Genomic DNA, 120,818 nt, shown 5'->3' on the forward strand with positions numbered 1-120,818 from the left:
ATATATCAGTATTTCATTTTTATGACAATATTTCATTGAATGTTTATGCCACAATTTGTTTCTCCATTCATCTATTAATGAATGTTTATATTGTATCCATCTTTTGGCTAAAGTGAATAGTGCTGCTATGGACATGTATATGTTTGATTATCTGTTTCCAGTGGATAATGTACTTAAGGAGAAGAATTGCTTGGTCATGTAGAAATTCTATGTAACTTTTTTGAGGAATCACCAAACTTTTCATAACACTGAATTATTTTACATTCCCATCAACAATGTAAGAGGGCTCCGTTTTCTCTACATGCTTGCCAACCCTTGTTTTGTGTTTTGTAGTGCATTTTGAAAACACTGTAACTAACCCAAAGGGTGTAAAGTGACACCTCGTGGTTTTGATTTACACTTACCTGGTGGCTGGCCCGTGATGTTCAGCATCTTTTCATGTGAGTGTTGGCCATTTGTACATCTTCTTTGGAGAAATATCTATTCAAGTCCTTTGCCCATTTTCAGTTGGATTTCTTTTGTCTTTTTGTTGTTGAGCTGTAAGTGTTCTTTATGTGTTCTGGACACTAGACCGTGATCAGATACACGATGTGTAGATACTTCCCCCACTGTCTAGGTTTGCTTTTCGCCTGCTTGGTGATGTTCTTTGAAGCACAAAAGTATTCAGTTTGGGTGGTGTCCAACAATCGGTATTTTCTTTTGTTGCTCATCCTTTTGGTGTTATGTCTGAGAAACCATTCCCAAATCCAAGATCATGACAGTTTACCCATATGTACTTTACTGAGGGTTTTATGGTTTTAACTCCTGCATTTAGGGCATTGAATCATTTTGAGGGTTTTTTGTGTGTTATTTTATTTTACTTTATTACTGAATTTATTGGGGTGACATTGGTTAATAAAATATAGGTTTTGGTTATAAAATTCTGTAGTACATCATCTGTTTGGAATCTTCTTACTTTTTCTCTTTCCCCTCTACATTATTACTCTCTCTCCTCTTCTCTATGATCATTCACATCCTCTTACAAACATGGTCAACAATTCTGTATCTGAGTCACTGGACTTCCCTCCCTGGACGGTCCAGATACCATCTCTATGGCTTGCAGATGCCCTGGGGTATAAAGGTTAAATTACTTTTCACATAGGTCATACGTTCTAGCCCCTGGAATCACAGCTTCCCACATGCATGAATCCCTTAAGCCTATCAACTATCACTAAAGCTAAAAATCTTTAGGTTTTGAGTTTCCCTCTCAATGGGAATACAGAAACTTATAATTCTGCTTATAAGCAGAGGTTAAAATTGGGAATTATTCAACAATAAAGTTAATTTATAAATTATTCCTGTATACTATAATGAAAGGGCTAAAGTTCTTTTAATTTTAATGTAAAATTTTTAAAATTCATTTTAGAGAGAGGAAGAGAAAAATAGAGAAAAACATCAATTTGTTGTTCTACTTATTTACGCATTTGTTCGGTGATTCTTGTATGTGTCTTGAATAGGGATCAAACCCCAAACCTTGGTGTATCAGGACAATGCTCTAACCAACTAAGCTACCTGGCAGGGCTTTTGGGCTGAAGTTCTTTAAAAAATATGTTCTGTTAATGAATGTTCCCGATAAATATTTAGAACCTAAGCATTGCCGTTTTAAAATATCAAGTACTATGTGTCTGCTGTGGTGTCTTTTAATGTGAGCTTTCCGGACAGTGTCACTCCTTTTAGGTATAATTTGGAGCCTGGTTTTGGAATACTTTAGAATCAAAACAAATGAATTATAATCCTGTGATTATTATTCTTTGGTTCACTGATTAAAATTCACAGATGCAGGGCCTATTATTTAAAAAAGCAAACAAAACTCTATGTGACATGACTTGCAGATTCTATCATTAATTCTACCCTGTAGTTGATGAGGACCTTTGAGGAATTCAGCAAAGTCAAAAACTGGTTGTGTCAGGAAAGGTAAAGTTGTATATTGAAGCTGTGCTGTGTTATGTGAAAGTAGGACTGAGACCAGAACCGAGAGTCAGATAAAAACAGGAGAGGCATCAGGTCAGAGGTGGGACCAGGAGAACAGTTTAGTGGAGGGATGTGTTTGTAACCTTTCCTTAGAAATGCCTTACAGCGATTAGACTATGAACCTTGTGTCCAACAGATTTTGTTTATGTAAGTGGGTGACGTTTACAAAATCATAATGAAGTTATTTATATATCTCATTCAGCTGCTTGGATTTTCACTGAGTTTATCTCTGCCACTAACTAGCTGTGAGAACTTGAATGAGGCATACCTTCTATTTGTATTGTAATTTTCCTTGGCCAAAAAAATGAGGGGATTGGACGAGAAGACTTACACACATCTCATATTGTACCAACCTATGAATTATTATTCACACTTTTAATTGGTATTAACAAATTCTTTTTGTAGCTAATGAAATGAATTGTTGTAGCACCTGTGTTAGTGGAATTTGAACTAATGAGGGTGTCTTTCTTCCTTTGTATATTACTTAGTAGTTTGTAGAGGCCCAGTGTTTTGTAACCAAGTGGGAGGAGGCCACATTCAATCAAGAAGACAAAATATTTATTGTGTAAACACTGAGGCACTCTGGGAAAGTGTGACCTAAAGGTCCCAAAGGCCTCTGTCCCTGATGATCTGGTTATTATTTGATTTATGTCAGCTTGTGACTGCTCTTGTTTCGACCCCAGAGGGACTGTGTGGGCAGTTGGTCGCAGACGGAGCTGAAGCATTGCTCTGCGGTGCCCGGGGCCTAGGGCTGTGCAGAGGGCCCCATCTGCTCCTTGAAAGACAGCGAAGACGCCCGTTTTGCTCCATCTGGAAAGTTGAGCCTCTACCGAATTTATTTATACTCATTCTGTGAGCGAAAGGACAACTGGCAGTAATACCATTTAACTGTATGTTGTCTTTTCAAAAATAAGAAAATGTTATAATTTTATGACATCTAAATTAACTATGAATATTAATTTTGTTGGCAATTTAAACTCTTTTTAAACTGTAAGATGTTAATAAAAGGGTATTTTTGAGACTTTTAGTTTGCACTATCATTAATTTAACTTTTGCAAATGAATAAGACAATTGTTACTATGATAGTCAAACTATAAAAACCATTTTCTAGCCCTGGCTGGTGTAGCTCAGTGGATTGAGCGCGGGCCTGCGAACCAGAGGATCGCGGTTCGATTCCCAGTCAGGGCACATGCCTGGGTTGCAGACTGGTTCCCTGCAGGCCAACTCCCAGCAGGGGATGCACGAAAGGCAACCATACATTGATGTTTCTCTCCCTCTCCTTCCCCCCTAAAGATAAATAAATAAATAAATAAAATCTAAAAAAAAAACACATTTTCTTTTTGAAAATAAGAAATTTAATTAAGTAGCAATTAATGTAGTAATTTGGTTTTATCCTAAAGAATGACAGGGTAATTTTGGACTGTAGTTGGACTTGGCATTTGATGCAATGATGATATTGTTATGGTTTATGAAACTTTTAAACTTAAGAACTTACTAGTCCTGACTAGCATGGCTTAGTGGATTCAGTGTGGGCTGTGAACCAAAGGGTCACTGGTTTGATTCCCAGTCAGGGCACACACCTGGGTTGTGGGCCAGGTCCCCAGCAGGGGGCATGCGAGGGGCAACCACACATTGATATTTCTCCCCATTTCTTCTTCCCTTCCCCTTTCTCTACAAATAAATAAATAAATAACATCTTTTAAAAAAGAACTTATTGATTAACTATATTTTATATTTTGAAACAACAGGTTACACTGTAAAGTTAAAGCAACTTGAAATATATTCCGATAAAGATGGAGTTGGGCAATTATATTTCTTTTGAAAATGGTATGATGATATAATTACACAAATTATTCCAAATTATGAAAATAGACACAAAATATATTTCTATACCCCTAAAGTATGTACACTGTTAATTTCATAGTCATGAAATTTTTTTGAAAAGTTTAATGTTTTTTCTCTTTCTTAAGCTGTGAAAATAACTTGACATAACATTAGTTGAATACTTTTTCATTTAAAACTGTGTGGTGTTGTATGGTTCCATATATATGAGATGTCTAGGTTGGCAAACCCATAGGCACAGAAGGTTGGTTAGTGGTCACCAGGGACTGGAGATGAAGGACGGGAATGGGAGTGGCCACTCAGGGCTTTGGGATTTCACTTTGAGGTGATGAACATACCCCGGAATTACATGGTGGTGATAGTTGCACGCTTTGTGAATATTATAAAAATTGTAGAATTGTACACTTCAAAAGAATGATTTTATGTTATATAAATTATATCCCAATAAAACTGTATAATAAAACTCTGTGAGGACTTCACAGTGTAAAATTTTCCCTATATTCTGAAGTTAAAAGATAGATTCTTATTAAGGAATCAAGAAGCCTTAATTGTGTTGTTATTCGAATAGAACCTTTTTATTTTCCTTGGTTCCAATGAAATCAGAGAATTTTGGCTCATACAAGCCTATGAAATATCTTTTTATAATTTTGTATCATATAACACTGTCATTCATTTTTTAGTAGAGGCTATTATAAACATTAAAATGTTTTCTGGTGAAGCAACCTACTTTCCAGTTATATCATTTTTGAGCTTGCATTATTTGTGATTGAAATGACATTTATTACAATAGTAAAAATATAAAAACTGTAATATTTTTTAACATATAAATGTAGTTCTCAGGAATCAATGTTTATTTTTCTGTTAAAATTCTAGATATATGAAGACTTACTAAACAATATATGGTTCAGGTACAGGAGATGCAATTTTGTTTACGCGATTAAGCATCTTTTCAGTAAAATAACTATTATATATTTTTTAGCTATTATAATCTTAAAAAATACAGTTTTTTATAAAGTTATATTTGTTGAAGAAAAATTGTAGGCTTTGCCTGTGCTAAATTGACCCTCTTGATAAAAGCTTCTCTCTTAACTAAGTTTCTTTTAAAAATAAATATTTACTAGGAAAGATGACAAAAGAGAATCATTCCAGGCCCATTGTAACTTTTCTTCTTAACAGGATTGAACCTTTTTGATAACATACCTGTGTCATTAATAATTTACTTAAATGTTTTAAAACAAATTTTAAAAAAGATTTTATTTATTTCTACTTGGGGAGAGGGGAAGGTAGGGAGAAAGAGAGGGAGAAAAACCTCAATGTGTTGCCTCTCTCATGCCCCCAACCAAGGACCTGTCCCACAAGCCAGGCATGTGCCTGACTGGGAATCAAATCAGGGACCCTTTGGTTTGAGGGGTGATGACTAAGCCACTGAGCCACACCAGTCAGGGCTAAAACTAATTTTTATGAGCACTATTTCTGAAAGTTTGTTTTTTTACGATGTATACCTATTTTAATACTTCTATTAAACATTTAAAAGTATGAAGAAAAGCATAATTAGTGAAAAATGTTATGTAGAATATAATGTAACTATTACTACTTGCCCATTTATGCCCTGGAATATAACTAGTCCATAAACTGATAAAAACGGGTCTGCTTTACAAATATTTTAGGACATTCATTTATCAGTACTAGGAGGAATTGGTTTTAGAGCATTGTTGTTTGTGATATCGACCCTGACAGTGGTGTTATTGTAAGATATTTATGTGTTTGTTGATTTAATGTGCTACCTCTGGTTTGTTCTGTATTATTTTTTCCTTTTTTTTTCTTTTCTTCCTTAAAGTACACTTTTTTTTTCATTGTTGTTCAGTTACAATTGCCTCCATTTCCCCTCATTATTCTCCCCTGCCCTACCCACCCCTACTTCCCACTTTTAATCCCTACCCTTGTCTTTGTCCATGGGTCCTTTATACATGTTCCTTGATGACCCTTCCTCTTCTTTCCCCTGTTATTCCCCTCTCCCCTCCCCTCTGGTCACTGTCAGTTTGCTCTTTATTTCCATGTCTCTGGTTCTGTTTTTGCTTGCTTATTTGTTCTGTTGATTAGGTTCCACTTATAGGTGAGATCATACGGTTGTTTGTCTTTCACTGCCTGGCTTATTTCACTTAACATAATGCTCTCCTGTTCCATCAATGCTGTTGTGAAGGGGAGGAGTTCCTTCTTTCTTTCTGCTGCATAGTCTTCCAGTATATAAATGAACCACAGTATTTTGATCCATTTATTTACTGCTGGGCATTTCTGTTTCCAGCACTTAGCTATTATAAATAATGCTGCTATGAACATTGAGGAGCATAGGTTCTTCTGAATTAGTGTTTCAGGATCTTAGGGTATAATCCCAGCAGTGGAATTGCCAGGTCAAAAGGCAGTTCCATTTTTAGTTTTTTGAGGAAACTCCATGCTGTTTTCCACAGAGGCTGCACCAGTCTGCATTCCCACCAACAGTGCACTAGGGTTCCCTTTTCTCCACATCCTCTCGCCGGGACTTTGTTGCTGGTTGATTTGTTTATGATGGCCACTCTGACAGGTGTGAAGCAGTATGTCACTGTGGTTTTAATTTGCAACTCTCTGATGGCTAGTGACGTCGAGCATCCTTTCATATGTCTCTGGTCCCACTGTATGGTCCCACTGTAGATCTTCTGCCCATGTTTTAATTGGATTGTTTGTCTTCCTGGTGTGGAGCTGTGTGAGTTCTTTACGTATTTTGAAGCTCAAACCCTTGTCTGAGGTATCATTGGCAATATGTATTTTCCCATACTGTTGGTACCATTTTCAGTTTGCTGATGTTTTCTTTAGGCATGCAGATGTTTTTTAATTGATGAAGTCCCACGTTCTATATTATTTCTCAAGTGAACTCTCACTCAGCAAAGTCTGTGTCTAAGCAGTACCAAATGCTTTTTAATTTTCAGTCATCTTCAGATGTTTAGTATTCTATGAGCCTAATGGTAAATGCAGCAATTTTTTTTAAAAGGGTGATTAACAACTTCAAGTTTTCAGATGCATTTGTAATTTTCTAGAATCTAAATGAGACTTAAAAGAGAAGTTTGGAAAAAAAGGGAAGTTTGGAAAGAATTAAACAGGATTATTGCTGAAAAGTGTTGCACAAATTAAACTGACAGCGTTCAGGGTTCCTTTCATAGCTAGAACCAGTTCATCTGTTGTAAGACTGGAAAAACAGAAGTATACACTGGTGGATCCTGTTGGTTTTAGTCCTCGCTTTTCAAGGAAAACTTCATATTGATGTTGTACTTATTTAGGGGTAAGCTTTTCCTCATCTTTCTGTATAGTACTGACTGTATGATTGCTGCTATTCTGTTAGAAGAGTGGGAGATACAAGTACTTAAAAATATACTTTATTTGTTTTTAGAGAGAGGGGCTGGGGGGGCAAGAGAGGAGGGAGAGAAACATCAGTGTGGGAGCAATACATCGATATATTGCCTCTCCCATGCCCCCTACTGGGGACCTGGCCTGAAACCCAAGCATGTATCCTGACTGGGAATTGAACTAGCAACCCTTTGGTTCACAGGCTGGTGCCCAATCCACTGAGCCACACCAGCCAGGGCAGATTCAAGTACTTTTTAAAGAACCCTAAATGCTATTAGATTATAAAGGAGATAAATTTCAGAAATGTTACTATTTGAATCACCCTAATGGATATAGAAACCTTAGCTATGAACTTATCACATGAGTAATAAACAAAAGATTTTTCAAAATAATCCTAGAAGCTTGTCATGTATATCTTTGGGTATGATTTAAATCCATTTTCTTTTCTTTTGGTTCTTTTCAAAGGTGATAACACGCTTTATCTTCTAACAGGCAGGATAAAGCTATATAAAATGTGATGGACTCTTGAGTGGCCTTTATTTTCTTCTAATAACTTTCAATTTCTTAAACTGTGATTTTCTGTTTAAGTCTATTCAAAGATGCATTATTTTTAGAGTTCCTTCCTAGGATATAACAAAAATAGTTTCCCCCATAAAAATAGTCTTAGATTTTGAATAATTTTTCCTCATAACAGCTTATGATTTTTAGGCTTTATCATTAAAATATAAAACACTTTTTCAGTAATCAACATACTATTTTCATTAGTCAAGCACACCCAAAATTAATGTTTTAAAGTTTGGTATATCACAGTGCTATGAAAGAGAAATATTTACAATGGACTTGGAAAGTAAAAAAAAAGTGCTATGAAAGCTATTCTTTTTCTACTCTTGACTTTCCTCAATCAAAAAGTCTAATTTTTCTTTCTAATTTATCTAAATTTTGAACACTGAGATCTTCAAACTATTAGAATAAAGATTACAAGAATCAGTTAAGTCCGGAACTGTGTGGGATTTTACACACGTTAATTCAACTCCCCCAACAACTTTGCTAGGAGGGTTTTTATTTTTTTCTTCTACAAAGGAAGAAACCAAGGTTCAGAGAGATTTCCTCAATGGCCCATAAATAGTTAAGAGAGTAGTGTGTGAAGCTTAACTCCACAGCTTGGTACACTTTCAAAAGCCACAGTGATTAATACTAAGATTTATTAAGTTATTTATAAAGAGCTGAGCAGTAAGTAATGGACAGAATTAAATGATGGTGTATAGACCCATGAAAAATCAATTTTTTTAGTTAAAGTGTGAATATAAAATTTTTAATGCATAAATTCTGCTGAATTCTTTATTTTTTTTCAAAACAGGATTTTACTTTTATCAAATTATACTTTCAAATAGTCTACACAGTTTTTTTTTCCCTTTGGGTTCTATTTCAGCATCCACTGATGGAGTTGAGAATTGGATCAGAGAGTGGCAAACACTTATGTCACTGCATCGGATGGATACTGTCTCTCTGAACCGGTGCAATGCTATGGTATGTGACCCCAAAACCACAGTATAATAGTTAATAAACATTATTTAATTTAATTAAACATTTCAGTATGTTGAATAGCCACTCTCACTACTAGCTTTAATGAAATTTAAGACATTTGGGCTGGGGGAGATTATGGTTAATTACAGTTTTAATTTTAAATTAACAAATGAAGCAGAGACTTACATTATTTCATACAAGAGAAGACAATCAATTTAAAAAATCAGTAATACTAGAAAGTTGTAAGCCAGAATTAAATGTAAAGAAGAGAAAGCACAATAGTTTAGAATTGTATTCAATTTAAAAAATAGAATTAACACACAAATAGAAATTATTTTTAGGGACTAGCTGAAGCTAGTTTACATGTAAAGGCAATGTTAGTAAAGGCAATTCAATATACTGGAAATTTTAATCTTAATATGAGATTTTTACCAAAGGAAAAGAGATACAAAACATAATTCGGGAGATGATGAGAATTTTCTCCTGAAAGACTAAAGCTCCAGTGTAAATTTAATTTTAAACTGGTTTCCTTTTAGAGTTTGAACTCATTTCCTCACCAAGGGCACATCAGCCAGCATTCTGCAGTCTTGACACGCATCCAAGAAGGGCCTTCTTCTTTGAAAAAAAGTTATGTTATTTTTACTGATAGTCTTTCTTCTTATATCAGCCTGTCTTTTGTATTTATTCAACACTTTACATTGGATTGGATGCTCTGAGATTGCAAATGATTGACATGAATCAATAAACATTGTACTGTTTATCAGTCTTTGTGGTAGAATTTTGAGGGTGAGAATAGATCTAATCTCCTGTTGAGTCAGCATCAGGGACAGGATGGATATTGCTAGTTACAAAGAGCAGCTAAGTTATTTCTGGGTCCTTTGGGGCCCGTTTTCTGCGTTTAGAGTCAGTAATTCTCCTGGAGGCACAAAGGAAGTTGATGTTGGGGAGCTTCTGATAATAGTAATACAAGTAATAAGCAATAAAAAAGGATATTCATTAAACATAATTTTATATTTTATACACGCTTTTGCATATGATATTTTATTTTATTCTTACAGCAATCCTGTGAAGTATGTGAATTTATCCCTAGTGACTGGTAGTTAGAATTGCTGGACAACAGAATAAAGAAACTAGTCATTTAAATCAGGTCCACAAGAGGCAAAGGAGGGTGTTAGGGTGTATTAAATGGGCAGTTCAAACAGACTTTTTTTTTTTTGGCTTGAAATAATCACCGTTAAAGAACAAAAATTTAATTGAGTAAATTTGAAGGTCTAATTGGCTTTATTGAGTCATGAATTGGGCAGCTTGTCATCTAGCAAGCAGAGAGAAGCCCCAAGAAGGTGTACAATACGAAGGCTTTTATAGGCAGAAACTCGGTGGAACAAGAAAGTTAATAGCCAAAGAAAAGAAAAGATTATTCCTTAGGGGAAGCCAGGGGTCTTATCAGACAGCTTTCCTCAGTTTCCTTTGGGGCAGGGATGGAAAGGGTTCCTGTGAGAGACCATCTTATTGGTACTGACCGGAGTATTTCTGGCTGGCCTGTTAAGGCGACATTCGTGGAGAAGGTTGAAACCAGTTAGGTCAGATGTGAAGTCTGTGTTTGGTGTCATATGCTTGAGCACAAGGGACTCCATTTTGGGCTTATGGTTTTTAACACCCGATAACTGGTAATACTGTATTTTAGTTTCACTTTTCTTGGCTGGAGGGGTGGGATAGTTTATTAACACACCTCTTTACTGAACGGATTGCACTGAAAACAGTTGTATCCTCAACAAGGGAAATGCAGAAGATGGGGAAAGCCTTTCATTCCAAACCGGGAAATTTTCGTTTCTACTGAAGGAGGGAGACTGAATTGGGATAGAAGCCATTAGCAAGGCTAACCCCTTCTCCCAGCCCCGGAGCAGCCTCTGCCACCCTCTGGATGGCATCGTGTGTCATACATTGCGGTTCAGGTCACTGTCTGCCCCTGGTGCTGGGCAGCAGCAGGTCTGAGATATAGTGCACATATTGGACTCTGTTGAACATAAAACCCTTTGAGATTTAAAACCAATATGAAATTTTGGCTTTTTACCATTTGTTTTTTTATTTTAAAGAAACTAACTCTTGCCAGAACAAATTGGTTACCAGCTGCGTGACACTGATTTTCAAGAACCACCTCATTGCCAGTATTCTGCTGTCTAGTCCCCTCCAGCTCCACAGTCCCCTCTTTACAGTGTTGAAAGACATTTCAAATGTCTTTCAACACTGACTGGTTGGCCCCACAGTTTAGAGGCGGACAGTGTCTACTTGGTTCCTGTGAATTAAATAAATCCACTTATGTGGTTGCCCGTGATGCTGAAGATGGGTACCCGGACACGAAAAGGTCCAGACTAACTCATTCTTCCACATGAACCGAGGGACAGGAAGAACGGTATGGTTTGTGGTGATAGAGCGTCAGAATATCATAATAATGTACTTTCTTGTGAAGGTTGCAAAGGTAAGGATAAAGTTAAAGCAAAACTGAAATCCCAGTGTTTAATGAAGAGGCACAAGATTTGAGGTATGTATTCTTTTTACTGTGTGAAAAATGCAGGGAGAACTATTGATCAATCTATGGGATTGATCACAGCCCAGGTTGGCTGTGAATGTGGCTCATCACAAAATCGTAAATTTACTTAAAACATTATAAGATTTTTTGGTGATTATGTGTCATATTTAATGTGTGGCCCAAGACAACCCTTCTTCCAGTGTGGTGCAGAGGTGCCAAAAGGCTGGACACCCCTGGATACAGCACTAGGTAAACATGTTTGTTAGAAGTTCAGGGTGAAGTTTTACTGTCAGACTCTCACAACTCATCCCTCATAAGAAAGAGCCAGATGAACACCAAGGGAAATGAGGTTCCAGCTTTAAGAACAGATTAGCTGGGCTGGCATTTACTTAATCTTAAAAGGCAAGGCCTTGCTGTTAAAACCAGGTTGAAGAACAAGGCATAGTTCTGCAAACCTAAGCTGAGGTTTCTACTCCCTTTGTTGAATGAATCTAAGTCATGAAACTCCTACTCTCAAATGTGTCTACAGAAAAAGAGGGTATGTTGGGTCTCTAAGCAGGGCATTGACTAAACTTATCAGTTTCACTGCTGAGCATGAAGAGGAAAATAGCAGAGATTACTGCATAAAATGGAAAATAAAAGAGGAAGTGGGAAGAAGTTCCCTATGCATGGATTCAGGAAGTGGAAGAGAAAATGTTGAACTCCACCCCCTTGTATATACACGTGCACACAACACATGGCTCGTTCATACATCTCAGTGAAACAGACTAGCGATGCCTTTTCATCTGGGGAAGTGCTAAAATGAAGGAGGAAGAGGAATACGTTTGGAAGAATATCTCTTCCTGTAGGGGTTGAGGTAAAAATGCAAGAAGACAAAAAGAGAGGTTTTCCTCGTAGTCTTATTTTCCATAAGCACACATTCTTCCAAGGGGACCTTGAAAGACACTTCATGGAATCATGATGGTCTGTACAACATAGCTTAAAAATGTGTTTAGATAATATATTATAACCATAATAAAATAGTGGTCTTGATGTGATGGAGCTCTTTAGTTTAATTTTCAATGTGATTATTGAAAGGAACAAATGATATAGAATATATTAAACAGGAGAGGATTAAAATAATTATTCAGGAAAATGTATATTAAACCAAATCTTATTGAGGGGGGAAGAATATTAAAAAACATAGTTAACTTTAGTCTACTTGAAAGTGTGTGTGTGTATATATATATAAAAACATAAAACTTATATTTAAAATATTTTAAAAAATTTTGATGGATTTTAGGGAGATGGAGAGGTAGGGGAAAGGGGAGAGGGAGGAAGTGAGGGAGGGAGGGAGGGAGCGAGAGAGAGAAAAACAATGATTTGCTGTTCCATTTATTGATGCACTCATTGGTTGATTCTCATATGTGCCTTGACTGGGTATTGAACCTGCAATCTTGGCGTATCAGGATGATGGTCTAACCAACTGAGCTACTGGGCCAGGGCTTGAAGGTATATATTAATAAAAATAAATAACTAAAAGCACCTAATAGTAAAATGAAAATTTTTTTGTTATTAGTTTTTCTTGGCATAGTATATACCACACTAAAAATGTGGTATATAGTTGTAAGAATGGTGGTCCCTGTGAAATGGCCGTGAACATGTGTAGAAAATGTCAAGTGTAGACTGAGAAAGTGTTAAGCAGTAGGAATGTTGGCAGAATGTAAATGGCATTTTTTTAAGGGAGTTTTAGTTTATCTTACGAGAACTTAATATATTCGTTAGGTTGTGATTTTGGAGTAAAAGTTGACTGGATTTAAGCTATTTCTCTAACATCTGCTAAATTAGAATAGTTAGTTACCAATCCAGGTAATTATTTTCATAAATCCTGTTCTATACTATATTGCTCTAATATTGGTGATAATCACACTCTCTTAATTGGAAATCCTTGTATTTTTATAGTACTTAACCTAAAATTATGTAATGCATCTGGAAGGAGCAGAATTTCCATGAGAAGTTTCCCTTCTCAGTCTTGTATCTCTAGGAGCCTACATCAGATCTGGGTATGTAAAGCCTACTAACAATTCACATGTAGGGGTCAAAATTCAACTCAATGGGCAGAAGAGTTCCTAAGTTTTTTGAGTTCCTTCCATCCATATTCACTGTCTTTTTAGCTTAATCAATCACATGATATCATTTGATACGGTAGTAATATGAAGATTTGCATTATTTCCTCAGTTTCTTCTGTTCCCTAGGGCTCAAAATTTCATGGTAACTTTAAAATTAATTTTTCTCTGGTTGTATTCCCCAAGCTCTCTCAAAGAACCTATTTATAACTATTCTGGGCTTAGGGTACTTTTAAAAATGTTGCTAAGAGATTTTAAAATTACATGAATTTAGTTATTATTTCGTCGAATGAAATGAACTGAACTTCAGATTTTGCTGTAATAGAAAATGGAAATTAGAAGTAAAAACTCAGTTTGCATAATAACATGGTTGTCTGTAGTTGCAGACTGTTTGCTTTCCCAGGCTTCATATCTCATATCGTTATTCTACCCAATATAAAAATTAATTATTACAGTATCAAAGGACTGGAATGACAGCACTCCACTAATGTAACCTGACCTGAGACCGAATGGGAAAGTGTTTTGGAGTGTTATGTAGATTTATAAAAACCCAATTTATTGCCCTTGTTATAGAACTAATTTGATCAAATAAAATGTACTCACTGAACCCTGAAAAAAATTGATTTTTCTCTATAGAGTACTATTAATATTTTCCTGTCTAATCTAGCCTTATGCAAACTCTTCTTCTCTTGTATGTTTAGGGGAAGGGGACATTTTAGGATAGTAAAAACCTCTATTTTCCCTTCTACACTGTTTCTAAATGCAAAAAAAAGTTTATTTTGTTTGCTTTAATCAATCAGGTGGGTAAAACTATACATATTTTAAAATATTATTCAAATGATTTCAAAAACTTATGCTTAGGATAACCAATGTAATTTGTTGTAGGTTTTATTTTTGGAAATAAATTGTTTTTGTTTTTTAGATAAAACACGAAACACAAAATTTGCTATGCAATATAGATAAATCGAGCCACTGTTGCCTAAAACTCAGCTATCTACTTACATGTACAGATAACTCACTGTAAAAATAAATTCTACAAGGCTAAAATATATTTAATTTGCTCTTGCTATAGGAAAGTATTATTATCCATTTCTGATGAAAGTGCCCCCAAATATTGCCATGTGGAATCAAAAATTTTATTTAGATTTGAAATTACATGTTGTGATTATTCTAAGGGAACATTTGAAATTTATACCATAACTAAACAAATAACATAAAATGTCAAATCCTATACTTGAAAATTATCTATTTTCAAACAGTTATGTGATTTTTTCCCATAAAGGATTTAAAAATTGGCCGAATGAGGATGAGACTGCATTACGGAAGAGATGGAAAACTGAAGTCATGTTCCTTCATGGGGCCCAACTTTACAGAGAATGCTTTACATCAGCTTCTGAAAGTAAAAAGGCCGATGAACTCAATCTTAATGTTACTAGTTACTACCACATTTAGCAACAAATTTATAATATCGAGCTATTCTTATATTTTAATTTAATTTTACTAGTTAGGGTAGCAAGAAGTACTTTATACTAGCTGTTTATAATATTCCACTTTATTGGTCTAACTTCTGCTTTTTTTGGAATTTTTTAATAAAGATTTTATTCACTTATCTTTAGAGGGGAAGGGAAGGAGAGAGGGAGAGAAATATCAATGTATGGTTGCCTCTCGTGTGTCCCCCACTGGGAACTGGCCTGCAACCCAGGCATGTGCCCTGACTGGGAATCGATTGGTTTGCAGGTCTGCACTCAATCCACTGAGCTACACCAGCCAGGGCCTCAGTTTTCTTAAAGAGTAAAATGAGTGACACTTGATCATCCTTTCCAGATCAAAATTTTTGTCATTTTAGAAGAAATTAGTATGTCTGATAGACTAAATTTATACAAAACAAAATGGGTTATTTAAAAATATAACTACCCTGGCTGGTGTAGCTCAGCCATTGAGCACAGGCCTGTGAAGCAAAGGGTCGCTGGTTCGATTCCCAGCCAAGGCACATGAGGGGGCACATGAGAGGCAACCACACATTGATGTTTTTCTCCCACTCTTTCTCCTTCCTGTCCCCACTCTCTAAAAATAAATAAATAAAATAGTAAAAAATATGACTAAATTCCTTTGGAAAGGCAACAAGTATATTACATCCATGGAGAACATTAGGAAACAGTCAGTATGTTCAAAACGCAACTCATCTTACTGCTCAAATGTGGTACTTATTGTATTTAGTCTCCCAAGCCTGAAACCAGGCAGTCACCTTAGACTCTTCTCTTTCGCTGCTCACTATTATAAAATCATCAGATCCTATTCATTTTAGTTCCTGGCTTCCGTATTTGAGATCTCTTCATCTACATTACCACCGTCTTGGCTCAGGTCCTGATATCTCACCCAGTGTATTGAAACTATATCTGTAACTCCAGTCTCATGAGCCATTTTCATACCACAAATTTTCACCTGAACTTGCTCATGACCCCCTTTTTGCTCAAAAACTTTCAAGATTCCCATCTCTGGGCACTAAAATCCAAGTCTTTGCAAGGTCTTCATATGTCCCTTGCCATTTCCCACTTCGTCCTCACAACCTAACACCACGCTTCCTGGACCCACTCACTGTAGGACAACTCCACTCTCCCAATTCCAGCGCCCGTGCCTCCTTCCCTTCCGCCAGGACTACGCTTTCCCCGCTTGCCTGTCTATCCAACTTTCTGTTCACCCTTTTGTTCTTTCCAAAACTAGTAACAGCAGCATAGCACGCCACGCAGCCTCCCCTGACCCCACAAACCACTGTGAACGCCACCTTCCCTAGGTCCTAAGGACTCCTTAAAAATTAGCACCTCTATATGATAACATCTGGTTATAACTGTTTGCATATCTGTTTCCTTCCTAAAACCGAGCTCTTGGAATACAGAGGTGGCTTTTTCACGCTCACTTCCCATCTATCACAGCACCTGAGAGGCTTCCTAGCATTTTTTGACAACTGCAGAGGCTTAAAGAATGTAAAGTATAAACAGCAACAGAATCTGGGATGGAATTGTTACTAACGAGGAAATCTCGCGAGATGACGGTCTCGCGATCTCAGCACACTCACGTGGCTGACCGTTATTGACGGTTATTTAGCCGTTAGACCGCTGCCCGCCCCTCCCCCGCCCCGTGCCCTGCTGGCCACGCAGGTGGAAAGGTTTCCCGCCTTTTCCTAGGTTCGGAGGCTCTCGTGGGTTCTTTTCGCTTCCCTCCTAGGTGGCAGGTGGAGGCTCGCGTGGGCTTTAAAGGTATCACGGGGCAGGTGTACCGGGTTCCTCCTGCGGGACGGAACCGGAGCTGGGCCTTGTCTTTCCCCGAAGGCGGCCTTCTGGGTGTTGGGCCCGGCGCTAAACAGCTCCTCCCCGTGGGGCGATGCCGTGTAACGCGGCCGGTGGTTGTGGGCTCGGGCTTTCTTTACAGGTGGTCACAGCGTGATGCCAAGTTCGAGTTTCTGGCTCATCTCCGTCGTCATTGCAGCCGCTGGTGGGGGAGGGGCCATGGGAGGAATGGGGGTGCTTCCGCTGGGCCCACCTGGGCGACCGGCGACGCCGCGGGCTTGCACTGGAGCCGAGGACCCATCTGTTCCTTCAGATGGCTAATGAGCATACAGACATCGCCATTTGGAATAAAGAAAATGGTGCATTAGTGCAACAGTGCAAAATACCCCCCTCCTGCCCGCTTTGGGGCTCTAGGTGGCCCGACCGCCCGGAGACATGGAAAAGCAGAAGCCCTTCACGCTGTTTGTCCCGCCGAGACTCGGCAGCAGCCAGGTGTCTGCCGTGAAACCGCAGGCCTTGGGAGGAGAGTCTAATTTCTTCAAGGTAGATTTGCACCGGAAACTTGAATTTGACTGTAATTAACTTTAGGCAAAGGAGTCCAAATGTGCTTTCGTAGTGGTGACATTTTTGTAAGTGTTTCTGTTGCGTTTCTATTGATTTACCCCCAATAGCATCCTTGGAACGAAGAGGGAGCATTCCTAATGGGCGTGGGCATCACTCAAAGAACTCATCCCCGTGGTGTCAGGGCGCTGCAGACAGGATGGAACCTTCCTATTTTAAACTCCTTTTCTCCCTTAAGTGATTAGGGGCAACGTATGGGACATATACCATGATACAATAAAGTATAAATCAGGAGAATCTTAAGAAGAAGGAACATTAAGAACGCTGGGACAAATATGTCGACATACTAGTAAGATGTGACTGAGCTTCAGATTTGCCTCTGAGCTTCCTGGTCGACAGGATAAAAAGGGAAACGCATTTATATAGTAGAGTTTCTTAGGCGAAACAGAGCTTTTTCTACTAAATTACTTAAAAATTTTCTTAGGTTGAACCTTATACTGGAAGTGGAATGAAACAATGAATATTTAAATTTTTGTTTGCTGTAGGAAAATTCTTATGTCTCTCTAGCCAAGAATGTAATATTAAAATGCTATATAGCAAAGATAATTCTCAGTTATATCAAGGGAAAGATTATAATGAAATTGAAGACAACTAATATTGTGTGCTACTAGTAATTTTAACTTTGAATACTTACAAAGCATGTATTGCATAATTGATAATTTAGCTTCATCTTATATGTGAAAATAGTAATTGCATTTTTTGCTTTGTTTGCATAGCAAAAGCATTTGATATTTTAAACAATATATGTAAGTAAATGTTAAATAATTTATAAATACAGTCATTTCTTTAAGTAGATGTACCATAGTTTGCTGTGTATAATGCACACTTTTTTGCCGAAATTCTTGAGGGAGAAATAAGGATGTGCATTATACACACATAGAACTAATTCTATATCTATATAAATGTTTTTAATTCTTTTATTTATGCTTATACATTAAAAGTGGAACTCTAGAAAGCAATAACAGTATCATATGCAAATTCAATTTTTATATGCAAAAATAACACCCTGGAATACAATAGTTGGTTTTGTTTCTAAATATAAATAAATAAATAATTGAATTAAAAAAATCTTTTCCTGGAAGTTTGGGCCAGAAACCTCATGTGCGTTATACACAACAAAATAGGGTATATTACATATGTAATTATGCATTACGCTGCTTGTTATCAGAGTGGTATGGGGCACTATGTTGAAGAACTTCTTTGTGTTTCTAGAACTTCAGCAAAAATGTTGAAGATGATACTGGTTTTCCATTTGCGATGACTAATCTCTCTAAAAAAGGAGAAAACACTGATTCAGGTAGGAGACTGGGAAGGTAATATATCATCTTACAATGAAGCATTTTTAAAGTACACATTACTAGATATCGAAAATATAACAAATATTACATTGATAGTCTTGACATTAAAGCTAGATATAATACTTAATATAAAAAATAAGATGTTGGCATATTTAATACCAGTTGCCTTTTATCTTGCAGGTGCTACTTTACAAAAAGTGAACTTTTTGCCCATGCTTGAACAGGTCAGTTAAATATAGTGCCTGCAGATATAATCTGTTTAGGTATCCAACTGCATCTTCGAAAAAGGAAACAAAAATTCTGTAGTAATTGGATTTATAGTCTTTAGCATTTAATTGCTACTTTTTAGAAACTCTGATCAGAAATATTTTCTTACAGGAAACATTTATTCATTTTCTAGGTTGATAATTCTGACAGTTGTCACTACCAGGAAGGACTAAAAGACTCTGATTTTGAGGTCAGAAGATTTTTCATACACATGAAATTTCTTGTAATTAGAATATCATTTATTATTACTTGTATATATTTTTCTTGTGAAACTTCAAAAGAAATATTTGGTTATGTTCTAAAGTATACCCTTGTTTTTTTCTCTCTCTTTGTTTTTCTTTTAAAATTGCCAAAACACCAGGTTTCTGTATTTTCCTGGGTTATAATGGCATCTGCTTTTTAGGGGCAATTTTATTTTAAACCATAGAAATTAAGAATAGAAGAGAGGAGATGGATACAAAATGTGAAAGGGCTGAGAATCAAGCCAGTATTTTACAATCTTTTTATTACTAGGTATGATTGTTTGGCTGGTTTATTGTCTAAGAACTTTGTAGGACAAGCAATACTTTTTTATTTTAGTTGTAAATGTTCTTACAAATGGCACATAGATGTCTTTAAAATAAAGGGAAATTCCATGGCCTAAGAAACTGCTATATGCTTGTTGCTGTGGTTATAGTATCACAGAATTTAAAAGTATGGCACTTACTTATATATTTTGATGACAGAGAGCATCTGTGGGTGGAGATCAGTATCACTTTTTGAAAAACAAACTCTGGTATTTACCTTATAATGTGGAAATGGATAACGCAGGAAATCCAAACAAAATCTCAGGTTAAATGAAGGTTAAATCTTGTGTTCACTCTTATTTTTCTTGTCATTGTAACACTTTATGCCCTGTAGTCAATCCTGAAACTGTTTATATAACCAAAATGTTTCAAGGCCATTGTTATGATTTATAGATTTCTTGTAGAGTGATTTATTTTAGCTTTTAACTAGTCAGATTTTCTCATTGACTAAAATATTTCTAATATTTTAGAAATATTTCTGGCTTAGGTACATTTTGAAGTTACTTGATTGTATGCAGCAAGGGATAACTTAGTCAAATGACCAGTAACTTTAGTGAAGTAGCTAGGACTGCCTGAATAATGCAGAAAAGTTAATGTGGCTTTGTGTATGCTATTAGGGCATAAATTGAGAGATTTGGTCTCAACTATTAAGATGCTACTACTCATGGATATTTTCAGTAGATAGAAATAGTTTGGTTATACTAAAATTTTGAACAATTAACAATCTTTGAAAACTTGTTTTAATAGAATTCAGAGCCAATGAGCAGACTATATTCAAAACTGTATAAGGAGGCTGAAAAGATTAAGAAGTGGAAAGTGAGTGTAGAATCTGAACTGAAGCAGAAAGAAAATAAGTTGCAAGAAAACAGAAAGATAATTGAAGCACAGAGGAAAGCCATTCAGGAACTACAGGTATAAGAATTGGAATGGAGAATGTAGTATAGTTAATCTCATCATAATGCTATTTAAAGTAGAGTATTATTTCAGGGTAAGTTGCATTTATCTTGTTTCATTGATGTAGATTTTAAAGGTAGGGCTTTTTTGAAGTTTCATTGAAGTTGCATTTCAATTTTAGGATGAGCACACAGGAGAAGATTACACAAAATAATGCAAATTATTAGGGAAATAATATATCACTTTAAATAAATATTGATTTAATGGTTCTAATTTATTTTTATTTATTTTATTTTTAAGGTTTTTTATTTGTTTATCTTTAGAGGGAAAGGGAAGGAGAGAGGGAGAGAAATATCAATGCATGGTTGCCTCTCCTGCGTCCCCTGCCGGCAACTGGCCTGCAACCCAGGCATGTGCCCTGACTGGGAATCGAACCGCGATACTCTGGTTTGCAGGCCCGTGCTCAATCCACTGAGCTACATCAGCTGGGGCTCTATTTTTATTTTTATTCCTATTACTGATGATATTTTATTTTATATAAATCTTTTACTATATTGGAATATGACATTTATAGATAAAACTTTAAATTCGAAACTTTAGCTTTTATTTTATAGGATAGTGATAGAAAAATGTTGAGAAAATGCAACAGTGGGTTAGAACAAAGATAAAACAGCATTTTAAAATTGTTTAGGGAAGATAAAATTGCATTAAAATATTGTTGGATATTTTTGGAGATAATTCAGCAAAATTGATTTTAGATTGATGAAAGTGAGACCTTCGAAGAGAATTCTTGCAGACTGTTATAGCATGTTAGCAAAGAAACATTGCTTTTGCTTTGTTTGTGTAGCAGAAGTATTTGATATTTTAAACACTATACATACACGTTAAAGGATATACAATTATTGTCACTTCTTTAAGCAGATGTGTATTACATATGTAATTACATATTACATTGCTTTTTATTATACATGTTTATTTTGCTAAGCCAAATGTGATGACCTATTCTTCTGTTTTATAAATTAGTTTGAAAATGAAAAAGTAAGCTTGAAATTAGAAGAAGGAATTCAGGAAAATAAAGATTTAATAAAAGAGTAAGTAATAATTCAGTGAATTTGTTCTTTCCAAATTTATTGTTAAAATAATTTATAAAAATGTACTGAGCATTTCCTGTTACACATGCAGAATTCTACACAGGTGCTGTGGGGAGATGAAGACATACTGTTTTTACATTCTTGCAGTTGGTAAACTGTGGTCACTGATTGCTAATAACGTTTCCATTTTTAAAATGTCAGGCAGGAGATACCGTTACTTGGTTTCAAAAAGTCTCCTGATAATCCTGTATTTACAACTGCCTATGTATATTGTCTTCTTTTGTGTTTGACTATTGTTTTTGCCCTACTGCAAAATAGGGCTCAACTGAGTTCCAACCTAATTCTCACTCTCAAATTCCTATTTTTGCCAGTGGCCCAGTGATTCTTCCATTTACTTTGGCTTAAAACTTTAGTATCATCTTTGATTTTTCCTTTCCTTTGTTCTAGACAATAGCTAAGCCTTATTTTATACATTACCACCTCATTCAGATTATACCATGTAGAATTTAATAGAAAAATGTAATTGTTTCATGTATATCTGCCACGTAAATGTTGAAGAGTTAGAAAGGAATGTATGGGTCCATGTAGAGCGCTGAATTAGTTTATTCCTTACTTGCTCTAAGTTAAACATGCTAAACATGGTTTAGAAGCCTATCACTTGTCAGTGAAGTTGCTAAGTGAAAAATACTATTACAATGGACTTTTTTATTCCAGTTGAAAGACAATCTAACTTCCTAGATAAAATTTAAATGTTAGATCTTAATGTTTTCCCTGAAGTTTGGTTATAGGGGCAAGGGAGAGAGAAGAGAGAGTTTCTAACATTGTATGCCTAGTGTATGTTTGGTACATCCCGGTCACTTTTATATGGGTGAGTGAATGAGTTCCTAAAGTACCTTCTAAGATCCTGACTCATGTCTCCCCAAACCCTTGGAATTTCCTAAGTGTTGAGAGTGACAGTGTGTCTCTTACCATGTTAATAATCTGACTTTTGGACCCTGAGGATGGGATTGGTTGCCAGGAGGATCATCCAGGGGATTAGAGGGTTAGAACGTTGTCTTCCTCTCCCCATTACCACCTGCAGAGAGGGAAGAGGATGTGGAGTTGAATCAGTTGCCAATGACCAATGATTTAATCAGTCACGATAGTCTAATGAAGCCTCCAAAAACCCCAGAATGATAGTGTTCAGAGATCTTCCCAGTCAGTAAACACTTGAAAATTTGGGGAGAAAGCATGGAAGCTCTACATCCTTTTCCTGTACTTTGCCCTATGCATCTTTTCCATCTGACTGTTTCTGATTTATATACTTGTATGATAAACCAGTAATCTGATCATGAAATTGTTTCTCTGAGTTCTGGAAGCCATTCTGGAAATTAATAAAACCTAAGGAGGAGGTCTTTGGAACCTCTGATGTATATAGCCAGTGGGTCAGAGGCACAGGTAACAATCTTGGCTCGCCACTGGTGTCTGAAGTCTTAAGGAGTAGGTTGTGTTTATTGAAGAGGCTGTCCTTTTCCCATTGTATATTCTTGACTGCTTTGTCATCAGTATATTATTGTCCGTATATGCTTGAGTTTTTTCCTGGGTTCTCTATTCTGTTCCATTGATCTATATGTTTATTTTTATGTCAATACCATACTGTTTCTTAAAAAGTGACTTTAGGGGAGAAAGAGAGAGTCGGGGGAGACATTGATTTGTTGTTCCACTTATTTGTGTGTTTACTGGTCAATTCTTTTATGTGCCCTGACTGGGGATTGAAACCACAACTTTGGTGTATAGGGATGATGTTAGAATCATCCAACTTAGCTACCCAGCCAGGGCACCATACTGTTTTGATTACTATAGCTTTGCAATATAGCCTGAAATCAGGAAGTGTGATGGATCCGGCTTTATTCTTTCTCAAGATTGTTTTGGCTTTTCAGGGTCTTCTGATTTATATGGTTCCATATGAATTGTATGACTAATTGTTTTATTTCTGTGGAAAATGCTGTTGGGATTTTCATAGGGATTGCGCTGAATCTCTAGATTGCTTTGGCTAGTGTGGACATTTTAACATATTAATTATCCTAATCCATGAGCACAGAATATTTTTCCATTTATTTCTGTCTTCTTCAGTTTCTTTAATCAGTGTCTTATAGTTTTCAATGTATAGGTCTTTCACCTCCTTTGTGAAATTTATTACTAGGTATCTTAGTCCTTTTGATGCATTTGTAAATGGGATTGTTTTCTTAATTAGTTTATAGAAATGCAGCTGAAGTTTGTATATTAATTTTGTATCTTGCAACTTTACTGAGTTTATTTACTCTAATTTTTTGGGGGGGTGGAATATTTAGGGTTTTCTAAGATAACATACCATCTGCTAATAGTGACAGTTTTACCTCTTCCTTTTCTATTTGAATACCTTTTATTTCTTTTTCTTGCCTAATTGCTCTGACTAGGACTTCTAATACTACATTGAATTAAAGTGGTAAGATTAGGCATCTTTGTCTCATTTCTGACCTTAAAGAAAAAGCTTTTCACTTTGAGTATGTAGATTTATTAAAAATGGCCTTTATACTGTTTAGGTACCATTCCCTCTATACCCACTTTATTGAGATAAAAAAAAACTTTTCATTGTTGTTCAGTTATAGTTGTCCCCATTTTCCCCCCATTACTCTCCCCTCCCACATTAAATCCCCCCCACCATGTTGTCCTTGTCCATGGGTCCTTTATACATGTTCCTTGGCCACCCTTACCCTTCTTTCCTCAGTTATCCCCCTCATCCCTCCCCTCTGGTCACTGTCAGTTTGTTCTTTATTTCCATGTCTCTGGTTCTGTTTGCTAAGTGCTATAGTTGTAAGTTTGTTGTCATTTTACTGTTTGTATTTTTTATCTTCTTTTTCTTAGATAAGTCCCTTTAACATTTCATATAATAAGGGTTTGGTAATGATGAACTCTTTTAATTTGACCTTATCTGGGGAGCACTTTATCTGCTCTTTCATTCTAAATGATAGCTTTGCTGAATAGAGTCATCTTGAATGTAGGTCCTTGCCTTTCATGACTTGGAATACTTCTTTCCAGCCCCTTCTTGCCTGAAAGATTTCTTTTGAAAAATCAAAAGCTAACAGTCTTATGGGCACTTCTTTGTAGGAACTGCTGCTTTTAAGATTCTCTCCTTTTCTTTCATCTTGGGTAATGTAATTATGATATGCCTTGGTGTGTTCCTCCTTGGATCCAACTTCTTTGGGACTCTCTCAGCTTCCTGGACTTCCTGGAAGTCTATTTCTTTTGCCAGATTGGCGAGTTCTCCTTCATTATGTTTTCAAATAAATTTTAAATTTCTTCCTCTTCTTCTTCTCCTTCTGGCCCCCCTATGACTTGGATGTTGGAACATTTAAAGTTGTCCTGGAGGTTCCTAAACCTGTCCTCATTTTTTTGGATTCTTGTTTCTTCATTCTGTTCTGGCTGAATGTTTCTTCTGATCCAAACTGTTGATCTGAGTCCTATTTCCTTCCCTTCACTGTTGGTTCCCTGTACATTTTCTTTTATTTCACTTTTTATAGCCTTCACTTCTTCCTCTATTTTGCAACCATACTGAACCATTTCTGTGAGCATCCTGAAAACCAGTGTTTTGAACTCCGCATCTGATAGGTTGGCTATCTCTTCATTGCTTAGTTGTATTTTTTTGGAGCTTTGACCTATTCTTTCATTTGGGCCATATTTTTTTTTGTCTCGGTGGGCCTGTTATGTTGTAAGGGATGAAGTCTTAGGTATTTGCCAGGACAGGGCAACCCACATTGCTGTATGTGGTGCTGTATGTGGGAGAGGGGTTCCAGAGGGAACAATGCTGCTTGCTCAGCTCTCAGAGGGCTTTCGGTCACTGAAAAGTGACTGAAAGTAGTTCTGCTACCCACAAGCAAATTGGGCCCTTTGGTGCTGATTCCCATGTGGGTTGGTTTGTGTTAATTCTAGGACCCTGTGGGTCGCTCCAAGGAACTCTCCAGTGAGGGTGGGAGTTTCTTCCACCACCACAACTGCCACAGGTTTTTTCGGCCAGAAAATTTGAAGCTTCATTTCCCCATGCTGGAACTCTGGGTTGCGCAGTGTATCTTGCTTCCCAGGTATTTCTCTCGGTTTATCTGCATGCAAATGTGGGACCATAGCTCTGCCAACTGCTGCCTTGCCCAGTCTGTCCCCTGCCACCTTGCTGAGAGTTCTGTCCACCCTGGCTGCCTGTCTCCGCCCAGTCTCCTCCAGTCTGGATGAATGTTTCTTTAACTTCTTGGTTGTTGGACTTCCATGCAGTTCAGTTTTCTGGCACGTCTGGTTATTTTTTGTTTGTAAATATGTTGCTGTCCTTCTTTTGGTTGTACCAGGAGGCAAAATGTATATACCTATGCCTTCCTCTTGCCCAGAAGTCCCTTTGCCCATTTTAATTGGATTGTTTGTCTTCCTGGTGTGGAGTCATGTGACTTCTTTATTTTGGAGATCAAACCCTTGTCTGAGGTGTCATCAGCAAATACATTTTCCCATACAATTGGTTACCTTTTCATATTGCTGATGTTTTCTTTAGCTGTGCAGAATCTTTTTAATTTGATGTAGTCTTGTTTATTCTTTCCTTTATGTCCCTTACTCTAGGGGACTTATCAGTGAAAATATTGCTCTGTGAAATAGCTAAAATTTTCCTGTCTATGTTCTCCTGTAGGACTTTTATTATGGCATCACAACTTAAATATTTAAGTCTTTTATCCATCTTGAGCTTATTTTTGTATATGGTGTAAGTTGGTGGTTGAGTTTCATTTTTTTTGCATGATAGCTGTCCAGATCTCCCAACACCATTTTTTGAAGAGGCTATTTTTACTCCATGGTATACTCCTGTCCCCTGTGTCAATATTAATTGACCATAGAGACATGGGTTTGTTTCTGGGCTCTCTCTGGTGTTCCATTGATCTATATATCTGTTCTTATGCCAGTACCAGACTGTTTTGATTACAGTGGATTTGCAGTATAGTTTGCTATCAGATGTTGTGATCCCTCCTACTTTGTTCTTCTTTCTCAAGATTGCTGAGGCTATTTGGGGTTATTTGTGGTTCCATATACATTCTTGAAATATTTGTTCTGTATCTGTGAAATACATCACTGGTATTTTAATAGGGATTGCATTGAACCTATACATTGCTTTGGGTAGTATGGATATTTTAATGATGTTAATTCTTCCAATCCATGAACAGGGTATATGCTTCCATTTATGTGTGTCTCCCTTAATTTCTTTCTTCAGTCTTCTGCAGTTTTCTGAGGATAGGTCTTTTACCTCTTTGGTTAGGTTTATTCCTCGGGTCTTTATTTTTCTTGTTGCTGTAGTAAATGGGAATTTTTTTCCTAATTTCTGTTTCTGATATTTCATTGGTGGTGTACAAAAATGCCTTCAATTTCTGAATATTGACTTTGTATCTTGCCATTCTGCCAAAATCACTCACTAGGTCAGGTAGTTTCTTTGGTAGAGTCTATAGGGTTTTCTATGTACACTATCATGTCATCTGCAAACAGTTACGGTTTTACTTCCTCCTTTCCAATTTATATGTACTTTGTTTCTTTTTCTTGTATGATTGCTGTGGCTAGAACTTCCAATACTATGCTGAATAGATGTGGTGAAAGCAGACATCCTTGTCTTGTTCCTGATCTTAGGGGGAAAGCATTTAGTTTTTGACCATTGAGTATGATGTTGGTTATAGGTTTCTTGTATGTGGCCTGTATTATGTTGATGGAGAGGCATGTTTTAAAAATAATAAATGAGTATTGAATTTTGTCAGATGCTTTCTCAATATCTATTAAGGTGATCAGAGGTATTTTTTTCACATAATGAATGGCTAGTCAAAAAACTAGCTATTTTATGTTTTGAAAGTAGATAGCTGGAATATTTAGGGTAATTAGTAAATGAAAAGCCCAACCCTTTCTTCTTTATTTTAAAGGCAAATCTGGAAATCTTTACTGAGAGGCTGTTGATAGCTACTTGGGTAGAAACTTGCTGAAGAATTATTCCTTTTACTTTTAAAAGGAGGCATCTTTGCTAGTAGTACAGTCAACTGTCTTTTGCTACATATCATCATTTATGAACAGTATGTGATATATACAAAATATCATGTTTAAGAATTCCTTTAATAGTTGTAATAGTATGTTTTGTAAGTTTTGAATATGATTTTTCTTGCAATCAGATTAAATTTAGGCTCTTTCCTTTTTCCAGGAATAATGCTACAAGGCATTTATGCAATTTACTGAAAGAAACCTGTACCAGATCTGCAGAAAAGACAAAGAAATGTAAGTGTCTTTCTTGTTCTATGTGATTTTATCAATTTATTATTATTTTATTGGTGGGGGTTGAGAGTGGAACAAATTGTCTTCACTGTTTAGTTTTAGGCTAAGTCAGAGATCAGATGGTTTGAAGAATCTTTTTATTTTATTTTTATTTTTATTTTTTTTGAAGAATCTTTTAGAACATTTTTTATATGATCTCTTAAATGAACTAAGGAGTATAACTTAAAAATTAATTTATATTTTATTGTTTATGTTACTACCTTTGGCCCATCTTTTCCCTACTTCCTCCTTTCCACCCAGATTCCCCCCACTCCCTCAGGCCACCACTCACTGTTGCCCATTTCCATGGATCAGTGCATATATATTCCTTGGCTACTGTATTCCCTCTGCTGTACTTGATATCCCCATGACTGTTCTGTAACAACCAATATATACTTTTTAAACCTTTTACCTTTTACGCACATTACCTGATGCCTGTCCCATCTGGCAACTATCAAAATGTTCTATGTATCCATGATTCTGTTTCCGTTCTCTTTGTTTGTTTGCTTGTTTGTTTGTTTTTTAGATTCAATTACTGATAGGTAGCTATTTATTGTCATTTTATTGTTCATAGTTTTGATCTTCTTCTTAAAGAAGACGTTTTATCATTTAATATATACTGGTTTGGTGGTGGTGAACTCCTTTTGCTTTTTCTTTTCTGGGAAGCTCTTTCTCTCTCCTTCAGTTCTAAATGGTAGGTTTCCTGGATAGAGGAATCTTGGTTGTATGTTCTTGCTTTTCATCACTTTGAATATTTCTTGTCAATCCCTTCTAGCCTTTTGAAAAGTCAGTTGACAGTCTTATGGGATCTCCCTTGTAGGTAACTAACTGTTTCCTATTGCTGCTTTTAAGATTCTCTCCTTGTCTTTGACTTTTGACATTTTAATTATGATGTGTCTTGGTGTGGACCTGTTTGGGGTCATCTTGTTTGGGACTCTCTGTGCTTCTTGGATTTATATGTCTATTTCCTTCACCAAATTAGGGAAGTTTTCTGTCACTATTTTTTCAAATACATTTTCAGTCTCTTGTTCTCTCTTTTCTTTTGGCATTCCCATGATGGAAATGTTGGTACACTTGAAGTTGTCCCAAAAGGCTCCTTATACTGTCCTCATTTTTGATTTTTGTTTCTTTTCCTTGTTTTGATTGAGTGTTTTTTGCTTCCTTATATTCCAAATCATTGATTTGATTTCTGGCTTTGTCTATTCTACTGTTGATTCCCTATTAATTGTTCTTTATTTCAGTTAGTGTATCCTTCATTTCTGAATGGTTCTTTTTATTTGGTTACTATGTTCTTTTTTATGCTGTTGAAGTTCTTTCTGAGTTCATCTACTTTTCCCCTAAGTTCATTGAGCATCCTTACAACCAGTGTTTTGAACTCTGCAGGTAGTAGATTGCTTGTCTCCATTTTGCTTAGTTCTTTTTCTGGAATTTTGTTCTGTTTTTTCACTTGGGCCATGTTTCTTTGTCTCTTCATTTTGGCACCCTTCCTATGTTTGTTTCTGTGTATTAGGTAGAACTGCTATAGCATCCTGGGCTTGGTAGAGTGGCTTAATGTAGTAGGTGTCCTGTAGGGTCCAGTGGCACTGCCTCCCCTATTACCCAAGCTGGATACTGAAGGTGCACCCAGCCTACAAGATGGGTGCACCCTCCTCTTGTAGTTTAGCCTTGATTGCTATTGGCAGGTCAATGGGAGGGATTTACCCAGGCCAGTCAGCTTTAAGGACTGGCTATGACCACTGACCACCAACCTCCAACCACATTGGGGGATCAGCTGTGCAGGGGTCTACTTCACAGAGCAGGATTTACTACAGCAGAGCTCTGGTGCATGCTGATTCACCCCTTGAGTGTGTTGCTTGTGGAGGTGGTTTGGTGGTGGTGCTCTGATGTGGTCTGTAGCTGTACGCTGGGTTTGTAGGCTTTGGGGCCAAGATTAGCTACCATCTGTGTTTTGGCCAGGATCACCCATCATAAGCTACAAAGTAATCTGCAGATGGCTGCTACTTGTGCTGTGCTTGGAGCTGCCCAGGTAAAGCCAAACTGTGAACCAAAGCCAGCTGCTGCTAACACCAAGCCTGGGATCACTTAGTGAGAAGCACAGGGCTTGTGGAAGCTAGATGCCATTTGAAAGAATTTAGGAAAATCTGAAGCATGAGTAATGACAAGCCATTCATATGGAAAAGCCATTGGAAGCAGCTTGGGTGGGCCCAAAAGTTGGGTGGGGGCACAGTCTCTGGGAATCACCAGGCAGGGCAAACAGTGTGAGCCAGGTTGATGGAATCTCAGATATGGCACCAGCCTACTGGCTCTGTGGGGTGTGGGCTCAGAAGAGGTACAATGGCCTCTGCCAGCACTTCTGTCCGGTAGGAGGCTGCTCCTCAGCTCTTGCCCTGATGTCAGACACTTTGGTTCCTCTCCATATGCCTCTTATGCCTTGTAAGCTGCTCTTGGCATTGGGGCTCAGAGGGAGTGTGTCCAGGTAAGTTCGAGTGTGGGCCCTTTAAAAGGAACTGCTTGGGACTCCACAAGTTTCTGTCTTTCACAGCCTCAATCCCCACTGCTTTTCATAGCCAGAAGTTGGGTGGATTTATCTTCCTGGCATTAGAACCCTGGGCTAGGTGGCCTGATGTGGAGCTGTAATCCCTTGCTCCTGAAGTCTCCCTCTTGATTTTTCTCTAGCACGCATGGGTGTGGGACCAGCCTGTTCTATGTCTCTGCCCCTCCTACCAGTTCTGTAGTTGCAGGATATCCATTTGGTTTGATTCTGGGTGGTTCTGAATAATAATGGTTCTGTAGTTTAGTTGTGATTTTGATGTGTTTGTGTGAGAAGGTGAGCTGTATTTACCTATGAGTCATCTTGACTGGAAGTAAGGATTGTATCTTGGTGTGACACATAGATGGCATTTTTTTCCTTAAAAAATTCTTAATACTTGCCTTATTATCCATGTGGCCTGTTATTTCTTTATGACTGTATCTTCCCCATTGAGGCCATATTATTTTGCTTCTGTTGAGAATATTGAGCAGTTTTCTGAAATTTTCTTCTGGATTCTAAAGAATTCATTTTCAGAAATAGGCTGTTTATATTTTAACATCTTTCATGTTTTCTTCTTTCCTTAGTTTGACCATATTTTTTCATAGGCACCCTAGGTTTTTCTCCCCATATACATCATTGAAAAAGGCAGAGACTATTCAGACTAGATAAACTGGTTGTGAAACTCACTTTGGTCCTGATTTCCTCCCTGTTTTAGTGGTTGATCCTCTTTTTATATTTATAATTGTACGGCAGGTCACTGAGCAGTTTCTAAAGTTCTCACCTTGCTTAGTTGCATCTTCTATCTGCCCCTTCTGTTTGGTTTTCTGGTATTCTTGTATGTGGAGTATATATTTCTGAATAATTTTAGTCAACAAAGTCAAGCATGCACAACATTTTAGTATCTTCAAATGTTAAAAAAATGATAATGCATTGATTCTGCTGGCATAGAAAAACTTAATCTCAGTAAATTTGGAAAATTTTCCCCTTCCTTTGGGGTTATATCTAAAATTTGAGGTACACGTATAGTACCATGTGGTAGAGAGGGACATTTGTTTCTCAGTCATCTATCCTTTGAGACTATCAACATTTCAACTGGTGTTCAGTTAATGGTCCACGTGGGTTGCTGCTGAGTTGTCCCTTCTCCCTGTCATCAGTGGTTTTCCAGGTTTGCTGGTTCTCTGCCCTTCATCCTTGGCAGAGAACCATGTGCAGTTGCATAGGATATTGAAATGGGAAACCCTGAAGCTGTGTGTCTAAGACCCCATCTGTCTAAATATATTTTACAGTCATTTTTTTTCTTTGAGGATTGTCATCTTTCTTGAACCCTATCGAAGAAAAAGGCAGGCACATTCCTACTTTGCTCTTGGTTTGCCCAAACTATCTGGTGTTTCTGTGGTCCCTCAAATGAGGCTTAGCCTCAGAAAGGTAGAAGCTGCAGAACCTCTTTTTAAATATCTGCCACCAATGAATAAGCTCTCTCACCTTCCCCTTGTAAAGGCTTCTCCTTCCCGAGTTGGAAATATTTCTTAGGTCTAAAAGATGGGAAGTTTTGTTCTGATATATATATTTAAAATCTATTACTTATGCCCTGAATCTTTCTCCTAACCCCAATACTCAGCTTTCGAAACTCAAAGATTTTTTCTTTGCTTTGAGTTAAACCATTTCTTCTTTAAGGCAATCGTTTTGCCTGAACTGCAAGATCTAGTTCCCTAATATGGGACAGAGTGGGGGGTGTGTGTGTCTGTGTGTGAGAATATGAGAGAGAGAGAGGGAGAAAGGAGGAGGAGGGGAGGGGAGGGGAAGGGAGGGACACAGATGAGGGCAGAGGGCTACGGGCAAAGGGAAAGTAGGAGAAATAGGGAAAGAGGGAGAGGGAGGCAGGAGGAAGAAGAGAGTGAGGAGGGGGAATGGGGAAATAGAGAGATAGATTGATAGATGAATTGAAAGATAAATATCAAGAAGAAAGACCAAAATGGTGTTGGGGATAGAGTGCAATTCTTTTTTTAAATTAAATTTTATTTTTATTTTTGATTTTAGATGAAGGGAGAGAGAAAGAAAGGGAGAGAAACATCTTGTGAGGGAGAAAAATTAATTGGTTGTCTCTCGTATGCACCCCAACTGGGGACCAAACCTGCAACTCAGGTATATGCCCTGACCAGGAATCAAACCGGTGATCTTTCAGTTTGCGGGATGATGCCCAGCCAACTGAGCCACAATGACTGGGTTGGGAGTGCAGTTCTTTAGTACAGATAGTTTCTGAGGAGTAGATAAGGTTCGTTGCTGTGTGTTAGGTGGTAAAAATGACGGAGAACAGTTGGAGTAAAAGGTATTGACGTGAACTATTTGTTGAAATGCTAATGTGTTCTGCATGTATTTCCTTAAAATTTCCAGCCTTTTAATATTCAAATAAGAATGGTTCAGCTCCTGTTTCATGTGCTATGATTATTTCAGAGCTCTCTGCAGTATTTTTGAGGGGTTTAAGATATGTGTGTTCTTCTGAAGTCAGTTCATGTGCCCTCTTTTTGGTTGTTTGGCTCCTTGTTGACACTTGGAGCTGCTGTTCTTGTTTTGCACCTTGTTAATGAGAATCTGGGAATTCAGTGTGGTTTCTCTGCTGCTGGCCTCTTTGGGGGGAATGATGAAGGGGTAGCTACATTTTCTTATACTGCCTCGTACCTTAATTCCTCATAGCACCACCTACCAACATTCAATTTTACTGATTTCACTGAAGGCTTTAGTATAGTTAGAGTGCATAAAACACCAAAAAAAAGGGGCGGGGGAGAAGAATATTATAAGGGATTCATAGGTGATTTTTCTCTGAGGCCATTCTTAAACTTGCTCTTCCTGTCTTGAGGTTTATCTTTCTTTCTGCATTCTTAGAAATAGATCAAGAGACAATAAGAACAAGCTTTACCTTTCATGTGTATCTTGTGGATCCTAAATATACAAAGGAGAAAAATACTTTAAAAATATATTTTATTAATTATGTTATTACAGTTGTCCCAGTTTTTCCCCCTTTTCCCCTCCACCTGGTACCCCCATTCCCTCCAGCATTCCCCTCTTAGTTCAAGTCCATGGGTCATGCATGTAAGTTCTTTGGCTACTCCATTACCAATACTGTTCTTAACATTCCCCTCTCTATTCTGTCCCTACCAATTTGTGCTTCTTAATCCCTGCACCTTTCCCCCCAATTTCCCCTTCCCCCTCCCAACTGATAATGCTCCAGATATTCAACATATCTATGATTCTGTTCCTGTTCTTGTTTGCTTAGTTTATTTGCATAAAAGTATTGGTAGTTGTGAATTTATTGCCATTTTAATGTTCACTATTTGATCTTTTTTTTTAACTATAATTCCCTTAGCATTTCATATAATAATGGTTTGGTGTTGATGAACTCCTTTAGTTTTAACTTGTCTGGGAAGCACTTTATCTACCTTTCTATTCTAAATGATAGCTTTGTTGGATAGATTAATCTTGGTTGTAGGTCCTTGCTTTTCATCACTTTGAATACTTCTTGCTAGTCTCCTCTAGCCTGCAAAGTTTCTTTTGAGAAATCAGCTGACAGTCTTATGGGAACTCTCTGCTTATCTATCTGCTTTTCTCTTGCTGCTTTTAAGATTCTTTGTCTTTAACCTTTAACATTTTAATTATGATATGTCTTGGTGTGGTCATGTTTGGGTCAGTCTTGTTTGGGATTCTCTATGCTTCCTGGACTTGTATGTCTGTTTCCTTCACCAAGTTAGGGAAGTTTTCTCTAATTTTTTCAAATAAGTTTTCAATTTCTTTCTCTTTCTCTTCTTCTTCTGGCACTCCTATATGATTTGGATGTCTAAAGATGTCCCAGCGTTTCCTACGCTTATTCTCTCTTTTTTTAAATTGTTTTTTCTTCCTGCTGTTCTGATTGAATATTTTTCCTTCCTTGTGTTCCACATTTGTTGATTTGATTCTTGGCTTCATCCTCTCCACTGCTGCCCCCTGTAGACTTTTATTTCACTTAATGTAACCTTCATTCCTGTCTGTTTTTTTTTTATACTGTTGAAGTACCCAATGAGTTCCTCGAGCATCCTCACAACCAGTGTTTTGAACTGTGAATCTGATATGTTGCTTATCTCCATTTTATTCAGTTTTTTTTTCTGGAGTTTTGTTCTGCTCTTTCATCTGGGCCATATTTCTTTTGGCAGCCTCCCTGTGTTTGTTTTTGTGTATTAGGTAGAGCTGCTTTGACTCCCTGTCTTAGGAGTGTGGCCTGTTGTAGAAAAGCACACTTGTTAGGTTGTATGGGGTAGAGCCTTAGATAATTGCCAGGGCAGAGCAACCCCTGTCTCTGCTCTGTTGGTCTGTGTAGGGGAGGGCTTGCTGAGGGGACAGTGCTGCTGCCTGGCCTCTGGAGTTTTGTCTGGGAGGAAGCAGTCTCCTGGCACTGCCCTGTTTCCAGTCTCCTCGTTTTCTCCCCGTATGCCACTGGTGCCCTTCCAGCTATTGCCCTGGTGCTGAGTCCTAGAGTGGGTGGTTCTACATGAGTCCTAGGTCTTTTGTGTGCCCTTTAAGAGGAATCCTTTGAGAATCCCACAGTTTCTTCCACTGCACCAAACCCCACTGGTTTTTATAGCCAGAAGTTATGGGGACTTATCTTCCTGGCACTGGAACCCTGGGCTGAGTGGTCTGGTCTGGGGCTGGGATCCTTTGCTCCAGAGGTATCCCTCCTGATTTCTATCCACCACACGTGGATGTGGGATCTCCTGTTCCCATCTCCATGCCTCTCCATGTGTCTCTGAGTCTCTGTCCCTCCTACCCATCTGGATGAATGTGGCTTCTTTAAATCATTAGTTGTCTGACTCCACACAGCTCAATTTTCTGACCATTCTGCATGATACTTGTTTTTGTAGTCTAGTTGTATTTTTCCTATAGTTGTGTGTGGATGTGAGGCATATTTACCTGTGCCTCCATCTTGACCGGAAGTCAGGAAAAAATGCTTTGTAGAATAGTTGTTAAACCCATACTCATTGTAAAGGCTAAAATTATATTTTACAAAGCTTGAATAAATTCAGGGATAGTAATTTTATGGAAGGAAATTATAGATAATCAAGCAGCACCAAAATTTTGAGGTTGAGATGAAGTACTCCCATGACTTACTATGAAACTGCCTTTGCTGCTACTAAAAGATTTAAAAGATACAGCAGTGACCTTCACTAACACAGAATTTTAAGTATTTAGTGTTTTCCTGAAGCATTTGGAGTATTATCTTGTTGGTATCATAATTGTCTTAAAATTTAATTTTAAAATATTTTATATTAATAATAGATGAATATGAACGAGAAGAAACTAGGCAAGTTTATGTGGACCTAAATAATAACATTGAGGTAAGTGGTAGTGAACATTTAATATTTTAAACAGAGGTATTTCTAAGCAAAGTGGAGTGATAGCTACAAAGATATAGAAAACTATTCTTGCAAAATGGGCAGGCAAAAAAACCTGTTCTTGATAAAAGGATTATTATATATTTATTTATATATGATTATATCACTAATAAAATTTCTAAGGTTTTATACTATGAGTTTTAATGTTTTGTTATTGGGTAGCTTTTGAATTTATATGTTAGTGACACTGTTTAACTTCATTCATTAACTCTGTGTCAGGTACTAGCAAACTGTGCCACATTACCCCATCCCCACAACTCTGCACTGCCCTTCTCCACTGCAGTCATTCTCCTGTATGTTTCTCAGACTGGCTAAACTCTCTCTGATCTTGGGTATTTCAATTTGTCCCCTTTGTCTAGGACTTTTGTGTCCAAGATCTTATGCAAAATCATAAACTTCATTTTTATTATACCCTTACTACTTTATCTAAAATATCTTTCTATTTCATTATTACTTGCCTTACTTTGTTTAATTTTTCTAAGGAGCCCCTAAAACTACATGACATCTGATGTATGTGTGTCTGCCTCTGTGTGTGTGTGTGTGCTTTCTTGTATGGAATATAAGTTACTTTCAGTAGAATAAAGGCTTTGGCTTATATCCTAAGTGCCTAAAACAGTGCCTGGCATGTAATGGACACCGGTAACTATTTATTAATTGGATAAATGAATTCATCCAATTTTGCAAATCAAGATTTGTTGAATGTTGAATGAACTCATAGCGCCAGATGATGAACATGTAATTTGGACTCCTGTGGGCACGAACATCACAGAGGCTGTGTTTTAATAGGGAGGACAGATATGAAGTAAGTAAGTAAAAATAAAGAGAAAATTACAGATTTTGATACTACAGCTATTAAGTAAGTCAGTAGAATACTAACAGTCATTTTACTGTTGTCTAATATGTAACTTGTTTCTACTACCTTTAAGCATATGAGAAGCTAACATAATAGGCACTCAGTAAGTTTTTAGAAATTATTTAATTGTTAAAAAGTATAGGGTTTTCATTATTCAAAGTTGCATGGTTTTAAATCCAATGACCACATGATACAAATTTATTAATAGTTTACAGTTTGAAGAAAACTATTTAAAAAGCTTAAATATTATTCTTAAAAGTTAAATTTTGTATTTCAGAAAATGATAATAGCTTTTGAGGAACTTCGTGTTCAAGCTGAGAATTCCAGACTAGAAATGCATTTTAAATGTAGGGATTCTATTTAATTTTTGTTATTCTTCTGTCATTTATATTTTTACTAGATTTTGTTAATGTTTTTATACCATTAGCTTGATGCCTCAACTCATTAGGTTTGGTATTATGTGTGGTCTTGTAAGCTCCTAAAATTTTGTGGAATGTGGCAGGGAATTCATGTGTGTTTTTGGCTTCAGAGCTACATTTTCCCTGAAATCAAACTTAACTAATGTTTGTGCTTAATTTTTAGAAGTGTGATTTTGTCTTTTTATATGTCTTGGTAAAGTTGCATGCAAAAAAAACCAATATATTTTTAAATGTTATTTCAAATTAGTATATAATAAAGAAGTTTTATTTTATTTTTTTGAAAGAGAAAGTATGCATATAATAGTCAGTCAACCAAAACAAAAGTTGGTTCTTTGAAAAGGCTGGTTAAATTGATAAACTGCTAGCAAAACTGATCAAGTAAAGTATCAATCAAGAGTGTGACATTCCTCTGCTTTAAGCTCTTTGAAGGCTTCCCATCTTGCTCATAACAAAAGTCTTTCAATGTCCGCAGGTCCCACATGTGTTGCTGGTGTCTGATCTCACTTCCTAAAGTTATTTAGGGGAGTAAATTCCCTTTGTTGTTCCGGTAAAGGCCACACATGCTTACATGCCCCGCCCTGCCCCCAATAAAGAACTTTTACATATGCTCTGTTATACTTAAGTTGTAACCTTGGTGTTAAATTCACTATTTCACTAAATTTAGCAAGAAAATACTCTTTTTGCTTGTTAGAAACATGTAAGAGAGTTAAATAAAATACAAGAAACTTAAAGTTTTGTTTGTTATGCAATTTTATTAAGATATTAAGGTATCTTTGTTTTATTTTTAAAGTAAAGGAAGACTATGAAAAAATGCAACAACTTGAAGAAGAATGCAAGAAAGAAGTAAATGAAAAGGAAAATCAGGTGTTTCTTTTAAAAAATTAACTCTCTATATACTTCATATTTGTTAATTTTTAAAATTTTTTCACTTTGATATTTTGTTTATGCTATTACTGATGTCCCTTTCCTCCCCTTCAGTCCCCTCCACTAAGCCCACCCCCCACTTCCATAGTCAGTCCCGTCATCATTGTCCATGTCCATGGGTTCTTCATGCATGTTATTTGACTAACCCCTTCACCTTTCAATCAGTCCCCACCTCCCTCCTCCTGACGTACACCTGTCAGCCTATTCCCTGATTCCATGCCTCTGGTTCTATTTTGATCTTTAGTTTATTTTGTTCCCTAGATTCTTCTTATAAGTACAATCATATGGTATTTGTCTTTCACCAACTGACTTATTTCACTTCGCATGATAGTCTCCAGTTCCATCCATGCTGACACAAAGTCAGGAATTCCTTCTTTTTTCCTGCTGTGTAGTATTCCATTATAGAAATATACCACAGTTTTTTGATCCACATGTACTGATGGACATTGAGGCATTTCCAAATCTTGGCTGTTATAAATTGTGCTGCTATGAACATAGAGGTGCGTATTCAGTTCTTCTGAATTGGTGTTTCATGGTTCTTAGGGTATACTCCCAGCAATGGAATTGCTGGGTCGAAAGGCAGTTCCATTTTAATTTTTTTGAGGAAATGCCATACTGTTTTACAGTGGCTGTGCCAGTCTGTGTTCCCACCGACAGTGCATTAGGGTTCTCTTTTTTCCACATCCTCACCAGCATTTGTTTGTTGATTTATTAATGATAGCCATTTTGGCAGGTGTGGGGTGATAGCTCATTGTGTTTTAATTTGCATTTCCATGATGGCTAGTGATGTTGAGCATCTTTTCATGTCTCTGGGTCCTCTGTATGTCCTCTTTGGAGAAATGGCTGTTTAGGTCTTTGGCCCATTTTTAACTGAATTGTTTGTCTTCCTGGCTTTGAGTTATATGAGTTCTTTATGTATTTTAGAGATTAAACTCTTGTCCATTGTACTGTTGGCACATATATTCTCTCATATAGTTGATTTGCTTTTCATCTTGATGATAGTTTTTTAGCTGTGCAGAAGCTTTTTAATTAGATGTATATCCATTTATTTATTTTTTCCTTTATTTCCATTGCATATTGGCAAAAATATTGCTATGTGAGATATCTGAAATTTTACTGCCTGTGTTTTCCACTAGAATTTTGCATCCTGACTTATATTTAAGTCTTTTATCCATTTTGAATTTATTCTGGTGTTATTTGGTGGTCTAGTTTCATTTTTTTGCATGTTCCAGTCCAGTTCTCCCAATATTTATTGAAGAGACTGTCTTTACTCCATTGTATGCTCCTGCCCACTTTGTCAAATACTAATTGACAATAAAGACATGGGTTTATTTCTGGGCTCTCTATTCTGTTCCATTGACACATGTGTCTGTTCTTATACTAGTACTGCACTGATTTGATTTCAGTGGCCTTGTTATATAGTTTAATATCAGATATTGTGATCCCTCCAATCTTTTGCAGGATTGCTGAGGCTATTTGGTATCTGTTTCCATATAAATTTCTGGAATATTTGTTCTAGATCTTTGAAGTATGTCACTGATATTTTAATAGGAATTGTGTTGAATCTATAAGTTGCTTTGGGTAGTATGGACATTTTAATGAGGTTAATTCTTCCAATCCATGAATAGGGTATATGCTTCCATTTATTTGTATCTTCTTTAATTTCTTTCTTCAGTGTTCTATAGTTTTCCAAGTACAGGTCTTTTACCTCCTTGGTTAAATTTATTCCTGGGTACTTTATTTTATTTTATTTTTTGTTGCTATAGTAAATGGGATTTGTCCCTTAGTTTCTCTTTCTGAGAGTTTGCTGTTGGTATTAAAAATGCCTTCGATTTCTGAATATTGACTTTGTGTCCTGCTGCTTTGCCGAATTCACTTTTAAGGCTGAGTTGTATTTTGGAGTTTACACGGTTTTCTGGTTACACTGTCATGTCATCTGCAAATAATGAGAGGTTTACCTCCTCCTTTCCAATTTAGATGCCTTTCATTTCTTCTCATCTGGTCGCTGTGGCTCAGCCTTCCAGTACTATGTTGAATAAGAGTAGTGACAGTGGGCACCTTTGTCTTGTTCCTGATCTTAATAGAAATGCTTTTAGCTTTTTGCCCATTGTGTATGATGCTGGCAGTAGGATTTTTGTATATGGCCTTTATTATGTTGAGATATGTTCCCTCTGTTCCCACTTTGCTAGGTGTTGTTACCAAAAGTGGGTGCTGGATTTTACTAAATGCTTTTTCTGCATCTATTGATATGGTCATATGATTTTTGTCTTTCATTTTGTTTATGTGATGTATCACATTTATTGGTATGTGAATACTGTACCATCCTTGTATCCCTGTAATAAATCCCGCTTGATCATGGTATATGGTCTTTTTAATGTATTGCTGGATCTGGTTTGCTAGTATTTTGTTGAGGATTTTAGCATCTGTGATCATCAAAGATATTGGCTGTAATTTTCTTTCTTTGTTGTGTCTTTACTTGGTTTTGGGATTAGCATAATACTGGCCTCATAGAAAGAGTTTGGGAGTCTTCCTTCTTTTTAAAATTTTTGGAATAGTTTGAGAAGGATAGGTTTTAGTTCCTCTTTGAATGTTTGGTAAAATTCTCCTGTGAAGCCATCTGGTCCAGGCTTTTTGTGTGCCAAGAGTTTTTTGATTACTGCTTCAATTTCTCTAGTTGTTTTCAGTCTATTCAGGTTTTTTCTTTTTTTTTTATTTTTAAAATATTTTATTTATTTATCTTTAGAGGGGAAGGGAAGGAGAGAGGAAGAGAAACATCAACATATGGTTGCTTCTTGTGTATCCCCTGCTGGGAACTGGCCCCTGCCAGGAACTGGCCTGCAACCCAGGAATGTGCCCTGACTGGGAATTGAACTGCAGTCATCTGGTTTGCAGGCCCGTGGTCAATCCACTGAGCTACACCAGTAGCTGAGCAACAGTAAATGTCATTACTTTTAAGACTGTTTTTTTTTTCCTTCAGAGTTGTGCCTGGACATAAAAACTTGGCTGTGGCATTTTGGAGCTAGGTTGGCAGGGTAGGAAGACATGCTGAGTTGCGTCATTCAATGTGTTGTCTTTTCAGTTATCCTTTATGCTACCCCTCCCTATGCCTACTATACCCATGTTTAGAGATTATCTTTTTCAATTTATGTCTGTGTTTGTTGTAAAGATAGAGTAGGGTTGGTTCTCTGACTACATTGGCTATTATGGAATAAAGTCCAGAAAAGGACTTTGAAATAGCCTTCTTAAATTTAGTCCCTTGTTTCATGCCTACCTTCCATAGTGTCTGTTGCCTCTTAATTCCTGAAGCATTCTTGGATTCTTTGGGGTGGACATACTTTGCTTTTCATTAGTATCTTCCTTGCTCAGGCTTTTAGGTTTGACCTTGCTTTTCTATGCTGAATAATTTTCCATTTCTTCCAATGCATTTTTATGTACTGTGGTTTGGGTTATAGAGAAGTCTCCTGGTTTCACGGAAGATAAAGTCTGTCTGTTGTTTCCCTGGTTATTGTTTTGGGTGATTTGGAGGTGAAAATAGGGCAAAGAGATCTTTCTGTCACCTTGAATCTGCAAGCGTCAGCTTATTTTTTAAGTATCTCTTTCACCTTTTCGTCACATGCGCTCAGTGTTTTAGCCATCTGGATATTTTCCGTTCTCCGTATGAAGCATGATCTGTGGATCCTTTGTGTTCTTGGATGAGTCTAGAATGCTTATTTCCCTGTGTTTGTCTGATTAACTTCTGCTTGTTTAGAAAGGCTCTCTTCTGTTCTCTGAGAAGGATTAATTTTTTATTACATCCCCCAAGATTTATATCCTTTCCCAACTTCCTATAACATTTTTGTCCTGTTACTTATAATATTCAGGTAGAGTTGTCTATCTCCTGGTCTAGACTATGTGTGTTTTGAAGGTGAGTTCACGCTTATTATGGTTTGTGTAATGATGTAGGTGCTCAATAATATTTATGGAATAAATAGACCAAGAAGCTTTTATTATATAATCTGTTTAGTAATAAGTTAAAATGCATACTATAATATTGGGTATATCGTATTACAGTAAGTTCTCACTTAATGTCATCAATAGGTTCTTAGAACTGCAGTCAAATGATGTATAATGATGCTAATTTTACCACAGGCTAACTGATGTAAACAAAAGTTAAGTTCCTGTGGTATTTCATCAAAATTATAATGAAACAGCATTGAATGAAACATCATTTTCAAGGACCTGCTATAGTTTTTTCATTCATTTATTAAGAGTTTTTGGGGGTTGGGGGGCAAACACATACTAAATGCTAGGCACAGCCAACTAAAAAGCATATAAGCAAGTACATAAAGTAATTGCAGGTAATAGTAAATGCTAAGTTATCATATTTTATTTTTCATATGTAATATATTATTTAAATGTTTAATTTTAGGTATCACTGCTGTTGATCCAAAACACCGATAAAGAAAATAAAATAAAAGAATTAATATTGCAGCTAGAGGAATCTGGAGATAAAGTTAATCAATTAGAAGAAAAGATCAGTAAGAATTTATATAATAAAATATAACAATGTATCTTATATATTTCTCTTGTTATGTTTTAATATTTAGCTTTCATTACAGTTTTGTTATAATGCTTTCTAGTGCTGCAATTCCCAACTTGGGATGAACCAGTTCAAGTGAAGCATAATAGAATCACTTACAGAGGTTTGTCAGAGTACATATGCTCCTGTTTTCCCATCTCATATTTTCACTTTCTTAAGTTTCAGTGCAGTGTTCTATGAAAATAGGGACATATGTCTTTTTGTTCATGGATGCATTAAAAAATGCCTGGTGCATATGAGGCACTCAAAAAATATTTTATGAATGAATAAGTACTCTGGGAGCACAATGGAGGGAATTGTTCATTATTTCTGGAGCAAGACATTTGGAAAGGCATTAGGGAAAAAAATTGTTGAACTAGACCTTAGATGACTAAAGGATTATGAGACAGTTAATTGTAGGAGAGAGTATATGCAGAAGAAATGGCTTGTGCAGGTCATGGAAGTGTGAAAGTTAGGGTATATTTGAAACACTAATTCATGTGTCTATATCCTGATGAGACTGGAAATGAATTTTGGATCAGATTATGAAGGATCTTGAATGTCATGTTATGTTTAGACTATCTTGTTGAAATTTTCAAACTTGATTAAATGGTGTGCGCTTGGTAGGCATGATACACTCAAACACTGCACCTTTTAGAACGTCATAGGGATCTTATGGCATTTTTCACTTTTCCCTTAAAAAGCTCTTTTTCACTAATTCTCTGTTTCTTACCCACTATGAACCCTTTCATCTTATTTTCAGTTATTAAGATCTTTAAAATGTCATTCTTATCTTTCAAATTTGCTATTATACTTTGTGTAGCTTTCAGTTTCTTATTATTTTCTTAACTACTAAGAATAGCTTTTTGATAGTTACTTACTGATAATTTTTTCTTAAATGTTTGTGAGCTCATTCTATCATTTGCTTTTTTAAAATGTATAGCTTCATTTTTATTTTTTTATTTTCAGTTACAGTTTACATTCAGTATTCTATATTAGTTTCAGTTGTACACCATGGTGGTTAGACAATTATATGTAGTTATTGCAATAATATTGACTATATTCCCTATGCTGTAATTTATATCCCTGTGACTTTTTTGTAACTGCTGTCACTTGTATCTGATAGTTTTTATTCAAAGTACCTTGTTTTCTTGTGTGTCTTACTGTCTTTGACTCTATGCTCATTTTTCTTTGCAAAAATTATTTGTAGGAACAATTTATGGCCTTCCAAGTCTATAGGTAACCTAACCTCCTCCTGGGAGGATTTCTGTTTACTTTTGCCATGTACATGGTGGAGACTTTACCTGTCTGGTACAATCTAAGTCAGTTTCCAGGCTTGGGATCCTTAGACCACTCAGGTGATGCGGCCCTGGGCTGGCTTGCTTTTGCGAGTTGGCTTACTTTTGTTTCCTCTTTGTAAAAAGAATGTTCTAGCTTATTACACAAAAATTTAACTCTTGGGCTCTCTACCTTATAAGTTTTTGGGTGTTCATAGTTCTTTTTTTAAATGTCTTTTTTAAGATTTTATTTCTTTATCTTTAGAGGGGAAGGGAAGGAGAGAGGGAGAAATATCAGTGTATGGTTGCATCTCATGCGTCCCCTGCTGGGAACTGGCCTGCAACCCAGGCATGTGCCCTTGCTGAGAATCTTCAGGTTTCTGTTTTTCCTTCACTGTTGGCCTGATAATTTCTTCCTATTTTGTCAGGAGTTCAATGATTTTTGATTCTGAATTTTTATATTTGATCCTGAGTTTTTATTCCTTTCTAAAGGTATTTCTAGAAGTTTTATTTAGTTTATAGACCTTTTCCTTACCTATTTTAGTTTTTAAAGATTGATATAATACTTATTTTTTTAAAAATCTGTGATCAGTAATTCTAGCCTCTGAAGTATATGCAGATCCATGCCTGCCGTTTGTTTGTTTATTCTGCTGAATGCTCATGGTGCTTCATTTCCTCTTGTGGGTTTTGATTGTGAGGTCACGTAACTTTATCTGTGGAAAGTTTTTAAGGTCTGGATTGGAAGTATATTTTTACAGAGAAAATTTGCATTTGTAGCTCTGGGATCCTCAGAGAACTTGGGGCATTTCTAAGTTTTGGCATGAAGCTTTTTAGAACCTTCACACAGCATGCATTCAGTTTCCACACATGCCTAAGGACTAGTTTGTGATGAGAATTTCCCAGAGGAGACATATAGTGACCAGATTGTATAAATAGTATCACAGTGGACACTGCAGTGTTTAGTTATCATTTCCCTCTCTCCAGATCTACTTTCCCTGTTTTTCCCCAGAGGTGGAGCACTAACTCTTTTATTTCTATGCAGATTTTTCAGGAATTAAAAAAATACAAACATGAAACATCATTCTGTTGCTTAACGTGCTTCACTGTTTCTCATGGTCTTTATGAGTGATGAAGCTTACCTGTGAGCAAGTCACATAAATCCTGTTATGATCTTATCCTTATTTTCTTTCCAATCATCTACTATGATTTCTCCCTCATGTGGTTTTAATGCTATTGAAATACATTTCCTTTAGACCTCAGGATGCATCATTTTGTCTCTTCCATTTTTGCCTTTGTACATGCTCTTTCACGTGTCTGTGGTCTTTTTTTCTCCTCCAACTCCCATTACGCTTATTAATTCTTAATTGGCTTTCAGATGTTTCAGTTCAGCTGTCACTTTCTAGAAACCTTCCTTGAACTTTCAATCTCTTTGTCTGTCAATCCTTACCTTTAACCCTTACTTATCTTATTTGACTTAGGTGCCCCCTCTATGTATATTCCTAGAACTTCAAGTGAGTACCAACCAGCACTTATCATTGATTTTTCATTGTCAGCCTGCCCACTCATGCTGTAAATACTGTGAATTTTAAGATTCAGTTTCTAGCCCTGGCTGGTGTAGCTCAGTGGATTGAGCTCGGGCTTGTGAACAACATGATCGCGGTTCGATTCCCAGTCAGGGCGCCTGCCTGGGTTGCAGGCCAGTTCCCAGCAGGGGACTCATGAGAGGCAACATACATTGATATTTATCTCCGCCTCTCCTTCCCTTCCCCTCTAAAGATAAATAAATAAATAAAATTAAAAAAAAAATAAAAAATAAATAAATAAAGATAAAAAAAAGATTCAGTTTCTAGGATACACCACCACCATCATCATCATCAACATCATCATCATATTTAACATTTGTTGATTATATGCTAGACACTACAATTTAAAATTATACTATTTTTGGTGTTAAGAATGATATGATAAAACATCTCTGGTTGCATTATCTTTTTAATCCTAACAGCAACCCTTCAAGATACAACTAACTACCATTATTCTCAATTTCCAGGTGGGAAAAATAGAGACAGACTGACTGGTTAAGTATCATGCTTAAGGCTAGCTAGCTAGTAAGAATGATTTGAACCTAAGGAAGAGCATGAACTTCTATTTTCCCTTTGTGTTTTTATGAGATTTAAAAGTGAATGCACACATATAAAATACAGAGACTAGTATCTGTAAACATTAGTATTTAGTAAGCATTAGCTATTAAGTGGAGTCACCAACTTTTATAAATAATATTTAAATAAATATATTTTTAAAAATTAAAATAACAAGATAGTAATAATGAAAATAAAATCATGAATAGTGTCACCACTAGGAGATAAATTATTTTTAATGTTCTTGTGTATATTCTTACTTTTCACATGTACTACTTATATAAGTACTATTTTTAACTTCTTTATTCTATGATTTTTATAAATATTTATCCAAATTGGTAATCCATGCATAAGGTCTATATTGTCATTTACAGTAGCTGTGTTGTACTATTATGTATGTACCACTGTAATTTAATCTGTCTCCTGTTGGATATTTAGGTTGTTTCCGGTGTTCAACTATTACTAAAAATGTAGCACCCAAAATCCTTATATATTCACCTTTGAGTGCTTGGGAGATAGCAGCCTTGAAAAGTCAATAAAAGTTGACGATGACTGCTGTGACTGCTGTGGCTCAGTTGGTTGGGCGGCATTCTGCAAACTGAAAAGTCGTTGGTTTGGTTCCCGGTCATGACACATGCCTGGGTTGCAGATTTGGCAACCGATTGATGTTTTTCTCCCACTCTTTGTCCTTTTCTGTCTCTAAAAATAAATAAGTAAACTGTTTTTTAAAAGTTGGTGGTTCTGGCTGATTTAGCTCAGTGAATTGGGTGTGGGTCTGTGAACCAAAGGGTTGTCAGTTTGATTTCCAGTCTAGAGCACATGCCTGGGTTGTGGGCCAGATCCCTGGTAGGGGGCGCACAAGATGCAACCACGCAATGATGTTTCTCTCTCTCTTTCTCTTCCTTTCCCCTCTTTCTAAAAATAAATAAATCGTAAAGACAAAAAACAAAGGTGATTTTAAAGAAGTTGATACTAACCAATATCAATATATCTATATTTGCACAATTTCCCCTCATTTTGGAATATCTAATAGAAAAAATAAGTAATTATTACAAATTACTTGTTTTTATGTTTTCCATTAAATACTATGTACACTTGACTTTCTTTTTCAGAACTACAAAATGAAAACTTAAAAGAAACAAATGAGAAGCAGGATAATATAACATCAGAACTCGAAGATTGTAAAACGTCTTTGCAAAGAAGTGTGGTATGATTTAAAAACTGATTAGTGTGTGATAAGTTTCACACTATTGATCAGTCATCAAATACTGAATGATAATACCATGTACCAGGACCCAGAACTTCAATTAGAGAAGATTTAGTGCCAGTCACAAAATGCTTTTAGTTTAATTAGAGGCATTGGATAAAAACCACATTTAAACATAACTAAAATATAAAACCATGCTAGGTACCAACAGTGTGATTCAGGCAAAAACTGCTACAGTAGTTCTAAGAATTGTAAGAACACTGTGGGGCTGAGTTGGCTGGAAAGTCTTCGTGGAGAGGTCGGGGCTATAGGTGGGCTCTGGAAGAATGATGAAATGAGATGGAGTAGTGGGTGGGATAGGAGAGGAGAATGAGGGGATAAGGAGGGACAGCAAAGTACAGAAGCAGATGAGTTTAGCTTGTTTTCTTTAGGATCTTGGATTATAGCTTTTGTACTTTCATTTAGACTACTCAAAAGGCTTTAGAGGAAGATTTACAGATAGCGGCAAAAAAAATACATCAGATCACTGAAGAAAAAGAAGCTCAAATGGAAGAATTTAATAAAGCTAAAGCTTCTCATTCATTTGTGGTTACTGAACTTAAAACTACTATCTGCAACTTGAAAGAATTATTGACAACAGAACATCAGAGGTAAAAATATTTTTTACTTAGCTGAATAAAAATGATTTACTGCTAATATTCAGTGCCATTTCCTATTCATTGTCAACTAATTCCTATAACAACTGTAACCAAGCCTTTTTTGTTTAATGTATAAAGTGGGGATACATTTGACAAGTTGGTCCTGGGTAGGCAGGTATCCTAGGGAAGGATAGCAGGTATTCTCTAGGGTAGTTCCCATGCATGCTTTCCTTAGAGTCGAGCTAAATGGATAAGCAGCTGATAAGAGCTGATGCAGTGATATGACATATTTAATTAAACTGGATTATTATTGGCTTCAGAGAAATAATACGGGTGAGTGGGATTTCTTATACTGGGGTCTGTAACCTTTCTGACTTATAAAATTAGCAACTAACCTGGTATAAGGAATGTGCTCAAACATTTTTATTAAATTAATAAGGGGGGGAATTTCAGGGGAAATAGGGGAGGGATTTAGAGGAACATATATAAAGGATACATGGACAACAACTGAGAAGGGTGGAAATGGGAGGGAGGGGGGAGCACGGGGGTGGGATGGGATGGGAGTAATAGAAAACTGTACTTGAAAAATAATTAAATAAAAAAATTGGAAAAAAATAAACCCATTCAATTTGCAAAAAATATATATATATACAGATGTTATACAAATGTACACCAGAAACTTATGTTTTTATTAGCATAAGTCACCCCAATAAATTCTTTTTCAATTAAAAAATAATAGATTAGTGATTAATAAATATGATTAATTATAAAATAAGCTATTTACATTTAATCTAAATAGCAGTGTGTCTAAAAAGAGTTAAAAACTTGCTGTTTCTTACTACTTTATATTAAGGGAAAATCCATATTAAGCTGTGTTAAGAGGCCTAGACAATTATTTTTGTCCTATTAGCATTAGGGTTAATGAGGATGAAAGAAACAAGTTTCTCTCCGAAGTCATGAACTGGGCCTAGTAGTATTTCTTCGCTACTGCTTGTGTCTGATAAAGGAAGAAAAGCTAACTTTCTGGCTTAACTAATCTCATAGATTCTTGGATGACCTATCTAGTTGATTTTCAGGTTTTAAAATTGGAAGTGATCTTAATGTCATCTGTTCCAATTACCTGTTTTATAGACAAGGAAATGGAAAGCCAGAGGAGTTAAGCCAGTTGCATAACTCTTTATTTTTATATTGTCCCTAAGGCAGAATTCATATAATGGTAGTTACATACTCAGTCTCAAAGTTCCAGGATGCATTATTTGATTTTTATCAACAGCTAAGAAGGAGATAAATTGTGACCATAGGCTTAAGGTTTTATGTAGATTAATTAATGTACAAAAATGTACTTATAATAGCAATATTTTATTTTGAAATGTACTATCTGGCACAGAGTCAGTACTCAAAAAATGTTTAATAATTGAATGAATGAATTTGTACTAGTGTGTATTATTGCTAAATTGTACCAACTTTAGTTACTAGATGTGTTCTGATGAAAAGAATGTTTTATATTGTAAACTAATAATGTATTTTACAAGATTGGAAAAAAGTGGAGATCAATTGAAAATACTTACCATGGAACTTCAGAAGAAATCAAGTGAACTGGGTAAGATTTAGAGAATAATATGTGTATATAATATTATTAGCCAATTCTAAAAATATAAACACTATTTCAGAATAAAATATAGTTTCTCCTCTGTCATTTACCAGTAGTGATTATTGGATAATTTTTCATTTGATTTTTCAAAGATAGAAAATTTAACCCTTAAGAAAGACTGTTCAGTTCACTATGCAGTTCAAATCTGACTATTCTGTTTTGCAAATTTAGAGCCATCTCGTTGCCTAAGATCAAACACTTTAAATATGAGCTGTCTTTCCATTGCTCATTTAAAGAGTGAAGTAGTGCATTCCAAGTTAGTTAAAGACAATTGTAAATAGAAAATCTTTGTCAAATAATTTTTCTGTTTCTTTACTTTGTACAGTTCGCTTTGCTTCTTCCTGTGTCTCCAGTCTTGAATTAAGTCTGATATTGCTCTAAATAGGTTTTGCTCCTGTAGTCAGTTTTCTTGTGTTTATACCTGTGTTCGCTTTCACTCTGGATGTGTAACAGATTCTCCCTTTACTGTTACCTGTTGCTACTGCTGCTTAGTATTATTAGATATTATATGAGGAGGGACCCCTCAAAACCCTGGAATTTATTTATAAAAAAATGGGCATTTATTGTTACATGTGTAAACTTCAGTCACCTACAAAGTACTCTCCATTTGGTGCAGTACACATACGGAGACTTTTTCCATTGCTCAGAACAGTTTTTGAACGAGTCAATTTTGATGCCTTTTAATGCTTCTGCTGTTTTTTTGTTTCACCTCTTCTGTATTGGCAAAATGTTTCCCTTTGAGGACTTTTTTCATCCGTGGGAACAAAAAAAGTCGCTTGGGGTAGGATGAGATTGGGTGAATAGGAAGGGTGCAGCACTGGGGTCATGCCATTTTTGGTTAAAAACTACTGAACATTTTACTGTTCATAGTTTTGACCTTTTTCTTAGATAAGCCCCTTTAGCATTTCATGTAATAAGGACTTGGTGATGATGAACTCCTTTAACTTGACCTTATCTGGGAAGCATTCTATCTGCCCTTCCATTGTAAATGATAGCTTTGCTGGATAGAGTAATCTTGGATATAAGTCCTTGGTTTTCATGACTTTGAATACTTCTTTCCAGCTCCTTCTTGTCTGTACAGTAAAGTGACAACAAACTCTCAACTATCGACAACTGGATCTAGGCAAAACAGGAACAAACTAAGCAAACAACTAGAATAGGAACGGAATCACAGAAATGGAGATCATGTGGAGGGTTATCAACAGGGAGAGAGAGGGGGAAGAATGGGGGGGCGGGGAACATTCCCTGTATCTTTGGTAGCTACAAAATAGACAGGGGAAAAGATGGTATAGGAAATGGGAAAGCTGAAGAACTTATGTATGACCCATGGGCATAAACTAAGGTGGGTAGAAGATGGGTGGGTGGATAAAGGGGAGAAAAAAATGGGACAACTACAATAGCATAAAATATCAATACCATAAAATATCAATATTTATGATCAATAAAATATACTTAAAAAAACTGCTGAACACTTAGCGTGGTATGGGCAGATATGCTTGTAAATCACCACCCATCATGAAATGGGCACATTGAAAGAGTTTGCAGAAAGAATTCACTGAAGCCGAACCCAGCTTCTTACAACAATGCCAGCTTGTACACTGATGTAGATGGGTTCCTAGAACACTCATCTGGCAGGGGAAGCCTGTACTACAAGGGGCCTGCCCTCCAGAAGGTAATTCCAGTTTTTTGGGGTCCCCCCTCATATTGATATTAAATAATGTAACTTGAATTTATTAGATCTTATTTTTCAGTTAGCTTTGGCTATATAATTAGGAATATAATAGACATGGTCTTTGTGCTAATGAGATCTACTTGGGGATACATAAAACAATCACAAACAAATATTTAATTACAAATTGAGATAGGTGCTGTGAAGAAAAGGAAAATGATGCAGTGGAAGAAAATACAATAATAGGACCTAATGTAGATTTGGCAATCAGGGATAGCATTTAGCTGAGACCTAAAAAATAAGTGAGATTTAGTTTGGTAACCAACATGATTTGGAGAGAGCACCTCGGTTAGAAGGAAAAACACATAGAAGTGTTTTGAGGTGTGGAGGAGCTTGTTTAATTTAAATGACCGAATGAAAGCCTTTGTGATTGAGTATAACAAATGGTATGAAAAGAGGAATGAGATGAGTTTGGGGTAGTAAGGACCAAGTCAGGAATTTTGGTTTATTCTAATAGTAAAGGAAAGCCATTTTAAAATTTTAAGTAGAGATTTTAAGTTACTGAAATAGAGAACAGGGGGACAGTGACCAGAGGGGAGAGGGGAGGGAATTTCAGGGAAATAGGGGAGGGATTTAGAGGAACAAATATAAAGGATACATGGGCAACAACTAAGAAGGGTGGAAATGGGAGGGAGGGGGGAGGATGGGAGGGTGGGATGGGATGGGAGTAATAGAAAACTGTACTTGAAAAATAATTAAATAAATGTAAAAAAAGAGAAATGACATGATATGGTTTAGGGAATTTTTTAATCCTCCCTTGAGGATATATTTTTATTGATTTTAGATAGAGAGGAAAGTTGGGGGTTGAGGGAAGAGAGAAATCGAGAAACATCAATGTGAGAGAGAAACATCCATTGGTTGCCTCTCATATGTGCCCTGGAATTGAACCCACAACCTAGGTACGTCCCTTGACCAGGGATAGAACCCGCAGACTTGGTATGTGGGATGATGCTCCAGCCAACTGAGCAACCCAGCCAGTGCTGTTTTTAAGTCATCGAAAGTTCATTATGGCAGAAAAATTTGGTAGTGGGTGGGGAGTGCTGGTAATGAAGAAAGAGTAAAATGGGAGAAATCATATTGGAGGCATTTTGAATGGTACAAGTGTGAGAGGAATCATATCACACTTCTGCAAGCATTAATGGGTGAGCCCATTAATCTAAGAATATTTGTCTGTTTTCAGCTCTGAAATTTTTTATTATTTCTTCTAGTGTCATTGTTCTCTCTCTGTAAGTCCTGATAGGTGGATTTTGGACATTTTGGATCTATCCTTTGTTTTAGATTTTTTTTTCTTATACTTTCTACCTTTTAGTTCTTTTCTGGAGAATTGGGGAAAAAAGATTTTTGACTTCCTTCTGCTAATTCAATGTTTAGCTATGTTTATTTTGCTATTTCCGAAATCTTAGTTATCAAATTTTAAATTTCTAAGAGCTCTAGGCAATTTACTTCATGGATATAATATGTTGTTGGGAAATACTAAGATGTTACCATATTTAGCAAAATATCTGCTTCTGTTCGATCTATTCTTGGATTTTATTTTACTTATTTTCTTAACAGAACTTGGTTCTCCATGGTTTTCTTTTCCTCACTAATTGTTGGTTCTTAATTATTTGCTCATCTATGTATTTAAGAGCCCATCTTCACCCACATGTGTGTTAAAATCTGCCTTATCTGATTATGGGGGAGGGAAGGGAGGTTCTGTAAGGAAGGCTGGGCTTGGAAGCTTGTCTTTTGGGCATAGGAGAGGTTATCTTGCTTGTAGATCATGAGCTGTATGGGACATTGCCACGTGCCTTTGGCTCCAATTCCCAGAATCCTTGATTTAACCTGAGGTGGATTTTGTGGTGGAGGTCTGGTCGCCTGGCCTCGTTTCACTTAGCCTTCATTGATTTACTGTGGGTTTATCCCTGCAAGGAATCCTTAACTTTTGAGATTGTTAGTGGTAATGTGCCTGTTTTTTTAAAATGTTCACATATACCTTTTTTTTTGTCTTTAAAAAAAGTTATGTGATTGGGGGTAAGAAAGAATGTAGAGACATGCTCAGTCCACTATATTTAACCAATTGTTGAGTTTTAAAAATCAGTTTTTTGACTGGTGAATACATAATACAATATGCAGATGATGTATTGTAGAGTTGTATACCTGAAACCTATTTAATCTTATTAATCATTGTAACTCCAATAAATGCAATAAAAGTTAATTAAAACTGAAAACCATAAAAAAACAGGATACGTATATAAAATTTTAACTTTAAACTAAAATGAAACTTTGTGGTTTAAATAAGCTTTGCATTTGCCAAGTTTTTCTTTTAGAATCTACATTGGGATTTCTTATTTTGTAGATTTTTCTTTATAAAGACTAAATAATTATTATAAGTATTTTGTTTTTAATAACATACAGTTATATCTCCTTCACTGTTAATAATGAAGGAGAGTGTTGCCGATATAACAAAATTAGGTGACAGCTAGACATCATTTGGGACTTTGTGGACAGTTAAAAAATGTAAGGAAGGAGAAAAAAGTAGGAAGTATGAGCTGCAAAAATTTTATAATTCATTAGCCTAATGTTGAATTTGTGGAAGTATAGAAAGAAAAGCATTGTAAAACACTATTATTTGAGGTGACAAGAAGGAAGCCTGTCAACAAAGAAAACAGGAACAGGAATTAGGAGACAAAAAATCTGAATAATGCAAGGTCTGGAAAATCAAAGGGAGAAAATTAGAGTGGTTAAGAGTATCAAATGCCAGAAAGCTCCAAAATGATGAGGACAAAGAATTGCTTCACAAAATGGTTATTGGTGATCTTTGAGATCATAATTTTATTAATTTAATGGAGATAGGCATTAGCTATGCATGGGGGTAAGAAAGAAGTTTGTAGATAACAAATAGGAATTTGTCTGCCAAACAAAAGCGAAATGTGACTGTAGTATAAAAAGGCAGAAAGGTCAATCAAATACTTTCGTTTGGTATTCAAAGAGATGTTTAGTCATGATGAGGGAAATGAAAGATTGCTATACAGAGAGTCACTGTATATTGGTGATAGAGCAACTAAAACTGCAGAGGGAATGGGAGTGTTGAGAGCCAGAGTACAATTGTTAGAGTTCACTGGCATTGAGTGGATCACTTCTTTCAGGTTTGGAGTGAAGATGAAGAGGTCAGGTGTTTAGAGAGGAATGATGAGTTGTAGGCAAAAGCACATGTGCCAAGTACAGATTACATTCCAAGTACAGATTGATTACTTATTTTGTTAATGAACTTTGGATTCATTTGGTTATGGAATTAACTTTATAGAAACATTAATATTTATCCACTATTTCTTTATTTTTTTATTTGTTTCTAATCTATTATTTTTGTATAGTTCCATTTGGACTTCCTCTATGCTTTAGGGCAGTGATTTTCCAACCTTTTTCATTTCATGGCATACAAACAAATCACCAAAATTCTGTGTCACACCCCCAAAATATATTTTTTGCCAATCTGACAAAAAATATAAATTTTTCATTCACACAGGATGGCTATTATGTTGGCTATTGTCATTTTTAAAATATGACAGTCTAAAGGGAAACAGGTCAGTGCCCTTAAAAAAATAGGTCTTGCATGTTTTAAAAATTATTGTGACAAACCAGTTGAAAATTGCTGCTTTAGGGTACCCTAGTTGCATTAATACATCTCTTTTAGTTTTCCTTTTCTCTTTTAGTTTTTAGCTTTTAACATATTTATATTCTTTTGCTTATTTTAGAAGAAATGACTAAACTTAAATATAACAAAGAAGTAGAACTTGAAGAATTGAAAAAAATCTTGGTAAGTATTTAGTTTCTATTAATATACAGCAATTACTTTTCAAATTTAATGACTTAGACTCTCATGACAGATGTTTTATGCTAGTGTTTGCAGCTAAAATGTAAAGAAAATTACAGTTGGTTTTTAGTAGAGCCACATTCTTATCTATACTAATATTTATACATCTTGATAATTGTCTTGTCTTTATACTATTTGAACATGTGTTGATAGGACACTTAACGTAAGGTCAAATATGCACGTTATGATGCCGATTTTAAATTTGGTATGTCTTGGATACCTTTGAGCCAAAAGCTGCAATTTTGAAAAGTATGTGTATGATATGTATTCATACCTGTGTAGTATTCAGGTAGAATTTATGAATAATGAATTTGTTCAGATAAGTCTTTATTATATTTTAATTGATTTCAATGTATAGAGCATGAGTTGGCAACCCTTTTTCTGTAAAGGACTAGATAGGAAATATTTTAGGCTTGTGGGATATATATAAAATGTTAATTCTTTCCTACTCCTTCTCCCACTTCATGTCCCTGTACCTACCCCTCTCCTTGTCATCCTCCTCCTCTCTTCTTTTAATTTTAACTATTTGATAAAAATATAAAAACCATTCTTAGGTCAAGGGCCTACAAAAAGAAACTGCTGCCTGGGCCAGGTAGCTCTGTTGATTAGAGCGTCATCCTCATATGTGAAGGTTGCAGGTTCAATCCCTGATCAGGACACTTTGAAACAACCCCCTATCAAATGGAAAGGAGGAATCCCCAGAGAGAGTGCTAAATGAAATAGAGACAAGTAAACTCTCAGACACTGAGTTCAAAACAATGGTTATAAAGAAGCTCAATGAGTTCAGTGAGAATTACAAAGAATTACAGGGAAGCTACAAGGAACTTATTGCAAACTACATCAGCATGAAAAAGGACATAGAATTATCAATAAGAACCAGGAGGAAATGAAGAATACAATTACTGAATTGAAGAACACAGTAGAAGGAGTTAAAAGCAGGGTAGATGAAGCAGAGCATCAAATCAGTGACCTAGAGGACAAAGTAGAATAAAATTCCCAGAAAGAGCAAGATAAGGAAAAAGGACTCAGAAAGGATGAAGAGGGGTTAAGAGAGCTTCAGGACAACATGAAACATAATAATATTAGTATAATAGGGATGCCAGAAAGAGAAGAAGAGGAGCAAGGTATAGAAAACCTGTTTGGAAAAGTAATGATGGAAAACTTTCCTAGTTTGATGAGAGTAAAAGTCACACAAACCCAGGAAGCACAGAGGGTCCCAATCAAGATGAACCCAAAGAAGCCCATTCCAAGACACATCATAATTAAAATGGCAAAATTCCATGACAAAGAGAGAATCTTAAAGGCGGCAAGGGAGAAACAGGAAGTAACATACAAAGGAGCCCCGATAAGACCAGCAGCTGATTTCTTAATGGTAACTCTCCAAGCCAGAAGGGAATGGCAAGAAATATTCAAAGTGATGAAATCCAAGGGCCTGCAACTGGGACTACTGTAACCAGCAAGGCTCTCAATTAAAATGGAAGGCCAGATAAGGAGTTTCCCAGACAAAAGAAGACTCAAACCAGCTCTGCAAAGAGATGCTCAAGGATCTGCTTTGAGAAAAGGGAAAAAAAGAGTGTGTGAGAGAGAGGAACACGGGCATGAAAAAACAGCAATGAATAAATACCTATCAATAATAACCTTAAATGTAAATGGATTAAATGCTCCAATCAAAATATGTAGAATAGCTGAATGGATAAGAAATCAAACCCACACATCTGCTGCCTACAAGAGACCCACCTTGAACAAAAGACCCACACAGACTGAAAGTCAAGGTTTGGAAGAAAATATCCCAAGCAAATGGACAGGAGGAAAAAAAAAGCCAGGGTTGCAACACTTACAACAGCCAAAATAGATTTCAAAACAAAAGCCATAAAAAGAGACACAGGACACTTCATAATACTCAAGGGTAGAATCCGTTAAGAAAGCATAAATATCATAAACATATATGCATCCAACATAGGAGCACTCAAATACATAAGGAAAATCTTGGAGGACTTCAAGAATAATATAGACAGGAAAAAACTTACAGTAGGGGATTTTAACACCCCACTGTCAGTAATGGACAGATCTTGCAAACAAAGAATCAACAAGGATATTGTGGCACTGAACAATGCACTAGACCAAATGAACTAGTGCATACATACAGTTGATATATACAGAACCTTTCACCCCAAAGAAGCAAAATACACATGGAGCATTTTCAAAGATGGACCACATGATAGGACACAGAACAAGCCTCAAAAGAACATTGAAATCATATCAAGCATTTTGTTGGACCACAATGGCTTAAAACTAGAAAGCAACCTCAAGAAAAAAAACTCAGAAACAGTTAAATTCATGGAGACTGAATAACATGTTATTAAACAAAAATGGGTTAACAGTGAGATCAAAGAAAAAATCAATACATTTCTGGAAGCAAATGAAAATAAACACACAACAACCCCAAACCTATGGGACAAAGTGAAAGGAGTCTTGAGAGAGAAGTTCATAGCAATACAGGCCTACCTAAAAAGCATAGAAAATTTTCAAATAACTTAACCATACATCTACAAGAACTGGAGGAACAATAATAGAGAAAACCCAGAGCAAGGAGAAGGAAGGAAATAAGATCAGAGGAGAATTAAATTACATAGAGACTAAAAGAACAATTTGAAGGATCAGTAAATCTAGGAACTGGTTCTTTGATAAACAGAATCAACAAGCCTTTAACCAGACTCATCAAGAAAAAGAGAGGAATCAGATAAACAAAATCAGAGACAAAAGAGGAGAAATTATAACCAATATAATGGAAATACTAAGGGCCATAAAAATGAATATGAATAACTATATGCCAAGAAATGCGAAAACCTGGATGAAATGAACAAATTTTTAGAAATAATCTGAAACTAAATCAAGAAGAATCAGAAAGCCTGAACAGACTGGTAACAGCTAGTGAAATTAAAGCAGTAATCAAAAAACTCCTTGCACACAAAAGCCCTGGACCAGACAGTTTCACAGGGGAATTTTACAAAATATTTAAGGAAGAGCTAACCACAGTCTTTCTCAAGATATTCCAAAAAATCCAAGATGAAGGAAGACTCCTAAACTCTTTTTATGAGACCAGCATTATCCTAATCCCAGAACCACATAAAGATACAACAGAGAAAGAAAACTACAAGCCAGTATTGCCGATGGTGCTAAAATCCTCAACAAGATATTGGCAAACTGCATCCAGCAATACATTAAAAAGATCATATACCATGACCAAGTGGGATTCATCCCAGGAATGCAAGGATGGTACAATATATGCAAATCCATAAACATAATACATCACATAAACAAAAGGAAAGAAAAATCACATGATCATATTAATAGGCCCTGAAGAAGCATTTGATAAAGTACAGCACCCACTTATGATAAAAACACTCAGCAAAGTGGGAGTAGAGGGAGCATACCTCAGCATAATAAAGGCCATACACAAGAAACCTGCAGCCAACAGGTTTCAATGGTCAAAAACTAAAAGCTTTCTCCCTAAGATCAGGAACAAGACAAGGATGTCTGCTTTCACCACATCTATTCAGCATAGTATTGGAAATTCTAGCCACAGCAATCATACAGGAAAAAGAAATAAAGACATATAAATTGGAAAGGAGGAAGTAAAACTGTAATTGTTTACAGATGACATGATAGTGTACATAGAAAACCCTATAGACTCTACCAAAGAAACTACCTGACCTAGTGAGTGATTTTGGCAGAATGGCAAGATACAAAGTCAATATTCAGAAATTGAAGGCATTTTTGTATACCACCAATGAAATATCAGAAACAGAAATTAGGAAAAAAATTCCCATTTACTACAGCAACAAGAAAAATAAAGACCCGAGGAATAAACCTAACCAAAGAGGTAAAAGATCTATCCTCAGAAAACTGCAGAAGACTGAAGAAAGAAATTAAGGGAGACACACATAAATGGAAGCATATACCCTGTTCATGGATTGGAAGAATTAACATCATTAAAATATCCATACTACCCAAAGCAATGTATAGGTTCAATGCAATCCCTATTAAAATACCAGTGATGTATTTCACAGATACAGAACAAATATTTCAAGAATGTATATGGAACCATAAATAACCTCAAATAGCCTCAGCAATCTTGAGAAAGAAGAACAAAGTAGGAGGGATCACAATACCTGATATCAAACTATACTGCAAATCCACTGTAATCAAAACAGTCTGGTACTGGCATAAGAACAGACATATAGATCAATGGAACACCAGAGAGAGCCCAGAAATAAACCCATGACTCTATGGATAATTATTATTGACACAGGAGACAGGAATATACCATGGAGTAAAAATAGCCTCTTCAACAAATGGTGTTGGGAGATCTGGACAGCCTATCATGCAAAAAAAATGAAACTCAACCACCAACTTACACCATACACAAAAATAAGCTCAAGATGGATAAAAGACTTAAATATTTAAGTTGTGATGCCATAATAAAAGCCCTAGAGGAGAACATAGACAGGAAAATTTTAGCTATTCCACGGAGCAATATTTTCACTGATAAGCCCCCTAGAGTAAGGGACATAAAAGAAAGAATAAACAAATAAGACTACATCAAATTAAAAAGCTTCTGCACAGCTAAAGAAAACATCAGCAATATGAAAAGGTAACCAGCTTTATGGGACAATATATTTGCTGAGGATACCTCAGACAAGGGTTTGATCTCCAAATATATAAAGAAGTCACACGATTCCACACTAGGAAGACAGACAATTCATTTAAAAATGGACAGAGGACTTGAATAGACAGTTCTCCAAGAAGGACATACAGAGGGCTCAGAGACATATGAAAAGATGCTCAGCATCACTAGCCATCAGAGATATGCAAATTAAAACCACAGTGACATACTACTACACACCTGTCAGAGTGGCCATCATAAACAAATCAACCAGCAACAAAGTCCCGGCGAGGATGTGGAGAAGAGGGAACCCTAGTGCACCGTTGGTGGGAATGCAGACTGGTGCAGCCTCTGTGGAAAACAGCATGGAGTTTCCTCAAAAAACTAAAAATGGAACTGCCTTTTGACCTAGCAGTTCCACTGCTGGGATTATACTCTAAGGTCCTGAAACACCAATTTAAAAGAACCTATGCTCACCAGTGTTCATAGCAGGGTTATTTACAATAGCCAAGTGCTGGAAACAGAAATGCCCATCAGCAAATGAGTGGTTCAGCAAAAAAACCATGGTTCATTTACACACTGGAATACTATGCAGCAGAAAGAAAGAAGGAGCTCCTCCCCTTTGCAACAGCGTGGATGGAACTGGAGAACATTATGCTAAGTGAAATAAGCCAGGTGGTGAAAGACAAATACCATGTGATCTCACCTAAGTGCAACCTGTGCTACAGAACAAACAAGTGAGCAAAATAGAACCAGAGACATGGAAATAAAGAACAAACTGACACTGACCAGAAAGGCTGGGGAGAGGGACAACAAAGAAAGAAGGGGAAAGGTTGTCAAGGAGCATGTGTAGAGGACCCATGGACGAGGGCAACATGGTAGGGGAGGACTGAGTGTGGAGGTGGATATAAGCAGGGCAGGGGAGGGCAATGGGGGAAAAATAAGGACAACTGAAGCACAATAAAAAAATTAAAAATATTTTAGGGCTCTGTCTGTTAAATTCTTTCATCATATTTAATTTTGGAATTACTTCATAAGGACTTATTTTCTCTTTTAAAAAATTTTAGCCAAAGATAAACTCATAATTTACTCTACAACTGTATAGGCAGTTTGATTATTTTCAATGTATGTGTGCTTTCATTGTCATGGTTTATTAATTTTTTAAATAGACAGAACACCAAAAGCTTTTAGATGAAAAAAAGCAATTGGAGAAGGTTGCTGAAGAATTAAAAGGAACAGAACAAAAGCTAACTGGGCTTCTCCAAACCAGAGAGGTTTGTTTAAAAAGAATACATTTGTATTTCGTGTCTTTTGTTGGTAGAGTATGGATTTACAAAATAGACTAAGGTGTAGCTATTAGCTTTGTGAAAGATTTTTTCACAAAATTTGTTTTTAAAGTATAAAGTTAGCCTTAATTACATTCTTAGTTTACAATCATTTCTTATATTTCTCATGATAATTTTAGAATGTCTTTTATTTGAAAAATTATGTTTTTACAGCATAACAGTATTATAATTATAATAGTATGAACAGCTTAGTTTTTAAGATACTGATTTTATTAATATACAGGGTGTGGCACAAATAATGCCCCTTTTTATTACAAAATCATAAGCATGTCATTCTGTAGCATAACAATATCACACTTAAGCTGTGTGACATTTTAGGTGAAATATTCAAATTAAAACTATAAGTTATTACACCCATATTATTACCCTACCAACCACACTCAAGCAGGCATTACTTCTGTAGGATCCAGTATCTCTTCTTAATAATATAACATTTTAGTTGAAATTAATTACTTGGTAGAATAAAAGTATAAAAAATATTTTATAATAGGTAAATATATTTTTATTGGTTGAGCTTCAGAATATCAAGATGGTATTTACTTATATTACATTTGACATTGTTCACTTTTTAAATTATAATGCTTATGGCACTGAATCTACTTAAATTTTAAAAATTTGACACATTCTTAATAAATTTTTGCTAAATATGTGACTTACTTGTATAGAGGGAGCAAGCTTTTCAAATGAGAAAATTATGAAAACAATCGAGGATATACATGTTTATTTTCCAGGAAAAAGTACATGATTTGAAAATCCAGTTAACTACCATTGCGACCAGGGAACAGCAGTATTCACAACAGGTTGAAGAACTGAAGACTGAGCTTGAAAATGAGAAGTATGTTTTCTGTTTCTCTATAAAAGAGCTTAAGTATTCCATTGCTAAGTTTTCTGGTATTTAATAATCAATTAATAAGTCATACTCATATTTATTTGAATTGGCTTAAAGTTGTGTTTTCTGAAGGTCAAAATAATTTATGAATTTTACTGCTAAGGCAAGTACCTACCATTCACATAAAAAGAGTACATCATGAGGTTAAGAACTGCTTAAGATCAATGTGTTACTTTTCTTGGAGATACTTGGTACCTCATCAAAACAATCATTTATAGTTCTAACTTGTTATTTTGGTTGTTAGGCTAAATTATTTTTTAGGTTTGTATTGATGTAATGACAAATTCATTTCTTATATTGTCCAAATAAATTATTTGAGTGAGTCACCTGTTTAGTAAGTTTAATTTTCAGAGTAGTGGGAGGAAATAATTATTTTGTTATTGCTTACCGAGAAGTAAACTCAAATAGCTAATCTAGTGGTGAGCATGATTTTTTCTTTTTGGTTGCTTCTCAGCTCTGGATAAAAATGAGAAGGACGCAGTTTACTCAGGGTCTTGTTTCTTCCTTTCCGTCTCCCATTTCCTGCTCATTGCACCTTTTCAGCAGGGCTCTCTTATGGGTTCTGGGTAAAATCCACCTGTTAACCCAACCCCCTTTTAATAAATAGACTGGGTGGTTAATTATACTTTAGTATAAATTTGTTATCCTTGGTGTACTTGCTTTTTCAGACTTCATTTTTTAATGAAAACTTTCATCTAGTTTTTCATGAATTTCCATTATCAGTAAAATAGTGGGAGACAGTAGGTGCTTATAGAGTAGGTGCTTTAGATGGAGGCCAATCCCCATCCTTCATTTAAACTTGATCCTTGCTGTGTCCGAGGGCAGCAGGAATCTCTCTTCCAGTCTAGAGCACTTGAGACCTGTAAGAGCAGTTAAAGTGTTTGTACAAAGGTTAAACCTAGTTTTTATTCTAATTAAAAATAGTTCATGCCTCATATACTATTGTACTTTAATCAAATCATCATCAAACTGTTTTGAACAGTTTCTAAGGCAGTCTATTAGAAAAAAAATCACATAAAAATAATATGCCCTTTAAAATTTGTGGAAAAGTATGGGGAGGTTATGGTGTAGGGAGTATGCAAGGAAATATATTTTATATTGAAAAACTTACAGAAAAATTTCAGATATATAAAAAATTTAGGGAATTAATGAACAGCATGTACCAATCACCCAGCTTCAGAAAGTATTAACTAATGGCCACTCTTGCTTAATTGATAACTCAAGCCCTTCCCTCTTTTCCTCTAACATTATTTTGAACTAAATATAACATCAGTTCATTTTATATGTAAATATTTTGGTATGACTTTTTTTTAAAATAGGCTTAAGAACACTGAACTAACTGCAAGCTGCAGCAGGCTTTCATTGGAGAACAAAGAAATAGCACGAAAAAGAAGTGAAATGGCCCTAGAACTTAGTAAGCAGCAAGAAGATATTAATGTGAGTTGAAAAACAAAAGTACCAGTGACTTAGTTTTCTTGACTTTAAACTTAGGGAGTTAGAATAGATGACCTGTAAAGGAGTCTGATTATCTTAGAGCTGATTCTTTGTTGTAGAAGAAAAAATACTTATTGATCTTAGATGGTGATAATGAGTAACAGAATATAGAGGCTACCCAATGATAAAGTTAATCTAATTTTAAGCATCAAGATTTGTGTATTTAATCAGTAAGTATTAAGTAAATTATGTAAGACTGTGGAGAATACAGCGAAGAATAAAATATCATTCTTCCTCTTCAGGAGCTTACAATTCAATACAAAAAGTGCTCACAGAACTTAAACAGTATATGTGTTGTTTGGGGGGCAAAGAATTACCTGAGGTCACAGGATCACTTCTGACTTGGTGGAAGAGAAGGCTTCAGAGCGAGTATAGCACTGATTTTAGTCAGAAACATGACTAATCATGAGTTCAGTAGGCAACAAAGAGTGGAAACTCATTCCTTGAAGCCATGACAGTATAAACAAAGGATGTGCCTCAAAGTGTCACTAGGAATCAGCAAGTCAGACCTGTTTCATTAGCTGCTGACTAGAGTTTGTTAGAGGAGCAATCAAAGGCTGGGAAAGCAGTGTGGGGCTAGGGGGGAGAGCTCGTTCTCTTGTTTTATGTATACCTGAGTTTTATGCTGACACGGAAAGCTCTTAAATATTAGTTTCAATTTTGTTTTTGTTGAAACAAGGTAATTAACGTAAACAATATTATTTCTTTAGGATAGCAAAAAGCAAGAAGAAAGGGTATTGAAACAAATAGAAAATCTGGAAGAAACAGAAAGACAATTAAGGCAAGACTAATGAGTGGGCATCTTTTGTCTGATAAAAAATTTAATATTCTTTTCTGTTAACTTGTTATAGTTAATTTATGTTAAACTTACGGTGCATATAACATAAAGTAAAAATTAGACTTAACTTACTGCTTTGGAATCCTGTTTAAAAATGAGGTTGTAATGATGTCTGTTTTATACTCAGTGTTGAAATAGTGAGATTTGACATAGAAATTAATTTTAAAGAATCATAATGTTTCTAATATTATTTATTAAGAAGGTACACTAATCATATGCCAGAAAATTTAGAAGAGAAATAAAAGTATTTATTATTATTTTAAGCATTATTCATGTTTCTAAGTGTTTTCATAGTCATCTGTATTTTAATGCCTGTATACCAGTCTGTCAAGTGGATTTAACATTTAAAAATTTATTTTTATTTTATTTATTTACTTATTTATTAACACTGTCCAAGTCTGAATAATGGCTTATCCCATGGAGGAGAGAGCGCTGGAATAGGTCAGACTCTGTTGCTGTAGCAAACTCAAATTGTGTCGTACAGTTTTGATCATCTGCCACAGAGTATTGCTTGCAATGACATTTTAAGTTTTAATTCTTTATGTTTTTGGATATTTACATTGTACAGCTGTCCACTATTGTAAAATAATGGACTGTAGTAAACATCTTAGCACATACAGATCTCTTCCTTGTTCTGAATGTGATAGTAAGATTCGTTGGGTCAGAGGCATCATTTCATAATAGGTTGTTATTTGTTCCAAGCATGCAATACAACCAATGTTGTATGAAAATACTAGTTTCAAAGTGTTTTAATTGACTTTGGGTATTCTCATTAATTTATTTGGTAATATAACAGATAAAAACAACTCATTGTTCTTGTTATTTGTCCTTTTCATTTTGGGGGATAGGCATTAGCATTTTTCATATTTGTTTGCCAGAATTTCCTCTTGCTAAAATTTCTTCTACCTGTGGCCCACTAATAATTTAAAGTCTTGGTTGTTTTATTGATTCAGTTAAGCTTTAAGAGATACATTAATCCTTTATCTTGTTTTATTTATAGCATAGATTTTCCACAAACTGTTGTTTTTCTTTTACTTTGGGTATTTTTTTATACAGAAATTTTTGTGACTTTTTAATTAAATCTAATTGACTTGTCCTTTGTAATTTTTCTTATAGTTTTTATACTTAGAAATCTTTTGCCTGCCTTAAACAAATTTTGATCTATAATTCATTTTAAAGTTAATATATTGATATTTAGTTTATCTTTTTCTTTGTGAAATTATAAAACTATTTCAAGAGATCAGTTTTACTTCTTAACACAGCTATGGATCTATGACCTGGTTTTTGATATACAATGTTTTCATTTTTATTATTTTATAAATATGTTTCTGTGTTTTAAGTTTTCTTGTAATCCACTAGTAATTTAAATAATTTCCAAATGTGTGGGGTCTTGTGTGTATTTATTTCTGAAGTATTAAGTTTTGACTTTTTTATGTTAGGTTAAAGAATGTGGTCAGTACTGCTACTTAAAATTATTTGAATCTCCTTTGACCTAATATACCTCCCTCATAGGTTTGTTTGAGACTGAATGAATGAACGTGACTAGAGTGCTGAACACAGCGCCTGGCGTGTAGCTTCCTATTTTCCAGATTTGGAAAGTTATATTTTATCATACTTCCAATGATGGCTTTGCCTTTTTTGCTCAATTTTCTTATTCAGAAGTGGCTGTTATTTACAGATTAAATCTCTGTGATTAAGCCTCTGTATATTTTAAGGAAAAATAGTAAAGGCATATTGTAGGAAAAGGCTATTTTTATTTAAGATAATTCAAATTATTTGGATAATATCTTTTAGTACATCTACCTACTCTGTGGACATACAGAACTCTAAATATAAATATATTTAGGAAAAGTAAGAATATACCAATTAAAGGTTTAATACTCAGTTAAAGAATAAATATTTTGGATTTAGTTTTCTCAAGCCAGTTATTCTACATGATTGAAAACTATTCCATGCATACAGGTTAGACTTGGAAATGTATTAGTGGTCGTGAGAGAGTACAATTAGAAATAGCTTCTAATACATTAATCCTTTATCTTGTTTTATAGAGGCAAGCATACACTGATATTTCTCTCCTTCTCTCCTTCCCTTCTGCTCTAAAGATAAAAAAATTAAAAAAAAAAGAAATTAGAACTCCAAAAAGTAAAAACTTTGAAAGGCTACCTGACAAGAAGGAGTGAAGTTGACCTTCTGCCATTCTTTAGAGCTGTCCTTTAGAGACAAGCACCACCTTTAGAGAAAAGCACCAGGTGTCCTTTAGAGAAAGCACCATTGTTTTTAAGTACAACAGACAGATTTTTAATTTAAAAAAAGTAAAATTAAATTCATTGGGGTAACATTGGTTAATAACATTATGTAAATATCAGGTGTATATCATTATATAATGCTCTTTGATATATTGCGTGCATTGGCACACAATCTTTTCTTCTATTATTGTATATTTTACGCCTTTTACTTACTTTCTCTTTTTCCCACCCCCCCCTTTAAATTTTTAAAAAGGATAATACAGGATCTGGCACACCGTAATGCCCCTTTTTATTACAAAGTCTTTTATTACAAAATCATAAGCATGTAATTACGTAACATAACAATATCACATTCAAGCACATCGTTTGGCATTTTAGGTAAAATGTTCAAATTATAAAACTGTAAATTATTACACCCACATTATTACCCTACCAACCACACTCAAGCAGGTGTTACTTCTGCTGGATCCTGTCCATACTTAGGGTTCAAAATTCAAAGGGACAAAGAAACACTTGGGGGAAGAAAACTATCTTTCCTGCCTTTGTCTCGGTTAGCCAGTTTCCTTTCCCAGAGGTGTCACTTTCTTCTATCTGTTTCCAGAGGTCTTCTGTTCCATATGTAAGGGTACATGTGTATGCAGACATCCTACTCATATAGTTTTTCATTCAAATCAGTTGTGTTTATGTACCAGATTTATTTGAATAAAATTATGTCAGAGTGATGACCGATTTATGATTTACAAAACATTAAAGTGGAGTCTTGACTTAAATAAGTATTACTTTCTCTCTAGGAGCTTTTTAATAGAAAAAATGACTATATCTAGATAGTTAATTTCAAAACAGATATATACATTAATTTAAATATGGGGTGAGTTGTGCCTAATTAGTGTTAATGCATGAAAAATAAGCAGCAAAATGAAAATATAAACCAATAAAATGTAATAGTCAACCATTTTAGAAATTTAGAAAGGGAATAAAATGAAAATATAAATTGTATTACTATGTGACTCTCCCATTTTCTTTAAGGAATGAACTGGAATCTGTGAGAGAAGAACTAAAGCAGAAAGAAGATGAAGTTAAATGTAAATTAGACAAGAGTGACAAAAATGTATGTTATGTTTAATAATAGATCATATCACAAAATTTCAAATTGTAAAGGCAATATCATGTGTCTAAAGAATGAAGTATACTGTTGAATAAATAACTAGTCATCGAGGGATTGTTGTAGGCTGTTGACCTTTAAAATATAGGCAGAGTTTGGTTATTGTGCTTATATGGTTAGTATCTAGGAGAAATAGTGATATAATTCTAAATTGCTTTTATAAATGCTCAATATTTAACATTGATTTACATTTTTAGGCTAAATAAAAGCCTCATGTTTTAATCATGTAGAATATAGTGATAAATTGGGTAATAAGTTTGTGTTGTGCTTTCGCGGAGATAATTTAACAAGTTGGGATAGGAAGAAGGTTTTTAGGGAAGAATCATGAAAGTGTAATAGTGCAAAGCAGGTGAAATGATTATAGTATATAACATATATAGTGGGAGGAAGTTGTGCAAAAGTAGATCAGACAAGATGTGAAGGTCATGAATGTTTTTCATTCAACAAATATCATTCACTATTTACTGTGAGCTAGGCAGTGTTCTGGGTGCTGACTTTGGCTTTTTTGGCCTGTTCCTTTCGTTTTGGTACACAAAGGTATTCCAATTAAGTTTTTTGTTTTAATTAGGAAAGTGACATCTTTAATGTTTAAGACTGGAATAGGAAGAGGTGAAAAGCACTGGAATTAGTTGAAAGGCTATAAAAAGTCTTGAAAGCTAGAAGTCTAAGGAAAAAAGTGTTGGAGAGGACTCCAAGTTAGAGAGGAGAGGACTCCAGTCATGGTTCGGGGTAGAGTGATCTGGCTGCACCTGAGCTGTGTGTCCCCTTCTGGAGACCAGTCAGCCTCTTGTCAGACTGCATGGGCTGAGCAGGGCCACTGTGCATTTGCAGTAAAGTAGTCTTTACAGGAGAGGACTGTGGCCAAACTGAAGCACAGGTCCTCTTTATAAATGCTGTTGGAGACATAGAAGAGATGTTTGATCCAAACTTGAGTTAGGACAAGCAGGCTTCCTGGAAAAAATGACATTTAGCTTGAAACCTTAGGTTAATAGGAATTTGTGGAAGTCACAGGGTGGAGAGAAACAACTATATCTGGAAGAGGAATATTCCTGGTTACGTACACACATATATATTATAAAGTATAAGAGAACTATCATATTTAAGCAACTATAAAATGTTCATCATGGCTGAAAGGTAGAGTTTAAGATAGTGGTGATAGAGGAGAGAGTAAGGAAAGATGAAAGTGGGTAGAGATGAGGGTAGAATATTTAGGTTTTATAAGATTAAACCTATGCTTAAGAGTTTTGACCTTATACTTTAAAAGTTGAAAAAAAAAAAGTTGTAAGACTATTGAGAAAGTCCAAGTCCTGTAATATTTTTAAGGGCTTACAACAGACAAGGAGTGTTTTAGTTCTTTTATATATGTTATTTAACTGTAAGTCATTTTTTTCCTTCACTTTATGAATTAAGAAATTAGAACTCCTTTCCCTGGCTGGTGTAGCTCAGTGGATTGAGCGCAGGCCTGCGAACCACACGGTCGTGGTTCGATTCCCAGTCAGGGCACATGCCTGGGTTGCAGGCCAGTTCCCAGCAGGGGACTCACGAGAGGCAAGCATACACTGATATTTCTCTCCTTCTCTCCTTCCCTTCCGCTCTAAAGATAAATAAATTAAAAAAAAAAGAAATTAGAACTCCAAAAAGTAAAAACTTTGAAAGGCTACCTGACAAGAAGGAGTGAAGTTGACCTTCTGCCATTCTTTAGCCTACATCATATTTTTTCTCTCATAAAGCTAATTTTTTAAATTTCATATTTATTAATTAAATTCAACCAGGAAAAATAAATTTAATCTTTCAAGACTTGCTATGTAACTCACTACTTTAAAATTTATATCAGAGGCTGCTTCGAAAATTAATCTTGTATGTGATAAGGAAAAACATGAATTTGATGTTTAATTTAAAATAAAAATCTGCCACTAAGAATGTAAATTTATTTTACTAATGAGAAAATAATAAATTTATTTTACTAATGATTAATTAAGGGAAAAAACAAAATATAAGACAGGCTGTTAGCATATTTATAATTTAAAAAACATATTTTATTTATTTATTTTTATAGAGAGGGGAAGGGAACGAGAAAGAGTGGGAGAGAAACATCAATGTGTGGTTGCCTCTCATGTGTCCCCTACTGGGGACCTGGCCTGCAACCCAGGCATGTGCCCTGACTGGGAATCGAACCAGCGACCTTTTGCTTCACAGACCTGTGCTCAATCCACTGAGGTACACCAGCCAGGGAAGCATATTTAATCTTTCCATGGTTGGATTTCAGTTTACCTATTGAAACAGTTTCCCAGAAGTAATCCAGTTTGCAAATATTTCTCACATATTTTGCCTGATGTTGAAATTTACTATACTCTTTTTTCCAATCCACTACCTTACTTCAGACTTTTTTTCATACATACTTTATTGGACCCTCAATTTCCTCATCTCTAAAATGGGGATGACACCCACCCCTTTTATATTATTGGGTTGTTAGGTGGTTTAGATTAACAGATGTCTGTGAAAGGCACAGTTAAAAGATTATGAGCATTTATATGCAAGACAGTTTTTCCAATTTCAAGATGAATTGGGAAAACTGATAAAATATTGCCAAGTGATATCGGGCTAAGATAAGAATGATAAACATTAACATAAAGACAGTTTTTAAAGAAAGCATACTGAAACAAATTAGGAGTACTGATAACTGTTAATATTTTTGTAGAAAGAAAAGACTGAGCTTTAAAATTCATTTCTAAAAGATACTCATAGAAAATAATAATTCTATTAACATTTTAAATCTGATGTTAAGCATTACTTTTTTAGGTTCGAAGCATTGAATGTGAAGTTTTAAAAAAAGATAAACAAATGAAGATATTAGAAAACAAGGTATTATCAAACTGCAAAAATATTTGGGAATGGATACTTTGTAACAATACAGGATCTGGCACAAATAACACTCTTTATTGCAAAATCTTTTATTATAAAGTCATAAGCATGTAATTCTGTAATAACAATATCACACTCAAGCACACCACATGACATTTTAGGTGAAATGTTCAAATTGCTGTCCATCTCATGTGAGACATTCACATACCCTACCAACCACATTCAAGCAGGCCTTACTTCCACCAGACCCTGTATGTATGATTCTTTAGGGCCAGCCTTTACATGTAACAGCCATTATAGCAATCTCAGTTCTCCTTGAAGGCTTTGTAGATTAATGTAGAATTTTCACTGTAAGTTTCTTTGAAGAGACTCTAGGTTCAGTTTTGCACAATGCTTCACAAAGCAAGGTTTTATTATATTCCTCTTCAGTTATCTCTTCCTTTTCCCAAAATTTCATATTCTGAGCATCTACATTTGTTGTGGTTATCTTCAGAGTGGCAGGATGCTTTTAAAAAGATATCTCTCCCATCTCTCCAGAGCTGCAGAAAAATTTCTGCTGCCTTTATGTGAAGTGTTTTCACCGCCTGGCTTCCCAATTCACTTCTTCCCTTCTCTGCACCTCACTACACAATGGTCCTAAATATGACGTTCTATATATAGTGAATAGTCCTCTGGAAAGTGAACTCCACTTTCTGAAGTTCTGGCCTCTAATAATCAACACCATTTTTTCCTACCTAGAATTCTGATGAATAAGATTCTTTATTACTGTACACAAGAATTATTTTATTTAAAAATCAACTGGGTAAAGGTCATCAGAGAACATGTATAAAGGGCCCATGGACAGAGCCAAACAGGGTAGGCTTGAGGGTGGGAGGTGGGTGGGAGTGGATGTGGTGGGGAGAGTGTGGGGGGTGGGGATGGAGACAACTGTACTTGAGCAACAGTAAAAATAATGAACTGTGATAGTTTGATACTTTTCAAGGTTTCTGGGCATTCAACCAAATTTATTTATCTTAATTAGTTCTAATTTTTGAAATTATTTAAATTTAAAAGGATCAAAAACTTCAATTTTCATTGACTTATTCAGAAAGAAGGGAGAGTGAGATGGGACAGTGAGTATAATAAGAAAAAATATTTCAAGGTTCTGGCCAAGATGGAGGAATAGGTAGAAACCCTTCGCATCCTTGCATAACCAAAAGGAGGATAGCAACCAATATAAAAACAGTAAACAACCAGAAATACAAGAAAATGATACTGCATGAAACTCTGACAACCAAGAAATTAAAGAAACAGTCAACTAGACTGGTAGAAGGGAGACAGGCAGATGGGCAGACAGAGAAAACCAGGGCAAGGCAGCAGACCAAGTGGGCAGGGCTGCTGAACGGGAGACTAAGACTCAGAGCTGACTGTGGACTATGGCAAGAGTTGCCATGGTGGGAGAAATTCCCAGTCTCACATGATTTTGTTGGAAGGGGGGGCTAGAGCCTAGCAAGCCAGGCCTCACTACTCCCTCTCTGACCCCTCCACCACAGCACCACAATGCAGCAAAGAGGGTTGCCCTGCCCTGGAGAATACGTAAGGCCCTGCTCCCTTACAACTTAACAGGTGCACCAAGACAAAGAAACAGGGCCCAAACGAAAGAACAGAGCAAAACTCCAGAGAAAGAGCTAAGTGATGAGACTGCCAACCTGTTTGATGCGGAATTCAAAACACTGGTAATCAAGATGCTCACAGAACTGATTGGACTTGGCTGAAAAATGAAAGAACAAATGAAGACTACCCAAAGTGAAATAAAGCAAAATATTCAGGGAAACAACAGTGACAGGAAGGCAACCAGGACTGAAATAATTGATTTGGAACAAAAGAAGTAAACATCCAACTGGAACAAAATGAAGAAACAAGAATTAAATAAAAATGAAGAGAGGCTTAGGAACCTCTGGGACAACTTTAAATGTTCCAATGTCTGAATCATAGGGGTGCCAGAAGGAGAAGAACAACAGCAAAAAATGAAAAACTTCATTTTGAACAAATAATGAAGGAAAACTTCTCCAATCTGGCGAAGGAAAAAGACTTCCAGGAAGTTGGGGAAGCCCAGGGAGTCCCAAAGAAGATGGACCCAAAGAGGAACACACCAAGGCACATCATCATTAAGTTACCCAAGATTAAAGATAAGGAGAGACTCTTAAAAGCAGCAAGAGAAAAGGAGACAGTTACCTACAAAGGAGTGCCCATAAGGCTACTGGCTGATTCCTCAGAATAAATCTTGCAGGCAAGAAGGGGCTGGAAAGAAGTATTCCAAGTCATGAAATCCAAAGACCTTCATCTAAGATTACTCTATCCAGCAAAGCTATAATTTAGAATGGAAGGGCAGATATAGTGCTTCCCAGATAAGGTCAAGTTAAAGGAGTTCATCATCACCAAGCCCTTATTATATGAAATATTAAAGGGGCTTATCTAAGAAATTGAAGAAGATCAAACTATGAACAGTAAAATGACAACAAACTCACAACAATCAATGATTGAACCTAAAAAAAAAAGAAAACAAATACTTAGCAAACAACTAAAACAGGAACAGAATCCAAGAAATGGAGATCACATGGAGGGTTATCAGTGGGGAGGGGAAGGGGAAGAATAGTAGCAGGGAGTACAGGGAATAAGAAGCATAATTAATAGGCATAACATTAATGGGGAGAGGTTAGAAATGGCATAGGAAACAGAGAAGTCAAAGAACTTACATATATAACCCATAAACATGAACTAAGGTGGAGAATGCTGGAGGGTTGGGGAATGCAGGGCAGAGGGGAGATAAAAGGGGAAGATTTGGAACACTGTAATAGCATAATAAAAATACTTATAAATAAAATGGTGCTCTCAAAAAATACTTCAGTCTTTTGTGCTAATGAGGGAGATTAAATATTTTTTACATTGGAATTTCTTTCTACTTTAATTGGCATTAGAACAATTTACAGATCTTGGATGTTTTAGGGGTACCCATTAGAAATCTGTGCTGTTTTTATGGTACTCTGGATATTTGGGGGCTCACACTTCTTAATCCAATTCTGCATGTGCACCCAGGGGAAGAAGTCCCTCAAAGTGAGATTTTAAAAAGTGGTTCAGCCGGTATGTTAACAGGAATGAGAATGTAGTTAGAATGAGTCAGAGTATCGTATCATTCCCTTACCCTGTAGATAACGAGTAGAGCACATCTCAGAGATGAGAAATGGAATCATTTTTAAAGTAGTTGAATTCAAATGTGTTTTTATTAAGAATTGTTAAGAATTTCAAATTTGTATTGAGGTAATCTTTATTAAAATTTGTACTTGTTCACAGGTTTCTTAGACATTAATGGAATTATTTAATGACATGATTTTTAAAGTGACTTCTGTATTATGTAACATTTTATTAGTTTGAAATAATTTTGACGGAAACATTGCATAAAATAATTTTTTATAATTTTTAGTGTAACAATTTAAAGAAACAAGTTGAAAATAAAAACAAGAATATTGAGGAGCTCCAACAGGAGGTATGTACTGATTCTCAGTATCAAACTGTTTTAAAAATATTTTTTTCACTCCAGTTTTAGAGAATAACACTCCCCTTTCCCTTAGTAATTTCAGTCTTAAGTAAGGTCGTAGTACATGTTTGAGTCACTTTGGTACTAAATGTAATTCTTCTTAACTTTTAACAGAATAAGGCGCTAAAAAAAAGGAATACAGAGGAAAGCAAGCAGCTGAATGCTTATGAGATAAAGGTATTTAAAATCATTATTTTTGTTTTTAAAATAGTAAACAGATGAGAATTTAAGAATTTTATACCCTTGTAGCAGTTATTTTCAAACAGTGTCAAAAGATGTTTTGAGACTGTGGAAATCAGTTCTTTTTACTGTGAGAGTACTCAATCGTCTATGATGTAGGTGTGTTAAAATAGTCTGAACAGCTTAAAAATACACACGTGGGTGTGTATAATGTATGTATTCATATTCCTTATGCATACATTGACAACTGAGGTTGAGTAGTGGAGCTTTGGAATTCACATTTTCAAAAAGTTTTACCTGTGGTTATATTGATGCACAAGGGACGAGATAACCATCGACTTTGTAGGCAACGAATTAAATCCTGGAATGTAAGCTCATGACATCAAGGTAATACTTCCTTTTCTTAGTCCCGGTTCCTTGAGATATAATTTACATGTAATAAAATACATGGTTTTAAGTATACAGTTTGATGAACTTTGACAGATGTTTTCACAACCATGGAACAACAGCACTCAAGATACAGGACTATTTCTATTACCCCGAAATTTCCCTCAGGTCCTTTTACAGTCTAAACCCGGTTCCCGAGAGGCAGCCAGTGGTCTACTTTCCGTCTTTTTAAATTGGTTTGTCTATTCTGAAATAACATTTACATGGAACCATGCCAAATATATTCTCTTGTTATAAGGGTTATTTTGTCAGCCTGTTCTGAGATTCCCTCATGTTCCTGTAGGTATCAGTAGGTCTTATACTGCTGAGTCGTCTTCCACTGTATGAATATAACAGACTGGTTTAGTCTCTTGTTAATGGACGGTTGAATTGTTTCCATTTTTATCATTATGAATAAAGCTTTTATGAACATTCTGGACATTCTATGAACACGGGACATTTTTTCATTTCTCTTAAGTAAATATCTAGGAAAAGGATTGTTGGTTCATTGAATGTTTAATTTTATAAGAAACAATCAAATCATTAAAATTTGCATAATGCATAATTTGCATTTGCATAATTTACAATTATGCAAATCATAATTGTATTACACTCTAATAGCAGTGCATGAGAGATCTAGTTAGTCCATATCCTACTCACGTTTGATGTTCACAGTCTATCTAATTTCAGCCCTTCATGTGGGCAGAGCCCAGCTTCATGGGTGTTTAGTCACACAATGTCCTGCACTTAGTTTCCTGCTCTATTATTGTCACCTTGAAAAATATGCAAGTATTTTGTTTATTTATTTTTAGAGAGAAGGGAAGAGAGGGAGAGAGAGGGGGAGAGAAACATCAGTGTATGAGAGAAACATTGATCCGATACCTCTTACACACCCCCAACCAGGGACCTGGCTGGCAACCCAGACATGTGCCCTGACCAGGAGTCAAACTGGTGACCTCTCAGTTCGCAGACTGGTGCTCAGGCCACTGAGCCACACCAGCCAGAGTGTCATCTTGAAATTTTTAATGATTTATGAACTAGATGTGCTCCCCTTTTCATTTTGCATTGAGCTCTGCAAATTATGTAGCTGGTCCTGTTTATGGCTATAGCAATATCCTATTGTTGTTTTATTTTTCATTTCCTAATAATAGTGTGAAGCATTTTTTCATGAGCTATTTTAGTCATTTGTATATTTCCTTTATGAAGTGTCTATTCAAGTCTTTTGCTCTCTTTTTTACTTAACCCATATCATAAAACTTACTATCTTAACCTTTTTTTAAACCATACAGTTCATTTACATTGTTGTGCTCTAATCCTCAGGACTCTCTCTATCTCATAAAACTGAAGTCCTGTGCTCATTAAACAACTCCACATTCCCTCCTCCTCAGTCCCTGGTAGCCAGCATTCTCTGGACTCTAAATTTGAATACTCTAGGTACTTTGTATAAATAGGAAAATATAGTATTTGTCTTTTTGTGACAGTTTGTCCATTTCTGATAAAAAGACAGAATTTTGGTAGAGATTGCACTGAAATCTTCTCATATACTTGATAGTGTCGGGATCCTATCATGACAGTGAAAAAGACAGTCTATAAAATGGGAGAGAATATTTGCAAACCATATATTTGGTAATGATGTAGTATCTAGAATATATAAAGAACCACTTCCAATTCAACAGAAAAGGCAGTCATGGAAGGACAAATATGGCATGATACTACTTATATAACACACCTAAATCAAACTCACAGAAGCAAAGATTAAAATGATAATTACCAGGGGCTGGGGGCAGGAGGAGATGGGAAATTATTACTCAGTTTGTATAAGGTTTCAGTTATGCAAGATAAATTAGTTCTTTTAGTTCTAGGATCTGTTGTACACGTAGTGCCTATAGTCAACAATAATGTATTGTGCACTAAAAATTTATTAAGAGTGTAGATCTCATGGTAAATGTTCTTATGACAAATAAGGGACAAAAGGAAACTGTTGGAAGTGTAGATATGTCTATTATCTTTATCTTTAAAAATTGTTGCTTTGGGACTTCCCCCAAGATGGAGGCATAGGTGGAAATACTGTGCCTTCTCCCACAACCAAGTTTGAATACAACAAAGGTTTAGTAAACAAAGATGCAGCCAAAGAACAGAAAATTGAACTATATGGAAGTCCGACAACAACGAACTGTTCAACTGGACCAGTAAGAGGGGCGGAGCCAGCAGCGGAGCAGGGTCGGGCAGGAAGGATCTTCCGACCCCAGGTGCCCAGGCAGCCGGGGTAGCATCAGGCGGACCCAGTGAGGGTGCGGGGCAGGCTGACCGAGGTCACACATTCGCGTGCAGATAAACGAGCAAAGGAGTGAGCAGTGAGACAGACTACACAGGCCCCAGCGGCGGGAAGCAGCAGAGTGGACAGCCACTGCCCCTCTTGGACCCCCATGTACAGCATCACAACCCAGCGACTGAGTTGCCCTGCTCTGGTGAACACCTAGGGCTCCAATCCTACGTAACAGGCATGAACAGTCCAAAATATGGCTCAAGAAGAACTCAAAGCCCCAGAACTGATAACTCTAAGTGACCAAGAAATAGCGAACCTCTCAGATGCACAGTTCAAAATACTGGTGATCACGATGCTCACAGAACTGGTTGATTTTAGTCACAAATTAGAGGAACATATGAAGGCTAAACTAATTGAAATGAAGGGAAATGCACAGGAAACCAATAGTGATGGAAAGGAAACTGGGACTCAAATCAAGGGAGTGGACCAGAAGGAAGAAACATGACCAAACAGAAAAAAGTGAAGTTACAAGAATTCAAAAAAATGAGGAGAGGCTTAGGAACCTCCAGGACATCTTTAAACGTTTCAACATCTGAATTATAGGGGTACCAGAAGGGGGAAAGAAACAGCCATGAATGGAAAACTTATTTGAACAAATAATAAAGAAAAACTTACCCAGTCTGGCAAAGGAAATAGACTTCCAGGAAATCCAGGAAGCTCAGAGAGTCCCAAAGATGTTGGACCCAAGAAGGAACACACCAAGGCACATCATAATTACATTAGCCAAGATTAAAATGAAGGAGAGAATCTTAGAAGCAGCAAGAGATAAGGGGACAGTCACTTACAAAGGAGTACCCATCAGACTGTCAGTGGATTTCTCAAAAGAGACCTTACTGGAAAGAAGGGGCTGGAAAGAAGTATTCCAAATCATGAAATCTCAAGACCTACATCCAAGATTGCTCTATCCAGCAAAGCTTTCATTTAGAATGGAAGGACAGATAAAGTGCTTCTCAGACAAGGTCAAATTCAAGGAGTTCATCATCACCAAGCCCTTATTATATGAAATGTTAAAGGGACTTATCTAAGAAAAAGAACATAAAAACTAGGAACAGTGAAAGGACAGCAAACTTTTATTAACAGTTATTAACAACCACAGTTATTAACAACCACACCTAAAACAAAAGCAAACTAAGAGGACAGCTAGATCGGGAGTGGAACCATAGAAATGGAGATCACGTGGAGGGTTAGCAACGGGGGAGTGGGAGGAGGAGAAGGGGGGAGAAGGTACAGAAAATAAGTAGTATAGGTGGTAGGTAGAAAATAGGTACGGGGGAGGTCAAGAATAGTAGGGGAAGTACAGAATCTAAAGAACTTGAGACACGTGGTCATAAACTAAAGGGGGGAATGGTGGGGGAGGGGTGTGCAGGGTGGAGGGGAATGGGGAGGAATAGAACAACTGTAATGGTATAATCAATAAAATATATTTAAAAAATTGTTGCTTTGATTGTGTTGATAGCTTCCTGGGCATATGCTTATGTCCAAACTTATCAGATTGTATACATGAAATATTTGTAATTTTTTTGTATTAGTTATACCTCAATAAAGCTGTTTTCTAAAAAGGAATATACTTTTTAAAAGTCACATGGGCCCTGGCTGGTGTAGCTCAGTGGATTGAGCACGGGCCTGCGAACCACACGATCGCGGTTCGATTCCCAGTCAGGGCACGTGTCTGGGTTACAGGCCAGTTCCTGGTTCCCAGTTCCCAGCAGGGGACTAATGAGAGGCAACCATACATTGATATTTCTCTCTCTCTCTCTCTCTCTCTCTCTCTATCTCTCTCTCTCCCTCCTTCCCTTCCCCTCTAAGATAAATAAATAAAATCTTGAAAAAAAAAGTTACATGGGTATTCTATACAAATGGAATACTTACTGCAATAAAACATACTGAACTGAGACTAAACAATTTAAATGTTGTTGAAACTCGTTAAAAATTAAAATATGGCTCCTTTAAAAATATTAAGTCTAAATATGTATTTTAGGGGAGAGGATAGATTTTGTTAATAAAGTACATTTTACCATATGAAAAAGTAAGGAAAATAATCCAACTATAATTTCCATGAATAAATAATCTTTAGAGATTCAGAGAACCACAAAATTAATATATTTTCAAGAAACCCACAGCATTTCCTAATGTTCATGTTACTTTTTAATTTTTTTACACAAAGGTCAGTAAATTAGAATTAGAACTAGAAGGTGCCAAACAAAAATTTAAAGAAATGACTGACAGCTATCAAAAAGAAATTGAGGACAAAAAAATATCAGAAGAAAATCTGTTGGGAGAGGTAAGAAAAACTAAATATATTTGAGAATTTGTTATACTAAAACTCTATATTTTTATTTAATAGCATTTTAAGAGAAATGTAATTTTTAAATTATGATTTTAAAAAGAATAATAATTTATACTAGAGACAATTTGTTATAGAAGCTGAAGTACCCTTGTTGTTCTAAGTACTTAAGTATTGAGTATTCTGTAATTATTTTGAAAAGATTAAATGATCATTATGGTGTAGAGCATCCTATAACAAACCAGAATGGTAATGCATTTTCTACTTGGCTTCCTTAAATTTCTGGAGTTTGATTTTTGCATTTTGTATAATAGCATATGGTTTCTACATTTCAGTTAAATTTGTTTTTATGCTTACTTTTAACAAATACTTCATTGATTTGATAGGTTGAGAAAACAAAAGTAATAGCTGATGAAGCAGTAAAACTACAGAAAGAAATTGATATACGGTGTCAGCATAAAATAGCTGAAATGGTAGCACTTATGGAAAAACATAAGGTAATTTTTTTCTTCTTGTTTAATGAAAATTATTTATTAGAGCCATAGTTATGCATAAAATGGCATTCTTATTTACCAGAAAATTATAGGTGTAGATTTAGATGTAATTACTGCTAGAATGCCCTTGATCTCCCATTTCTCTGTGTTTGAATCTTAGCCACACAAAGCTTAGCTGGGGTGTCACTTTGAGGAAATACTTTTCATCATTTATGGTGGATGGAAGTGATCACTCTTTTTTAAAAATCCTCACCCAAGGACATTGTTTTTCATTGTTTTTAGAGAGGGAGGAAGGGTGGGGGCAGTGGAGAGAAACCTTGATGTGAGAAAGAAACATCAATTGGCTGCCTTCTTGTACATGCTCCAGGAAACCTGCAACCTGGTGTGTGCCCTGGCTGGGAATCAAACCTGCGACCTTTCTGTCTGCATGACAATGCTCCATCCAGCCGAGCCATACTGGCCAGGGTGGAATTGATCACTTTTTATCTCAGTTTTCCTAGTTGTCTCTTACAGCACTTTCTATCTTATACTTATTTGAGTACATACCCAGGATATATATCTTGCTAATATTTATATCCTCTATGGGTGTTTAACATACTTGAGGTTAAATAAAATTTTATCAGTGGAGTAAATAAACAAATAGCTTAATGTAATAGCTTAATGTCACAAAACATTAAGGTTTGTGAGTGTGCTCTACTTTTTTCATTGTTTTAAAGTAATCATTCTGTTAGCAAAATAGGCCTTATTCTCTTCAGAATTGGAGATGAGATGGGCTATACCTATATATTTATCTTTAAAAATTGTTGTTTGGGTATAATATTATTATGGGGTAACCAATGATTTTTAAAAATTTTAAACTAAATTTGTGAACTCATAGATTTAACATATTTGGTATGTCTCAGTCTAGTGCAGTTTTTATCCTTGTCTCATCCTTGGCCAGTGGGAGCCTCTTCAAACTGTCTAGCAAGTCTTTTTGGCTTGACTTTAATAGTCCTAGGTAGATAGCTTTCTTGCTTTCTGCTATGCCAGTGTTCAAGGCTCATAAACTTCCTGCCTCTGATCTGGAATCAGCCATTTTTCTAAGAGGTCCTGGTGTTTATAGCCTATTTTTAAAATTATGAAATTCAGTGTTTGCAATGAAAAAGAATTATTTACCACTCTTGTATTATTTTATTTCCAAGACAGTTATCTGTTTCATTGTTTATGTAATTGAAAAAATTAAAAAATATGCTCATATATATTACTGAATTCATAATCATTATTTTCTTCAAATTTCAAATGCACAAGGATGACAGCTATACTATAGCATAATCTATTTGGATTCTAATATACTTAAAATGTTTTTTCTGTTTAATATAGCACCAGTATGATAAAATCACTGAAGAAAGAGACTCAGAATTAGGACTTTATAAGAGCAGAGAACAGGAACAGGCTTCAATGAAAGCATCTATGGTGAGATACAAAACAGATAGCTATAAAAGCCAATTTTCATGTCAACATGACTGGTGCTAAAGAATAATATTAAATAAAGCCATAAGTTTTTGAGTTGTAGAATCAAAAAAAATTTAAATCTACAAGGGATCTTATAGTTAAGTGGGTTTCCAATTTATTTTCTTGAAATGGTGGAATGAACTTTTTTTAAAATGAAAAGTTATTAACTGTAGTTACAAATAAGTTTGGAGCTCTAATTGAGATTGGGAGTGGAGGGGTTGGGGTAGACTGGGAAAGGTTGAGGAGGAGAGATGCATGGAATTAAATATTGCTTGAGAGCAGCTATAAAAATTTTGTCTAGATGAAATCTTCAGTTATGTTTAACTAACAGCCTTCATGTCAGTAGGCTTTAAAGTGTACATATTTTATAAGTAATTTATTTCTCTATGCAACTAAATTTATTTGAAACACTAGGTTGCATTTATATGAACTTATAAATAAACTTCATGTTCTTTTTCTTTAGGAGATTGAACTATCCAATCTCAAAAATGAACTTTTGTCTATTAGGAAACAACTTGAAACAGAAAGGGAAGAAAAAGTAAGTTTTGTAGCATTATCAAGAAACTAATTGTAAGGTTTCTTTGTGTTTATAAAAATATGTCATATTAGAAAATAACATACATCTGAGTGACTGGAGGTAAAAATACAGTTTTTCTTCCATTAGCTTTTTTCAAAAGTATTTATAACTTAAAATCAGAAAGTGTGATGCTTCCCACTTTGTTCTTTCTCAGTATTGCTTTGGCTACTTAGAGTCTTTTGTGGTTTCATATAAATTTTTGGATTGTGTTTTTCTACAATGGCACTGTAAAAAGTGCCATTGATATCTTGATTGCATTTGTCTGAGGGATTGCACTGAATCTGTACATGGCTGTGGGTAATATGGACATTTCAACAGTGTTAGTTCTCCGTGATTAATAATCCATAAACACTGGCTCTCTTTCTTTTTTGTGTGTCTTGTTCGATTTATTCCATCAATATCCTGTAGTTTTCAGAGTAGATATCTTTCCTCTCTTTGGTTCAAGTTATTCCTAAGTATTTTATGTTTTTTTGATGCTATTGTAAATGGGATTATTTTATTTCTTTTCAGATAGTATTGTTAGTGTATAGAAATGCTACAGACTTTTGTATGTTAATTTTGTATCCTACAGCTTTACTAAGCTTGTTTATTAGTTCTAACAGATTTTTGGTGGCATCTTTAGGTTTTATTTATGTAAAAATTGTCATCTGCAAATAGAGACAGTTTTACCTCTTCCTTTCCAATCTGATACCTTATATCTTTTTCTTACCTGATGTCTCTGGCTGGGACTTCCAGTATTGGGTTGAATAGAAGTGGTGTGAGTGGACATTCTTGTCACTGATCTTAGAGAAAAAGCTTTCAGCTTTTACACTTCAGTGTGAAGTTGGTTGTGGGCTTTTCTCTATGGCCTTTGTTTTGTTGAGGTACATTCCTTCTATACCTAATTTGTTGAGTTTTTATCACGAAAGAAAGTTTAGTTTTGTCAAGTGCTTTCAATGCATCTATTGAGATCATTATGATTTTTGTCCTTCCCTCTGTTAATGTGGGTATTCCATTAGTTGATTTGTGTATATGGGACCATTGTTCATCCCAGTGATAGATCCCACTTGATCATGGTGTATGGTCCTTTTAATGTGCTGGTGAATTCTGTTTGCTAATATTTTGTTGAGGACTTCTGCATCTGTTTTTAACAAGAATATTGGCTTATAATTTTCTTCTCTTGTGATACCTTTCTTTGGCCTTATATGAATTTGAAAGTGTTCCTTCCTCCTCTAATTTTTGGGTAGATTTTAAGAACGATTGGTATTAATCTTTAAATGTTTGGTAGAATTTACCAGTAAAGCTATCAAGTTTTGGGCTTTTCTTGTTGGAAGATTTTTTTTTTAAAGATTTTATTTATTTATTTTTAGAGAGAGGGGAAGGGAAGGAAAAAGAGAAACATCGATGTGTGGTTGCCTTTTGCGCACTCCCCACCAGGGACCCTGCCGGCAACCCAGGCATGTGCCCTGACTGGGAATCAACCTGGGACCCTTTGGTTTGCATGCTGGTGCCCAATCCACTGAGCCACACCAGCCAGGGCAATTATTGGGAGATTTTTGACTACTGATTCTATTTCCTGACTTGTTGTCAGTCTGTTCTTATTTTATATTTTTTCATAATTCAATCTTGGTTGGTATATATTTCTAGGAATTCATACATTTCTTTTAGGTTATCTAATTTGTTAGTATATAATTGTTTTACTAGTCTCTTATGGCCCTTTAGTAGTCTCTTAGGATCCTTTGTGTTTCTGTAGTATTTGTGATAGCTCCTTTTATATATCTGATCTTATTTATTTGACTCCCCTCTCTCATTTTAAATAGTTTATCTAAAGGTATCAGTTGCATTTATATTTTCAAATAATGTTTTTAGTTTAACTGTTCTTTTCTATTGTTCTGGTCTCGATTTCATTACTTTTTGTTTTGATCTTTGTTATTTTCTTCTGCTAACTTAGGACATGGCTTGTTTTTCTATTTTTATGAAATATAAAGTTAGGTTAATTACTTGACAGCCTTCTTTTTTCTTAATGCAAATTTAATGTAAACTTTTCTTTTAGACTGCTTGCATTCCATAAGTTTTGATGTGCTGTTTCCATTTTCATTTATTTCCAGATATTTTTGGATTTCCTTTTGATTTCTTCTTTGACCCATTTTCACTTATTTGTAAACTTCCCAGTTTTCCTCCTATTACTGATTTCTAATTTCATATCATTGTGGTTAGAAAAATATATGAATTTCTCCCTCCTACTTTTAAAAAATTTGTTAAGACTTGTTTTGTGGCCTAACATATGATTTATCTTGGAGATGTTCCATATGCATTTAAGAATGAATATTCTGTTTTGTTGGGTGGAAAGTTGTGTAGATGTCTGTTAGATTTGTTTGTTCTAAAGCGTAGTACATATCCAATGACTCCTTACTTATTTCTGTCTGGATGACTTATCCATTGTTGAAGGTGGGGTACTGAAATCCCCTATTATCATTGTAATGTTGTCTGTTTCTCCCTTCAGATATGTTAGTATTGGCTTAATGTGTTTAGGTGCTCTGCTTGTAGGTGCATACTTATTTATAATTGTCCCCAGACATATGCCCTGACTGGGAATTGAACCAGTGACGCTTTGGTTCACAGTCCGGCATTCAATCCACTGAGCCACACCAGCCAGGTTTTAAAAATTTTTTTTTCTCTTTACTGCTGGATATATACACCCTAAGAGGTGTATTATTTCCTAAGTATTTTGTGCTTTTCTGTACTTTATTTTTCATCTTTGTTAATCTCATGTTGAAAGTTCATTTTTTCAAGGCTAATACGCAGAAGAAAAAATGAATTCTGTCTCTAAAGGCCAAGAATATTTTGGGTGTCTTTGCAGCTCTTTATGGTTAGTTATCTGTGTGTATTCCTTACTTTATTATCTGGTTTTTCCTCTTCATTTTATGAATTAAGAGAGTTGTGATCCAGATTTTTAACAGGCCTACTCAAGATTGGACAGATAACATACTAGAGATAGATCAGAATTTTTTAAATTTTTATTTATTCATTTTTAGAGAGGGGTAGGGAGGGAGAAAGAGAGGGAGAGAAACATCAATGTATGGTTGCCTCTCACATGCCCCCGACTGGGGACCTGGGCCACAACCCAGGCATGTGCCCTGACTGGGAATTGAACCAGTGACCCTTTGGTTTGAAGACTGGCACTCAATCCACTGAGCCACACCAGCCAGGGCCAGATCAGAATTTTTTGAAAATATATTCAAAACCAAATAACATTTCTATAGAGAAGAACTAACTCATTTTTCTGTTTTATTTTTATTATTTTAATAAAATTTATAGGTAAGTATTTTTTCTTGTTAGTACTTCTTAGGAAAGATTTTGATAATAGGAGCATTCATTTGTGATAATAGCAATGACTGCATTGTATGTATTTGATATTCATTTTTAATAGGAAAAACTCAAAAGTGAGACAAAAGAAAACACAGTTACTCACAAAGAAAAAAATGACAAGGTAAGAGTTTTATATAATTTTCAGTTTTTCTTTATAACCAATTCATTTTCTAACATCTACTAAGAAAATTTTATTATTCATAAATATGAAAAGAACATTTAAAATTTATCACACAATTTCAATTCCTAAACTGTCTCTTGTTATTTATTCATTCAAAAGCATTAGCTAAAAGTTTTAAAGCAGCTTTCATTTGGAGATTTAGAGAAAATTTCAATCTTCTATAATTTTTATGATAGTATTATCTTAAGTTAGGTACTTCTGTGTTTCTTGCGAATTTTCCAATGTTAGAGGCAAAATATTTTCATTAAAAATTATAAAGCCTATATATAGATTATGTCTGATTTGGGGTTTGAGAGGACTAAGTAAATGACATCCTGATTTTCTCAAGTCCGAACCAATTGAGAGAGACAGTAAAAACCAAACTAGTATCTTTGTTAGCTTATATTTGAAGGCAAGTAGCTTATATTTGAAAGCAAGGGGATTTCTTAATCCTGAAATGCCAAATTAGACAAGTTGGTCTACTCTGTCACAGGTAGATCTGGGCACTTAAAAATGGATGGCTCGTGTGAAACACACGGCATAGAGGAGGAGAGCCTTGTGTGTGCCTCCTCTGGTACCCAAGAGGAGAAGGGACTGGACTCTATTTGCCCAGTTTCTCCATCCAGATCCGCTAATCCCATTAAGTCATTTTTCTTCCCCTAAGGAACCAGAGAGATTAGGAACGTTACCCTAGTGTTGCCCCCTGAACGTGGAAGGAAGCACCAGGTGTGTGGAAGAGGGGTGCCTCTCGGTGTCTAACCCATTACAGAGGGGTTTTAATGGTAGGATTTAGTGTGAATGATTAAATTCTCTATACACAGTGACGTAGTCAGTCCTGAGTCCCCACAGAGGTTGCTTTTGACTATAAACTGAATGTGACAGAGTGGTCTAATTTTTAGGTATAAGTGCTACAATTTTGTTTGGGTTCAAAGAAAGAGAAGAAGAATAGGAATGTGGTGTCTGTGAGTGAATATTGAGCTCTTCATGTATTCCAAATGCTGTGGCAGGCACTGGGAAAAATTTTATTTGGAGAAATTATGGCCATATTAAAATTAGCCAGCAGGATTAGATATAGTCTAAAGGAAGTATCTGATGAAGATAGATAAATTGGTTAAATTCTAATATTCACTTCTGAATATAGAATGCATTCATATTATGAATGTATATATCCCATATTGTTATAGAGTTGTTTTGACTCATATAATTCCAATAATATATAGCCTATTTTTTATATCTATTATGAAGTAGATTAGTAAATGCCTTATATTGTATCTGGAGGGGTATGTGTATGTGTGTACACATATATACATATTCATATATGCATATATATCTTGCAAATAATGAGAAAATGATGAAAGAAATGAAATAATTTAAGTAGACTTATTTTTGCTATACTTTATTACAAAATTATTGAAATATATCACAAGCCTTTATGTAGTTATCATTAGGTTTATCACACATTTCTAAGTTTGGGCAAGTTACTTAACTTATTTTTTTTAAAGATTTTATTTATTTATCTTTAGAGGGGAAGTGGAGGAGAGAGGGAGAGAAATGTCAATGTATGGTTGCCTCTTGTGTGTCCCCTGCTGGGAACTGGTCTGCAACCCAGGCATGTGCCCTGACTGGGAATCGAACCGCGATCCTCTGGTTCTCAGGTCTGAGCTCAATCCACTGAGCTACACCAGCCAGGGCACATTACTTAACTTCTTTGTGCCTCAGTATTCTCAGCTAGAGAGGGATAATAATAGTACCTATTGCCTAAAGTTGTTATGAGGGTTAAATGAGATGATACTTGTAAAGCATTTAAAATAGTGCAAAGCACACAGGAAACACCATGTTTGTTTAAAAAGTACAACAGAGAAAATCATGAATGTTCTGTATATATGCATCACTGGAAATATAACATTTAGAAATGAATGTAGTTTGTAGGAAGGTGCATGCATTTCCATGATGTATCACGAGGAAGGTTATTTCAGTATTCTAGAACTGGAGTAGGGGCTTGCATTTTCTCGTGGGCTACCAGGCTTCTAGGGAAATGTTAATTCTCAGATATGGCCACACGGTGGTGCAGTTGCCATTCTCAGTCTGTTTTGAGAGAAAAATTCATCTTTTCATGAGAGTAGTTATGTTTTGGAGATCCCTCATGAATCCTAGGAGCAGAATAAATTTGTTTTCATCAAAATTTTATTATCAACTAATGACCTAGAAATATTTGAAGGAAAAATGTGGAGAAATGTGACCGAATAAATGCTACTAAAATTTGTATTTGCTAGAGAAGAAAGACTATGAAGTGAGATCAATAGGACAGGGTGCAACCTGCAAATCACTTTATTTAGCTCCTTGATAATATAAGTGGATAAATTTAAGCCTAGAGATGTGGCGGACCTGGCCAGCAGAGTCCGCCTGTTGTGGCTGACGACAAGAATAAAATGTACACGTGACAACAGTCCTGTGGAGAAAAAGGGAAGGCACGGCTACTCTCTCAAGGGGAGAGTGCCTATGGATGCCTCAGCCACTCCCTCAAGAGGGGAGCACCTCGACCCTTGCCTAGACAGGCTTTTATTGTTTTCCTTGGGTCTTACATCAGAGAAAGATTTAGTACCTATTACACAGAATATTATTGTCTACATTTTAGGTACAAATCAAGGAAATGAAAATAACATACAGAGAGGAATGGTGATGAGCTGATTAGCTCTGTCCTTGGGAGAACTCATACAAACTTTGGAAATTACCTTGAAGATAGAGAATACACATTTGTTGTTTTAGACCAGGGTGATGGAGTTTTAGCAAGAGCAAGCCATAGCAGTCTGTATGCATTTTCTAGGCCTGATTCCCACGGGAAAACTCTGTTTGAAGGTCTGGCTCCTGCCCACCACTTGGCTTCTGTAGGTTTTCCACACAGAGCTGAGTCACATTTGCTAGGCCCAAACAAATCAGTACCCTACATAGAGATACTTAATGATTTACTTAAAATCACCCAGAAAGATAGTAAAAGATCTGGAGGAAAAGAGCATACTTGACTCCCAGTCCAAAGTTTTTTCATAGCACTCGTGGGCATAATCCTATACTTTTTAACCTTCCTAATTTGTATAATGAGTCAACCACCAGGCTTTTGAAAGTAGCCCCTTCTTCGGTGTGTGTGTGTGCTTCATTCTTTCTTGAGAATGATTGCTATGATCGTATTCATGGATATATGGATATGGTGATGACCACCAAAAGCAGTAAAATAGAAAGTAATGGCATTAGTTTCCTGTAGGGTCCTATCAAAGCAATTTTTATTATTACTGGCTTTTACTGGAAAGCTTGGTCAGGTGCTGAAGGAGAGAGAGAAAGAGAAGGAGAGAGAGGGAGGAGAATTAAAGAAGTTGGGTTGAAATAATATCTAAGTATTTAAAGTAAAGTTGCAATTCTTTTTCTTTTTCTTCCATTTTTATCTATTTTTATTTTTAAAATTACTGTTGAGATATAATGCTATATTAGTTTCAGATCTAAAACCCTGTGATTAGACACTTGTATAACTTAGGAAGTCATCATCCAATAAATCTAGTACCTATCTGACATCGTATACAGTTATTACAATGTTATTGACTATATTCCCTATGTGGTACTTTACACCCCAATAACTATTCTGTAATTATCAATTTGTATTTCTTTTTCTTTTTTTAAAGATTGTTTTACCTTGATAGAGCAATTTTTTTCTTTTTTTGGAGTGGAATGAGGTTGGTAGATTGGAAAAGGCTGATTTCTTTTTTTTTTTTACTAGATGAGAGAGAAAATATGAAAGCATAAAAGAGAGTGAATGGAAATGAGAATAAATTGCCCTTTAGCTTTTAGGCCATTAGAATGAACCACACATTAAGGCATTTTGCCACCAGGAATCGAGGCTTTTCTTTATGGAATCCTGAATTTATGGTGAGATAGAGAGCTATCTTATTTGTTCTCACAGCAGCACTCTGAAGACAGAGAAGCTGGTCCATGTACATCTTAATAGGAAAACAAAGTGAGAAATTGGGAAATTAATTATTTGATTAATTATTGTGTAATCTATTCAAAGTTCTCTAATCAGTAATACATTTGGGGGTAAATTCTTTATTCCAGTGTTATTTCTGATAGTTGCTGCATTTCATTTAAAATGACATTTAATGATGATTTTTTGCACCTCTGTTGTCCATTATAGAAAACACAGACGTGTTTGCTGGAAACACCTGAAGCTAGCTGTCGGAAATTTGATTCTAAAGCAGCTTCTTCGCGGAATATCTCTCCAAATTTCACATCAGTTGATCATAGCAAACCCAAAGACAAAAAAGAATGTCTGTGGAAATCTGCCAAAAGTTCTTTATCTACACCATTACCGAAGGTTGGTTGGTAAAATTTCAGAGCACTAATAATTTTTTTAATGAAAAAAAAAAAAAGAATTTGCCCTGGCCAGTGTGGCTCAGTGGGTTGGAGAATCTGGGTACACCAAAAGGTTGGGGGTGTGATTTCCGGTCATGGCACATACCTAGGTTGTGGGTTGGATCCCCAGTCAGGGCATGTATGGGAGGCAACCAATCGGTGCTTCTCTCTCACATCGATGTTTCTTTCTCTCACCTGCCTCTTTCTATTTCTCTAAGATCAATAAACATTAACATTTTTAAAAAGACAGTTTTGGTGTTATATACTATATATCTTGTATTAGACATTGATATAAAACCAATTTCTTGAAAGTTTCAATTTTTTATGGTAACATGACATATTTTTTTCTTGTCACTGTCCACAACTTAGTGACATCTTGGGCAGATTGCGTAACTTTCTAGCATTCACCAGTGCACAGATTCCTGATGTGGGCAATGTGATGCTGACTTGGTATTTTCCAGTATCACCCAGTTATCTCCCTTTGCTACTTACTCCACATCATCTCACTGCTGTATTCTTACAGAGCAGCCAGCCCTTGTGGCTGGCAAGTTAGCTCGTTTCTAGCTGCCTTTCACACGTTCACTTAATCCGTGGGGAATTCATTCAACCTTTCCACGATAAATGGCAGTGTAGAGTGCTCTACTTCTGACTCCCCCCTTTCTCCTCTGCTGTCCATCTCTCTCTAATTTCTTCTTACTCTGCTCAGCCAGAGAGAGACAAATGAATTTTTCCTGCATAGGTTTATATCCAGTCGGGAAATGATGCCAGTCTCCCTTTTTTGAAGGCACTTAGTCTTTATAAGGCTGCTGTTCGAGTTATTCCATCACTTGTTTTGGGAGTTGGGGGGAAAGGTACCTCCATACCTGTCTCTACCCCTCTAAACTAAAATTTCATGCCTTCCCCTCAGTTTCCTTAAAAAACTGGGAAGAAGGGAGTTGTTTGGTAATCGTAGGGCTTTGCTTTTACCACTTTTTAATAAGCCCCAGAGCGGGATCTGGCCTTAACCATATAGGTCACTTTCTTTAGAAAATTGGCTACTAGTACTTTCCCCCTCAGATTTGTACCCCAGTTGAAAATTGCAGAGTGAAAGGAGTCACACTCACATCCTATTACACATAATTATCTTGCTCATGGAAATTATGAAAATTAATCTATATAGCTTAGAGAAATTTTTATATAAAGTTATTTTATTGCATTTACTACTATATTCGGAATATGAAATGATTTATATTAAATAATGACCTTACTTAAAAGAACTTTTACCCCTGGCCAGGTGGATTAGTTGGTCAGAGATTCATCCCATACACCAAAAGGTTGCAGTTTGATTCCTGGTCAGAGCACATACCCAGGTTGTGCATTTGATTCCTGGTCGGGTCTGTGTGGGAGGCAACCAGTCGATGTTTCTCTCTCTCCCCTCCCCCCCTCTCTCTGTCTTTCTCTCTGTATCTCTGTCTCTGTCTCTCTCCCTATCTTCTCTCCCTTCTTATCTTTCTAAAATCAATAACATACTCTGAGGTGAGGATTTACAAAGGCATTGATAATTGATGAAAAAAACAAACAATTTTAATAGAAATACATGCAAGAATGTACAGAATGTAATTATACAACTTGATGAATTTTTACAAACCAAACATAACCTTATAACCATTACTCAGATTAAAACATGGAATATTATAATTCAGAAGAGCTACTTTTTTATGATTTCATCATTTTTTGTTTTTAAAATTTTTTATTTAATTATTGTTCAAGTACAGTTTTCTTTTTTTTGTTTTCTTTTTTAATATATATTTTATTGATTATACCATTACAGTTGTTCTATTCCCCCCTTCATTCCCTTCCACCCGCACACTCCCTCCTCCACCATTCTCCCCCCTTAGTTTATAACCACATGTCTCAAGTTCTTTAGATTCTACATTTCCCCTACTATTCTTGCCCTCCCCCCATCTATTTTCTACCTACTGTCTATGCTATTTTCTGTACCTTCTCCCCCCTTCTCCTCCTCCCACTCCCCTGTTGCTAACCCTCCATGTGTTCTTCATTTCTATGGTTCCACTCCTGATCTAGCTGTCCTCTTAGTTTGCTTTTGTTTTAGGTGTGGTTGTTAATAACTGTGAGTTTGCTGTCCTTTCACTGTTCATATTTTTCATCTTCTTTTTCTTATATAAGTCCCTTTAGCATTTCATATAATAAGGGCTTGGTGATGATGAACTCCTTGAACTTGACCTTATCTGAGAAGCACTTTATCTGTCCTTCCATTCTAAATGAAAGTTTTGCTGGATAAAGCAATCTTGGCTGTAGGTCTTTGGATTTCATGACTTGGAATACTTCTTTCCAGCCCCTTCTTGCCTGTAAGGTCTCTTTTGAGAAATCCGCTGACAGTCTGATGGGTACTCCTTTGTAGGTGACTGTCCCCTTATCTCTTGCTGCTTCTAGGATTCTCTCCTTCATTTTAGTCTTGGCTAATGTAATTATGATGTGCCTTGGTGTGTTCCTTCTTGGGTCCAACTTCTTTGGGACTCTCTGAGCTTCCTGGATTTCCTGGAAGTCTATTTCCTTTGCCAGACTGGGGAAGTTCTCCTTTATTATTTGTTCAAATAAGTTTTCCACTCGTGGCTGTTTCTTTCCGCCTTCTGGTACCCCTATAATTCAGATGTTGGAACATTTAAAGATGTCTTGGAGGTTCCTAAGCCTCTCCTTATTTTTTTGAATTCTCATTTCTTCATTCCTTTCTGGTCAGATGTTTCGTTCTTCCTTCTGGTCCATTCCATTGATTTGAGTCCCAGTTTCCTTTCCATCACTCTTGGTTTCCTGTGCATCTCCCTTCATTTCAATTAGTTTAGCCTTCATATGTTCCTCTAATTTGTGACTATAATCAACCAGTTCTGTGAGCATCCTGATAAACAGTGTCTTGAACTGTGCATCTGAGAGGCTGGCAATCTCTTGGTTGCTTAGAGTTATTGGGTCTGGGACTTTGAGTTCTTGCGCCATCTTTTGGGCTGTTTCTGCCTGTTACATAGCAGGATCGGAGCCCTAGGTGTTCACTAGAGCAGGGCAACTAAGTCGCTGGGTTGTGACACTGTACGTGGGGGCGGGGTCAAAGAGGAGCAATGGTGTCTCGTCTGCTGCCTCCTGCCGGGGGCCCCCACAGGTGCTGCAGCTGCCACCGTCACCAGGGCCCATGCGTTTTGTCTCACTGCACACGAGTGTGCCACCGCCAACAGCCCTCCACCACTGGGTTCGCCCTCTGGGGCCTGCGTGGTCCGTCTCACTGTGCGCGAATGTGCGACCACGGTCAGTCTGCCCCACACCCCGACTGGTTCCGGGCTACCTGTGTGCCTGGGCCAGGGGATCTTTCCTGCCCGACCCTGCTCTGCTGCTGGCTCCGCCCCTCTTACCTTCCCGGTTGAATAATTAGTTGTTGTCGGACTTCCGTATAATTCAATTTTTCTGTTCTTTGGCTGTGTCTTTGTTCTCCAGACCTTGGTTGTGGGAGAAGGCACAGTGTTTCCACCTATGCCTCTATCTTGGCGGAAGTCCCAGAAGAGCTTCTTATTCCCCCTTCCTATTACTAGCCATCCTCCAAGACCAACTACTGTCCTGCCCTCTTTTTTATTTTTTGTTAATATTTTTAATCACATGATTATAATTATACAATTTCTATTCAGTGTTTTATATAAAATCAGTTACAATACACATGATTTTTAAATGCAGTAATATGTATCAAACTACATAGATGTGTAAAGTTTACACGCCATTATGACGCTTTATCGATAAAATACCCTCAGGAAAATAAACATTCAATCAGTTCTTTTCAGTTTTATAAAATATGATTAGAAATGTATATTTTAGATATTATTTAGACTTCCAGCCAAGATGCAAGTGTAGGTAGAAATGCATCCCTTCCTCACACAACCAAAAGGACAACAACAAATTTAAAAACAAAAGATAACCAGAACTTCCAGAACATTGAAATGCATGGAAATCTGAGAACCAAGGAGTCAAAGAAGAAACGTTCACCCAGATTGGTTGGAGGGACAGAGAGGACACACAGCAAGGTGGTGGCTGGAGGACTGGGAGGGTGAGGTGGCGGCTGATGGTCCCACATTTGCCTGTGGAAAAACTGGGAGGAACAACTGGGAGCAAGACAGACCAGGCAACCCAGGATTCCATCGCAGGGAAATAAAGCCTCAAAACCTCTGGCTGTAAAATTCTCTGGGTGTTGCAGCAGTAGGAGAAACTCCCAGCCTCACAGGAGAGTTCATCAGAGAGACCCATAGGGTCCTAGAATGTACACAAACCCACCCACCTGGGAATCAGCACCAGAAGGGTCCAGTTTGCTTGTGGATAGTGGGGGAAGTGAGTGAAAATAGTCATGGGGAAGTAAAGCATGAGAAATATAGTCAGTAATATTGTGATAACTGTTATGGATGGTGCCATTTGGGGTACTGGAAATATCAAGGGGAACACTATGTAAAGTGTATGATTTTCTCCCCACTATAACCTATATACCTGAAACCAGTACATAATAAAATTTTTAAAAATTCATAGAATGAGGTATGGGTAAGGGACATGGAGCTTTCATGACCTCTCTGGAAGTGACACCCTCCTGGTAGTACCACGTGTTCACCAACCTGGAAGCTCTGTGAACCTCATCTTTTAGGGGTTTTTAATGGAAGCTCATTACCTAGCACAATTGATTAAATCATTGGCCCTTGGTGATGAACTCAATCTACAATCCCTCCTTTTCCCTGGAGGTCAGGAGTGGGGCTGAAACATTCCCAGCTTCTTATCAAGACTTAGTCTTTTGGGGAGTAGCTACCAGGCTGAAGCTATCTTGGAGCCCCCAGCTATTTCATTAGCATAAACTCAGGTACAGTTGAAGGGAGCTCATTGTGAAAGACAAAATGGATAAAGGAGGAGGACAATTGTAACCGAACAATTAAAAAAAAGAAAAAAAAGAAAGTGACAGTGAGCATCCTAAAAAGAAAAAAGACTTTCTTATCATTACTGGGGACAAAGACCAAATGTTATACTAAAGTTGTTCTACAGATCTCTACCACTGAGGAAATTACAAGGGTTTAAGAGTTCTGTGTCAGAAACCAGGGACAAAGAGCAAATATATATATTTCTTACTGTATCGCTGTATTACGCTACAAATTATGGGTTTTTTTTTTTTAAACAAAGAGGATGGTATCAATTTACCTTGTAGCTACCAGTGGATGAGAATTCTGGTTGCTCCACATTGTTGCTACCACGTGGTATTTTTCATCTTTTTTTTCTTCAGTGTTCTGATAAAATGTTTCTCTCTTTAAAATTGAATTTATTGGGGTGACATTGGTTCACAAAACCATATAGATTTCAGGTGTACAACTCAATAAAATATTATCTGCACTCTTCATCTTGTGTGAGACTTCACAGTTGTGCTAAGGAAGAAGTCTTGCACCACTCCCAAGAAGAATAAGCATAAGAGAAAGATTAACCTGGCTGTCCTCAAATACTGTAAGGTGGACGGGAATGACAAAATCAGTAGCCTTTGTTGGGAGTGTCCTTCAGATGAGCAATATATATGTTGCTTAATCCCTTACTTTTCATGCAGCCCCCCAAATTCCCTCCCTTCTGACAAGAGTCAGTCTGTTCCATGTATTCATGCCTCTGTTTCTGTTTTGTTCATTATATTCCACATGTAAGGGAGATCACGTGGTATTCATCTTTCTCTGACTGGTTTACTTCACTTAGCATAATAATCTTCGAGTCCATTCATGCTGTAGCAAAAAGTAAAAAAAATTTTTTTATGGCTAAGTGGTATTTCATTGTGTAAATATACCACAGCTTTTTTATCCACTTGTTTATTGATGGACACTAGGGCTGTTTCCAGGTCTTGGTTGTTGTAAATAATGCAGTGAACATAGGGATGCATATATTGTTTTGAATTAGTGTTTCTGGTTTCTTTGGACATATTTCCAGAAGGGGAATTTCTGAGTCAAAAGGCAGGTCCATTTTTCATTTTTCGAGGGAACTACAGACTATCTCCCACAGTGGCTATGCCAGTCTGCATTCCCACTGGCAGTGCACAAAGGTTCCCTTTTCTTCACATCCTCGCCAGCACTTGTTTGTTGATTTTCTGATGACAGCCATTCTGACAGGTGTGAAGGGATATCTCATTGTGGTTTTAATTTGTTGAGTTATATAAGTTCCTTATATGTTTTGGAAATTAACCCCTTATTAGATTATCATTGGCAAATATGTTCTCCCCATTCAGTGGGTCCCCTTTTCATTTTGTTGATGGTTTCTTTTGCTGTGCAAAAGTTTTTTAGTTTGACATAGTCCCATTTGTTTATTTTTTCCATTGTTTCTCTTGCTGAGTTTTTAATCTTTTTGATTTTAGCCATTCTGGCAGGGGTGGTGACCTTACTCTGAAAAAGAAAACTTTTATCTTGCAATTAATTTTAGATTTATGGGAATTTTTTTTAAAAAAGTTCTCATTCAGTTTTACCCTTAACATCTTACATTACCATTATATTTGTTAAAACTAAGAAACGAGCCCTGGCTGGTGTAGCTCAGTGGATTGAGCGAGGGCCTACAAACCAGAGGATCGAGGTTCGATTCCCAGTCAGGGCACATGCCTGGGTTGCAGGCTGGTTCCCTGCAGGCCAACTCCCAGCAGGGGATGCACGAAAGGCAACCATACATTGATGTTTCTCTCCCTCTCCTTCCCCTCTAAAGATAAATAAATAAATAAATAAATAAATAAAATCTTTTAAAAAATTATTAAAAAAACCCAAAAAACTAAGAAACGCATATAGGGACATTATTATTATCTGAATTTCAAACTTTATTTGGATTTCATAGTTTTCCATTAATGCCCTTTCCAATTCAGGATCCAATTGAGGGTCCACATTGCATTTAACTGTTATGTCTTTCTAGTCTTTTTATATTTTTGNAGATAAATAAATAAATAAATAAATAAAATCTTTTAAAAAAATTATTAAAAAAACCCAAAAAACTAAGAAACGCATATAGGGACATTATTATTATCTGAATTTCAAACTTTATTTGGATTTCATAGTTTTCCATTAATGCCCTTTCCAATTCAGGATCCAATTGAGGGTCCACATTGCATTTAACTGTTATGTCTTTCTAGTCTTTTTATATTTTTGTTAATTGATGTTTTTTATTAACACATGTACACCTGTTTTTGGATTTGTTGAAGCAATAGGTCAGACATTAGCTGCAGTAATATTTGTCAAAGTAGCTGGTGATAGAGACTCCAACCCCACACTCATCTGAAGGGCACTCCCAACAGAGGCTACTGATTTTGTCATTCCCGTCCACCTTACAGAATTTGAGGACAGCCAGGTTAATCTTCTTTCTCTTACGCTTATTCTTCTTGGGAGTGATATCAGACTTTTTCTTTTTCTTAGCACCACTGCGAAGTCCCAACACAAGATGAAGAGTGGACCCTTTTTGAATGTTGTAGACAAAGTATAGCCATCTTCCACTTATTTGTCTTTACTGAGCAGGAATAATTTCTTCCTTATCTTGGATCTTGGCCTTTACATTTTCTGTTGTATCTGAGGGTTCAGCCTTGAGAGTGGTCATCCTTCCTGTGTTTTATGAAAATCTGTATCTTGGTGGCAGTTTCACCATCCTGTCTGCTTAGTGTTGATATCAATATAGGAACTTACAGCTCTAAATTTCTCTCTAAGCACTGATTTCATTGTATCCCATAAGTGTGTTGTGTTTTCCTTTTTTTATTCCCAAAGTATTTTCTAATTTCCTTTGTGATTCATTCTCTGACTTATTGGTTATGTAGGACTGTGTGGTGTTCTCATATTTGTGAATTTCCTAAGTATACACCTGGTTGGTTTATAGAGCTCCTGTATTTCCTTGCTGATCTTTTTATGTGGTTGTGTTTTCATTTTTGAAAGTGGGATATGGGAGTATCTCACTATTATTGTTGAATTACTTAATTTTTCCAGTTTTTGGTTGATGTATATTGGGGCTATGTTGTTAGGTGCATATATACCTCTAGCCGTTACCTTTTTTTATATACAATTTATTTATCTTTAGAGGGGAAGGGAAGGAGAGAAGGAGAGAAATATCAATGTATGGTTGCCTCTCGTGAGTCCCCTACTGGGAACTGGCCTGCAACCCAGGCATGTGCCCTGACTGGGATTCGAACTGCGATCCTTTGGTTCATAGGCCCGCACTCAATCCATTGAGCTACAACCAGCCAGGGCCCATTACCTTTTCTTGATGGATTGGCTTCTTTATCCTTATAAAAATGTCCTTTTTGTCTCTAGTGGCATTTTTTAAGTTTATTTTATCTGGTATTAGGATAGCCAGTCCAGTTCTCTTTTGCTTACTATTTTCATGGTTAAAGTTTGACTACCCTTTTACTTGCAGCTTATCTGCGTATTGATTCTAAAGTGTGTATTTTGTGAACAGCACATAGTTAGAATTTGTTTTTTTTTTCATCATTCATTCTGAGAGTCTCTAGATTTTGATTGGAGTGTTTAATTGACATTTATTATGATTACTAATAAGATAACTTATGCCTATCATTTTATTTTTTAATCTGCTATGTGTCTTATTTTTTTGTTCAGGTATACTTTCATTATTGCCTTCTTTTGTGTTAAGTAGGTATTTTCTAGTATACCATTTTAATTATCTTGTTTTTTACTATATTGTTTGAATTATTTTCTTAGTGATTACCTGAGAATTACAATTAACACCCTAACATGATGATCTTAAATTAATACCCGTGTAATTTCAGTGGTGCACAAAAACTTTGCCCCAATATATCTTTATTTTTTCTCTTGTGTGCTGTCATTGTCATACAAGTCATATATTTATACATTTTGAGCCCACTGAGGCAGTATTATGATTATTGCTTTCTTTATATGTCTGCGTTTTAAATTAGATAGGAAAATATTACAAGCAAAAATACCTTTATGTAATCTTTTATAATTACCTGTGCAGTTACCTTTACAGGTGCTCTTTCTTTTTCTTTTTCATTTGTGTCGAGTTCTTTTACTTAAGCCTGAAGGACTTCCTTTAGTATTTCTGTAGGTGAGGTCCACTAGTGATAAATTCACCAGTTTTTGTTTATTTAGGAATATCTAATTTACCCTTTATTTTTGAAGGATACTTTTGCTGGATAGGATTATTTGGTAACAGTTGCTTTTCTGTAAGCATGTTGGATATGTCAACCTTAGATTTTGGGACTCCATGGTTTCTGATGAGAAATCAGTAGTTAATATTACTGAGGAACCCTTGTATGTGATGAGTCACTTATCTCTTGCTGTTTTCAAGTTTTTCTTTGTCTCTTACAGTTCAATTATGATGTGTCAGGGTGTGGTTATCTTTGAGTTTAGTCTCCTTGGAGTTTGTTAAGTTTCTTGGATGTGTGGATTAATGTTTTCATCAAATTTGGGAGATTTTCAGCCATTATTTTAAAAAAAATTTCTTTTTTCCTTTCTACTCGCATCCTGAGACACCCATTATGTGTATATTGGTATAATTGATGGTGTTCCACAGGTCTCTAATGCCCTGTTCATTTTTCTTCATTCTTCTTTCTGGTCCTCTGAGTGGATATCAGTTGAATTGCAGTCAAATCTCAGTTCTTGAATGTCTCCCACCTTGAACAATTTGGTTCTCAACCAAGTTATTCACAGAAAAAATGTCTTGATTATCAAACAAAACTTCAGTTGGCACAGCAACCCTTTTATGCTGGGTTGTTAGGCCAGCATAGTTAGGCCTCAGTCCTGTATATCTCCCACCTAGAACAATTCGGCTCTCAAACAGCCTCTGGAGCAAATTAAGTTTCAGAACCAAGGTTCCACTGTATCTTCTGGTTCATGGATTCTGCTGTTTACCAGCTCTAATTTGATGAGGTGAGAAGGCAGATTTAATTCTGCCTTTCGGTTCTCAAGCCAGCTCTCAATTCACTGAGCCACAGCACCCAGGGCTGAATTAAATTCTTATTCAAAGTTTATACTTCATATACATGCCAATAATAATAAAGAGTCATTGATTACTAAAGACTCATCTTGCCTTCGTTAATAATACATGATTTATTTGATGGGATAATGTATTGTTTTTTCTTTTTTGGATAGGCATATACTGTGAAGATGCCAACAAAACAAAGGATCCAGCAAAGAGAAAACAAGAATGTATCCATTGAAGAAAGTACTAAAAAGAGAAAAATGGTCTTTGAGTTTGACGTTAATTCAGATAGTTCAGAATCTGCTGACCTTTTGGTAAACACATTGCAAATAATCAGTATTTAGTATTTGTTTACATTATTGTTTACTTTATTTCTTGATATATATGTATGTGGTCATAATATCTACCAGTGCTATCCTGAAATACAGTATATCTCTAATATAACAGGACCCTTTGATTTTATAGCATTTTAAAGAAATTAAGGTTCAAACAATTTCTCTAAATTTCAGAAAACATGACATTTTGAAATACTTGATATGATGTGGTTGACATATGAGATAATTGACCATATTATTTTTCAGCAGATTGTTATAAAGGAGTTTTTACCATATTTCTTCTTTTTTGAAAAAGAAGGGTCAGGTGAATATTTTTAATATTGCTGCAGCCAAATTTGTTATTCAGGTATCCTCTTGATTTTGCATATAATACACTTTCCCTCATTTTACACCACTTACTGGTTGTAATCTATATTACACTATTGGTTGACAACTATAACATCATTTTAAGGCACTAATGTATTAAAGATGGCCTATTTAAGGAGGATATTTCTTCTAGCAGTTTACATGTTCTCCTAGCAGTTTATGGTAGGAAGTTATTTCTTACCATAAGTATATTCACACATACCAATATTTTCTAAAGGCATAATAATGATGTAAGAATAATTAAACAGATTTATTTAATTTAAAAATAGATAAACCTGATCACACCAATGGAAGAATGTACCAAAGATTCTCAACTGAAAATAACAATTATATTATTCCCAGTCATAACTGAGATCCTTCAAGCTTTTCTATTGTTTTACAACCCTCTATTTTTATTTGTGTTGAAATAATGAGTAGTTGACATTGAAGGCCCTAATTATTGAAGTTAACTTATAGACTCCTTGCTCTAGTACCTGTTTGTTTCATAGATAATGATTCGAACTGTAAACCAGCCGCTGTTGTAGGTACTTTACGTAGATTACTTCAGTTATCCTTTAGGACAGTCTCTTGTTCTAGAGGTGTAGGTGGTGTTGCTATTCTCGTCCTAAATCGTGCAAGCACCTTGCCCAGGACCACATAGCTAACGAGGCACGGAGAGGGAACTGGAACACTGACAGTCTGGCTCCGTAGCCTGTGTAAGTCGTTGTACGTAAGAACTGCTGGCTCAAACTGAGGTCGAGATACACAGAAATGTAATGAGAATAAGAAAGAGCACGAGCTCTAGAATTCGATGTTACCGTGTTTCTAGCAGTGTGAGTTTAGGCTAGTGTTTTAGTTGACTGGAGGGTCAGAATGACTCATCATTTCCTTTCATTGTGGAAAGGAGAATCACATAATAAGTATAGTATTGTATGATTTCACACAGTTGTTTAAAATAGAATAAAAAGGTAATTCAAAATGGGTTTTATTGGTTATAATTATCACTTGAAGTTATTAATGATAAAACATTTGAGCTAGTAATCAAAAAACCTCTCAAGAGAGAGAAGTTATTGACCAGAAGGCTTTATTGATAGCTTCTACTAAACATTTAAAGACTTAACACTGTCCTTCTCAAACTCTGCCAAAAAAATTGAAAAGAGAATACTTTTAACTCATTCTATGAGACTAGCGTTACCTTGATACCAAAGCCAGGTAAAGACATCACAGGAAAAGAAAATTACAGATCATTATATTTTATGAGTATAGATATAAAAGTCCTCAACAAAATATTAGCAAATCAAACCCAACAGTGTATTAAAAGGATTATTACACATGACCAAGTGGTATTTAGCAAAGAAATGCCAGGGTGATTCAATATTAAAAAATCAGTGTAGCCCTGGCTGGGTGGCTCAGCTGGTTGAAGCATGTTCGTGTATACCAGGGGTGTCAAATTCATTGTCACCAGAGGCCACATCAGCTTCACTCTTGCCTTCAAAGGGCTGAAATAATTTTAGGACTATATAAATGTAACTACTTCTTAACTGTTAAGGAGTTGAAATTATATTTGGCCCTTTGAAGGCAACCACAAGGCTGATGCGGCCCCTGGTGAAAATGAGTCTGACACCCTTGCTTGTACACCAAAAGGTTGTAGTTTCGATTCCTGGTCAGGGTGCATTTCTGGGTTACAGGCTTGATCCCTGGTCAGGTTGCAGATGGAAGGCAGCTGATGGATGTTTCTCTCTCTTTCCCCGCCACTTCCCTCTCTCTCTAGACAAACAAAAAAGGTATCTTCATGTGAGGATTTAAAAAACCAACATAATATATCACATTAATAGAACAACGAAAAAACCCACATGATCATCTCAATTGATACAGAAAAGGCTTTTTTGTTTTACAACATCCAGCATTCTTTCATAATAAAAACTCTCATAAAGCTGGGAATAGAGGGAGAATTTCTGAACCTGAGAGCGTATACTTACGAAATCCACAGCTAACATCATACTCAGTGGTGAAACATGGTGAGCTTTCCCTTAAGATTAAGAATGAGACAAAGGAGCCAACTTTCGCCACTAGTCAAACTGTCCTAGAAGTTTTAGCCGGAGCTACTAGGCTATTAGACAAAAACAAAAAACATGGACAATGAGAAAGGAGGAGGGAATGAAAGAAAGAAAAAGTCATGCAGATTTTAAAAAAAGGTAAAACTGTCTCTAATTTGCAGATGACATGATCCTATTTATATAGGGACAATCCCAAAGACTCCACAGGAAAGCTTCTAGAGCAAAAAAGCGACTCCAGTGATACTGGGAGGTGTAAGGTCAGCACAGGGAAATCAGTATGTTTCCATACACCAGCCTTATAGACAATCCAAAAGGGAAGGAAGAAAACAATTCCACTTATAATACCATCTAATATACAAAAACAAATTTAGGAACAAATCCAACTAAGAAAGTGAAAGACTTATACACTGACAATTATAAAACATTGCTGAAGGAAAGCAAAGAAGATCTAAAAATAGAAGAAATTCTGTCTTTATGGGTAGGAAAACTTATAATTGTTAAGATGTCTATCCTACCAAAGCAGTCCACAGATTTAATACAATCCCTATCAAAATTCCAACAGTGTTTTGGGCAGATGGAAAGTCTGATACTCAAATTTATATAGAATTGCAATTCATGTATAATCTTGAAATATAGCAATGGAGGACTCAACAGTTCTTTCTTTGACACTTACTACATAGCTAGTAATTAAAAGAGTATAGTACTGTTGTAAGGACAGATATAGGCTAACTTGATAAAATAGCCCAGAAGTAAATCCTCACATGTAGTCGATTGATTTTTTTGACAAGAGTACCAAAAGCATTCAATGGGGAAAGGACATTTTTTTTCAATAAATGGTGCTAGGAAATCTATATGCAAAAGAATGAAGATAGGCTGTACACCTTACGCCACACACAAAAATTGACTCAAAATGGACCAGAGACCTAAACTTAAGGGCTAAAACTCAGAAACTCTTAGAGGAGAGCAATGGGAAAATCTAAATGACATTGAGTTTGGTAGTGAGTTCATGGATATAACACCAAAAAGCAGAGACAAGATGAGGAAAAAAATTGATAAATTGGATTTCATCAAAATTATTATTAATAATAATATTAAAACAACTAATATTAAAACAACTGAGAAGACAAACTAAAGAATAGGAATCTTGCATCTGACAATGGGTTAACATTTAGAATACATAAGGAACTGCTGTGCTATCGATCAATGACAAAAAACAAACAACCAAATTCAAAAATGGGAGAAGGACTTGATTAGGCAACTCTCCAAAGAAGATGCACAAATGGCTATAAGAATATGAGAGGATAATGGAGCAGAGCTGTAAGGACAGAGAAGTTTTGTTCTAAACTGGGTTAATTTATTATTTTCACATGGGCAGTCTGTAATGAATGATCAGCTACTGTGCACTAAGCAAAATTTTAATAAGTTTATAATATACTTTAAAAATAATTATTCTTTCCTTAGTTGGTCAGTTTGTACATACTGGTTTGAACATGTGTGAAAAGGTGGCTTTTTATTGTATTCTGTTAAAATCTGAGAATTCATGAAAACATGAATATTTTCAATCATGAAGCCTCTGAATATTTTGTTAAATATAACTTTAATGAGCAGGAGAAAAATAATGTGAGCTGATTGCTTACTTGACTAAATTTATGTAGCTTTTCATTAAGAAAATGAATTCTGGAGCCAGCCTATCTGGTTCTACCTCTTGCTAGCTATATAATCTTGAGCAAGTTACTTAATATTTGTGTATCTCAGTTCCTCCCCTTTAAAATGAGGATAATAGTATATCTTCTTCACAAAATTATTGTGTTAAAACTAATTAAAGGCTCTGGCTGGTGTGGCTTAGTGGGTTGAGTGCTGGCCTACAAACCAAAGGGTTGCAGGTTCAGTTCCCAGTCAGAGCACATGCCTGGGTTGTGGGCTAAGTCCCCAGTAGGGGGCATGCGAGAGGCAACCACACACTGATGTTTTTTTCCCGCTGCTTTATCCCTCCTTTCCCCTCTCTCTAAAAATAAGTAAAATCTTAAAAAACTAATTAAAATATGCAAAGTACTTAAAACAGTGCCTGACATAAAGAAAGTGCTATATATGTGTTAGCTATTATATTTGGCAGAATTACAATTCTCATAAGTTGACAATTGATATTTTAATTTTATATGATTAGAAATCCTTTTTATGTAGGGCTTAAATGTGAATTTGAGTAAGTAGTTTGGGGATAAGGGAAAGAGAAATTGGTCATATAAAGACTCTGAAACTGAAATAGAAATTAGTAGGAAATTACTGTTCATACACACCTTGTTTTTCACTTTACCTTTCAGGAATATGGTCAGTGGAACCAAAATCTAGGTCTTTTTTTGGGCAGATTGAAGTTATTTTGTCATAGCCTTCTTTCTTCAGTCCTTTTTCTCCTCTCTCTTCCTTTCTCCCTCCTTTACCTCCTCCTCTTCATATATGGTATATAGACATTTTTAATAATGTAATGTTAACTATGGCAGCCCCCAAATTATATTTTTGTATTTTTGTTTAAGAGCATGGTTTCGGAGGAGGAGACATTGAAAAACATATGCAAGAATAATTATCCAACAACTTCACATTTTTATGTCAAAACACCAAAAAAGGTAACTTTATAAATTTATTTCAGAAAGCAAATTTCAAAAACTGGACTTTATTTTTTTATTAAACATACTATGATTTTATTTCGTATTCAGACCCCTTCATCTCTAACAACCCTTGGATCTACGCTGAAGTTCGGAGCTATGAGGAAAATGCGGGATGACCGTTGGGCTGTAATTGCTAAAATGGACAGGAAGAAAAAACTGAAGGAGGCAGAAAGACTATTTGTTTAATTTCAGAAAGTTGGTGTGAGTAAAGAGGCCAATGACATACAATTTATAGTTAACTTTTTCTTGAGTTATAACAAGCCAAACTTTTTCTGAAACTGAGACTATGATATTTACATCAATTACTTATCTTTCTTTGTATTCTTATACTTTGGTCTAAATGTGAAATAAGCACATGTTATCTGAAAACTTGTATTCAGATAATTAGAGGATTATATTTTGATTTTACTTTTTCTTGTATTCATGAAAACTGTTTTGGCTAAGTTTTCAAATTGTAAAGTTAGCCATTGAATGCTAGGAACAGATTATTGCAATTTACTCTTAATTATTTACTATTAAAATATTTTGGATGCAAATGAATGCTTCTTCTTGATTCTATGGGAGGTCATCTAGACAGCAAATCATCAAAATTTTGATAATTTTATTCATTTTTAAAATCTTGAGCTCATTTTAGCCAAATTCTGCAGTTCTGAAGCAGCTTTACCTTGTTATAAAATTGACATTTTTTTTTTTTTTTTAGTTTCTGGAAAAAGGGCTATACCAGTTTGACTTTCTAAAGTACTGCATTTAGTCAACATTCATTAAACAAATATTTATGGAGTGTCTACTAAGGGTCAAGTACAATTGTAGATATTGGGATATAATAGTGAACAAAACAAAAATAAACCCTCTGTTCTTCCAGAGCTTACATTTTAGGGAGGGAAATAGACAATAAACAAAATAAATAAGCAAAACATATGGTATATTAGTTAATGGTAATTGCTAAGGAGAAATAAAACATGGAAGGGTAAGTATTAGGGAGTATGAAGGGGGCTGATATGCTATGTAGGGTAGTCCTCACTGAAATGACAGTTGAATAACAAGTAAGCCTGTGGCTATCTGGGGGAACACATTATTGGCAAAAGAAATAGGAAGTACAGAGGCCCAGAGACTTTTTTAACAATGTAATATTAATTACATTTGCACAGCTGGGGCTGCGCCTAGCATAGCTGGGAAGCAGCAAGGAGCCCCCATGGCTGGAGGAGAGTGTGCGAAGGGGAGAGTAGGGAGGGAAGGGCTTGGTATTCAGTGGGATGGGAGTGGGGGCACAGATTACGTCGCACGTGCAGGCCACGGTAGGAGCTTTGGCTTTTACTTGGGATAAGATGTGAAATTAGATTTTTTTGAGCAAAGAAAATCTTATTTATGTTTCAGCATCTGGATCTTTCTGACCACTATATTGAAAACATTTGGAAGAGGGACCAAAGGCTAAAACAGCAAACAGGTTTAATACACATGAGAGATGGTAGTGACCTGAACGAGGATGAGAGCAATGGGGGAGGAAGGGGTCAACTTCTGAATTTATTTTGGAGGTTAGATGTAGGATGTGATAAGAAAGAGAAAGGACCAAGGATGGGTTCAACGTTTTTTGCCTGAGCTGCAGTTTTAGTCATGTTAGGTTGGAAATGCCTGTTGGACTTCCACATAGGGACGGTAAGTTGTCCTGGGACAGGTCCAGTGCAGTGGGATAAATTTGGGAGCCAATAGTGTATTTAAAGTTATTGAAGTAGTCCAGATGAGAGATGGGAAAATTACTTAGACTGAAAGTTTGAGTTCCACGCTTTTAGATTAGATCTAATACCTGTCCTAGGAAAAATACCCATAACTTTATCACTCTACTTCTAAAATGTCTCCTACTTCATGAAAATGTAAAAATTAATGATGTCAAAGAGCAAGTTGCTTTGGTTGATATAAAGGTTAGAAATAAATTATTCATAATTCAGGCAATGTGAATTCTGTATAATTAATAGCCCACAGGCGGTAGTAGTACATCAGGAACTTTAATCAAGGCAGGTCAATTGTGGATTACAAATAGGAAATGGCAAACAGGAGACAGATAAGACTCAATATTATTTAAGTTATGAAATCATAGAGTTTAGAGCTTGAGGGAATGGAAAGTATCATTTAATTTCAACAGATCTGTGACTTGAGGCATATAGAAGCGACCAAAATTAAAAAGAAAAGATAGTTTTTAAAATGACTTACATTGTGTATGCACATACATAATTTACATAATGGATGAGTATAATCATGTAAAGTCTTAGTACCCTCCTCTTTTCCCTTTGTTTCTCCCTCACCTACTCTGCCCTCCTCCTCACCACACATACCAGAGTCCCCCTCCATCAAATGCCCTTCTTCCAGGGAACCTTTGAGAAGAACCTAGGGTGTACCCTTCCCTATTTTTCTCCATGACAGATAGATAAAGATACAATGTATTTAGTTAGTTATACTTTTACAGAGGCATGCAAATACACAGATTTCTCTGGTCATGGTTAATTTTCAAAAATGGGATACTATGTATATTTTTCAGAGTTTTACTCAGTATCTCATGGAAATCTCTCTTAAAACATGGTATAGTTCCAATTCATTTTTTCAAATGGCTGTGCAATAGTTCATAGATGTACTGTAATATAGCTATTTATCTATTAGAGTGTAGTAAAGACCTTTATGGTCATCTATATCCAGTTCTTCTTTGGGGCACATGAGGAAATTACGCTTCCCCTCCCACCTTGGTGAGGCTGTGTGGTAAATTCTGGCCAGTGGACGTTCGGGGGACGTGATGTGCATCAGTCACTTCTGTACCAGTTCTTGATGAAGAGCGTGAGACCCTCTATCGCACTCCTTATCCGGCTGCAGCAGTGTGTGGTGTTACAGATGATGCGGTTTCTGCCGTCTTTGGTCCGGGAGTGAGAATGATGTGGAAGAAAGTTCCCCCGTTAACCTATGACTGTCGTGCGGTAGGAATAAAAAATAAGACTTTGGGGTGTTATTGGCATAACACACTCTGTCTTAACTGATATGATAGGAATTCTCTCTGTTTCCAGTTTTTTGCCCTATGGACAGTGCTAATATTAGTGCTTTTATTTCTATAGGTTAAATGATTAATTTGGAACTCATAGACCTATAAATACATATTAAAATTTTAAGTAGAAGTTGTCTAGGAGTGATAGTAAAACGTGGATTCACTTGTATAAATATATGGATCATTATAAAAAAGTTAAAATATGTTCTATAATAAAATATACTGTACAAACTAAACATTCTTATAAAACTGCTGTAATATAAATTACAGTGTAGATCATTTAATTGTTCCAGTAATTGTCAAATTATTCTTGAACTGAAAACTATTATTGCTGTCATTTGCTTGATGATGCTATCAGTAGTCAGAAGGAGCTTCTGTCTGAACTATGACTTGTGAAAGGGAAGTGCACCAGGTTTTTTCAGTGGCTTTCCCAGTAAATTGATAGTCATGAAATGACCTAGTTTCATAAGTAGAAGTTTTCTCTCTTCACCAACAATATTGTTCATAGTGTTGAATCTTCTCTCAGCTTATATGAAATTATTAGCTGTTTCATTAAAGGTTCTCTAGCCTTTATAATAGTATCTGAGATTATTGTATATTGTTTATCAGCTAAATCACAAATTGAATTATCATGTATAATTAAGTCAAAACGAATTCTTTAGGCCAGGCCACAGGTAGGATCTGTCAGTTAAAAGTATGGGGTTTGTTTGGCCGACTGAGTTTGGATCCCTAGTTCTGCCTTTCAAGTTTTGAATAATGTCTCTGTGGTTTAGTTTTCTGGTTTGTAAAATGGTAGTGATTAGAACTAGAGAAAATGAGTTAATAGACATTTCGAAAGGTTAATAAATATTATTAGCACAAAGCAAGTGCTAATGATCATGAGTTCTCATTTTTATCAATAAAATTGATGTTATGAATGCCTGTGATAGGTGGACTTTCTGTGGGTTTTACTGAATTTGACTCACTATATGAAGATGGAAATTTAACAGAGACAGTGAAAAAGGAGGACCTGTACTCTCGAAGTTCCTTGCTTCCAGATTGGCCCAGTGGACTCACTATCTTTAGAAGTTTCTTTCCTGTCCTGGGAGTACCTGCAATGTGAACAGATCCCATGTTGCCGGACTAGTGCCTGCAGTAGCTGTTATCACCACCCACCTGCCTCTCTCAGGTTCTTTGAAAACTGGTTAACTTGGAGGCTGCAGTTTCTACAAATGGACACATGAGGGCCATCTCGGAGCAGCTTTGGCCAGTAATAGGTGGACAGAGTCTATGAACAGCCAGATTGGCAAGGAGCATTGGTCTGCTGTGCCAGCTGCATTGACCGAGTGCTCTCTGCCTTGTGGAAATCTCCATCTGTTATGGAGGCCTTGGGGTGGTGTCTGGTGCGTGGGAGCTGAGACAGGCCAGCAGGTAGATGAACCCAAGGATGGCCCTCTGACAGCACCCATCTGTGGCACCCAGGATCTAGAAAGGGTGCATGGATGTGGCCTGGCTTGATCCTCCAGATGCCCTGTGGCAGGGAGAAGGTGACGATGATGCCCAGGGAGGTGAGGTTTCTGTCTCGTCAGTTTGTGTCCCATAGTCTTGATAAAGTTTGGTTCCAGAATCATGTTTGTGGATTTCTTAGAATTTCTATGTAAGACTGTGTCATCTGCAGGCAAATAAAATTTCATTTCTTTTTCTGAGGTTTTTAAATATTGTATTTATCAGCTACATTAAGAATATAGCTTATTGGATTATTATTTCTTTTCATTGCCTTATTGCATGGGCTAGTATGTCCAGTGCAAAGTTGCATACAAATACTGAGAGTGGACATCTCACCTTTCCCCAGTTATTTCACCAAAAGTATGATACTAGATATTACTATTTGCGTTTAACTAATGTTTGCATTTTCTATCCACATCTCTCTACATAAAGTGGGTTACTTGTAGATAGAATATTGTCGGTCTTGATTTTTCTCTAATCTGATCATCTTTGCTTTATAATTTGAATGTTTAAACCATTTATATTTAATATGCTTAGGTTTAAGTTTTTCATCTTGCCATATATTTTTTATTTGGTTTATCTGTTGTCTCCTTTTTTCTCTGTATTTTCGTTTGGATTACTTTAATATTGGCGTGATTTATTTTATCTTTACCATTGGCTTTTTAAAAATTAATAGGCTTTATTTTTTCAGTAGTTTTAGATTCACAGTGCAGTTGAGCGGAAGGCGTAGAGATTTCCCATGGCCCACACATGCACAGCCCCTTTCTGTCGACATGTAGCGCCTGAGTGGTACAACGTTACAGCCAATGAAGCTTTTTCAGTGCGTCATTGTTACCTAAAGTCCGTGGTGACTTAGGGCTCAGTCTTGGCGGTGTGCATTCAATGGCTTTTGGCAAATGTTTAATGACACGTGTCTACTATGACAGTGCGCGGAATGCTTTCACTGCCGTGTGCTCTGCCCCTCGGCCCCACTCCCTGACCCTGCAAACCGCTGATGCTTATTGCCATCTGTCCATCTTCTCTGGTGAGGTGTCTATTCAGGTCTTTTGTCCATTCTTAAATCAGGTTTTTAGATTTTTATTAAGTTTTAATGTTTCAGTAGTTTTGTCTTTTCAAGGTTGTCATTTAGTTGGAATCATACTTCAGGTTCCCGCATGTCTTTCATGATTTCATAGTTCATTTCTTTTTAGCACTGAATAACATTCTGTTATCTGGTTACTCCACAATTTATTTATCCGTTCACCCCCCGAAGGATATTTGGTTGTTTTCAAGTTTGGGCAATCCTGAATAAGGCTGCTGCAAACACTCGGGTGCAGGGGCTTTTGTTTGTTTGTTTGGTTTTTGGGGATCTAAGTTTTCAGCTCCTTTGGGTAAAGACCAAGAAGCACAGTTTGCTGGATTGTATGGTAGGTAATTGTATGTTTAGTTTTAAAATAAGTTGCCACACTATCTCCCAAAATGGCTATGGCATTTTACATTCTCACCAGGAATTTCTGTTACTCCACATCCTCACTGGAGTTTGGTGGTGTCATTGTTCTGGATCTTGGTCATTCTAATAGGTGTGCAGTGGCATCTTACGGTTTTACCTTGCATTTCCCTGGTGACGTGAGGTAGAGCATCTTTTCATGCGCTCCTTTGCCATCTGGGTGTCTTCTTTAGGGAGATGTCTGTTCAGGCCTTGTCCATTCTTAAAGCAGATTAGTTTATTATTGTCAGGTTTAAAGAGTTCTTTGTATATTTTGGATAACAATCTGTTATCTGATAGGTGTTTTACAAATATTTTCTCCCAGTTTTTATCTTCTCATTCTTTTGATACTATGGGCTTTTTAGCTACACTTTCCTTTTCAATGGTTGTTCTAGGATTTTGCAGTATACATCTTTAACTTATCATAGTTTACCTTCAAATGCTATTGTAGCACTTTGCATATGGTATAAGAATCATACCGAAATATATTTTTGTTTCTCATTTCTGTCCTTTGTTCTATTCTTGACATATAGTTAATTTCTACATATATTATAAACCCCACAATACATTGTTTGTTATTTTTGTATAAGCTGTCAATTGTCATTTTTTGAACGTTAGGTGAAATTTACATAATAAAATTAAGCACATTAAAGTGAAGAATTTTCTTGTATTTAACACGTTTACAAGGTGGCACAAACACTACCTTTACCTAGTGCCAAATCATTTTGGCACTCCAGAGGAAACCCTGTGCCCACTGAGTCGTCGTTTCCTATTTCCCACTCCCCCGCCCCCCACCCCCACCTCCCACCTCCATCCGCAGTATTTCTGGCTCTGTGGGCTTGCCTATGCTGTGTATTTCAAATACATGGAATCACACTACATATGATCTTTGGTGTCTAGCTTCTTTTACTTCAATTGTTTTCACACACATGTAGTGAAGGATCTTAGCTGCCTTGTTAGTGTATTATTTTTTGGCTACCACAGATTAATTTGCTTACAGAATTCTTTTTTATGAAAGAATGTAAGGCTCTATAGTGTAGAAAGCAGCTTATTGTCTGCTGCTCCACTTAATACCTGCCAAACCCTGTAAAGCAGCATTTATCGCCATTGTACAGATAAGCAAACTAGGACTCAGAGAGAGAAAATCAAAGGCACAGAACAAGTTGTGGAATCGGATTTCAAGCCTTTTGAAGTACAAATTCACAGCTCTTCACAAGTCACAAGAGAATTTTGTGCTCTCAAGTGCAAAGCCTACTTTGTTTACACAAGTCTGAAATGGCATTTCAGCAACCAAAGTGGAATGCCCAGGTAACCACGTGGTGCAACCCGCTGGCTCCCTTGTGGCCACTCTGAAATTGTCTTCCTTGGTTCAGGGAGACTCAGTTGACATAAACTACCCCCACTCCGGCAAGTTTGAGAAATCTTGTGTTAGAAGATGTCCCAGAAGACAACATTTTAAAATCAGGTGATCACACCTCTAAATGCAAAATTTCAGGTGAACTCTTTCAGGCTGCATGTGTTACTGTGAGCACAGTTAATGCTGCTCATATCATTCAGATGGCGAAACAGTATCTGATTACCAAGAGGTTACATGCAGTAACAAAAATAGAGTGAATAATACATTGTACTGAGGCATAGAGAAATAAGTTTTGATATACAGAAAAGAATACTTTTATAACACTATGAATTTTACTACAGAAGCTGTTAGCAACCCCTATTAACATTTATATAGGACCTTAACTTAAAAATGTTTTGAAATGGTGAAAGCTTTTGTCAATTCATATAAATGTGGCATATTGTGGACTTAGCATGTTACCAAAAGAGAGAAGTAAATCGACATAGTTTTTATAAATATTAGTTTTGTCTCTCTACTTGGGAGCTTCAAGATAATACAGGGATAAATATGCACATAAGGCCCAACTCTTCTTGCTATCAATTATCTGTATTGTTTAAGAAAAAATTGAAAGGAGTTTAATAAATGATTTTGTTTCCAATGGCAGACTGTTCTAATGTGACTTTTACAGAGAATGCAAACTTCAGGTGGATAAACTGAGTTTTAAAAACATCTGTTGCACAGGATTTTAGGATTTCATGGAAGTGGAGCATCTTGGGGGGTAAGATGCCCTCATCTATGAGGAGGGTAAAATGTTAACGAGTCTCATTCATAACCATTGCAGTTCCTCCGTTTAGCTAATTGAAGATTGAGGCTTCCATTTTTCTTTTGAAAATGAGTTAAAATTTTAATTCAATAAAAGGGATATCAGGAAACTTTCATTTTAGTAGGGCTTTGCTGTAGCCATCTATAAAACATTAGAGCAGTTAACCTCTCCTTGTATCTGATTACAAGCTCTGGAAATAGCACCAGTATTTCCACTTACTTATGCATTCAATGAATATTTGTTGAACATCTAATGTATGAAATAGGCTGGTTTTACCGATAAAGGTAAGCTACTCCATTTCTGGTGCTTACATTCTAGTTGAATGGGGAGAAACAGAATGAATATGTAAACAATATAATATCAGAAAGTTATAAGCACTATGAAGAAAGAATGGGGTAGTGGGATAAAGAGCGGCAGGGGCAGGTTAATGGTCAAGGAAGGCTGTTCTGAGGAAGTAATTTTAGAGCTGAGATGAGGAGGCCATTTGGAGACCTGGTGAAAGCTCTTTGTGATATACAGCAGTCGCAAAACCCTGTTGTAAGAAAAGGTTTAGCACGCTCAGAGGAGCACAGGAAGTAAGGGAGATAGGGACAGAGGAGGATGAGGTCAGAGTAGCAGACACAGATTATTCTTGCCTACTGGACTCTTAGGAAGAGCTTTGTTGAGGTGTAATTGACATAAGAAGCTGCATGTATTATTTTCTAGGGCTGCCATGATAAGTGGGACTGTTTCCTGATTTCTTTTACAGTTCAAGGCTGATGTATAGAAACACCACAGATTTTTATGTATTAGTTTTGTATCCTGCAAGTTTACTGAATTCATTTATTAATTCTAACAGCTTTTTGGTTGAATCTTCAGGGTTTTCTATACAGGGATTGGCAAAAGTAGGTTTACAGTTACGAGTACATGAAACACAGAGTTTATTGCTCTATTATTAGATATTAATTATTGTATTTTCAATATGAACAGCCACAATCTACTTTTGCCCACTCCCATATATAGTATCATGTAATCTACAAACCAGTAATTTTATTTCTTCCTTTCTGATTTGGATGCCTTTTAATTTTTTTTAATTTAAAGATTTTATTTACTTTTAGAGAAAGAAGAAGGGAGGGAGAGAGAGGGAGAGAAACATCAATGTGTGGTTGCCTCTCCCATACTCCCTACTAGGCACCCAGCCTATAACCCAAGCATGTCCCCTGGCTGGGGATTGAACCAGCAACCCTTTGGTTTGCAGGTTGGCACTCAATCCACTGAGCCACACCAGCCAGGGCTGGAAGCCTTTTAATTCTTATTCCTACCTGATTTCTCTGGCTTGGTCTTTCAATACTATGTTTTATAAAAATAGCGAGAATGAGCATCGTTATCTTGTTCCTGATCTTAAAGGAATAGCTTTCAGCTTTTTCACCATTGAGTATGATGTTAGTTGTGGGTTGTTATAGCCTTTATTATGTTGGGGTACATTTCCTCTTTACACACTTTATTGAGAATTTTTTATCATATTAGATATTGAAGTGTCAAATGCCTTTTCTGTATCTATTGAGATGGTCATAAGGTTTTATCCTTCATTTTGTTTTCTTTAAGATTTTTTTGTGTATTTATTTTTATAGAGAGGGGAAGGGAGGGAGAAAGAGAGGGAGAGAAATATCAATGTGTGGTTGCCTCTCACTCAGCCTACAACCCAGGAATGTACCCTTACTGGGAATTGAACCAGCATGCCTTTGGTTTGCAGGCTGGTGCTCAATCCACTGAACCACACCAGCCAGGGCTATCCTTCATTTTGTTAATGGTGTATCACATTGATTAATCTGCAGATATTGAACCATCCTTGCATCTCTGGAATAAATCCAACTTGGTCATGGTGTATGATCCCTTAACATCTCATGTATATAACAGTTTAAGTTGATGTTAACTTGGATTTGAACACATTTCAAAACTTCACATTTTTACTCCCACTTTCCCACCCACCACATACTATATTTTTATGTGACAATTTACCTTTTTATTTTATGCATCCTCTAACTAGTTTTACTTTTACTACTTTTGTCTTTTAAGCCTTCATACTTTGTAAGTGATTGATTCACTACCATTACTGTCTATGTTTCCCCTACCACTGAGATTTTTAATTTTATGTTTTCTTCTTATTAATTAGTCCCATTTCTTTTCAGTTTAAAGAAATCCTATTAATCCTTCTTATAAGTCCAGCTGTGATTAACTCCTTTAGCTTTTGCTAGTCTGGAAACCTTAATCTCTTCCTCAGTTTTTAATGAGCATGATGCTACATAGAGAATTGTTGAAGTTTTTCAATACTTTGAATATGTCCTGCCATTCCCTTCTGGCCTACAAAGTTTCTGCGAAAAAATCTGCCAGTCACCTCAGGAAGTTTCCCTTTTATGTAACACGTTATTTCTTGCTACTTTTAAGGTTCTCTGTTTTTATTTAGTTTTTACCATTTTGATTATATTATGTTTTAGTGTGGATTTCATTGGGTTCATTGTCTTTGGGACTCTCTGAACTTCCTGGACCTGGATGTGTGTTTCATTCCCCTGATTAGGAAAAATTTCAGCCATTATTTCTTCATATAAATTTTTCTTGCCAATTTCATCTTTCTTCTCTTTCTCAGACCCCTATAATGTGAATATTATTACACTTGAATTATCCCAAAGATCCCTTAAAATATCTTTACTGAAATTTTTTTCTTTTGTTGTTCTTTCTGGGAGATTTCCATTGCTTTGTCACCCAGATCACTGATCCATTCCTTTGCTTCGTCCAGTCTTCTGTGGAACCACTGTAGTGTATTTTTTAGTTCAGTTATTGTATTCTTCAGCTCCATAACATCTGCTTGGAACTTTCTTGTACTTTTCTGTCTCTTTGTTGAAGAGCTCACTGTGTTCACCCATTCTTACTCCAAGTTCATTGAACAACTTTAGGACCATTACTTTGAACTCTTTATCAGGAAGATATTGCTTATATCCATTTTATGAAGGTCTTTTTCTGAGTTTTTTCATGGTCTTTTGTTTGGAATATATCCCTGTGTTCCTCACTTTGCCAGACTCTCAGTATTTGTTTCTATGTATTAGGCAAATTGGCTCTCTCTCCCTGGAGAAAAATGTATATTTTGCTGCTGGTGAATGGTATGTTGTGTATATGTCTGTTATGTCTGTGTGATCCAAAATGTACTCCAATTCCATTATTTCTGTATTCATTTTCTGTCTAGATGATGTAGACATTGTGGAAAGTGGGATATGTAAGTACTTGTTATTGCATTGCTGTTTTTTTCTGCCTTCAGATCTATTAATTATTATTTAATCTATTTAGGTGCTGTAATATTGGATGCATGTATATTTATAATTATTATATTCTCTCTTTAAAAAAATTTATTCTTGGAGAGAAGGGAAGGAAGGGAGAAAGAGAGGTAGGGAAACATTGATGTGTGAGAGGAACATTGATCGGCTGCCCCTTGCACGTATCCTGACCTGCCTAGGACTGGGCTGACAACTGAGGCATGTGCCTGACCATGAATCTAACCAGCAACCTTTCACTTTGCGGGATAATGCCCATCCAACTGAGCAACACTGGTTAGGGCCATAATTATTATATCTTCTAATAAATAGACCCTTTTATCATTATATAATGACCTTTGTCTCTTGTTACACCTTTTGTCTTAAAGTCTATTTGGTCTAATGTAAGTATAGCTACTTCTGCTCTATTTTGGTTTTCATTTGCAAGGCATATCTTTTTACATCTCTTCACTTTGAAGCTATGCATATCCTTGAAGCTTAGAGTCTCTTGTAGGCAGCATATCATTGGGTCTTTTCTTTTGTTAGTTCATTCAACTACTGTATATCTTTTAATTGGAGAATTTAAACCATTTATAGTTGAGTAATGATTGATATGTAAAGACATATTTTCACCATTCTGTTGCCTGTTTTCAGATTGTTTTGAGTTATTTTTCCCCCTTTCTTTCCTGTAGTCTTTCTTTGTAATGATTTTTTTGGGGGGTAGTGGTATGCTTTAATTCTTTTCCTTTTATCATTTGTGTATCTATTATTGGTGTTTCTTTGTGATTATCATGAGACTTATATAAAACATTTCCATATTTATGACAGTTTATTTTAAACTAATAATACCTTAATTTCATTTGCATAAAAACATTCTACACATTTACTTCCCTCCCTCATTTTATGTTTTTGGTGGCCTTATTTACATATTTTTATATTGTGTTACACAACAATATGTTGTGGCTGTGGTTATTTTCAACAGTTCCGTCTTTTAATTTACATGCTAGAGTTCAATATGACTTACATATCCTTTAACTCCAGAATTTGGTTCTTTTCTATATCTTTATGGAACTTCTGGTTGAACTTCTGGTTTCATTTATGCATTGTTTTCCTGAGTTCATTGAGTTGTCTATGTTCCCTTGAATCTTACTTGCTTTAAAACAATTAGGATTTTTTTCGATTACACAAATTTCTACTTCTTTGGGGTCAGTTACTAGGAAATTACCGTGTTCCTTTGGTAGTGTCATGCTTTGACGTCCTTTGTCTACTAATCCTATTATCTATACCATTTCTGGGTCCATTTCAATGGATTAACTTTCTAATTATGAATTATGTTTTCCTGCTTCTTTGCATGCCTAGTAATTTTTTATTGAATACCACATATTGTGGATTATATTGAATACATTGTGGGGGTAAGATATTGTATTCCTATAATATTTCTTGAACTTTGTTCTGAGTCAGTTCTGTTACTTGCAAATAGTTGATCCTTTGGGTCTTGCTTTGAAGATTTGTTAAGGCGAGGTCAGAACAGCATTTAGTCTATGACCAATTTTTCCCCACAATTTAGAAGGAGGCACCCCTTCTAAATCGAGTACCTAGTTTCCCGTGAACTAGAAAATTTTCCACTGTTGCTGGTTGGAACAAACACTGTGCCTATCGCTGTGTGAGTCCCAGGACTGTTCTCTTCAGTCCCTTGAAGTGATCCCTTTCCTAGCTCATCTAGTTTCCTCACCTGAGTTTATCAGTTTTCAGCTGAATATTCAAGGAGATTATCTTCAGATCTCCAGAATTCTTTGTCTGTGCAGTTCTCTCCTCTCCACTGTGCTTTCCTATGAATTCCAAGTGTCCTGGGCTCCATGGACACCCAGGTCCATCTCCTCAATTTGGGGACAGTTCTTGCCTCTGAATACCCCTCCCTGCACCATAGGCCAGACACTTTCTTCCAGCAGTAAGCTTCTCTTATCTGAAAAACATCTATTGAAAATTCATACTGAACCCCAAATAAAATGTGTTATTTAGTTCCTTTGTTTCCCGTCTCTTTGGGATCACTTTCCTTTGTTGCCTGATGTTCCATGTATGTAGAGCCATTGTTTCATATACTTTATCCTGTTTATAGTTACCTGAGATGGGCAAGTAAATCCAGTCAGAAGTGAGAGTTCTGTCTGCCTGGATTCTCTTAACAGTAGGAGAGCGTATATATTAGAGCCCCTTTGAAAATAAAATCATTACCCAAATGTATGATAATTTTGATAGTTCTTCTCTTAGTAGGCCAAGAGTATATTGGTTACCTATTACGTGTATATTTATATTTCCCAGGGATATATATATATAAACCTTCTAGACACTGAGTACACGAATCAGTACTTTATACAACGGAGTACTGGTTCCATTAGAAACAAACATGCGACATCCCCACCGTTACTCTACCCTTATGATCCTGGGTAGAATCACACAAAGCAGGTTAAATTTGGCATCTTCATCGTCACTTTACCTGCTTTCAGATTTCTTCTCTTACTACATAGTAGCTCATGTTCCCAAGATTTGGGAGCCCCTGGAGTGGCTATTTTTGGTATATATCCCCAATTCTGCCTTTACTTCACATTTTCATTCCCCCTCCAGGGAGCCTTGCCTATACCAGGCCTCTTATTATTTTTTTTGTTAACTTAAATTAACAATAAAGAGGACAAAAGAAGACTAACCAGGGTGCCAATAACCTATAATAATATCTATGATTTATTGAGCCTCTACCATGTGCCAGATATTCTATATATTTTCTCTAATTCTAATAAAACAACCAACCATGAGAGAGGCCCTAGGGACTCAGAAAAGGCTTTGCAGAAGGAGAGCTTTCTCAGTTCAGTCACAAAGGATGCGGAGGAGTTAGGTGAGATAAGGCGTGGAAGGGGGGTCAGGCAGGTGCTCCAGGTAGTGGGACGAGCATGTGAAAATGTGCAGGAACAGAATGTGCACATTTTCACTAAGTTCCTAATTTGAGGAACTTAGTTCAGTTAGGCTGGAGAACTAGGAAGTGGAAAAGGGTGGAGAAGATAGGGGGAGGGATAGGAGATGGGGAAAGATGAAACTACAGATATAAAATAGACTGTGAAGGACTCTGTGAATGATAGTAAGAAGTTTGGACTTTTTTCCTGAGTGCAATGGGAAATTCTCATTGAACTTTTGGCGTATTATATTGTAGTGAGGCAAATGAAATGAAAGGGTAAACATGAGTTATAGCTATAAAGATGGTGGAAAGTAGTTTTAACATTTGATAATTATTTATTCATGCATCCATTATCTATTTTTGCAGTCCACAAATACAGTGGCTGCCTGTTATGTACTAGGCATTGTGACTAAATATTAAGTAAATAAATATGGAATTATTATAAATTTGCTGTCAGTTATGGAACACTTATCACATGCCAGACACTGTGTTATGTGCTCTGATGATACCTTTGAATCAATGAAGAAACCTACGTAAAGAGCGCTCAAGCGTGCCCTAGTTACAGAGGCACGATGCGGATGGCAGAGCCAGGGCGGGATCTCAGGTCAGTGTGATGCACTGTCAGGTTTGGTAATTTACTTAAGTGACTGTTAGTTCACACATAGATTACATGAGTTTCCCTCTTAGGACTGTTTTTGCTGGGTCTCATCAATTTGGGGTTGCTGTGTTTCCATTTTCATTTGTCTCGAGGTATCCTTTGATTTCTTCCTTGATCTTATTGCTAACTGTTCATTGTTTAGTAACATGTTATTTTACCTCCATGAATTTGTGTTTCAGGGTTTTTTTCCCCTTTGTAATTGATTTCTAGTTTCATGCCATTGTGGTCAGAGAAGATGCTCGATATAATTTCAACCTTCTTAGATTTAGACTTGTTTTGTGTCCTAACATGTGTATCCTAGAAAATGTTCCATGTGCACTTGGAAAGAATGTATATTTTGATGTTTTGAGATGAAATGTTCCAGGGTATCCTTTAAGGTTGGTGTTTCCTTGTTGATTTTCTCTCTGGAAGATCTATCCGTTGGTGTTACTGGGGTGTTAACATTCCCTCCTACTACTGTATTGTTGTCAATCTCTCCTTTAATGTCCATCAGTATTTGTTTTATATGTTTAAGTGCTTCTATGTCGTGCGCATAAATGTTTGCAAGGATTACATTCTCTTGTTGGATCGTTCCCTTTATCATCATGTAGTGTTCTTCTTTGTCTCTTATTATAGTCTTTGTTTTAAAGTCTTTTTTGTCTAATATAAATATTGCTACCCCAGATTTTTCATTAACACTTGCATGAAATATGTTTTTCTATCCCTTTACTTCCAGTTTCTGTCATGAAAATTTTATTTATTATTATTTTAAACACAAAAAACAAAAGAAACACATTTTG

General features: G+C 36.1%; 1 protein-coding gene, 1 non-coding gene and 1 pseudogene across 3 annotated transcripts; 1 reads left to right on the top strand and 2 right to left on the bottom strand.

Annotated features, from left to right (window-relative positions):
* Positions 1 to 17,102: 17,102 nt before the first annotated feature.
* Positions 17,103 to 105,214, top strand: SYCP1 (synaptonemal complex protein 1). Of its 2 annotated transcripts, XM_037038835.1 has the most exons (31): positions 17,103 to 17,210; positions 18,501 to 18,585; positions 18,767 to 18,810; positions 18,987 to 19,043; positions 20,167 to 20,331; positions 21,337 to 21,404; positions 27,622 to 27,695; positions 35,563 to 35,621; positions 36,809 to 36,878; positions 37,741 to 37,814; positions 42,283 to 42,391; positions 46,960 to 47,054; positions 47,520 to 47,704; positions 49,225 to 49,292; positions 54,807 to 54,868; positions 60,761 to 60,865; positions 61,669 to 61,772; positions 63,146 to 63,263; positions 64,031 to 64,101; positions 67,431 to 67,512; positions 73,889 to 73,951; positions 74,117 to 74,179; positions 79,099 to 79,215; positions 79,605 to 79,715; positions 81,072 to 81,164; positions 81,667 to 81,741; positions 85,190 to 85,249; positions 89,466 to 89,645; positions 99,802 to 99,945; positions 104,897 to 104,986; positions 105,077 to 105,214. In XM_037038835.1, exons 1-31 carry the CDS (start codon positions 17,103 to 17,105, stop codon positions 105,212 to 105,214), a joined length of 2,937 nt encoding a protein of 978 aa, XP_036894730.1. The 2 variants fall into 2 exon arrangements, with proteins under 2 accessions (XP_036894730.1, XP_036894731.1); XM_037038836.1 differs by lacking the exon at positions 81,667 to 81,741.
* Positions 64,546 to 64,671, bottom strand: LOC118982041 (small nucleolar RNA SNORA28). The gene has a single exon (XR_005065462.1). It is a non-coding gene; the product is annotated as a small nucleolar RNA SNORA28 (small nucleolar RNA).
* Positions 96,830 to 98,881, bottom strand: LOC118982033 (ubiquitin-40S ribosomal protein S27a-like; annotated as a pseudogene).
* Positions 105,215 to 120,818: the final 15,604 nt, after the last annotated feature.

This window comes from Sturnira hondurensis, unplaced genomic scaffold (genome assembly GCF_014824575.4).
Source record: "Sturnira hondurensis isolate 20B ecotype Veracruz unplaced genomic scaffold, ASM1482457v3 Scaffold0024822, whole genome shotgun sequence".
NCBI classification, from domain to species: Eukaryota; Metazoa; Chordata; class Mammalia; order Chiroptera; family Phyllostomidae; genus Sturnira; species Sturnira hondurensis.

Excerpts from the sequence above, each read along its gene's own strand:
- SYCP1 (XM_037038835.1), top strand. The coding sequence starts at position 17,103 with ATGGAAAAGCAGAAGCCCTTCACGCTGTTTGTCCCGCCGAGACTCGGC. Across the intron at positions 49,293-54,806 it reads GAAGAAATCAAGTGAACTGG|AAGAAATGACTAAACTTAAA; the intron begins GTAAGATTTAGA and ends TGCTTATTTTAG. Across the intron at positions 73,952-74,116 it reads TTGAGGAGCTCCAACAGGAG|AATAAGGCGCTAAAAAAAAG; the intron begins GTATGTACTGAT and ends AACTTTTAACAG.